This window comes from Canis aureus, chromosome 17 (assembly GCF_053574225.1).
Source record: "Canis aureus isolate CA01 chromosome 17, VMU_Caureus_v.1.0, whole genome shotgun sequence".
Taxonomy (NCBI): Eukaryota; Metazoa; Chordata; class Mammalia; order Carnivora; family Canidae; genus Canis; species Canis aureus.
The window spans coordinates 53,502,209-53,629,580 of record NC_135627.1 but is presented as its reverse complement, the minus strand read 5'-3'; the positions used below and the strand labels follow the sequence as shown (position 1 = coordinate 53,629,580).

Below are 127,372 nucleotides of genomic sequence, written 5' to 3'. Positions count from 1 at the left end.
TACAAGTAATTCTGTTTTGCTAAAGCTTAAAGTATAGAGAAGAGAATATAGATAGATGAGAGTGGACAGATAACCAGACAAGGGCCGGATATTAAACAGCTTTACTTAATAAGAAAAGGCATTTGGAATTGGTAAATGCCTTAGAGGTAAAGCCAAGATATCAAAAAAATATTGAAGGTGGCAGTGACATGATCAAATCTACATGCTAAGAAGATCATTCTGGTAGTAATGTGGAATTGATGGGCCAAAACTAAAGAAGGAAAATCAGCAAGAAAGTTATTTCAATAGTCTGAGTACTAAACCTTGGGTGCCAGACTAGGACGGTGGCAGGGACATGGCAAGGAGGGTTATAGTGACCTTCCTTGGTTTCCTTCCCATAGTCAATCCTTCTTGGCCCCCACCCAACAAGGACCCAAGAACTGTCTCTGCCTCCTACTCTCAGGAAGAGTCCTGATTAACCTAAGCCAACCAAGGTATCCCATTATTCTAACTGTTTAGCATACATAGCCCTTCTTGGACATAGGGGTTATAGAAAATGTTTGCTGGGGAAGGAGCTTTTTCTCTACTCAGTTGGACATGAACAGAGAAGCATGAAGCCCTTATTGTGGTTGGCAATCATTTGACAGCCTTGAGCTAGGGTGACCATTTAACTTATCTCAAACTAGATCACAGTTGAATGCAATTCAGTGTTATAAATAATTTATGTTAACTTTAGGATGAAGCAAACACCATTGAAAGCCACAATGAGATTACAAAGAAACTGAGTTTTTATAATAATGATAATAATGTTATTATTATTTTTAAAGATTTTATTTTTTTATTCATGAGAGACACAGAGAGAGGCCAAGACACAGTCAGAGGGAGAAGCAGGTTCCCCGCAGAGACCCCGATGTGGGACTCGATCCCAGGACCACGGGATCACACCCTGAGCCAAAGGCAGATAGACGCTCAACCACTGAGCCATCGAGGCATCCCAGTAATATTAACTCCTATATCAACCTTCACTTAAAGTCAAACTTATCTCTGAACTTCTTAGTTATGAAGTAAAAATTGTTTGTTTTGATTTCTCTTTAAGGATTTAAAAAGAATAAAGATGGTATAATGAACTCTCATATTCCAAAAATCCGGATTCAACAATTGTCAACATTCTGCCACAATTCTTCATCTATTTTCCTTTTTTGATGAAATATTTTAAAGCAATCAAGATATCATGTCATTTCACTCAGATTATTTTAGCATATATTTCAGTATGGGCATTTTCTAAAATCACACCATTGTGAACCCAACAAAAATTATCGATAACCTTTGTGTTGTCAGGGAGGAAGATTATCCTCTGCCTTTCAAGGTCCTTCTAGCTGGACTTAGAATCAAATTGATATGAGACAGATTAACAGAAAATCAAATTTAATAGGTGTGCATAGGGGAAGTCCACACAGACATAAAATTCCAAAGACAGTGAGGCAACAGGAAGCTTATAGGAGCTAATGAGAGAAGTAGAGTCTGAGGATACAAGGGGGAGGAAAGCCATTAGTATCAAGTTGAAAGGAGACGTTTTGAAGCACAAAGGTTACCCCATTATGCAGGTAAGGTTCTTAGGCAAAGGGGAGTCTCAGGTTAATAGCTCTCTTCCAGTTACAGGCTCTCCTTTCCAATGTAAATTTAGGCAATTGAGGACCAGGGAGAGGACTTATCCTGCATTTGCTGGGTTTTGATTACTTGATTACTTTTTTTTTTTAATTTTTATTTATTTATGATAGTCACAGAGAGAGAGAGAGAGGCAGAGACACAGGCAGAGGGAGAAGCAGGCTCCATGCACCGGGAGCCCGACATGGGATTCGATCCCGGGTCTCCAGGATCGCGCCCTGGGCCAAAGGCAGGCGCCAAACTGCTGCGCCACCCAGGGATCCCTACTTGATTACTTTTAACTCAAAATAATGTTTATGTCAAAGTGGCCTGTCGTGGGTCACCCTGCGCTTGTCCCCTACAGTGTCAATGTCACCTAATATCCAGTTCTTACCCAAATTCCCCTGATGGTTACAAAAAACCTTTTTTTCGCTTTTTAAAATTTAAATTTAATTAATTAATATATAATGTATTAATTTCAGAGGAAGAGTTCAGTGATTCATCAGTCTTATATAACACCCAGTGCTCATTACATCACGTGCCCTCATTAATGCCCATCACCCAGTTACCCCATCTCTGCCCCCCTCCCCTCCAGTAACCCTCAGTTTGTTTCCTATGATTAAGAATCTCTTATGGTTAAAAAAAAAAAAAAATCTCTTATGGTTTGTTTCCTCTCTGATATGGTTTTGTTTACAAAAAACTTTTTATTTTTTATTTATTTTTTTTTTAATTTTATTTATTTATGATAGTCACAGAGAGAGAGAGAGAGGCAGAGACACAGGCAGAGGGAGAAGCAGGCTCCATGCACCGGGAGCCTGACGTGGGATTCGATCCCGGGTCTCCAGGATCGCGCCCTGGGCCAAAGGCAGGCGCCAAACCGCTGCGCCACCCAGGGATCCCACAAAAAACTTTTTAAATAGTTGGTTTGTTCACGTTGGAATCCAAACAAGGTCCACACACACACATGTAGGAGCTGATGTTTAAGTCTTATTAGTCTCATTTAATCACAAAAATCCCTTTCCCTACATTTTTTTTCATGCCATTGACTTGTTGAAGAGACTGTCATTCTAGTTTTAAACCAAGTTCTAGTGGGATTTTCTGTATTTGCAACCAAAGTGGTTTTACTAGTCCGAGGAGAAATCTAAGAGGTGAAGAGATAGTGTCAAGAAGACAAGGGATCGAGCAGATAGAAGGGATGAGGAAAAGGTAAGAATCCAAGGTGATTTTTAGGTTTCTGCCACTGGCAACTATAGAACTAGGAAAAAATACAAAGAACAAAAGAGAGGGAGAGAGAGAGAGAGAGAGAGAGAGAGATTAGACTCTGTGCACACCAAAGATGTAATTTTGGAATCTAGGTGAGGTTTGGTTGGGAGAGGCCCAGAGCCGACAACCAAGAAAGGATTCTTGAGACATTTTTAGTGCAAAATGGTGGTTTTATTAAAACATAGGGAGAGGACCCATGGGCAGGAAGAGCTCCTGCCCTGGGCTTGTGAGGAGTGGCTGATTATATACTTAGGAGTTGAGGGAGGTAGGAAAAGGCAGGTGTTCAAAATGATTTATGTATGCTAAACAGGACCTACAAGATATTTGAGGCCTCGCCATTGTCAAAGTAAGGTTGTTTTTCCCTCTAGTAAAGCATTAACGTTAAGATAATAGGGAGTTTCCTTCCGGAAATTAGGTTATTGATAAGAATGCTTTATTCTTGTAAATCACCAAGGCGTTTGTTTTGTAAACTGAGGGAGACTTAGGTCTATAAGACAATGATCTCTAAAAATTAACTATTAGCTTTTCCTTTCCCTTAGCTTTAGGGCAGTTGGGAGTGCCTGAGGAATGCCACCCATATCCCACCTGGGAGGGGGAGTCATTTGTGGGGCGTCAGCTTGTGGTCTGTTCTCAGCAAGACCTCTGTTCCCTCATCACCCAGACTCAAGAAGTGGATGGGAAAAAGGGCGGGGGTGGGATGATGGGGTGGGGTGGGTGAAAGGAGCTACAAATAAGAAGCCAGAAAAGTAAAAGAGGTAGAAGTCAGGAGATAGTGGGTCATGGAAAACAAGGAAATTTCAAAAAGGATGAAATAGTGAAAAATTCCAGATACCTGCAGATAAACCAAGTAAAATGAGGATAAAATGTTCCCGTTGAATTTGACAGGTAGGTATGACATAGGTAAGCCAGGTCCGAGCCCCCAAAGGGGTCCTGCAGGACCAGCCAAGAGGGTTCTCGGCTTCATGCAGGATAAAAATCAAAATGAACCAGAGGGAAGTGAGAGCGGAGTTTACTGAAGATTCAGAGAAAGTGCAGATTGAGGCAGAGTGTCTGAAAGACTCTGAAAGGAGAGTGAGTCTCTCCTTTGCTTGTGGTCTGGTGTAGATGTCCTCTCTGGCACCCAGGAACTGGTTTAAACAAAGACAAGCGTCCAGGTACCCTCCATAAGTCATTTATACCCTCGAGCGAGGGGGTCTGTCTTGGTGTCAAGGTGTCTGGAGTCAGTGGTCTGGAAAACATATATGATGATCCCACAAGTCACTCCTTAGATGTTATCTTACTGTGCTGGAAGATTCCAAAGAAGTCATTAACTCCCTGACTCTTACAAAGAGAACATATTATAAAATATGTGTAGGAAAAAAAAAAAATATGTGTAGGGCAGGATGCAGGTCCTAGCAAAAATAGAAGCAGGAAATGGAACAAAAAAGCAATTCTTCATAGAGTCCTTTTAGTTTCTCTAACTCAGGTAGTTTCATCCATACTGAGAGAAGTGGTCACCACCCAAACACACATTCTATAATATTCTAAAAAAAATATTCTTTTAAAAAAGTATAAGGGGAACAACCTGGAATCCTGTTCCCTTGTGCATTGATATCAGGTAGTTTACATAGAACAAACAGAAGGAAAAATTAGCTCATTTGGATTTTACCGTCTATCAGATGATTCGTTTTTTTTAAATGAATGTTTGTCATTCCATGATTGCTTGGATAATTGCTAAAATGTTCATCCCTTGGAACTTAAGTAGGAAGACAGTGAAACATTCTGCATTCTTCCCCTTCGTAATAATATTCACTGAACTACCTACAGCAAAGACATACAGCTAAGGAGTAGTTTCAGAACTGTATTTCTAATCCTACAGGAGATTTTTAAAGACAAAGAAATAAACCTAAAGGAATTCACTAGGGGATAAGCCAAACAAAAATGCATTTTCATTTTTTAACTTCAACATGCATTTTCAGTTGACTGACTGCCAATAGCTGGAAAGCTAGTTTCGGCCTCTGTCAGAGGCAGTAAAATAAGTGCCCTTCATGGAGGTGTCCACTCATGGAAAATGGGTATCTACATCGTGTAGGTTTGTCTAATGGTCACCCAGAGCAGCATCTGCTGTTCAGGTGCCAGCTAGAGATAATCCCATGAAAGCAAAGCTGGCACCAGTACACATATGTTATTTTCTGGAGCCAATTTACATTTTGTGCTTTTGTCTATCTGAGCCAGAACAGCATAAACAATGCCAAACCCGGTTTTCTGATTATTTTCAGGCTGATTGAATCTGGCACATGACATGGTTTTATCTAATTAACCCACATGTGGTACAAAACAAAACAAATTTAAAATGGAAAGCTCTTTCTGCCTTTATTGAAAGACTGAGGTGAATATATAATTATTTTGTCCTTGTCTCTCAGCCAGATTTATAGTTGAGAGAGGAGGTCTTTTCTCCCGGAGAGCAAAACAAGTTCTTTGTATTACCTGCCTATTATAATTAAAATGTATTATGTTTTACATTTTCCCAAATCTAGCTCTTCCCTTTTCTCTCTCCGTTCCAAAGAAAAGAAGTGTGTAGAAGATGTGTTCCTAATTGTGGCATAATAAGAAATATAGTTGATCTTTGTCCCTGGTGACTGGCACTAATCTCCTAAAAACCTCTGAATTTCTTGAGTAATAGGAGTGTCTTATTATTCATAAGGAACTTCTTTAGAGCAGCCTGAGTTTGTTTATGCTAATGAGTGGCTTAGGGTGGAGTCCCTAGATAGCTTCAGGATGGGGCCAGTCACAAAAACCAAGTAATTAGAAAGTCCTCACTTTCAACCCCACCCACCATCTCTGGGAAGGAGAAAGAGGCTGGGGGGATACATAGTAAACTCTATAAAAACTCTTGAACTAGGAGATTTGATGAGCTTCTGGGTTGGTGAACTTGGAAGAGTGCACCCCAAGTCTAAGGGGATAGGAACTCCTGCTCTTGGCACTCTTTTGGATTCCATCCTATTTTATCTGGCTGTTCATCTGTATCCTCTATAATATCCTCTATAGCAAACTGGCAAACTAAAAGTAAATGAATGTTTCTGAGTTCTGTGAGTTGTTCTAGTAAATTAATCAAACCCAAAGAGGCAGCCCTGGAAACCCCCAATTTCTAGCCAGTCAGTCAGAAGCATGGGTAACAACCTGGACTTGCAATCAGCACCTGGAGTATGAGACTGAGGTTGCAGTCCTGTGGGTCTGAGCCCTTAGCCTCTGAGATCTAATGCTATCTCCAGGTAGAGTCAGAACTGAATTATAGGACACCCCCTAGTATCGCAGAATGGCCTCGTGTGGGGAATACCCCCACCCCCTGCCCTGGCCCCCAGCCCACATTTGGTGACCAGGAGTAGCTGAAGTGTTTAGTGTGAGTAGTAAAGGAGGAACACAGGTATGCTTTTTTTTTCCTTTATACTCATAAACACATGGATTGTTTGTAAAAAAAAAAAAAAACAAACTCAAAATTGGATGAGTCTATCTTTTTGAAAAAGAATGTTAGGCAAAGTAAAAGATCAGCTATCAATTTAGGGTTGTAATTCTTTCATACTTATTATATTATAAAATGGTAGTCTGAAACCCAGCATCATATTCCTCATTTAGAAGTGCTTCAGAACATCTAACACAGCAGTGAGTACTGTGGTACTCAGTCAAATGCTCTTTCATGTTGATGGCAGCAATAAAGTTGTTAGAATAGGAAGTGGTATATAACCACCATTTTTTAAAAGGATTTTTATTTATTTATTCATGAAAGACACAGAGAGAGAGAGAGAGAGAGAGAGAGAGAGGCAGAGACACAGGCAGAGGGAGAAGCAGGCTCCATGCAGGGAGCCCAACGTGGGACTTGATCTTGGGACTCCAGGATCACGCCCTGGGCCAAAGGCAAGTGCTAAACTGCTGAGCCACCCAGGGATCCATCCCCAAACCACCATTTTTTAAAGATTTTATCTATTTGAGAGAGAGAAAGAGAGCGTGCACACACAAGCAGAGGGAAGGGCAGAGGGACAGGAAGACTTTTTGCTGAATGAGGAGCTTTACTTGGGGCTCAATCCTAGGACTCTGACATCATGATCTTCGCCAAAATCACATGCTTAACTGACTGAGCCACCCAGGTGTCCCCATAACCACCATCTTTTAAGAGAGAAGAACTTTTTCTAAAATGATGCTAAAAAAGTAAAATACACTTAAACATAAATCCTTTAGAGTGGAGCAGAGCATAGCCCAGGCATAACTTGGCTGGCATGGCCCCCATGGATGGTATGTTCTGGATTTAGTGTAAAATGGGGTCACAGGTGGTGGGAATTCAACTGGCACAACTCCTATATGCTATGGGGTCAAGGCTGAGGTGATGACCTGCAAGTCAAGTGGTAGGCTCACAGGTAAAGCAGTCTGTTATATATAAGGTGATTAAGCAAATAAGTAAATGTCTTGAAGAGGAATTGGTTATTAACTTTTGAAGGTTCAGATATGAAAAAGGGAAGATTAGAAAAATCTGTGGTATTCAGTTAGAATCAGTGTAAATTCAGTTTTTTATTTATATCCTAGTTCATCTATATATGTTTTCTAGTGCTGCTATAAAATTACCACAAATTTAGTGGCTTAAAACAGTACTCATTTATTAGCCCACATTCTGTAAGTCAGAAATCCAAGGGGACTCAGTTGGATTCTATGTTCAAGGTCTCACAAAACCAAAATCAAGGTGTTGGTCAGGCAAGGCTTTTACCTGGAGGCTCTGGGAAAGAATCTGTTTTAGTCGGGTTGTTGACAGAGTTCTGTTTCTTGCGGTTGTAGGACTGAGGTCCCAGTTTCCTTCTGGCTGTCAGACAGGGCCATCCTCAGCAACTTGAGACTACCTGCATCCTTCAACATAGTGTCCCTTTATCTTCAAGCCAGCAACAGCATGTCAAACTTTATTGTGCTTGACATCTCTGACTTCCCTTCTGCTTCTAGATGGAAAAAAGTCTCTGCTTTTATTTATTTTTAATTTTTATTTATTTATTTATTTATTTATTTCTAAAGTCTCTGCTTTTATTTTTTATTTATTTTTTTTAATTTTTATTTATTTATGATAGTCACACACACACAGAGTGAGAGAGAGAGAGAGAGAGAGAGGCAGAGACATAGGCAGAGGGAGAAGCAGGCTCTATGCACAGGGAGCCCGATGTGGGATTCGATCCCGGGTCTCCAGGATCACACCCTGGGCCAAAGGCAGGTGCTAAACCGCTGCGCCACCCAGGGATCCCTAAAGTCTCTGCTTTTAAAGGACTCACCTGAATAGGCAAAGCTTACCTACCTGAACCATCTTATTTCAAGGTCAAATGATTCAGAACTTTAATTATATCTGCAAAAATCTCTTCACAGCTGTACTCATGTTAGTGTTTGAGTGAATAAATGAGAGACAAGATTCTTAGGGAAGCAATCTTTAGAATTCTTTTTCTCATACTATCAATGGATTAGTACATACTTATATGGAAAGATTTGGAAATATTTGCATGTGTGGGTGTGTATATTGAATACATATCTTTGGAAAGAGCCTAGAAATAATGATACGCCAGCAAAAATGAGTACACCTTGTACTCAAATGGTTTCTAAATACCATTCCCCACTAAATGGAAATAGGGTTTCTTGGATAATTCTATGGTTGAAGCAGGGAAAGTACAAAAGGCTCTGTTGTAACAGAAAGTAAGGAGTGCTCAAAAATGATAGGCCATGTGCAAAGGATCAGGGGCCAGCATGAAGGAATTCTCAATGGCCAAATGTGACCATCTAAATAATGATACTAAAGGATTTTAACCTACTGAATAAAATAGATTTCCAAGAGTTCTTATTTGTCTAAATGGATACACAAGGAAAAAGGGAAAGCTGAATGTCATCTAATAATGTTGAAGAGATGATGGAGTTAGAAATTACGGTCTTGCAATCACAAATGATTCAGGCAAAAATATCAGTGGATGCTAAAATCACTGTGTAAAAGTCTGATAAGGAATGGGTTATTTACAAAGCCTGAGTATCTTCCCACAAATCACATACTAAATGCTTATTGATTATTCATTAACTATACAGTGAAATCTAGTATGTACTATCTTCACCAAGTGATAATACTATGACCAGTAATGGGACAAACTGCCATTTGAATGTTTCCCAATATGATGTGCTGAGAAAAACAGACTATCTCTGTGGTGGTATTTCTGCTGAAATGCATAGCTTTATTTAAATCTTGAGGAAACACCAGACAAACCTTTGCAAAGAATACTGCAGAATTACTAGGCTACACTCCTCAAAAAATGCCAAGGTCACCTAGAGACAAGGAAAAATTGGGAACAGTTCCAGCTTGAAAGAGATCAGAGGCATGACAACTAAATGGTTCTAGACTGGATCCTGGATCAAGAATAAAGGGAGAGGGACGCCTGGGTGGTTCAGCGGTTTGGCGCCTGCCTTTGGCTCAGGGCGTGATCCTGGGGTCCTGGGATCAAGTCCCATAGCGGGCTCCCTAAGGGGGCCTGCTTCTCCCTCTGCCTGTCCTCTCTGTGTGTCTCTCATGAATAAATAAATAAAATCTTAAAAAAAAAAAAAAAGAATAAAGGGGAAAAGGGAAGAAGTTTGCTCTTTGTTTTGTTATGAAGGATTTTTTGAGACAAGTGGCAAAATTTGAATGGAACCTGTGGCCTAGATGGCAGTATGTATTGATGTTAATTTCTTGATTTTTATGTGTATACTATGGTTATGTAGAAGAGCGTCTCCATTTTTGGGACATGCACACCATAGTATTTAGGAGTTATAGGGCTGTGTATCTATAACTTACACTCAAATGTTTCAGCAAACAAAGTTTAGAAAATCCTGTATTGGGATGCCTGGGTGGCTCAGCAGTCAAGCGTCTGCCTTAAGCCCAGGGAGTGATCCTGGAGTCCAGGGATCAAGTCCCACGTTGGGCTTCCTGCCTGTAGCCTGCTTCTCCCTCTGTCTGTATCTCTGCCTCTCTGTGTGTGTGTCTCTCATGAATAAATAAGTAAAATCTTTTTGAAAGAAAGAAAAAGAAAGAAAGAAAGAAAGAAAGAAAGAAAGAAAGAAAGAAAGAAAGAAAGAAAAAAAGCCCTGTAGAAAGTTGAATTGTGTCCCCCAAAGAGATAAAGTTTGAAGATCTAACCCTATCCCTGTGAATGTGTCCTCATTTGGAAATGGGATTTTTGTAGATGGAATCACTCTAAGATGAGGGCATACTGGACTAGGGTAGACACTAAATACAGTGACTGTTGACCTTATAAGGAGAGAGATATTTGGAGGCATGGGGACACAAAGAAGAAGGCCGTGGCAGAGGCAAATGATGGAGTGATGCAGCTATGAGTCAAGGATTTCCAATAAACAACAGAAGCTAGGAGATGAACATGGAAGAGATTCTCCCTCAGGGCCTCCAGAAGGAACCAACTCTGTTGACACCTTGATTTCGAGCTTCCAGCCTCCAGAACTCTAAGTGAATAACTTTCTGTTGCTTCAAGTCACCCGGTTTGTGGTACTTTGCTATGACAGCCCTAGGAAACTAAGACAAATCAAATCACTTGCTTGCTATTAACACCAGCATCTTAGGCATATGATTTTCTGAACTTGAGTATTTTAAAAGAGCAGCTGAGAGAACAATACAGTAATGTATTTCTATGTACACATAAAAAATTTTTGTTATTTTTCTACGCACACATCTTTCATCCACATACCTATGGGACTCTTGCATATGATGTCACTGTGTCTGCTGTGATCAGAATATGTGTGTTAGGGTTGAAATCCTAACCCCAAAGGTGATGATATTATCAGGTAGGGCCTGATAAGGCAGTTAGGTCATGTAGGTGGAACTGTCATGAATGGGATTAGTCCTTTTATAAAAGAGATAGGCAGAGCTTCCTTAGCTCCATTTGCCATGTGAGGATACAAAACAAGAATTCTATTACCCAGAAGAGGGCTGTCACTTGACCATGCTGGTACCCTGATCTTGGACTTCCAGATTCTAGAACTGTGAGCAATAAATTTCTGTTTACAAGCCACCCAGTCTATGGTGTTTTGTTACAGCAGCGCAAATGGACTATGACACTATCTTTTAATTTTCATTTCCTTCCTGCATAGTGTCCCCTTTAAGATGGCCAATACGATAAAGCAGACTGAAGTAGTGGAGAGAGCAGCAGAGAATTAGATGAATTAGATCTGAAGCCTGCTTTTGGAACTGACACCACACAGGTAAAAATGCCTAACGATGTCTGACACACAGTAGTATACACCCAGTAAATATGTATGTAAATGTGTGTGTGTGTGAGAGAGAGAGAGAGAGAATTGCTATGCAATAATTCTAAGGAGCTTGCTTTAAATTTAAGGTGGAGGAACTGACATTCTTCACAGGTTATGTCAGGATAAATAATGAGACAATAAATGTAAAATTTCTTTTTAACCTCTAAACCCTCCTGCAGAGAACATTTACATCATCTGTAAAAATGTTACCATCACACTAATGCACGCTCACAATACTATTTGCAGTTCCAGATTATTGGGTTTGCCATGCCACTTAACCATGTTAAGTGGTTAAATAATAACCTGGAAAAAAAAAAAAAAAAAAAAAAAAAACCTTGATAATTTCCAGTGTGGAATGATCACATTTGGGCCTGAAATCATATAAAAGCAAATGAGTAGGAGAGGTTTTACGGAGAGGGAAACAGGTTCAGAGGATCATGTAATTCCCTCAAGGTCATGGCTTTAAGAAGAAGAGACAACATGGGTAACTTTCTTATTTAAAATTCCTAAAATGCTGCTGTCAGTCATCTCTTTAGAACACAGCTTAGCCAGAAGTAAACATCTGCTTTGAAGCACAGAGTGTTGATGGTACCTGAGAAACTAATCCACCTATTACTATTTATAACAGAATACATTTGATTGCTTCATTTATTTTCCCAGTGGGTGGAAAATTCCTCTTGGCATTCCATAGCCCAGAAGCATGTTTTCATGTTTTTTTTTTTTTTTTTCTTAAATTAAATACACCCTACAAGGAAATAACGGTATGATGATCCAAGGCCGTTTGCAACAGAAAAAGTATTGTGGACAAACACAACCAGGAAATTGTGGGGGTTTTTTGTTTGTTTGTTTGTGTCTTATCTTTGTTTTTGTGGCAGATTCTATGTGAATTTGTGAGGTTTTGAGACGAAAGTCTATTGGATTGTTTGAACCCACACTGAATAGCAAAGAATCTCTAATACTGACAGTACAAACTGTGCTACTCTCTTCCCATTTTACTTGTTCTTCCTACTTTATGGCTGTGAAAATGTTTTGAACGCAAAAGGGACTGAAGGTGATGTGGGCTTGCCCTTCCAAATACTTTTATTTTTCTCAACCCTGTGAAAAAACAAAACTCAGTCTCATTGAGGTGATGTTCCCCGACTCCGGCCCTGAGAACAGTATGACCTTTTCAGGGTTGGCTGCATGGGGTCCACGTAGAACCATACTCTGACAACAGACTTACCAGATAGGAGTTCAGAAGGAGTTTTGAAAGCACTGTCTAACCGTTAAGAAATTTCTTACAACAAAAAAAAAAAAAAAAAAAAAAAGAAATTTCTTACAACAATAACCAATTTTTATATCCTTACTTTTTCCTCATTCTCCTAAAAAGTGTCAGGTATTACATTCCTTGCCACAGCCTATGTTTTAGTACATTCTGTGCACATATTTCGTTATCCTATCCAGCTACTGCTGCTGCTCTATACTATACAACATCTACTCCATCACAAACTACAAAAAAACCCAAATTGTTGTTCTGCTGGCAGCCAGCATTTGGTCTAGGCCTAATGTTCTGAGAAATGACCTACGAGAAGCGATGTAAAATATAAGTTCAAGATTTCTCCCTACACTTTGTCTATTTTTCAGCCTTCTAAGCTGTCATTTTGTTATGGTTTAGTAACTTCTCTCTAATGTTTGTCTGGACAAAAAGGAAGCTAAGAGCTGCTCCTAAAAGAGCTGATAATGGTGACTTATTAACTGTAGTTCTTCATCTACGGGGCTGATTCTCAACCTCTGTTGTACATTGGAATCCCTGGCAAGCCTGTAAAATTCCCAGTGTCCACGCTGTACCCCAGACCAATGAAATCAGAATTCTGGGGGTGGAACCTCCGTAATTCTAACGCTGCCCAAGTGATTCCAAAGGTAGCTAACATTGAGGACCGCTGAGCTAGTCAATCAATAGATTTTCCACCTTGTCTGTGACTGTGTTCCTAATTGGACTTGAGTTTTTGGAGGTTCAGATGTGTCTGAACCTCTGTTCTTATACTCTCAGTGCTGACCCCGGACCAACCAGAACATTGGCCTGGCTGACCAATGTCCACCCTGAATACCTCTGCATTCTTTTTTTTTTTAAATAAATTTAATTTTTATTCGTGTTCAATTTGCCAACATAAAGAATAACATACCTCTGCATTCTTACTAACTGACCAGCGTGCACCTGGAATAAGCAGGGAGAGAATTCTACTTCTCCTTCAATATTGTTGCTTCCCTTCTTCTGTAGTGATAAAATTGCTTCTATAATTTAAAGATAGGGAAAAGGACACCCAAGTTCTCTTTTCTGTTTAAACTCCCTTTCTGGGATCCCTGGGTGGTGCAGAGGTTTGGCGCCTGCCTTTGGCCCAGGGTGTGATCCTGGAGACCCGGGATCGAATCCCACGTCGGGCTCCCGGTGCATGGAGCCTGCTTCTCCCTCTGCCTGTGTCTCTGCCTCTCTCTCTCTCTGTGTGACTATCATAAACAAAAAAAACAAAACTCCCTTTCTTGGTCATCTCATCCAACCACCTGGGTTTTTATACACTCTATAAGCCAGTGAATTCCAAATTTATGTCTTCAGTTTGGGCATCTTCCTTGAACCCACACTTCTTTTTTTTTTTTTTTTAAATTCTTTATTTATTTATGATAGTCACACACACAGAGAGAGAGAGAGGCAGAGACACAGGCAGAGGGAGAAGCAGGCTCCATGCACCGGGAGCCGACGTGGGATTCGATCCCGGGTCTCCAGGATCGCGCCCTGGGCCAAAGGCAGGCACCAAACCACTGCGCCACCCAGGGATCCCCCCACACTTCTTCTTTAACAACTTACTCTACTTGGATGTCTAGTAGGCTCTTAAAACTCAACATGCCCAAAAGTGAGCTCATGACAATACCCTTCCAAACCACCAATACCAGAAACACCTCCCTCACAGCCTTGATGGCAACTCCATCTTCCAGCAGCTGGAGCTGAAAACCTTCAGATCATCCCTGACTCTCTACAAGTCACATCCAATCTGTTTCTGTTCATCCTACACTAAAATTCCTGTTCATTATACTTTAAAAATATATCAAGAATCTGGGCATTTCTCACCACCTCTACTGTGTGTGTGTGCGTGTGCGTGCATGTGCAAGTGTCTGTATGTGCTTCAAGGCATCATCATTTCTCATCTGGATCATTACAACTGCCTCTCAACTTGCCTCCCTGCTTCTACTCTTGCTTTCTTTCAGTCTATTCTCAAAACATCAGCCACAGCGATCTTGTTAAAACATGTTACATCACATTACTCCCCTGCACCAAATCCTCCAAATGCTTCCCATTTCACGGGAGTAAAAGCCAAAAGCTTTACTATGACTTAAAGGACCCTGTATGGCCTGGCTCTGAGTTATGCTTCTGTCCTTATTTCCTACTACTCTCTCCTTCTGCTCACATCCACGTTTTTGTTGTTTATCCAACACAGACATTTTCTTACCTCAGGGCATTTGACTCTATTCCAATTGCTCAAGGCTGAAATTCAGCTGGGTTTCAACATGAGGCCCTAGGGGATGTTTATGACTTGCATTAGTTTTTATTGGTTTGGGCATATGCTGTGACTGGGCAGTGCCTGTGTCATACTGGTCATTGAATATTTTGAGTATCAACATGCTTTCTAACCTGAAATGCTCTTCTGGTGCCCTCACATCCCCGAGATCCCTACTCAGAGGTCACAGGAAGACATTTCCTGGCTACCCTAACATTTCATACAAATTTTACTTCCCATTCTCTTTCCACTTTAATTTTTCTCCTCGTATTTGTAAGTGTTTTTTGTTTTCTTTTATTTATTTATGATAGTCACACAGAGAGAGAGCGAGAGAGAGAGAGGCAGAGACACAGGCAGAGGGAGAAGCAGGCTCCATGCACCAAGAGCCTGACGTGGGATTCGATCCCGGGTCTCCGGGATCACGCCCTGGGCCAAAGGCAGGTGCTAAACCGCTGCGCCACCCAGGGATCCCTCTCCTCGTATTTGTATTAGTTATCCACTGCTGCATCACATATTCCCCCAACATATAGTGGCTTAAAATAATATTAAATATTTTCTCAAGCAGTTATGTGAGGCAGAAATTCAGGAGCAGCTTAGCTGCATGGTTCTTGCTCAGGCTGCATCAAGATGTCAGTTAGAGTTATAGTCATCTTGATTAGGGGCTGAGGATTACACTGCACAGTCCTTAGTTGGAGGAAACAAAAGGGCAAGAATAGCAGAACACAAGAATCACTGGAGGCCACCATGGAGGCCAGCTACCAACAGTATGCCCGTGGGTCCCCACAGGTTCACATGCAAACTATACTCGTCTCCTCCCAAGCCTCATCTCATTAGAGCATCAGCTCAAAAATCTAGAATCTTGTTATCTACATCAAGTCTGGTGCAGGTGAGACTCCACACAGGTTGTTACTTAGGTATAGCTCCTCCAGTATGGTTTCTCTTGACCTGAAGGCCTATGAAGTAAGGGGTCCAGTTATCTGCCCCCAACATATCCCACATAAAATGGTGGAATGTGCAAAGGATAACCAATATAGGTGCTTTGCTCGAAGGGGGAAATGGGAGGAACATAGTGATTCTGAAATTCAACAGGGTACAAGTTGGCACTTCCTTGATTAGGACTCGAGGCCTGGGAATAACTTTTTGTGGCATTTGGTTACACACTGTGGGCTTTCAGTTCTGCCCTTTGAGTTATCTTCTATTTTCCATGAGAGGTAGCCCATGTGTGCAGGGCTAGTTTTCCCAGCCTGATCCCTGTCAGTGTGAGACTCCATTTCATCATGTATTTGTCAATTTCAGTCCAAACTGGTGACATTTCTGAAAATACAATTCTCTTCAAAAGTTTTCGGTGGGGTGCCTGACTGCCTCAGTCAGTAGAGTAGGTGACTCTTGATCTTGGAGTTGTAAGTTCAAGCCCCACATTGAGTGGAGAGATTACTTAAAAATAAATAAATAAATAAATAATCAGTCTGAGTTGTGTTTTTTTTTTTTTTTAAATAAATGTCATTTGGGTTTATCCCATTGGACCAAAAACCACACCTTGGCAGAGTGGCAAGAGTGGCAGAGTGGCAGAGTGTTAAAGGATGACATTTTTAATCTTTTAAAAGTTGTATTCTTTGACTGAATGGTTCCTAGAGATATTTATTTCCTTAGATCATTCTGAGTTCTTTTTTTTCTTTTTCTTTTTCATTTTCATTTTCTTTTTAATCATTCTGATTTCTTAATGAAGGAATCAATAGCCACTCTCTCATGTTCTATTTTAGATCAGGCTCTCATGATGGTGGTCTGATTTGATCTCTTCCCAGAGCCATTTCTTAATGGCAGCATAGTTTGCCATTGGAGAGGCAATTCCTAGCTCCTTTTAGATAACCCTTCATTTAGGTTCTTTGTCTCTTCCCACATTTTACTATAAGGAGCAAGAATGAAAGAGGCAGGATCTTCCATAGTCTGCCTGAACATCTTCTTGACTGGCTCACTCAGCTCATTAGGTACATTTTCTACTTCCCATATTACCGCAGGTCACAGTGTTACTATCTACCACCACACAATAAAGATCCCTAACAATGCTCCTAAATTTGTGCCGACATTCTCCTCAGAGTCCTTCTTGCTTCTGTCCTCTGACCAGCTTTGAAGCCAAGCCCATATTTTCAGTCTTCATTAGACTGCACCACACTTCTGGGTACTATATTTTAGCTGATGACTTCTGCATTACAATTCATCCCAGATTTGGGGTAGGAAGCAAGAATCACTGGAGGCCATCTTGAAATCTGAATACCTTAGTATTTAACAATATCTAACACACTATAGATCTTACTTACTTATTTGCTTTGTCAGTTGTCCATCTAGCATGAAAGCATGTGGCAGAGGGATTTTTGATGGGTTTATTCACTACTATATCCCCAGTGCCTGGTTTATACTAGATACTCAATAAATATATGTTAAATTCAGTAAGACCTCGTTTCTTGGCCTCTCTTGTAGCTAGATGTGGCTATGCAACTAAATTTGACCAGTGAAATGTGAGCAAATGTACTGAGTGCCATCTCTAGGTTGTGCACGTAAAGATAAAGCTGTCCCACAATTTCTTTTACTCCCTCTTCACCAGCTGGATTATTTATGTATTAGACGTAGAAACGGGAAATACCCTAGAGAAGCCAGAGCAGCGCAATAGAAGCCTGGACCCTTGACACCCTAATACAGTAACACCATCACTGTACTAGCCCTGGCTGGCATATGCTAGGATTAGTACCTGAGAGCAAATTTCTTAGCTGTTTAAACCATAGTTATTTTGAGTCTCTACTATTACAGCTAAACCTGTAGTTTAACTAATATGTTACATGAGTGAGAGGGGCTAGATAGAAATATAATCATGCCTGAAAATAGCCTGAGAAAGTAAGATAAATGGCCATCTAGCACTTAGAGAATGACAAATACAGAACTCTTCATATGTAGTCTTACGTCGTAGGAATATACCACCATTTATCCATCTATTATTATTTCTTTTTGTCATTTTGGGTTTTTTTCCCTAGTTCTAAGATACAATTGATATACATCACTGTATAAGTTTAAAGTGTACAGCATGATAGTTTGATTTACAATCCATCCATTACTGATAGGTATGTAAATCATTTCTAGTTTTATACTCTATGAATCATGCTTATGTGAAATTTTGGTACAGGACTTGGTAAATCCACATACAGTGGAATGGCTAGATAGGAAAATATTCAACCTTAGAAAATTCTGTCAATTTTTCAAAAAAATACTAATTTACAAGCCCACTAGCCTAAGTCAAGTCAGGGCATGAGAATTTTAGTTTCACATTCTCACAGTAGCTTTTTTCTTTCATTTTAGTAACTCTGTTGAGTATATGGAGGCATCTCACTATAATTTTAATATACATTTCCCCCATGATAGATAAAGTGGAGCTCCTTTCCATATATTTACTAGCCATTTGGATATATATATATATATATATATATATTTTAAGATTTTATTTATTCATTCATGAGAGTGATAGAGGCAGATACACAGGCAGAGGGAAAAGCAGGTTCCATGCAGGGAGCCCGACATGGGACTCGATCCCGGGTCTCCAGGATCACTCCCGGGGCTGAAGGCGACGCTAAACCGCTGAGCCACCAGCTCTGCCCTTGGATATCTTTTTAATGTAAAGTACTTGTTCAAGTATTTTGCCCAGCTCACTTTATTTTTTGAGAATTTAAATAGTATTAATCACTGTATTTATTCAGTATACTATGTTGGATACATGATACTAAACACTTTATGCTTACCTTATGTGTACAACCACGTTCAGTAGCTCTATAACTCATTTTCATTTCATAGTTGAAGAAATCAAAGCCCTGAGATGTTCAGAAGTTCATTCAATGTCTGTCAGTTATAAGTGGTAGAGCCAAGATCTAAACACAGATCGATCTGACAAAGCCTGAAACTTGCATGACAAATCCAGGATGCATAACATGGGAATCATTCCCTCTCTTCAGACTGAATTTATCCTCATTATTGTAATCATTTTTATGACTCTCCCTCTGTCAGAGATTGTTTTACTGGAATTCCAGGAATAAGAGCCATATTGGTTGGCTGGCCTCTGAGGACTATTCAGGAGGGTCTTGAATTCTAACTTCTGTGGAGTACCTTCGGGGACACTCAACCCCAATCACAATCCTGGAAGCATACAAGGCCATGGCTCCTTTTTAGAAGTCAAGTCAAATAGGAGAATGCTAGGTTTTATCCATAGAAATGGAACTCTTGTTGGCTTCTAGAAGACATTAGAGATGGAGCAATGTCATGAAATGTCTATGTCGTGCTCAGTGCCTTCCAGTTATGCCAAGTTCCAGTTTCACTGCGGACTGTACTCTTGTGCCAGGTATTTATATATTGCTGGGTAAAACTATAAACAGCTTTATTTCTATTCTGAAAGAGATTTCAAGATAAAACACACTGAGGGTGTAGCTCTGTAATGTTTTAGCAACTGAAAGCCAAGAGCTGCTGGAACTAAAGTTAAGAACTCTTTGACGACCAATTTAAGTATTATTAGAAAACATATAAAAGTGCTTGCATTGACAGCTCAAAAAAAAAAAAAAAAAACCACACAACACAACTTTCCATTTATTTGGCATCAAGGTGCAATTTGCGAACCACTTTCATACACGTTATCTCATTTGGCCATCACAAACCCCTGAAGGTAGATTGGACAGCTGGTCTTATTATGATTAATATTTCCATTTTACAAATGAAGCAACCAAACCTGAGACAGTTTCAGTGTTTGCCCGAGGTCACAAAATTTTTAAATGTCTCTGCCAGGTCTCAAATTTAGGTCTTCTGCCCCTTGCCCCTACACTACGCTTTCTCTTACATACCTGGCCATATTTACAAAGGATGTGAACACTCACAGGAGCTGGCTTAGAGTTAAAACATCAGGACAATGAGGAGTTCCCTAAGAGAGAGCATTTTTGGAAAAGGCATAGTGGTGGGGTTCAAAATGGCCAGTGCTGTGGAAAGTTTCTGTTTGATTCATTTGTAACAGCTAAAGGAACCCTTCAGGGGAATTTCTCTCCCATGCCACTGACAAGAGTCTTCAGAACTTTCCCCAGTTAAGGGAGATTCCTTTCATCCCTGCAGCCAGCAGAGGTCTGTGACAGCTACTCTGCAATGTTAGAACCCAGAGATGGAAGCCACTACCCTTGCCTCAGATCTGAGTTTACCAATAAAGTAATGCAAGCCACCTTCCAGAAGATAGCAAATATTAGTGAAAGCACATTTCTCCTCATTTCCCCAAGCGACAGTACTCATCATCAGAAAAACAGAGAGAACAAATGTTCATCTTTCCATTCCCCAGTAGAATTCTTTATGCTCACTATACAGCTCAGTATTTTAATGCTGTTAAAGAAAAAGGAATTCTAACCCAAATTTAGCATGTTTGCTATTCATGAAAATTTGACAAGTTGTATAAAGCACTGTCACTATAAAGATTATTTGACCATGGAATTATAGGGATGAGTGCTGGAGCACGATGGTTTTTATTACTTTTGATTCTAATAGGTTTAGAGACTTTGACATAACTGTTTTTTGAAAAAAAAAAATACATAGCTGCTCATGGGGAAAATTATAAGAAATGAACAGCATTCCAAATTCTGGATTTTGTCAAAAGATATATATTGTCACAATCATCTTCCAAAATGTGGACAGTTAGACGTGGGCTCAGGAGACCTAAATTCAAGTTCTGGTTCTGCCACTAAGCTATTACACAATACTGACAAGCCACGTGACTTCTCTAAGTTTCTGTTTCCTCCTGTCTAAAATGAGGTGGCTAGACGGTCTGAAATGTGAAGTTAGCAAAATAAGGTCTTTCTGCTCCCCACTGTAGTTCCTGGGTCAGACAGATTAGGAGTCTGTGCTTATCATTCAATAAACATCTATTCTATGAACTTAAGGTGACTTATAATTGTAGCATTCCATGATTTTATGGCATAAATTTAAAGAATTCCTAAAGAATATAGAATTGCCACAACATAAATAGGCTTATATACAAACACACACACACACACACTTAAAATGAGGAGATGCCTAGTAGTAGGTGAGTTTTACATTGTTCCTTTGTTGGAAGAGAGAAATAAATGCTTTAAAATAGCTGCGTCCTCAATCTTTTGGCTTAATTTAACTTTTCACTGCAGAATCAAATTTAAGGAAGCATGACTTTTAGAATTTTCAGAAACTGAGATTCACATTGAGATACTTTATGACAAGCAACAGCTAAGAATCTATGTCTCTGTATTTATTCACAGTAATGAAACAGTAATGGAAGACAACTAATTTAAAAATCAGATATATGTTTTCATTTATTTCCTTGGAAGATAAAGGACATACTTGGACATGTTAGCATTAGCCCAAATTGGTGAAGTTTCTTTTTGATTTCATCTTATTTTTAATCTTATCTTAGATTAAAACTCATTGTAATCCTGAATTGCCATTCCCTATCAATATCTCATTTTACAACATATTCCTGTGTACATCCTTTTGAATCCTCCTTTTCTTTCTCTCAGGTTCCCTCTTACCCCCCCAAAATATCTTTTGCTTAAATTCCTTTACATAAAGGAATGAATAAATGATTATTTCCCAGAGGCTGTTACATATTAAAAGAAAACCATTTCCTAAGGGAATCTCTAATTGGCCAAATTTCAGGCAATTTAACAATCTCACCAGATTTTAGGGATTCCTTCATTTCCCTTAAAACATACAGGCAATTATCTAGTTACAATGGTTCATCAGGCTTTTTTTTTTTTTTTCCCAAAGATTTTATTTATTTATTCATGAGAGACAGAGAGAGACAGGCACAGGCAGAGGGAGAAGCAGGCTCCATGCAAGGAGCCCGACACAGGACTGGACCCCAGGTCTCCAGGGTCAAGCCCTGGGCTGAAGGCAGCAGTAAACCACTGAGCCACCCGGGCTGTCCTGGTTCATCGAACTTTTAAAGCCACTCTTGTGCAAACAGAATCAGGCAGCAATCCAGTACATGGAAGAGATAAGAGCTAACATACTCTGGTTGAGACAGTGGTGGGGATCCAGAACTTTCTCCACTCACTGTGCTTCTCTCTACCAGCCATTGCTGTAGAAGCCCACGACTCTGAGCAACCCTGGTAAAAGGCCAGCCCATATTCTCATACAAATACACACACATTAAGTAAGAGCATATGTGATGCACAAGCAGATAACCACTCGCAAGTATCCTAAAGGAGTCTGTTGCAATAATAAATCATAGACACTTTTTTTTTTTAACACTGAGAATATAGCAAAATGAGAAATGAACAGATTAAGCAATTCAGGCTTTGCCTATTACCTCAATTTCTTTTTTTTTTTTTTTAAAGATTTTATTTATTTATTCATGATAGTCACAGAGAGAGAGAGGCAGAGACACAGGCAGAGGGAGAAGCGGGCTCCATGCACCGGGAGCCCGACGTGGGATTCGATCCCGAGTCTCCAGGATCGCGCCCTGGGCCAAAGGCAGGCGCCAAACCGCTGCGCCACCCAGGGATCCCTATTACCTCAATTTCTATCTCATGTTTGAAACCTTGGTATGCTACATGGTTGGGTTATAAAATAAATAAGTGTATTCCTGAAGTCCGTGTTATTACTAGCTCCATCAGAGGAACCATTTTTCCCTTATTCAAACTTTGAATTGAATCCAATCACCAAACAACAACTGCTTTCTCCTTTGCTGGTATTTTCCCAGCAGGTGACATTTTGAAGAAGATTGCCTCCAGAAAGACCACCCAGATTCCACTTTTTGGTGGGTTCTAGAACTGCCTTTCTCACCCTGCAGCCACCTGCAACCCAACAGTTTCCAAATCAAGGTCTTTCACCTGTGCCAAAAACCTGTCCCTCTTCCTGGTTAATGATGAATGGTTCTGCCTTCTACCTACACACAAAGCGAAAACCTTATAGTTACCGTTAAATTACTGGGACTCTAAACTAGGCAAATTGTGTAGATAGGGATTTTTCAACCTCAGTGTTACTGACTTTTTGGGCAGGATGATTCTCTGTTCTGGGAGGCTGTCCTGTCCATTACAGGATATTTAGCAGCATCCCTGGCCTGAACCCTCTAGATGCCAGGAGACACACCCTGACCCCCTGCTAGGCTTCACAGTAAGAAGTGTCTCCAGGGGCAGCCCCGGGTGGCCCAGTGGTTTAGCACCGCCTTCAGCCCAGGGCCTGATCCTGGAGACCCGGGATCGAGTCCCACGTCGGGCTCCCTGCATGGAGCCTGCTTGTGTCTCTGCCTCTCTCTCTCTCTCTCTCTCTCTGTGTGTCTCTCATGAATAAATAAATAAAATCTTAAAAAAAAAAAAGTGTCTCCAGGTATTGCCAAATGTCTGCTGGAGGCAAAAATCAACCCCAACTCCATTTGAGAAGCACCAGTGTAGATGATCTCTTTATTCCGTGCAGTTCCCCACAAGGTAAGTATTATAACTTCATTCCATGTAGTGCAGACCAGGAAACTGGGCCTCTGGGAAAATCAGTGACTTGTCCTTGGTCATGAGGCTGGTATGTGGCAGAGCGGGGTTTCAGAGTACTGTAAAACCTGTCTCCCCATCTGTCTTTACTACCTCTGGAGCTCAGTTCCCTTCTGCATCTAGTTATTTTTAAGTATTTTTTTAAAGATTTTATTTTCTTAAAGTAATCTCTACACCTAACCTGAGGCTTGAACTCACAACCCCAAGATCAAGAGTTGCATGACCTTCCCACTGAGCCAGCCAGGCACCTCTGCATCTAGTTTTTTAATCTCACCGTGTTAGCCTTTCATTTGGGATGTCTGGACTCTGCTCCCTGCTTCCTATTTCACGTAGTATTGCCTCAGTTGAAGCCTGTATTTCCTGGCTAGATTATAGCAAGCAGGCTCCTAATTTATCTCACATATTTCAGTCTCTTCATTTTTTAGTTTCGCCTTCACAATTGCTGGCAGAGCTTTCTCAAATATGTTATTACATAACTGCCCTATTGAAAAACCTTCTGCGCCTTCCATATGAACCCACAGCAGCCCTCTCAAAGGGTGGTCCCAAGACTGGTATCTCCAGGACACCTGTTAGAAATGCAAATCCTTGGACAAGCTGAAAGGCATCAGACATTCAAGAAATATTGTTTACACACCTGGTCTGTGCAAGACATCCAACTATGGTACGGGGACTTTTTCAAATATGGATTTGCAAGACTGTATTTGTAGATCTGGGGGTGAGTCTCAGCATCCATATTTTTATTTTAAGATTTTATTTATTTATGAGAACACACAGAGAGGAGAGAGAAAAGCACAGAAACAGGCATAGGGAGAAGCAGGGTCCATGCAGGGAGCCTGTTGTAGGACTCGATCCTGAGTCTCCAGGATCACACCCTGGGCTGCAGGCGGCGCTAAACCGCTGAGCCACTGGGGTGCCCAGCAGCCATATTTTTAAAAAGCTCCCTGGTGATTCTTCTTTTTTAGAAATTCATTCATTCATTCATTCATTCATTCATTCATTCATTCATTCAGACACACAGAGAGAGGCAGAGACACAGGCAGAGGGAGAAGCAGGCTCCCTGCAAGGAGGCTGATATGGGACTGGATGGGGTCAGGACTTGGGCCTAAGGCAGGCTCAACCCCTGAGCCCCCCAGGCGTCCCTTATAAAGCTCCCTGGTGATCCTGATGTCTTGGGGGTGATCACGACAGTCATAATGCCGGCTATACAAAAAATGAGAGCCGTCTCTTGCTTCCCACAACCTGCGTGGTAGGAGACATGTAAACAAACGCTAATGCCACCAAGGTGCAGGTGATTTAAGAGTTTGCTTCACTGTTGGGCTTTTTTTTGGGGGGAGAGGGGGAAGAGGGGTTTGAATTCACTTTGCATTTCCTTTACCTTGAAAGTAGTTGCGCAACAGCCAAACAGCAGTCATTACCGATAAAAGGGAAACCTTTAGGGCAGCTCCGTTGGCGCAGCAGTTTAGCGCCGCCTGCGGCCCGGGGCGTGACCCTGGAGACCCGGGGTCGAGTCTCACATCGGGCTCCCTGCGTGGAGCCTGCTTCTCCCTCTGCCTGTATCTCTCATGAGTAAGTAAAATAAGACTTAAGGGAAATTTTTGTTTAGAGGCAATTTTATTGGGACGCCTGGGTGGCTCCGCGGTGGAGCGTCTGCCTTCAACCCAGGGCGTGATTCTGGAGTCCCGGGATCGAGTCCCTGCAAGGAGCCTGCTTCTCTCTCTGCCTGGCTCTCATGAATGAGTAAATAAAAATCTCAAAAAAAAAAAAAAAAAAAAAGATGGTTTTATTTATTTATTCATCCCAGCTCTGGCGTCCGAAGGTTCATACACACTACTCACGGTCTCAAATATCCAGCAGTAACCCCAAATCGGGGTTACCTGTTAAGCCGCCCCGAAAGCATCTTTCGGGGTTCTGGTCCCCTGGTGCTGCTCGCCGCCAAGGTGCGGGCGGCGGAGGACAGGTGTCCCTCCCACGCTGCCAGGGGGCGGTGGGTGAGGCCGGGAGCCGCCCCCGCCCTCCGCAGCCCCCCAGGCCGCGCTGCCCCAGCCCGCGCCCGCCCTAAGGGCAGAGGGCGCCGCCGGGAGAGGCCGGGGGAGGCGGGGGGGGGCGGGGGCGGGCCAGCTGCGCGGCGCGGCCGCGGGAAATCGAAACTCGAGCTGTTAAAACCCTTGGGGATCGCCCTCGAGACTCCCCAGGCGTCCCCGCCCGCGTCCCTCCCGCCGTGGCCGCCCGGGACCGCCGACCTGAGCCATGTTCACCCGCACCCACGCCCGGGGGCCGCGCACGGAGCCAGGCCCGCAGCAGGGTCCCCGCCCCGGCGTGGAGGGGGCGCCCCGGAGCCCCGCGGAGGACAGCCCCGGGCCCGCCGCCCGCCGCCCGTAAGTACTGGAGCCGTCGCGCAGGCGCCTCTCGGCCGCTGGGAGCTGGAGACCACCGGGGCCCAGTCGCAGGTTTTTGTTTTGTATTTATTTTATTTATTTATTATTTTATTTTATTTTTTATTTTATTTTAATTATTTTATTTATTTATTTTTATTTTATTTTATTTTTAAATTTTATTTTATTATTTTATTTTATATTTTATTGTATTTTATCTTATTTATTTTATTTTATTTTATATTTTATTTTATTTATTATTTTATGATTTTATTTATGATTTTATTTTATAATTTTATAATTCTATTTTATAATTCTATTTTATAATTTTATTTTATAATTTTGTTTTATTTTATGATTTATAATTTATAATTTATCATTTTATTTTTTATTTTATTATTTTATTTTATAATTTATGATTTTATTTTTTATTTTTATTTTTTAAATTTTTATTTATTTATGATAGTCAGAGAGAGAGAGAAAGAGAGAGAGAGAGAGAGGCAGAGACACAGGCACAAGGAGAAGCAGGCTCCATGCACCGGGAGCCCGACGTGGGATTCGATCCCGGGTCTCCAGGATCGCGCCCCGGGCCAAAGGCAGGCGCTAAACCGCTGCGCCACCTAGGGATCCCATTTTATGATTTTATAATTTTATTTTATTATTTTATAATTTTATTTTATTTATTTTATTTCATTATTTTGTTTTATTTTATGATTTTGTTTTATTTATTTATTACTATTATTTATTATTTATTATTTTATTTTATAATTTTATTTTATAATTTTATAACTTTATTTTATAATTTTATTTTATGATTTTGTTTTATTTATTTATTATCATTATTTATTATTTATTATTTTATTTATTTTATTTTTTTATTATTTTATTTTATTTTATGATTTTGTTTTATTTATTTATTATCATTATTATTTATTTTATTTTATAATTTTATTTTATAATTTTATTTTATAATTTTATTTTATTACTTTATTTTATTATTTTGTTTTATTATTTTATTATTTTATTAGTTTGTTTTATGTTCTTTTGTTTTATTTTATTTTATTTTAGTTTTTTATTTTATTTTATTGATTGGGAGCATGCAGGCTTATTTGCCTAGCAAAAGCAGTCAGGAATTACTACCTTGTAAATTGAGTGGGCCCAGTCTGCGGTTCTTTACTACAAATCTGAGCTCCTGTTCCTTTCAAGAACATGGTTTTCCTGATTCTTGTGACTAGCTGCGCGGTTGAAAAGACCTGTGTAGAAAGGGCCTGAGCTGCTTACTAGCTTTCCAGGTATTTCCAGAATTCACACTCTTAACTGGTATGAAAAAAAAATGTTTTCTTCCTGTTTTAGAAGATCAGTGCCCTAAATGATATCTTCATATCCGCTGCCAGGGTAGGGGCGGAGAGGGAATGTGTTAGGGTGTAGGAGATTCATATGCTGTGTCTGGGAGCAAGCTTGCATCTCAACAAAGTTCCCGGATAAACCACCTCTTAGGACCAGAGGAAGTAGGACTTGGTGAGGTGCAGAGCTGCTGCAGGATTTCCAGACCTGGCGTTGGTGGGTACATAAGAACTGTTATAGGTAATTTTTATCTTGGTCTTCGGTTCAGGGTCTACATTTGGTACCTTGGAAACGTTTTCTTATGCCTTGTCAGTGATCCTCTCTTTCCTCTCAGTGGAAGAAGCTTCTTTAACACAATAGTATGGTGTACACAGTGCCTTTGAAGAGCTGCCTCTGTGAATTGGAGTTGTTGCAAGTGGTTTCATTTTCAGTTCCCCGTTTTCCATCAACTTCTAATCACATGAAAGACATGCCGGTTGCTAAGGAATAGTGTATAACCTTATGGCCAATAAACAGTAGATTTTCTTTCATCCCTTAATTTTGAAAGAATTCATAAATATTTTTAATATTATTTGGGCTTTTAATATTATTTGGCTTGGGGTTACCCTTAGATGGAGTGGGTAACCTGGGTGATTTCAATTAGAGATTACTTCATTTCTCTCCTTGGCAGAATGGGAGATGTCTTGCTACAATAGACATTCATTAATTTCAAGTTATCTATAGCTCAGCTGTACCATTTAATGTAGTAGAGGTCATGGACATACAGTCTCATGTGGATTATGAGTACCTTTTATGTGTCTGTTTATTAAAGAACAGCTACTTAGATATAATCATTTAGATGCAAGCTCACATCAATTTCTAAATATTAGTGGTTGCATCTATTTTTATTTGATTTTAAGTTATCCCAGAATCTTGCCAGACCAAATTGTTCAGAAAAGGGATGTTTTCTAATTAATTGTCCAGGTCTCAATACCTGAAGACCTCACTGCATACTATTTTGTGATTTTTTTAAGATTTGGTAATAGACCATTAGAGAGTACGTAGGAGAGTTCAGCAGCTTTCCCAGAACTGATTCACTCATTTATTAAAGATTTATTTATTTATTTAAGACACAAGGGCAAGGGGTAGAGGGTGAAAAGGGCTGGAGAGGGAATGTCTCAAGCAGACTCCACATGGAACAAGGACCCCCACGTGGGGCTTGATTCCAGAACCCTGAGATCCTGACCTGAGCTGAAACCAAGAGTTGGAGGATTCACCGACTGAGCCACCCAGTTTACCCCTATGTATTTATTTTAAAAACTGTGAACCAGTTGCAATAAGTAGAGCATTATAGGAGACATTCCCTTTTAGGTGTTTCATATCTTTTTTTTTTTTAAAGATTTTATTTTTTTATTCATAGACACAGAGAGAGAGGGGCAGAGACACAGACAGAGGGAGAAGCAGGCTCCACGCAGGGAGCCCGATGTGGGACTCGATCCCGGGTCTTCAGGATCACACCTCAGGCTGCAGGCAGCGCCAAACCACTGCGCCACCGGGGCTGCCCAGGTGTTTCATATCTAAGATCCTGTTTGGACCACTCTGAATTCCTACATCTCCATCACTAACTTCTATCTATTGTTTATTCCCACTTGTCTCCTTTAGGGGAACTGGAAAACCAAGGAAAATGGTTGCCTGGTAAATAACATCTTAGTAAAATTCACATACACACATTAAAAGCTACTAAGAAGGGGGTTTAATTTATTCAGTTTTTAATTTTTGGAGAGGAATTACAGTATTTTCTGGGAAATAAAAAGGAAGGATAAAGTGCTTAAGAAGCTTCATTTGTTCACCCTCAATATGAGCCTATTTATATGAGAAAGGATTGAGATTTAACCTTGTATTGTATGCATCCTTCCATTAATTTCTTAGGGAAGCACCAGTGTAGGCATAGGAGCATGGGCTTTGAGGCCACACTTGGGCCCACCTTCTGATTCTGCCATGACTTGCTCTCTGAACATCAACATGGTGCTTAATACTTTATGCCTCAGTTTCCTCGTTACTTAAAATGAAATAATACTAATCTCTGAGAGGCTCTTTATTTTTTGTGTGTGTATGTATGCATAAAACATCATGCCTGGCAGAAAGGAAATATCCAGTAAGTATTGGGTCCTGATAGCCTTGAATTCATTTAGCAAATGTTTATTGATCAAGTATGCTATCACCCTGAAGTGGAGTGTTTGTACTTGTAAAAATACACTGATTTAAAACACCTTCTTACATATAAATAGATATTTAAAGGCAATGTTTTAAAATTTTAAATGACTTCTGAGAACCTCTAATAGACTCTAAGGCAAGGCTGTGTTCTTGATTATATTTGGATTTAAGTAATTATAAGTGCTAATTCGTATCAGCTTTCCCAATTATTTTTAGTTGGTGTTTTTCTCTTGTCCTTAAATATCATAAGCCATCTACACAGATTGAAAGAGAAAGAAAGCTTATCCAAAGCTTACTTCAAATCCAAAGTAACACTTTACCTTCACTTTCCCTTTCAATATTTTGCTCTTTTGCAAATATCTCGCACTCACTTATGTAACATCTAGATAAATACAAGATTAAAGCATGGGTTTTTCTGGAGGGGGTTTTCACCTGACTTTACCCAATTCTGGGCAATAGGTTCTTGTCTGTGATAGCAACACAGCATTCACTTCATTGAAATACTAGCCTATAATCATACTTGGAAGTGGTCCTTTAGCTTGATGCCATTTCAAGGAAATAAAAAGATATTCTGAAAGTGAACCTATAATTGGAATTTTGCTGTACAGTTTGCATCAGGTGAGCTGAATTTGTATATAAATTAATATTTGTGGCCTACTTTATTTTATTTATTTATTTTATGATAGTCGCAGAGAGAGAGAGAGAGAGAGAGAGAGGCAGAGACACAGGCATAGGGAGAAGCAGATTCCATGCACCAGGAGCCCGACGTGGGATTTAATCCCGGGTCTCCAGGATTGTGCCCTGGGCCAAAGGCAGGCGCCAAACCGCTGCGCCATCCAGGGATCCCTGTGGCCTACTTTATACTAAGAACTGAAGAGGCATAAGAGCAATAATAATAGCAAACAATGCTTAGTATGTCAAAGTGCGTTATGTATATTAACTCTTTCAGGCCTCATAATAACCCTAGAATAACAGGATCTCTAGCTCTGGATACTTAATTAAAATTTTAGGAGAAAATAACTACTCAGTAGAAGATAAGCCCTTATATACCTTATAGTCTTATTGTTGGGGCGAACAGTTATTAGATAATTACAGGAATGACTTCATAAGCCAAGGTCTGAGGCAGTCTTGGGAGCAGAAGTGTTCCCAAGGAGTGATGTTTGAGCTGCAGTCTACAGGATAGTTAGGAGCTGTGTGGGTTTTTTTCTGACATCAAATGCATTATTCCAACGCCAGCCAACTTTCATTCAGTTCTAACACTACCGAAAGTTTGCATGGACCCCCCCCAGGTTAGGGCCCGATGCCATAAGACTGCCCCTGTTTTATTTTTTTATTTATTTTTTTTTAATTTTTATTTATTTATGATAGTCACACAGAGAGAGAGAGAGAGAGGCAGAGACATAGGCAGAGGGAGAAGCAGGCTCCATGCACCGGGAGCCCGACATGGGATTCGATCCCAGGTCTCTAGGATCGCGCCCTGGGCCAAAGGCAGGCGCCAAACCGCTGCGCCACCCAGGGATCCCTGCCCCTGTTTTAGACACCAGCCACAAATGGGGTCCCCAAACTATCCCATACTTCTGCCTGACCACAAATGTGGGAGTTTCCATGATGCCTCCTCCCCCAGTTTGATAATTCACTAGAACGACTCACAGAAATCCTAGAAATTGCTGTACTTACGATTATAGTTTTATTTATTTTTATTTATTTTTAAATTTTTATTTATTTATGATAGTCACAGAGAGAGAGAGAGAGAGGCAGAGACACAGGCAGAGGGAGAAGCAGGCTCCATGCACCGTGAGCCCGACGTGGGATTCGATCCCGGGTCTCCAGGATCGCGCCCCGGGCCAAAGGCAGGCGCTAAACCGCTGCGCCACCCAGGGATCCCTTATAGTTTTATTATAAAGGGTACAGCTCAGGACCAGCCAAATAGAAAAGATGTATAGGTCAAGATATGGAGGTGGAGTGTTGCACAGAATTCTATACCCTGTCTCAGTGGACTACCTTCTCGGCACTTTGATGTGCTCACCAATCTGGAAGGTCCTCAATCCTCCTTCAAGAATATTTATTCCAGCTCCATTAAACAGGCATAATTGATTCCATCATTGGCCACTGAGTTGATCATTGAACTCAATCTCTAGCTCCTCTCTCCTCCCCAGAGGTGTTCAAGGGGCAGACCTGAAAGTTCTAACCCTCTAATCATGTGGTTAGATTTTCTGGCAAATAGCTCCCATCCTGAAGCATTCTGGGGTCACCTCATTAACATACAATCAACACTCTTTTATCACTTGGAATCCCAAGGATTTTTTGGAGCTCTGTGTCAGGAACCAGGGACGAAGTAAGTTTTTATAGTTTGTTATACCCCAGGAGTTTATACAGCCTCTGTGGCAGTCAGGGAAACTTGCTGTTCAGATCTTCAAAAGAACTTACTGTGGGAAGCATAGTCCACTGAGGGCCCAGCTGCAACCCCTTTGTCCATTACCCTTTGTTCTGAGAGCATCTTATTCTGTGTTCTTCCAGCCAGTGTCTGAACATTCCAGGGTACTAGTGTCAGCCTGTTCCTGGCCCAGGTGGGACTCCTTTATTGGGCAATTGGGCAGCTTTTGCCAGAACACTCCTCAACTGAACTATCCAAGATTTTCTCAGAACTGTACATCAGTCTGAGGCTTTTCCCAACTCAATCCCCCCTCCCGTCTCTGCTTTCATAGGTTTCAGATCTGCTCATGTTCTTGAGGGTTTCACGGCCTACCCCTGCTCATTCCCCTTTTATCCTTCCTAAGCCTTCTTCCCAGTAAACCTCTTCCATGTCTAATCCTGTCATGATGTCTTCTTTTTGGAGGACCCAAACTGACACAGCCTCTTAGATAAACCATACTCCCAATTACAACAGCTTAGACACTATGTCTGTTGAAGTGCTATATAATTGTACTGGGGAAATCCACTCCTTTTTCTTACTTCCTCTCTTTGGGGCCCTGGTTTCCTTATTTCCTTACTCAAACTTCAAAACTTCCCCTAGTTTGCTGTGCTCCAGGGAAAGAAAGAATTCTGGTAACTGATAGTTTTCTTTCCCTTCATCCTCAAAGTCTCAAGGGACAGTGAAGGGTGAATAAAGGATAGCTTGGCAAGACTCCTTATTAATGGCCAATTCCTGATTTTTCTCTCTTTTCCCTTTAAAGAGCACTATACTACATTAGTATGAAACATTTTATAACTAGAAGGTGGGATATAAAGTGGAATGTATGATAAACTAATTATTGTTATAATGTTCAGTTTTTATGAACATCACTATCTAATAATTGTTGAATATGTTCTGAATTCTGAAGTATAATGTCTTATGTTCAAGACAGATCATCAAAAACTTCTTATGTCATTCTTGACTTAGCTCATTTCAATCCAAACTAGCCACATAAAATAGTCTTTAAAATCTTTATTTTTTTAATTTTTTTTATTTATTTATGATGGTCACACAGAGAGAGAGAGAGAGAGGCAGAGACACAGGCAGAGGGAGAAGCAGGCTCCATGCACTGGGAGCCCGACATGGGATTTGATCCCGGGTCTCCAGGATCGCGCCCTGGGCCAAAGGCAGGCGCTAAACCGCTGCGCCACCCAGGGTTCCCAAAATAGTCTTAAATTAAGTACAAGTTTTTACAAACTTATGAGAGCCTGTAAGAACTGCTTTCACTATTTCCTCTTCACTGCAATGCCCCAGATTTCTCTTTTGAATCCTCATATGAGTGTGAGAAAATAAGCTTTTGCCTATAGATGTTAAATGGCATGAAAGCATCAGGCTATTACTCCTCCCTGGGGATGGAGAACTGAATAATGACGAAGTTCCTTTTAGTGCTCTGAAATAATACTACATGGAAAGAGAAAATCTATGATTGATTTTGATGAGTAATCTTCTTGACGGCTCACTATAGATGGCTGTTCATTAGAGGGCTATAACTCAATCTTCAGACGAGGCTCATAAGCATTCAGAAAGTTTGTAAAACAACAGATAGTGTTTAACTCTTAATGATAATTATATGGCTCAATGAACTTGTTAGGTGTCTCAGTGATTACTATATTCTAGCAAACTGATCAGTAGAACTCTATTTGACTTATTTTTGAAATGAAAAATGTGGCAAAGCATTCCAGTACTGTAGTAGCTTAAAGTAAATGCCTTATGAATAGTCAAACTGGGTACCCCAAGAGAATAAAACTAAAATAACAATCAATAGCTTGAACTCTTATGTCTTGGGCCTCTTAACCAAGTGCTAGACCTTGAACTACGCGTCATAGAATTCCTTTTTCTCATCATCATAAATTCTTTGCCACTTCACAGTTGAAGAACCGAGTCTTGAGGGATTAAATGATTTCCCAAGGTCTCATGGGTTTTTTTTTTTTTTTTTTAGTGATAGACTCAGGTTTGAGTGCTGCTGGTTCTATCTACCAAAGTCTAGATCCTGACCATGATATGCAGCTGGAGGAGGAAGGGGTAGTACAGCTAGCTAAGTTCCCACCAATCGTCATATTTTCACATCAAGAAAATAAGAATTCTATAGACTAAAGGGAGTGACACTATAGAAACAGTAATGTGACATTTACAGCTTTAAAATTCTCTGGATGGAGAAATGGTTTACATGAATGCAGTTTCTGTGGGGATTCTCTGGTCTCTGCTGCTTTTCTTAAATGACAGTTTGGTGGGCTTGCATTAGAACAGTTCTTTTACCATCCTTGTTTATGAACAACCTAAACAACATCTGCTTCCTGGTGATCTTTCAGATTTCTGACCATAGACTAGAGTAAAAGCAAGCATGAATGTCATTTGACATTCATGATCAAGGACGTGTGTGGGCATATATGAGTTTATATATAACTGAAAAAAAATTTTAGCTCTCACCCTTACTGTATGTGATGCACTATGAGGCTTTCTAGTCTCATTCATTAAAAATAAACCCATTAAATTGGTTTCATGACCCATTAGTGGGTTACCTGTGTACTGTGAAAAATGTAGTTCTGTGCATGGCAGAAGAGATTGCTGGAGTGGATGGAAAGAAAAGCCATTTTGGTTTGCTTAGATCCAATTTATCTTCCTGTTTATACAGGAGGGTAGAAATTATGGTTCTGTTTAGACGAATATCTAACTTTTCTGCACCAGATTTCACTCCTCAGTATGAATGCATTTGCAGTCTGCCAAGTCTTAGGGAGCAATCATTTTTGCTCAAATACAATATCAAAAATGAGTGGGCTTTTCTCAGAAAGTCTTTGACAGCTGATACAGTGAAACAATCAATCAACAGGATGATGAAAGCATGAAAACACATAATACCTATAATATTCAGTAGAAGCAGAGCAGAAATGAGAAAAAAGAAACTTAGTTCAATTACATAGTAAGGTTATTTAATTCAAAGTCAGTAGAGTGCTGTAAGGTTATACATATTGTTAAGGTTAATTGCATCTATTCAGAATCTATTTTAATCTGAAACAAAAGCTTAACAGGAAAAAAATCATCAAAGGGAGAAGACTGCATTTGAAAGGTCTGTTCTATATCAGATAATCAGCTAATGATGATCTTCTTTTGTTCTGTAATGTTTGAATTCCCCCCCCCAAATATGAACACTTAAAAGGGAATCCATTAAACTCCTATAGAAAAATGAAAGACATTTATCATCATTAAAACTCAAGGGCTTGTATGGCCCCGTGTTTGTTTTGCTATGGCACCAGAGAGAGTGGAAATCCTGTGCTACCTAACCTTGTAGGAAAATCTGAGCCTCTGCTTGAAGTCTTTGTTTTAAATATTTCCTCACTAAAAAAAATCTTTGGAATATCTTCCCCTGATTTTAAAAGTAAAGTCATATCTGCTTGTTATAAATTTCAAACATTACAAAAATAAGATAGAAAGTAAAAGTCCCCTGCAATTCTTTTTTTTTTTTTTTGTCCCCTGCAATTCTAATCCTTAAAGATAAACACTTTAACTAGTTTGATAGGAAGACATCTTTATTTTTATTTTTAATTTTTTTTTAAATTTTTTTATTTATTATGATAGTCACACAGGGAGAGAGAGAGGCAGAGGGAGAAGCAGGCTCCATGCACCGGGAGCCCGACATGGGACTCAATCCCGGGTCTCCAGGATTGCACCCTGGGCCAAAGGCAGGCGCCAAACCGCTGCGCCACCCAGGGATCCCCGACATCTTTATTTTTAAAGTGGAGGTTATGCTCTTTGACTCTTTATGCCAAGTAGAAAGTCTTAGAGCCATTATGCCTTTTGATTTCTATTGCTAATGGAAGGCAGCAGGCAGGAGAAGATATGTTCTCTTTCTAATCTTTTTTTTTTATTTATTTTTTATTTTTAATTTATTTATTTATGATAGTCACAGAGAGAGAGAGAGGCAGAGACACAGGCAGAGGGAGAAGCAGGCTCCATGCACCGGGAGCCCGATGTGGGATTCGATCCCGGGTCTCCAGGATCGCGCCCTGGGCCAAAGGCAGGCGCCAAACCGCTGCGCCACCTAGGGATCCCCTCATTCTAATCTTTATTTTAAAGTGGGATTGCTTGCTATCCTATAGGCAGGTACTGTTTTCACCTTGGGTTATTATTTAGTTGTGCAAGGAAACAACCCTTGTTCTCACACTGGAATCTTGGATATTATCTTTTATGTAGTACTCTTCCCCAAAATGTCTAACTTGAACATCTAATCATCATTTTCTCAAATCCAGAGTGTGAAGTGTTCTATAAATTCTATAAGACAGTTTACCTGGTATATTGGTCAGGGTTCTCCAGACAAACAGAACTAATAGATTTTATATAGTATATATATACATATAACATAAAATGTATAAATGAATTTTAATATATAAATATATAAATTTTATTATATATAAAATATGCAAATTATAAAATAGAGTATAATTATAATAAATATATTTTATAATTATATAAATATACAATATGCTTATATATTTATATGTGAAGAGATTATTATTTCATATATATATATTTATAAAGAAATTTGTTATAAGGCTATAAAGTATTGGTTCACATAATTATGAGGGCTGAGAAATCCCATGATCTGTCATCTACAAGCTGGAGACTCAGGAAAGCCAGTGTGTAGTTTGAAGTCCTAAAAGCAATAGAGCCCATGGTGTACATTCCCCTCTAAGTGTGAAGGCCTGACAACCAGGAGCATCAAGAGCAGAAGATCCATGTCTCAGCTCAGCTAATCAGGTCAAGACTGATTTCAACCTTCCTCTGCCTTCCTTGTTCTGTTGAGGCCCTCAGTGGGTTTGGTGATGCCCACCCACAATAGTAAAGGCTGCCTGCTTTCACTCAGACCATGGATTCAAATGCTTACCTGTTTCAGAAACACCCTCACAGACATACACAGAAATAGTGTTTAGCCAGATACAGGGGTATCCTGTTGCCATGTCAAGTTGACACATACAATTAACCATCACACCTGGACTCTTCAGAAATGTTAGTCATGAAAGGCAGGAAAAAGTCAAGGAAATGGTCCTGCATCCTAGAAGTCTATAGAGACATGTCAAACAACAGGCATCTGTAATCTGTGATTGGATCCAGGATGCAGTGGGGGTAGAGAAGAATATTTTAAAAGTTGGAACAATTTAGAAATTTGAATATAGAGTAAATGCTATATTAATGTTAATTCCTTTGGGTGCAAAAGTTTTTAACATGTAACTAGGAGAATGTCTTTGTTTTTAGGAGATACATGCTAAAGTATTTGGGGTTATCTTACTGACTCTGTAGTTTACTTTCATATAGTTCAGAAAGAATAAAGATGAGAGTGAAAGAAATGTGGCCAAACATGAACAATTGGTAAGTATAGATAAATAGTATACAGGTTTTCATTTTATCAATATTTTAACTTTGCTTGTAGGCTTAAAATTTAAGACAAAAAATTGGGGAATAAGTAATTTCAGATCATATTCTAAAGTTCATTGTGCTTCTTTCTTTTTTTCCTTTATTCTTTTGGAATCTGGAGAAATTCAAAGGAAGTTTGTCATGGAGCTGTATGTTTAAGATTTGTACAGTTTGTCCTAAGTATATTATGGCTCAATAAATAATTTAGGGAAAAAAACCTGGGCTCAGAAACATGCTATCTTTTACAGAAGACTATTTGCTAATCTTTAATGAGCTATTTATCAACACCACTTTGTCTCATGCGGTGGTTCTTATTACTCCTAAGACACAGATCAAAGGAAAGAATCAGGAACTAGGATATAGATGTTAGAGACAAATGCCAGAACCAAGATTGTAAAAAGACAATTAGAAAAGCTAAATTGTATATGTTGTGGAAGAAGTTGGAGCAAAGAAATTCAGTCACAGCATGAAAAAGGAGATGTACTGTGATTCAGGGCTAGGTTTTATTACATATGATAAAAGAGGTATCATATATATATATATATATATATATATATATACACACACACACACACACACACATCATTCTTACGTTACAATTACATATAATAGATATCTCCAAATAGGTGTCTTAAGCATAGATGGCTTTGTTTATTTGTTTCTCACCTATGAAATAAGTGTGAAGGCAGCTAGTCTAGGGGTGATGTAGTACAAATAGCAAGCAAGTATAATAGAACATTTATTTTCTAGCATTGGTCTAAGGACATAGCTGTTAGTCCCATTTCATGGGTGAAAAAAAATAGAAAAACTTAGTAATTTGCTCAAGATTATAGTTAGAAAGTAACAGAATTAAGGTTTAAAGTCAGGCAGCATAGCAATAGATTACTGCTCATGAGGTGGTCACAGGGCACAGCATAGCTTTTGTCTTTCTGCTCTGCTATTTCTTTTTTCTTTTTTTTTTTTTAAGTTTTTATTTGTTTATTCATGAGAGACACAGAGAGAGAGAGAAAGAGAGAGAGAGAGAGAGGCAGAGACACAGGCAGAGGGAGAAGCAGGCTCCATGCACCGGAAGCCCGACGTGGGGTCCGGGTCTCCACAGGGCCAAAGGCAGGCGCCAAACCGCTGCGCCACCCAGGGATCCCTGATGTGTGTCTTTCATAGTCAAGTAGCCTCATTGACCAAGATAGCTGCTTGAGCATTAGCTACCACTTCAGTCTTCCAGGAAGGGGAAAGCAACCGACAATTTTTCCTGTCTGTCCCCATTTAAAGGAGTTTTCCTGGAAATCCTTCTCAGTGGCTTCCATTTATATTTTGATTTCCCAAACTTGGTAAGATGGTCATACATAGCTATAAAAAAGGTTGTGGACTCTAATCTTTTAACCGGGTAGAGTTGTCAACCTGAATAGTATAAAGGTGCCGTTAGAAGGAGGAGGTGAAAAGGAATGGTTGGTTAGGGCCAGTATCTTCCTAGTTTGAGAACTGGGGAGAGTGAGGCCTGAGGGCAGAAAGTAATCACCCAATTAAACTTCCTGGGATTTTTGGAAATGCAAATGGGATATCTAAGGGATGAAAAAATTTAAATGTAGTCCACATTCTTGTTCTTAGAGTCTTCTTCTGGATAATATTCTGTGCAAAACTTTATTTTTATGCTTTGTACATCCTGCAGGATTGTTTATAATAGAGAACAATTGAAACAACTGAAATAGTTAAGTGAGTGCTTATATTATGCTATATCCATGTTGTGAAGTATTATCAGCCATGTAATATTAAGCTTGTTACGTGAATAGTTGGGAAAACTACTTATAAGTGAAAGTAAGACATACAATTTGACTTCAGATATGATTGCAACTGTGTAATAATAGATGCAGAATATAGATTGGACTGAAATTTACTCCAAGAAAAGTATTTGTGATCTCTTAAGGGTGGGATTATGAGTGACTTTTCCATATTTAAAACATATATCTTTGTGAATTTTCTCCTATAAGCATATGTTTCTTCCAAAATCAGAAATAAAAGGCAAAATTTGTTTTTAAATGTTCTATGCATGGGACACCTAGGTGGCTCAGCAGTTGAGCATCAACCTTCAGCTCAGGGCATGATCCTGGAGTCTCAGGATCAAGTCCCACATCGGACTCCCTGCATGGAGCCAGCTTCTCTCTCTGCCTGTGTCTCTGCCTCTCTCTCTGTGCCCCTCATGAATAAATAAATAAAATCTTAAAATAAAATAAATGTTCTATGCAGAGATTTAGATGTAAGTCCCTCATGGCTTGCATTTCTGGTTTTCTCCTTGATACTCTTCAGGAGCAATGCTTAAGACATGTAGACATAATCAGATCTTAGTCTAATAATAATAATAATAACAGAAAATGTACAACCATTTGGTAAATAAGTGGCTTTAATGCAAATGCCCATTTCCTTATCACTAAGCTGTTCTTAAAGAGAATGTTTATCCTGAATATTCTCTTGTTGGAAAAGACAGTCCTGCGTGGGCCTCTTCCACTCTTAGGTGTCTTGCTGGGTGTGCCAAGACCGCACACCAGACCATTCTTTCCTCTAGACTATTCCTCTCATTAGGTAGCTGGGAACCTTGAAAGATGAGGTTAGCTTTCCCTACAACCAAGACCAGGCTTGCTTACTACCTGCTGTAAAAATGGTAGTTTCCTCAACCGTGTCCCTCACCTGTCATGCCAACACACTGTGTGTGCAGTGTCTGTCATGTTGCCCCCATCAGACTTGGTGCCGGAGAGAACAGACATAAATATGCTAATGCTCATGCAGTATGTTGTAATGCATGAGTAATAAAGTCTTAGTCTCTGACCCAGGAGTCTCATGGCTTTTTTTTTTTTTTTTTGAGTCTCATGGCTTTTGCCAGCACCTATGGAACAGTAACAGGCTTACCGTTAGGCTAAGGTTAGCTTGTTAGGTTAAGGTTAGTTTGCAAGCAGGCTCAAATCAATTCCCAGACCTGATATTTCTATGTTCTGAAAATAGGAATTCCTTGTAGTTATTTTTACTGAGGAAGGAAATATCTTTTCTTTTTTATATTTTGTTTCATTTCAGTTTGCCAACATATCGTATAACATCCAGTGCTCATCCCATCAAGTGCCCTCCTCAGTGCCCGTCACCCAGTCACTCCATCCCCCCACCCTTCTCCTCTTCTGCAGCCCGTTGCTTATTTTCCAGAGTTAGGAGTCTCTCATGGTTTGTACTGAGGAAGGAATTTTATACATTTTGCAAGTGTACCTAAAAATTGGTTCCCGTCTCTACTCCTGTCATTGGTTTTTGGCCTCTTAAAGGTAAGTCTCTATAACATTATGTTTCATATATATTCTTTGTATCTTTAAAGTGAATCCCTCTTGCTTTTCTCATAGCTTTTATCATTTATGTGTGTATATGTGTTTTTTTTTTTTTTTTTTTTTTTTTTGTATATGTGTTTTAAGGGACAAAATGTGACATCTTTCAGGTCTACCCTGTATGGTTGTGCAGGTTGGTAAACTGCACAAACTTACCTGGCTCAGGTGATAATTTGGAGCTGAAATACATACCAAACCATGTGCCCTGGTGTAGGGTTACTTCCACCTGAAAGAAGGGGCACATTTTTCTAATTTGCATAAATTAACCCCACCTCACTAAGTCATGAGCCTACACGTAGGGGTGCTGGGATGGATGGATGAATGGATGTGTGCATGTATATACTTCTTTCGACTTTCTGTAAAGTTATCCTATGAACAAAGGAGCTGATGATCTGTGATCTCTTGTTTATCTTTTCCTCCCTGGGTGTCTGTCTGTTCAAGCCCTCTGGGTGTCTATTCAACTGTCCAGCAGAAGCTGTGAATTAAAGAACTGACCCACTTCACATCAGTCTCTTGAATGTGTAGACAATGTTTTGGGTTCTGCAGGTTCTGAGACCAAAGAGAATTCATGAGCCCTTCTACACTGGAGTTGTGGAGTGCTGGATCAGAGTTGGTGTAACAGGTGGAGTGGTTAAGGATGAATCTCTCAGCCTGTCCTTGTCACTTTTTTTGTTTTTTTCTTGAGAATATGGTCTGTTTATAAAAGAACTTTTGGAAACCTGAATACCTCAAAAGTTTTGACTCATGTTGGCCTAAAACAGTAAGCTTCAGAGGCCCCTTTAGAAGGCCATAAAAGAAAAACCAATATGGAAAGCTGTAGCTAAAAAATAAATCTCTATCCAGTGCTTTTGATTAACCAAAAATCTTTTTTTTTTTTCAAATTCACACAAGGTTAGGATTTTCTTGAACTATGAAAATTTCAAACTAATTTCTTACAGGATAGTAGACTACATGTCTACTATTCTGCTTGGAAAGATCTGTTTGTTACTTAATCTTCTACCTCTTTCTGAATTTTTGCTCCTATGTTTCTTTTTCAGTCAAACCAGTGTTGTTCCTAATTAGAAATTTAAATTACATCTACTGCAGTTTGTACACACCAGGGGATATATTTATGGAATACTTTTAGTCAGCCAAGGTATTTTTCATAACTTCAGCATAACGTTTTTTCATAGAGTGCTTATTGATGAGACATTATAAAAATTGTGCAAGAATGAACACCAGAGAAGCAGTTGTGTAGCTCAGGAGAGATCTCACAAGAAAAACATTCCTTAAATATATTTTTCTTTTTTGTGTTTTTTCTTTCTTTCTTTTTTCTTTTTCTTTCCTTCTTTTTTTTTTTTTTTTTTTTTTTTTTTTACGGTGCAGGAACACATTTTCCTCTTTGTCTTGTGCTGTTCTTTGTATGATTTCCCCTAGTATGTCTCACGGATGTGCGCTGTTGAAAGTGAAAATAATCTTACGAATTGTGATATTTCATTAAGTTTCAATGAGGTAATTAAGGAAACTCATTTTCAAAGATATACATTTATTTCAGTGGCTTGAATATTGCTTAATCAGGAAATGCCCAGAATACTAAATATAGGTAGGTTGGGCTTGTCTAGATCAGCATCTTTGAGAGTCAGAATGTTGAAAGGGAAGACATGCAGGTTAAAACAGCAGAGGCCCTTGCTGTGGGTGGAAACTAATTGGCTGAAAACATGAATAAATTATACTTGTTATTCGTGTCAAGAAAAAGCGAGGAGAGAAGGGATGAATATTTGTATCTAACAAGGCGTTACACTCTGCCACACGATAAAAAAATAAAAGATAAAGAGCAGAACCTTAGACCTAGGCTCCTCTTCCCCGTAGCAGGTAAGAAGAATAGAAGCTCAATTACTTGCCATTCTTTCTTCTGAATATTATGTTTCAGATCTGGCATGTTCAGGCAAGAAAATGTTACTAAAAAGGTTGCTAAGGAATTCTCTAACATGAAACATTTATTACTGGGACCTCTGTCCTTGACCCTGGGGTTATGTTCAAATGCTTTCAGTTAAAAGGCTCTGAATTTAGGGTTGGATAATTCTTTCCCTCTTTTCATGGTCCTGCACTGTGTACTCGTAGGCTACACGGATTGCAATAGATTGACTACAGTTCAGTTCCTAAAACAAAAGATTCTAGTATGATGTCATCAGACTTTACCTTATCCAGATTAGAAATTGTAGAGTAAAAAAAAAGAAAAAAAAGAAAAAGAAATTGTAGAGTAAGATCTTTTTAGAAACAGATTGATTTTGTTTTCTTTCTCAATCTTTCACAAAATTTGCATAGGGGAGGCCCAAGGAACTTGCAAAATTCTCTATGAGTTTGCTCTTAGTAAAGTCCTAGTACTTCTTTTTTGCCATTTTAGAACCTACCTTTTAAACTTGAGCTTGCGGGATCCCTGGGTGGCGCAGCGGTTGAGCGCCTGCCTTTGGCCCAGGGCGCGATCCTGGAGACCCGGGATCAAATCCCATGTCGGGCTCCCGGTGCATGGAGCCTGCTTCTCCCTCTGCCTGTGTCTCTGCCTCTCTCTCTCTCTCTCTGTGACTATCATAAATAAATAAAAAAAAAAATAAACTTGAGCTTGCTAAGCTTCTCTGAAGATTTCTTCCCGCCCCTGGGGTCTCTGTAACTCTCCCCCACCTTGGATCTCTCCTTATCATCCTATTTTGACACTTGTTTGGGTATTCTCCTGGTGTGCTCCTGCAGTTCCGTAAATTGTTCCAAACTAGAGTCTACTCTCCGTTAAACTGGTTGGTGTCTGTTTTTTCATATTTTCCTCACTCTTCAATAGCCCCTTAGCACAAGTCCATAAATAGGTGCTCCGTTAAGTAGATTCCTTTGGAAGCCTATCAAGAGGCTGGAGATAAATGACAGTCCTACTGTATGCTTTCTGTATTGAGCTGAAGAGTTAGCTGCAGATGCCCAGCTGGTCTAAGACAGAAGTCCTGGGTTCGAGTCTAAGCATCACTGCTTAATTAGCCTCATGACCTTTGGCAGATGATTTAATGTCTATGTGTTTATCAGTGATTTAATCCCTAAATCCCCTTAAGTTTATTTATTTTTTTTAATTTTTTTATGATAGTCACAGAGAGAGAGAGAGAGAGAGAGGCAGAGGGAGAAGCAGGCTCCATGCACCGGGAGCCTGACGTGGGATTCGATCCCGGGTCTCCAGGATCGCGCCCTGGGCCAAAGGCAGGCGCTAAACCGCTGCGCCACCCAGGGATCCCTCCCCTTAAGTTTAAATGTTGAATTATCTATCTAGCTTGAATTATCTACAGCGATGGTTCTCACAACGTGGTCCCTAGATCAAGAACATAGACATTACCTGGGAATTGTTAAAAAAATGCAGCTTCTCAACCCCCACCCCAAACCTCCTGAATTAGGAACGCTGCACTCTAACAGGCCCTCCAGGTGATTCTGAGACACACTAACGTTTGAGAACTACTGGTTTGTATAGAGTCAAATCCCTGGTAGTGTGAGAAGCTTTATACCTTAATGTTAGTGGACATTGAGGATTGTGCAGTCATGTCATGGTTGGTACTTAAATCCAGTACCTTGTGTTTCATCTTTAAGGCTCTGTACAGTGGCTCACCACTGCATCATATTCAAATGCGCAGCTATTATCCACAGAATTCAGCTCCCAAGCTCCTATGAAGTGCTGGCAATTGAGGACTGAAAAATCTTTCTTAGGGTGAACAAAGAATATGCAATGGACAAGGGATTAATTTCCAGTAGCAGCCTCCTGATTTTATATTCATAACGTCGTATGCATGTGAGGCTACACATGCAACGTCTGCTGATATACATTAGGTAATTGGGCATCTTGCAGCCCCATTTGCATGCAAAGGTGGTTGTACACTTCCCATTTACAAGTCTAAAATTAAAGCCCAGTTTGAAGCAGGCTGAAGTCTTGCTGCTAGGAAAATAATGAGATAAGGAAGAAATGACTTCTGTTAATCAGCACTTTGGCCTCTACTGTTCAATCTTTGCTAATTTGTCCTTTGAAATTGTACATTCTGTGTTGAAGAGAAAGAATTCTAAGAGTATCTGGGTTTTTTTTTTAAATCCTACATTTATAAGCTGTGTTTATCCATAGTATTTCCTCTAAAACTGTCCCCACACATATGCTGCAGTCTGTTGCACTAGATTTCTGCTCTGTGAAGTATTTGTACTCTTGTGGGACCACGTGCATCATCTCAATCCCCCCCACCCCCCAATATACAGACTAGCTCTGTGGCATCATTTCATTTTAGTTCAGCCCACATGCATGAAGCAGCTACTTTGTGCCAGGCATCGTGCCAGAGGCTGGGTGTGTATAGATCAGTCAAGTTTCTGTCCTCAAAAGCTCACAATATTTTAACAACTTCCTGGTATCTCAGTGTTGTGTATTTTTTTTTTTAAGATTTTATTTATTTATGAGAGACACAGAGAGAGAGAGAGAGAGAGAGAGGCAGAGACACAGGCAGAGGGAGAAGCAGGCTCCATGCAGGGAGCCTGATGTGGGACTTGATCCCGGGTCTCCAGGGTCAGGCCCTGGACTGAAGGCGGCGCTAAACTGCTGAGCCACCCGGGCTGCCCAGTGTTGTGTATTTTTGCTGAAATGAAGTCTTCCCAGATCCCCATCCCATGAATTAAAATCCTTCTCTGATTATGTTCTACTTGTGTCCCCAGGAGGATGGGGGACCTAGTAGACCCAGGCCTGGAAGAGTCAAAGTCCCAAAGTCCCAAAGCACAAGACTGTGGTCAGAGGGTTACTCAGATGTGTCATGAAGAGAAGGTGGCTGCATTGCAAATGGCCTGTATTTCCAGTTTGTGGGAACAAGAATGCACAAGTGTTTTCTGTACCTCCAATGTGGGTCATCACGGCAGAGAATGCCCATCTAGAGCCCTTTCCAAGGGAGTTGCCCACGAGTGCCACCTGGAGGAAAAATGGATCCCTACAAAGACAGTTTACCAAGAGCCAAAAGGAAGTAGTCACTTGTCAGTGTTCACCAACTGCTTTATATTTTCACGTTTGGCCCTGTGCATTTGTTTTATCTTGGCAACTAGATTGGAAGCTCCTAGAGTACAGAGCTGGGTCTTAAGAAGAAGGTTCTCTTACATGATATCTGTTTGTGGGTGATGAGCATAAGTATATGAGCAGAAAGACTGTCTGGAGGTTTATATGCATGAGTAGTTCCTCATGGTAATCGTTTTTTTCATCTTTATTCTAGCCCAGGCGCATATACCATGATAGCACCCAATGAAAACCGAAGAAGTCAGATACAAAGGAGTACGTATTTGTATCCATTCAACATTCAGAATGCTTCTTCTCTTCTTATAGAGGAGGATTGGTTTACTTAGGTTGTAGTATTTTTATTTTCTCGTTTGTATAGACTCACCAGATCTTACACCAAATTTTTTTCTTTTTTTAACTTCAGCTGCTTTACCTTCTGATTATTCTGTTGTTAATGCTTCTAAATTTGTTTCTCTATGTTAATAGCAGAAACTCATGTAATGTGGTTGTAAATCTCAGATTTCCATTGGCCTCAAACAATTTCACCATCTATTGCCAGTAAATCTATCTAGTTCCCAGGAAATTGGGCTGGCCGCAGATACTTTTACAGAACTATGAACACCTGTGGGGCAGATGAATTATATATGAAATATATTATGACATAATTTGTCTTTCTTTTTTTTTTTTTTTTAAAGATTTTATTGGGATCCCTGGGTGGCTCAGTGGTTGAACATCTGCCTTCAGCCCAGGGAATGATCCTGGAGCCCCAGGATCGAGTCCCATGTCGGGCTCCCTGCATGGAGCCTGCTTCTCTGTCTGCCTGTGTCTCTCCTCCCCTCTCTCTCTGTCTCTCATGAATAAATAAATAAAATCTTAAAAAAATATTTTATTTATTTACTTGAGAGAGAGAGAGCAAGAGTGAATGCGAGAGAGAGAGAACATGCAGGAGGGAGGGAAGAGGGAGAAGGAGAAGCAGACTCCCCACTGAACAGGGAGCCAGACACAGGACTGGATCCCAAGACCCTGGGATCATGACCTGAGCTGAAGGCAGATGCCCAACTGACTGAGCCACCACCCAGGAGCCCAATTGCCCCTTTCTTGATCTGTCCTGTCCCGTCCCTTCTTAATAGAATCTTTCTTTAGCCTCTGTGTTCCCATAATTGTGTAAGTATCAGAGTCTACCCTCAGCTATTTTTATATGTGTACTTGGCTTGTGTGCATTACCATCTCTTTGAGGGCAGGGACACCTTACTTATTTTTGTGCTCCTTGTACCTAGTGGGTATGTAACATTTTTGCCTGAAGTTGTACAGTAAAATAAATGCTGTCATTTAAAGTTAAAGCATTATACCTTAGAGGTGGATGGAGAACTAAAGTTCAACTAGTTCACAAAGAAGTTATGAGGCTTGTTCAAGTCAAGCTCTGGGCTAGCCCTGATGTTCTGTGCTCTCCTTTATGAGATCTTGGTAAGAAATTTAATACTGTGGCTAAGAATGGACATACAGGCACAACAGGCCTCTACATTAGAGACTTTGGTCTCCACCACACAGGTGGCACCCTGGGTGGTACACCTGCATCAGAACACCGGCAGGATACAACAGTCCCAACTATGCAGAGCGATTGTGGGTGCTACCGGTGGCGACCACCCAAATCCTAAAGGTTCTGGCATTTTACAAGCTTTTGATTTCAATACTTTCCAGGAATTTAAGCCTTGGTGTGGTCTGGAATTTTGGGATGTTTCAGTTTTTTTTCTTTTTTCTGCTGATAATTAAAAACTACCATATAGGGACCTTTGAAACAATCAGGTCTGGGAAGATTTCAGACGTGCCTTGGGAAAGACAGGATCAGGATCTCTGGAGCCCCCTGCTGTCACACAGGGTCCATATTTGGGGAAATAGCAATGCTCCAGCACGAGGAGGCCTTTGGCCTGGTGGTATCCAGCGCCAGGAACCCAAGAGCCCTCACTCCTCCCAGCTGCAGTAAGCTTGGGGGACATTTAAAGTACAGTTACTATGGGCATCAGAATTCTCTGGGGAGGGCAGCTCGGGTGGCACCGCCTTCAGCCCAGGGCCTGATCCTGGAGACCCCGGATCGAGTCCCACGTCAGGCTCCCTGCATGGAGCCTGCTTCTCCCTCTGCCTGTGTCTCTGCCTCTCTCTCTCTCTGTCTCTCATGAATAAATAAATAAAGTCTTAAAAAAAATTCTCTGGGGATATGTTTACTGTGTGTGAAGAGTTCTTATCGACATATGGATAATCTCATTTTGCACACATCGTCTATAGGGAATTAAAAAAAATGAATTTGATATAGGATTTTAAAAATGACAGAATGAGAGAAAAAAAACTAAACTCCCTTATTTTAGTAGTTCAGTTTTTTTTTTTTTTGTTTAATCAAATTTTTTTTTTTTTTTTATTGGTGTTCAATTTACTAACATACAGAATAACACCCAGTGCCCGTCACCCATTCACTCCCACCCCCCGCCCTCCTCCCCTTCTACCACCCCTAGTTCGTTTCCCAGAGTTAGCAGTCTTTACGTTCTGTCTCCCTTTCTGATATTTCCCACACATTTCTTCTCCCTTCCCTTATTTTCCCTTTCACTATTATTTATATTCCCCAAATGAATGAGAACATATAATGTTTGTCCTTCTCCGACTGACTTACTTCACTCAGCATAATACCCTCCAGTTCCATCCACGTTGAAGCAAATGGTGGGTATTTGTCATTTCTAATAGCTGAGTAATATTCCATTGTATACATAAACCACATCTTCTTTATCCATTCATCTTTCGTTGGACACCGAGGCTCCTTCCACAGTTTGGCTATCGTGGCCTTGTTTAATCAAATTTGAACCTTCAGTTCATACTCTTGGAGAGAAATTGCCTCAGGGGTGGGTGCAGGGTGACTCCAGGGGGTGGGGTGGGGCGGGGTAGGGTAGGGTGGGGCTGGGGGGTGGGGGTTTCTTCCTTTCCTGGATATTCTGTCCACCGATGCTTGCATACAGTTAATCGCCCTCTGATGTTTGTTCCTTTCAAGGGACCTGTTTCCTTTTTATATTCTAATAATTGATGACATTTCTCACTTGGCTTAGTTGCTGAGCAAGAGCTGAAGAATCTTGAGAAGTGGAAGGAGCAACATAGAGCGAAGCCTGTTAACCTGGTGCCAAGGCGGTTAGGTAAGCCAGCAAACCAGGTGCCTGAATCGGGAGGACAGGGCCACCCAGGGATCCTGTTAGCACCTTGCCTACACCTATCTTTGGACACAGGTTACAGGTTTTTGGGTCACTGTGCTGCTTGGAATGGAATGCATTTAAAATGGAAACTCTTAGGTGTGTAGGGATGTTGTTTCTGATTTTCTGCAAGAAGCAAATGTATGATGCCACAGTTGTGTGGGAATAAAGTGATGGCTTAATTGCTGAATAATTTAGATCCTCTTAGATGATCAACTCTGAAGAAAGCTTACCTGGGGTGCTGCATATGCCTTGTCGTAGCACTAGTCAGGATGGGAGTAAAAGCTAGCACGAGCATATTAATCCTGCCAGGATTAATGCTAATGGGAAAGTAAATGAATGGATATTCAATTCTAAAACTAAGAATGAGAATGAGCTGGGGACCTGGTGGTGGGTATAAAGAGAACACCACCTGTGTTTTCATTCTACAGATAGAGAGACCTTTGGGCCTCTGGAGTGCACGCCAGTGTGATGAATTGTGCGGGCTGCCCTTGCCTGGTGTTTGAATCATTCAACAGGGATGCCACCTAATGGGAATCATTCACGTCCTTTCTTTTCTCTTCCAGCAGCATCTGAGAACTGAAAGGGCTGGTGAAAATAAAATAACCTAATTTGGAAATCATTTGATGGGTGAAAGTGATGGTATTATCACCATCATTCCACTGTATTTCGGGGAAAGGGGTTAACCTCAAGTGTCACCTTTATGCTGAATAAGCCACATTTGAGGGGCATAACCAAGGAACAGCTTTGTCCTTCCTAATGCCCCCCCACCCCCCCCACTGGCTATGTGGGACTGGTTTTTCCCCATGCTCTTTGGATGAAATTAGATCTTTTTGGTCTTTCTCAAATAAAAGTTGTCCAGCTAATTCTAGGTGTTAAATAGTATCATTTAGTCATTAGTGTTCAGTCTTAGGTACTAGTCAAAACTCTGTTACTGATGGAGATTCAGGCTCTCTCTCTGCTCCAGGCCAGGCCTACTCTGAGTAGAAAGCTAGCAAAGGAAATGGGACATGGCTGAATTTTTCTCTATTGACTGCTCTGTTCCCAAATTCTGACCCCTCCTGGGTAGAAGAGAGGAGAGATAAGAGAGGTAGGATCTGTACTGCGCAGATCTGGTTTCTGAAAGTCCCTGCTGTGCATTCTCACTCCTGGAGTTCTTCAGAGCCCCCTTGCCTGCCATCCATCTCTCTCCTGGATTTCTCCCATAGACACAACATATACATTCTTGCTGGCATACTTGGCTTCACCGCTGGCTCTTAAGCCGGTAGACCATCTTTGTAGGGTGGCCCACATGGGCAACAAGCCCCTGTAAGATGGCTTTATGTTGCCATTCTCTTTCATGCATCCCAGATGGGGAGCACAGGAAACACTTGTGTATCCTTTCTTCCCCCATACTCTGGGAGTACAGACCATTTGCCATGCAGCCACCTCTTCTTGATGACCTGGGTAGCCATCTAACAGCAGCCAGCATCCCTGACTTCTCTAGGAATAGGTACACTAGATGCTTCAGTCATTGGAGATGCAGATCGAGTTCTCCAAGTGATTTTCATGGTCTCTTGCCCATTTTGACATAATATCCCTTCTTCCCCAAATATACACACAGACAAAATGGAATTCACAAAGACCTCTTTCCTCTGATTCTACCTCCTGTGACCTATCCAGCCTCTTTTATGGGCTGAAGGCAGTTGCTAGTTAAGGTTCCCCTGTTTTCAGTTACCCCTTTGCAGATCCTGCTGAGGGAGCCAGGCCCCTCACTTTAGAATCTGGAGCAGTTGGTGCCTAGTATCTCAGAGCCTTAGCCAATGTGAGCAGGAATCTCATTGCAGTTTTCTGTTAATAATATACCTAAAATGGTTAAGGTTATAGGTATGGGAAGAGGCTGGGGGGAAAGAGAAAAATTTAGACTGTGTTAAACCTTGAGATAAGTTTTGAACAAAATCTTCAAATTCTTAGGAATCTGACTTTCTTTATTTCTATTAAATTTCACTTCCTGCCCTATTCTTCTACCCCTTAGAATATTGGAATAGTCCTGGGAGATGCTGACAGTGGCTGTAACATTAGATAAAAGCTCCAATAGTCCTCACTGTTTCTTTCCCATTCCCCAATCCCCCACAACAGAGACTGAAGGGCTAAAACAAAATAGGCCTTATACATCTTTTGGGACTCAGAAGAAATGTCTCTATGGTGTTTTTATCAGTTCAATTACAAAAACTACAGTGAATGCAAATTGTTTTAATGCTGCTTCTGTGTGAATGAATCTTTCAGAGAACTGACACTTTTAGTGACCAAAGCACCGGAGAATTATTTCAAAGGGATCTTTATAATGCACATACCCAGCTTGCATAAACACTGAGAAATCCCTAAACAGCAATTCTTAGATGATTGTCAAGCTGCAAGGATTTCTGTCCCCAGATTATTTGAGGTTTAAGAGAGGCAGATAATCTAACATCCATATTTTTCAATTGAATACCTAAGAAAGAATAATAAATAGTATGGATTGACAATCAATTGCTAACTAAAATATTCCCATTGTAGTTTTAAAAACTAGGTTATAAAGACTATATATTTGTCAGGACAAGACCCCTGAGGATTTCCTGCACTTCGCTACTAGCATGTGGGGCAGTAGAGTCATAAGAAGAAAAACAGCATCACTGATCATCATCCTTAGTAGGTTAAGGAGTGGTTATACTGAAGCAGGGGGGATGTTCTAGAATTTCTAAGACAGGCACTATTTCTTATTATTTAGCTTGGACCTTTAGGTATAATCTCAGTCTAAGTGAAAACCTGAATACCTACATGACTTAGTAGGATTGTCCTTTTCTTTCAGGAAATGGCACCATGTTCTGTCCAGCTCTGTTTCTCTTTTAAGAAATTACCATTCTCTAATGTCTTAGTAAGAAAACTGGTTGTATCCTTATTTCCAGAGATAGGAAAATGTTAAAGAAATTCACAGTGTAGACTTATCATGTATTAATTAGTCTTTGATGGCTGACATTTCAGCTTAATATTCATGTTTCACCTTTGTGACTTTTTTTTCTGTAGGTGGAAGCCAATCAGAGGCTGAAGTCAGGCAGAAACAACAACTCCAAGTGATGCAATCTAAATACCAGCAAAAGGTCAGAATCCATCTCTTTTAATTTTGGCAAGGAATTTGAGTACCAGCACTTTCAATAGCCACGGAATAATACAGTAACTTTACCAAAAGCATAAAACCTTTAAACTGATTGCAAAAGGAAACTCTCAAAATCAAAGAAAGAAGTGAGAAGCAAAGAGACAAAAATCTAGAATTCTTATCCATGCCATGTATCAGTCAGCAGGACCCTTGATGAAGGGATTTATTATTATTATTATTTTATAGCTCAACTCTCTACCATGTTTTAAATGTTTTGTTCTAAGAACATGAATCTGTTTACCCAATATAAGTCATGAAGGTAGTACAAAAAGATTTAAGGTGTCAGTGACTTTAAAAAAAAAAAAAAAACAATGAATTTATGAGTTTTATAGTAAGGAAATGTTATCTTCTCTTTCTCCTCCCCAACCTGGGTGGGAGGTGGGAAGACAGAGAGACCAAGGAAGAAACACAAGAGATTAATTTCATGGGTAGGAGATGCAGTCTGACCATTCTCTGTGATCTAAGTAGCTGGAAGCACCAACCTATAATCATGGTGAGGTATAGCACAAACAATACTGTAATTTGCCTTTCATCATAATTTTGTGTTCCAGAGGTTCAGACTGAAAAATAGTAACTGTTTTTTTTTTGTCCCCTGTAATTTCAATACAATTTAGCTAAAAAGAGAAGAATCTGTGAGAATCAAGAAGGAAGCAGAAGAAGCCCAAATCCAAAAGATGAAGGCGATTCAGAGAGAGAAGGTAAGACAGTGGAAAGGATGATGAGCTACCATTTGCAGAAGGCTTACTGATGCCAGGTTCTCTTCCCCACTCTGTCCAAATACAAATTCATTTAATTCTCAAAATAACCGTATGAGTATATATTATTTTTTTAAAGATTTTATTTATTTATTCATGAGAAACACACACACACACACACACACACACACAGAGGCAGAGACACAGGCAGAGGGAGAAGCAGGCTCCATGCAGGGAGCCCGATGTGGGACTTGATCCTGGGACTCTAGGGTCACTCCCTGGGCCAAAGGCAGATGCTCAACCACTGAGCCACCCAGGCATCCCAGTATATATTATTCTTATTACCTAAATTGATAAGTTAGGAAACTGGCAGAGAGGATACATAACTTGCCCAAGGGCTCATGGCCAGTAAATAGAAGAAGTGGGATTCAAATCCGGGCAGACTGGCATCAGAGCTAGAGTTCTTAGTGACCACGCTGTTTTACCTCCCAGGCAAGCGATCCATGTAGGGGCTCTGTATTGGGCCAGAAGCCAAAGCAGTTAGTAATAAGAGCAGTCAGTGAGCTGTCATGTTTATATCCAAATATTGAATTTTTTGGGGTGAGAGTTAGATAAGTGAACATATACCTCTCTCGTTGATAAAAGAAAAAGCGTGCATTTGCATTTTAGTGTTACTGGTATTATCTATTCTAAACCTCAAAGTGAAGATGATGTTTTTGGTTTTGATCCTCTTTCTGGGGCTTGGTGAAAAGAAATCTCTTAAAAATTTTGCTTTTCTGCTGTAGAAGAAGGAAGAATGTAGAATTGTTCTATCCCCATCTCTTCTTTCTCCTCACATTCCCCATAAAGTCCTAAGCTGTGGCAGTTTTTAAGTATTAGAGGCGTGGGAATGTTGGCTCATGATACCACCAAGCATGGCACCTGCTGCAAGTATAAGTCGTGGAAACACAGTTCCTGTTCTTGCCGTCTGCCTGTCTGTCTGCCTATCTCTTTCTCTCTCCCTCCTTCTCTTTCTTTTTTTCTTTTAAAGATGGAGTGTTGGTCAAAATTTAAACCTGTTACCAAGCAATAGATATTTTTACAAGGTTAATGAAGCCAAAAGGTGATGGCTTATAAAACATATGAGAGTATATGAGTCCTTCGTACTGTCCGCCTGGCTGGTGAGCAGACTGTTTTCCGTTTTTGTTTTTAACCTTTAAAATATTTTTTGGTCTTTCTACTTCTCTACTTCCCATTCTTTTCATCCAGCTTCCTCCTCTCATTTTTTGTCTTCAAAGGAAAGTTCACATTTTGGTCTTGTGATTGTAGAGGGAGGTGTCCCCTTTACATAGTGTGTCTGTATTTCAGGTGGAACCAAGAAAACATCCAGTCATCACCAGGAATTGAGCTAAGAGGCTTGCAGGTCCTAAAGAATTATTGTGTTGCAATGTTTTCTTCTAAAAGTCATGAATTAGTGGTCATTTAATCCCCAAATTGGCTGGCTTGTGGGTTATTTATAGCTCATTTATTCCCAGGGCAGATAGTGTACACTATTCAGAAATGTTAGTGACTGAAGTGGCTTTCACATTGAGGAAAAGCATCATTTTCCTCTTTCCAAGTTGTACCATAACACTAGATGGATCACAATCATTAACTATAGAAATCTTAATTGGGTTGGCTTTTCTAATGTGATAAGTATAATGATTATTGGTATCATTTTGTCCAAAAGTAAAAGATAGGGAGAGAAAGTTGATATGTTGATGCTTCCCACTCCAAATGTGTTCCTTGAACCAGCAACATTGGCGTCACTTGTTAGAAATGCAGAATCTTGAGACCCCATCCAACACCTTTTGAACCAGAGCCTGCGTTTTAATAAGCTCCCCAGTTGATTCTTGTGCATATAAAAGTTGAGGAACATTCACAGAAACTACCTAACACGATCAGGAGCAAGTTACACTGGTCCTTCCACAGACTTGATTTCTCCGGTTAATTGCCCTGTGCTGCCACCAGGACCTAGCTCTTTCTATTCTACATAAATCTGTGGCTCTTCATACTAAATGTGAGCCTATTTAGTAGCTTCTGTCAGATAAAAGAAAAATGGACATTAGCCATCTAGAAATGGCATACTTCACATTGCCAGTGTGGAAATGGCCAAGGGAAGCAATAATGGGCTGTGCTTATGGAGCACTTATTCTTTAAAATGCACGGCCAACACAATATGGATATCACACTGCAAAACGACACCCTCCTCCTCAGGCAAATGGCTACTGTCCAGGAATTCTGAGTCAAGTAGAAACTAAGCAGCCTGTTGCCACCCAAGAGTCCCTAGCTTAGCCTCTGATCGTAACCCCCCTTGCCCTTCAGTTTTCCCTTCCCCAGGAGAGGTCCCTATGGATCACTGGGTCTCTAGTTGGTTACCACCTGTGTGTGAGTGAGGGGAGAGTAAACTGTCTTCCCTGCCAACACTTGTGAGTGTTCTTTGATTTTTAAGAAGCACAAGGATGTGAAAGGCCGCCAGCATGTGGTCATGTCAATGGGTTCAGGAAGAGTTAGTCCTATAGGTGAAGGGGAAGTTTGGAAAGGGCACTTACTTGGATACTCCAGTCTAACTTTTATTTCCTGTACTAGAACATGTTGATGTTCTGTATTCTTCCCCTGGTGTACTAGAGCCTCCTGAACTTCCTCTTGGTAACTTGAACCCGACCACGCAGGAGTATCTTCACCACAGAGACCAGTAAATGCTACAAAAACAACCTTCCTCTCTTTCTCTTTGCTGGGGCTGGTTGCTCAGTTTATCAGCACACCGCTGCTTTAGCCCAGGGCGGAAGAGGGCCTCCCTCACTTTCTCCCACCACACACATCAAAGCAAATGGTGGGTATTCGTCCTTTCTAATGGCTGAGCAATATTCCCTTGTATATATAGAGCACATCTTCTTTATCCATTCATCTTTTGATGGACACCGAGGCTCCTTCCACAGTTTGGCTGTTATGGACATTGTTGCTATAAACATTGCCCCTCCACGTTCAAATCCCTGGAACCTAGGAATGTGTTGTATTACATGGCAAAGGGGGGGGGTATTACATTTGCAGGTGGAATTAAGGCTGCTAATCAATTGACCCTCAAATGGAGAACTCTACACTATCCAAGTGGCAGTGTAATCAAATTGGGAGAGGGAGGCAGGAGATTGAGAACTGAGGAGACGATAGCAAGAGAAAGATGTGGCCTGCCTCTGCTGCTTTAAGATGGAGGAGGGGGCCATCAGCCAAGGAATGTAGGCAGCCCCTAGAGGCTAGAAAAGGCAAGGAAAAAGATTCTCCCCTGCAGCCTTCAGAAGAAAAGGAGTCCTGCTGACACCTTGATTTTTAACCCAGTGAGGCCATCTTGGACCATCTTGGACTTCTGACCTCTAGAGCTCTAAGATTTTTTTGAGTAAACTTTCATTGTTTGGAGCCACAAAGTTTTGGCAATTTGTTACAGCAACAATGGGAAACTAATGCAACTCATGTGGTTTTATGATAATGGATTAAATTCTCTTTCTGGAAATCTATAAAACAGAGAAAACATCTCTAAAATATGAGAACATCAGAGTGAAAGAAAGTTGTTAAACAGAGGCAGCATACTACAAGTACTTTCTTTGCCACTGGGTCTTTCAGTTTAAGTAGACAGGTTTTCATAAATCCTCATAAGCAAGACTTTTGCCTGAATTTTGTGCCATGAGAATCAACCTCATGGATTTTTCCTCAAAATCACATTGATGAATTAGGTAATAATTTGATTTTTTCCCCCACAGGCTTTCATAATACCCACATACTTAAAACATGAAAATCTTCCAATTCCATGTTAAAGATCCTTCCTACCTCCTGGAATCCTCGTATTATTCTGCCTTTGATCTTCTTGTGTTTGAAATAATATTATACATGTGGTATATAGTTCATAAATACTTTCATTTAATATTCAGAACCTCTTGGGGTCTCATAACCTAAAAATGGGCAGGAAACCAGCCAGAGATCTGGGTGGCATCTGATGACTTTCCTTGTGATTTCTAGTAAACTATGAAGTCATAAAGCTGATAGTTATTTGGAGCACTGGAGGTCACTGTGTTTAAAACAGACACCGAGAAGCATTGTTAGTTATTTTTAATGTTATAAAGTGAAGTAGGAGCTAACCAGTAGAAAATAAGGTATGCGTGTTAGATGCGGAGATGCATACGTACACATGTTTTTTTTTTAATTTTTATTTATTTATGATAGTCACAGAGAGAGAGAGAGAGGCAGAGACATAGGCAGAGGAAGAAGCAGGCTCCATGCACCGGGAGCCCGACGTGGGATTCGATCCCGGGTCTCCAGGATCTTGCCCTGGGCCAAAGGCAGGCGCTAAACTGCTGTGCCACCCAGGGATCCCCGAACACATGTTTTTTAAGGAATCATATTTGTTACTTATTTCTAGGAAGCAAGAAGTAGCAAGGGCTAAGTTTAAGACATTACAGGGTAAAATGTTAAGGTACTTATTTCAATATTTTTATAAAGTAGCAAAAATGTCCATTTCTGAAAAATTTCAAGGAACACCAGTATTTCCCCAGAAATATGGTTCCTACATTACACATTTCTTTGTGGATGAACTGGTGTCAGCAGTTAGCCTCTATTGCTGAAATCCAGTAGGATCCCTTAATTAATCCCATAGTGCTGGGATGTATGTCTTTGAAATATAGAGATAGTACTAAAAAAGTAAGCTATTAGCTTCTCTATGCCTTACTTTCTTTAGTAAAATGGGCATAATATTAATATAATGGAATGAAGGCTTAAAGGATACAATATGTGCAGAGCCCTTAATACAATGCCTAGCGTGCAGCAATCACTGACTGGGGTGCCCTAACCTAATTAATTATAGATGCAGAGAAGTGCTTTAAGACTATCTCATTTGACTTTGTTGTATCAAGCTGTTGCGTGGAAGGCAAATAATTATTTTACACATGAATTGCTTCAATTATTTCATTTTTACTAAACTCACATGAATGAGGTTGCTGGAGAAAGCAAACACATGTTTTTGTGGGTTTTCTTTTTTTGCTCCACCAAATCTGTGGGCTTCCCTCTCAGCTGGGTCTCTAACAATGCACTTCACTTTGCAGTCCTGGCCCACCTCTGATTACCAAGATCTTCCTCCCCTCGCATCCTTCTTATCCTCCTCTTTTGTTTTCAGCTCATCATCTCCTCTCTTACCTTCTGGAAAATAAAGTCCATCAGGCCATAAGGACCCTTATTTTTCTGTTTCTGTACTCTTCCTCTGCTGTTTCTATCCCTACCCCATCTCTGGATGAATAAGAAAGTGCTTTTCTTCGTTGCTATGATGGATTCTTCTACCTGTGTTTATAGTCTTATCTTTCTTCCCATCTCTTTGGGAACCTTGCTGCTCCATCAGTTAAGCCCCCTTTTTTCTTGTCACTTTCCTGTCCCCCACCCCCTGTCTCTTGGGCTATCATCCGACTCAAATCTCTTATCTTAAAAACAATGTGTCTCTCTCTGTTCTGGTTTGCTTTCAACTCCCCTCTACCGAGCAAGCATCATGGCTCAACGGCTTGAAAGCCTCTCTACCATATTTGATTCCCAAATGCCAGTCTGTGGCCCAACTTCTAGCAATCACCTGAACCGAAGAATCTCTTGTTTTAAAAAGTGTCCCTTGGGTGATGCTGAGTGCAGCTGGCTTAGGAACCTGCCTTTGAGTTCTCACCTCTACTTGTTCCTTTGGTGGGCAGAGTTTGACTTCTGTCTCTAGTGCTCCAGTGGTACTGATCTGGCTAAGAGCATCAAAGGCATTCTTAATTGAAAAAAAAAAATCCCCCAAAACCTAACAGACTCTTTAATTCCTAACTCATTTAAACTCTTTGTTATATTGTAACTTTTAAGTACTCTGTCCTTCAAATTCCACCCCACAGGATTTCTGGATCCTTCCCCCAACACACATTTTTTTTTTTTTTTTTTTTTTACTATTGATGTTCTATCCAGGTCCCACCTGTTGGTCCTCTCATCCCTGTTCCTATGCCACCATAGTCTTAGGTGAAAGTCCTCATATTTCATTAAGCATTTAAGCGTTAGTTATTGCCTGTGCTGATGATTTCTGAAATCTGTATCTCTAGCCCACATTCCTGAATCCTAGACAGGTGTGTTCCTCTGTATCTTGATACTTCTCTCCAGGTGTGCCGCAAGTAGATCTCAAGTGCAGTAGGTTCGAAACTAAACTTTTGTTCATTCTATTGCTCTTAATGGCCAGCCTCCTGTTATATCCCCCCTTGCCTTACTCATCCTCTGTTGAAATAGTCTCCCTCCTATTATTTCATTTTCCCCCTCTCCTATTATTTCTGTTCCCTGCATTTTTCTAGAGTTTGCCCATCCTTCTCTGTTCCTGTTACCTTAATTTGGGGCTCATAATTTATGGCCTGGATTACTGTGAGAACCACTCCATTGGTTTTTATATCTGTGGTCCTTCGTGCAGCTTATTCTCCACTTTGCTTTCAGAGTGGGCTGCTTACTGTCCTGCTTAAAATAACATGGTGGCTCAGCATTGCCTTTAATGAAGTCCAAACTCCTGTACTTGGCATATAAATTCCTTTATAACCACCCTTTCTCATTTTTTTCAACCTTATTTTCTCCTATGTTTCTACAAACGCCTTTCAATTTATCCATGAACTTCTTGGGGCTCCTTAAACTGGCTTATACTCTCATGCCTTCATTTACTGAGGGTATTGTAAGGTATAAGAATGTCCCTTTTCCTATCCGGGGTCCCAACCAGCCCATCACTGCCTTAGGGCAAATTAGAGGGAGATTCTTCATCCAGGAGGTCAGTTCTGTGGGTGCTCAGGTGGGGGACTGGTAGTACTTTTCTGAGACGTAGAAAAAGACAGGTGTGCCGAAGCATCCTGTGCTGGGATATAGGGCGTGGAGAGCTGAATGCCAGCCCTCTTTAGCCTCCCCAACCCCTTTGCAGGCCTCCCCTGGGTAGTGAGCAACCTGTATAATGGAGTGAAGTGGCTCTGCTCCCATCATCTCCTCCTGGAAAACTTGATAAGATTGATCTCTGTCTAGAATTTCTACTTCTCGTTAGACTGTGGTTCTTATCCTTTGAATTGGTCCATCAGCCCCTTAGTGAATCTGAAGAGAGCTATGGATGAACCCGCTCTCCCTAAAAATGGGCATATTTATGACATAGAGTTCACTCATGAATCTGAGGTTAGAAACCACATTCTGAATGTTACTTAGCATGGCTCCTGAGCCCAGGACCCTATCTGCCACTTGGAAGACACTAAATTAATGTTTGTGGAAATGTTGAAAGCATTTCCCAACTACCTACTTCTGTGCTTTTTTTTCTGTTCATATTATTTGCAAACCTCTATCCCCCAACATGTTTTATATACTGCCATAACTGGGTTCTTGTTTGTGTTCCCAGCGAGCCTCTGAAATTTTCCAGAGGAGGCACTGCTCTGTTCATATCTGTATTCTCAGCATCTAACATAGTACCAAGTGTATAAGGCATTTGATAAACGTCTGAGCAAATGAGATTCAGTAATATTAAATGATTTGCATAAGGTTACTTAGTGATAGTGGATCTGGAGCAGGATACATCATTTTTTTCTTTTAGACCCCATGTTCTTAGACATTTTATTTAATTAATCAATTATTAATTAACTTGAGAGAATTTGAGAGAGCATGCATGTGAGTGGGGTGGGGAAGGGCAGAGGGAGAGGGAGAGAGGAAATCATAAGCAGACCCCACATTCAGCAAGGAGCCCCACACGGGGCTTAATCCCATGACCTTGAAATCATGACCTGAGCTAAAACTAAGAGTTGAATACTTAACTCACTGAGCCATCCAAGTGCCCCTAGACATTTTACATTTTGTATTTGCATATATATGTGTAAGTATGGTTGGATGACTCCTTAACTCTCTGTTAAAAGGAAAGAAATAAATAGTATAACTAAATTTAAGTATTTGGATTAGTATAATAAACAGCTCCCAGGGCAGCCCAGGTGCTCAGTGGTTTAGCGCCACCTTCAGCCCAGGGCGTGATCCTGGAGACCTGGGATTGAGTCCCGTGTCGGGCTCCCTGCATGGAGCCTGCTTCTCCCTCTGCCTGTGTCTCTGCCTCTCTCTCTTCTGTGTGTCTCTCATGAATAAATAAATAAAATCTTAAAAAAATAAATAAACAGCTCCTACATTGATAAATATTGAAAATAATTTCTCAGATACTCTGGTATTTTGCCAAATACTTCTCCATCAACTTCTGAGGGATAATCAGACCATTGTTGGACAGAATTTAGCTACCGAATAACTGTTTCCATGAGTTAAATTCAATGATAATTAGTGAAGAGATTAAAACCAGCCCATGCTTGTGTGGTTTTCTCACTATTTTTCAAAGTAGCATTCCTAAAAGTGGTTTAGTGAATCCCTACTTCTTGCTTGCTGTCTTTTACTGCCCCTCGCTTTTTTTTCCAGAGAAGTAGGGGCTCATCACAATTGATCTTTTGGTCTCCTGAATCAGGATTTTTTTTTCTAGGTTGAGAGCTTGTTGATTTGGTTTCATAATTCTCTGTTTGTTGGCTTTCCAGAACTTGTTTCATTAGTAACCCAATTGCTTTGCATTATAATTGATTCCATTTGTAGGAAATTTCCTTTGTTTTTTTTCTGAAACTGAAGTCCTCCATTTTATTTTTCAAAATGGGAGTAGTAAGTGGTTCTGTGGGTATGAAGAGTTTCATGGAAAACATGAAGTTTTTCCTCCTCCTTGAAAGATGGAGCCAAACTTATGTCAGGATTTAGAAATGATGATTTCCATTATTTCCTTTTCACAGGTCTTCCTGCTAGGCAAATCCAGTTCTTTTTTTTTTTTTTTTTTTTAAATCCAGTTCTTTTTATTAAAGCAAACCCAGCTGCTTGCTGTCTCCCTTGGATTCATTTAAAGCTTCAGGTCTCCCCTGTGTTATAGAACTTGTTTCAACTCCCCATTAAACTTGTTTTCTAGGAACTTTACTTGTTTTTCATAGGCAAGTCAAAAAAAAATGACAGTTATGTCATAGTGAACAAAAAGCTCGAGGGTTATTTAAGTTGGATTAAAATATGCCAGAGCCTTGGTGACAGTAATATCAAATATGAAGTCCTTTGTTTCTAGATTCTCCAAAAAACTAATTAAAAAAAGAACTCTTTCCATTCCATTTTTTTATGACATTTGCTATTCAGTCTCTCAATAGCTTTCAGTATCTGATTCTAAGTCAGGAGGGAGTTGAGTTGGTTTATTGAAAATCTTTTTCTGAATATTTTACTGGAATGTGAATATATATATATACATTTTATGAACTACTTAACCATTTCTTATAATTTTCATTTAACATACTTGGTGTGGAACTTTCATGTTTTCTGTAAACCATCTTGAAAACACTTCTTGAAATATAAATGTTGCCATCATGTGAACTAGAGAATAAAAATATGAATGCTGATTCTGTGATTATACCAATCAAGTTGGGAGAGGGGAGCCATGGAAGGAATCTGGGGCTCCTGGCTTTCAGTAAACCATTTCCATGGGTTGAGACAGCACATCTTGGAAGCCCTGGTAGGTATCAGTCTTGGACTATTGGGGCCACTTGAATCTAAGGATTTTGGGTAACTTTAACACCATAATTCTGCTTAAAGCTTCCCTAATAGGTGGCATTTTGATATTTGCAATTTCAGAGCAATAAACTAGAGGAGAAAAAAAGATTTCAAGAAAACCTCAGACGAGAAGCATTTAGAGAGCACCACCAATAGTAAGTTTGTATCTTCAGAACTTTGTACCTTTATAGACATATTGTTCATTCTGCTTTTAAATTCTAAATGATGGTAACTGTTTAAGACCTTTGGTATTGGATTATTGGCTGTTATATTAATTATGTGATTAACTCAGTCATTATGTAAGTGAGGTTCTGAGGTTCACAGAGTACTTTTTTTTAAAGATTTTATGTATTTATTCATGAGAGACACAGGCAGAGACATAGGCAGAAGAAGAAGCAGGGTCCTCGAGGCAGCTGGATGTGGGACTCCATCCTGGGACTCAGGGACCACACCCTGAGCTGAAGGCAGATGCTCAACTGCTGAGCCACCCAGGCATCCCCAGAGTATTCTTTAGTAGTCAATTGACTTGAAATACTACTACTAATTTGAGAAATTCCCCATTCTAAATAATTACTGGAGCTGATTCTTTGGTGACCCAAAGTACTTCTAATAATGTTGACTTTTGGGGGATCCCTGGGTGGCTCAGCGGTTTAGTGCCTGCCTTCACACCCAGGGCATGATCTTGGAGACGTGGGTCCCGCATCGGGCTCCCTGCATGGGGCCCGCTTCTCTCTCTGCCTGTGTCTGTGCCTCTCTCTCTCTCTCTCCCTGTGTCTCTCATGAATAAATAAATAAAATATTAAAAAAATAATAATGTTCACTTTCAAAACACTGATAAAGGGAAGATGATATTTGAAAAGTACCCAAGCAGAATCTAAACTAATTAGGAAAAAAAAAGAAAAAAAATAAACTAATTAGGGGTTTATCTAATAGACTGAGGACTAGTCACACTTGTATTTTTGTAGATAAAAATTGAGAAATAATTTAGCAATTATTGGCAAAATTCCCAATTGGCGGTCATACATCTAGGGACTTTTTCTAGTATGACTTACGAATATCAGTAGCTAATATGTATAGGGTGACTACTATGTGCTATGTAATGTAGGTAATCTACTCTGTTATAGAGGCTTTAAAGATAAGCTTGTGTCCTAACTTTAAGTAGCTAGAGTGCATGCAAGCAGCTTCAAAGAATAGAAAAACCCAAAAACCATATTTTTTATTATAATTTAGGAATATATATTATATATAACCTAGAAATTAACCTAGGGTAATTACAAAAGAATTAAAACCAAGCAGATATAAATTCAAAATCCCAGCTCCATTCCCTAGCTGTGACCTTGGACAAAATACTAATCCTCATTTTTTTTTTTTTTAAATAGGGATGACTGTATCTTTCCTGTAGGCCATTTGTAAGGATTAAATAAAATATCTTACATAAATGGCATAAAAGTACCTGAATTATATGGAAACAGAAATGAAACTTCTTACAGAGGTCCTTGTTGGGTGGATCAGACAACTTCTATTTTGTAGTGATTGTTATATAGAGACTATTCTGGTCCCACCCAGAATGGGCAATTGGCCTCTACTTTCAGATGGATTGTTATTTGACTGCCTCCTGTTCTCTTCTCCCATTTTTGTATCTCATTTTCAGAATTTAAGATCATTCTAGTGTTGGAATGAGCATATGTGACACCCTATCTAGAGTATGTTGCTCCTCTAACTTACAGCATCCTCTGGTTTTCTCATTCCACTGCACTTACCTTGTCTCTATCCCAAGCAGTTCCTTTTTGCTTTAAGTCTCCAAGGGAGGAGTGGGAAGAAGTTTCTCAATGTTTTACTTTGCCTCTTAGTAAGTGAGGTACTTGGCCTCTACTACCAAGGCCAGAAAATTGGGAGATGGAATGGGTTGGATAGAAGTGCCAATGAGTGATGTCGTCTTTTTTTAAGTTTAAATAGGCATTGCCCTCATTTAAGTCATTGAATCCCTAGCCTGTCTTTCCCTGCTGTTCTTCTAAAGACTGGCATGCGGGTGAGGGAGCTGGTGGGAATCTAAACACCAAGAGAAATTGTCTTAGAGGGAGATGGCAAGAGGGAGACAGTAGATCAAGGGTGTCAATATATTATTGCCTTTCCATTCATTGGTAAAGGATGGATGAGCATATTTCTAGGCCAACTAGAGGAGTTGAAGGAGATAATGGAATGCCTTGGGGGCAGTCGTATGCTAGAGACAAAATAAAGACAAATGGTGCTCGCTTCGGCAGCACATATACTAAAATTGGAACGATACAGAGAAGATTAGCATGGCCCCTGCGCAAGGATGACACGCAAATTCGTGAAGCGTTCCATATTTTTGATCGCGCCCTGGGCCAAAGGCAGGCGCCAAACTGCTGTGCCACCCAGGGTTCCCTATTTTTAAAGAACTTTTAGCTCCTTGGCAGAAAAATTTCTTCATGCTCAGCAGTAGTTACCTTGGATGCTTTATAAATCACACTGTACTCATGATACACAGTATTGTATGATATTGTACCTCTATTAAAAATATGGATATGAACTTGAAAAAAAAAATAAAGACAAATGTATTTATCTTGTGTCATCCTAATTTCACTGGAAAAGGGAAGGCCTGTTTACCAATGAGGGGTCTTAGGTACAGGACTAGGAATTTGCAAGCCCATTCTCTGGAGAGTTTTAAACATAGTAAGGTGAAGGATGAGAGATTCTCAGCATCTAAAGGACATGGAGGCTATGTCACCCAATCGCCTTTCTTTCGTAGTCTCCAGCTTCTTGAGTCATGCTTTACTAAATACTAGAGATCAATCACCTTTTTCTCTCTAAAGAAAATAAAAAGAGTTTTACCCTCAACCACCATCATTGGAACTATACCATCATTGGAACTGAATTCAATTACACGCATATTTCACTCTTGCTCTTTCTTCTGCTTATCATGAAAGTCCCAGTTAACCAGGAAAAAGGAGTTGACTAAAAATGAGAAGTGTCTCAAATTGATTTTTAAAGCCTATTGAGAAACAGAAAAATATATGTGAGTTTTTTTTAAAGAGTATTTTGTTTTGCACTACTTTTGAAATTAAAAGACTAATAGCTCATGAAATGAATGATCATTATATAGCTAGAGATATGAAAGGGACTTCTTGGCAAACATGGATCCTATGTATAACAAGCCTGTCATACCTCTTTATAATTGGTTTATGGTACAAAAATTGTCTAGGAGAGCTGTTAGAATTCTAGTAGCACAAAGATTTCACCAGACCAACCACGCTATTCCCCATTCACCAACGTCCTTTTCCCTCCCACCAAAACAGTTAGATTCCCCTGAATCTGTTAAACCAAGGAACACAAAATAGAAACACAAGTAAGAAATTCTTTCAAATTAGTCAATACCTCATGTCCTTGCTAGTTTCAGCATGCTAGGATATGTGGTTCAAATAGCAGACCAGAAATGGTGGTGGTGGTGGTGGTGGTGGTGATGGTGGTGGTAGTGGTGGTGGTGGTGTGTGTGTGTGTGTGTGTGTGTGTGTGTGTACGCGCGCGCATGTGCAGAAGTGCGTCCATGGACTTGAGCAGACTGTAGATCCAAGCTGCTGGAGAAAAAGCTCATGATAGTATCCCGGGGCACCACCATGAGAATCTTAATGTGCTCTTTCTTAACACCTTATTCCTGACTTCGTTCATTTGCTTCTGATTATTTTTAGTGTTGTCAATTATTTAGCTAACAGGCAGAAAACTAGGCTTTTATTGACATCCAAAGGGACTCTCCTGAGTGTAATAATGAAGGCGGTTTATTGAATGCCTGTGAGGTTGCTTTCTAATTGTACGCATTAATCTGCCCATGCAAGCTGGCTGGAAATACACAAGCAGATTGCGTGTGCAGATGGAGCACACAGGATGGCTTTTATGAAAAGACCTCTGGAATGTACTTCTGCAGTACTGTCTTTTCCTTAAAAATCGAATGACTGTGACTATTTCAATTGGCAGCTGAGAGCAGACCAGATTAATGGTGCATTAAGTCTGCTACTCTGGCTGGGGACAGATTCATTTCACAATTTAGAATTAGTTCTAGGATTCTTGAGCATGAAAGCAGAGGGTAGAAATAGGCATCTAACCTTGGTGTAGTTTTCACCATTATTTTTACTCTCTGTAGTTGCTTATTTATAAAAAGTCAAATGTGGCACTTTTCAGGGTGTCCTTTTCTATTACTTAATATTTCTGGTGGGTTTGAAAATTTGAAGTAATAGTTAATAAGCCTTTGGCTGTGCTTTTTTAAAAAAAAAATCAAAGGGAGGATGTTGGGATTTGGGGGATTTAAAACACTTGAGTAAAATCTCAGCATTTAAAATTTTGAATGGTGGCTTATTTTGAGGGTTGTAGTCATCTTTCTAATAACGCCTTTTGGACAGATGTAGAGATAGGTCTGAATTTTGAGCCTATTTAATCGGTGGCGGAGGCTCATGTAGGATGGGAGTAGCCGGATGCATTTCGTGTGTGAGTGCTAGGAAAAACAAGGTTCACTTAAGGATTTGCTGGAGATGTAACAATTGGGTATCTTCTAAACATTTATTTTTTTTTAAATTTTTTTTTTATTCAGGATAGTCACAGAGAGAGAGGCAGAGACATAGGCAGAGGGAGAAGCAGGCTCCATGCACCGAGAGCCCGATGTGGGATTCGATCCCGGGTCTGCCAGGATCGCGCCCTGGGCCAAAGGCAGGCGCTAAACCGCTGCGCCACCCAGGGATCCCCTCTTCTAAACATTTAAAGTGTTAATTCATATCTAATAACTATTTAGTATAATAGATTATACAGTTATATAGTTTTAAAAATATAAAGCACTTGACTCTTTGAGATAAGCAAAATAAATAATTAAAAAATAAGCAAAACAATAAGCTGCTATATTACTGAGAACCTATGGAGTATCAGGAGCATTAGGTATATTATATGCATTTTGTCATTTAATTTTTAGTTGAGCCCTATTATGGATATAGCCTCCTCATTTTTACAGATGGAGGGATAAGTAATTTAAATACCCAAAGTCATGGAGACAGTAAGTGATGCAGCTAAATCTTGGTCTTGAGATTTGGGGGAGCCAGAGAAAATAGGTAATTGAGAGGCATGTAGTTTAAAGGTCAGGAATTGCTGGTTGAGATGGGAGTGATAAGCATTGGAGTGACATGGAGGACCTGTGGAGAAGACTATGGGGTAGATTGGTTCCAAGAGGAAAAGTTGGGCAGGGTTGACTTCTGTTTCTTCTTACCATGATCTACGTTTTGCCTAGAGTAGGTGAAAGAAAAACTGAAGAAGTATGTCTCCTTCTGATTTTCATCATCTATGATGCCATCCTCTTCCAGGTCTAACCCTGGGTTAGTACCACAGTTAAACTCTCTGTAGGCTCTGTGGGCTTTCGTGACCTCTCTGGGCTCTATGCTACTCCTAGATACTGTTTATAATGTTTCTAGGGGAGAGGGGTTCAATTCTTAAAACCCCAGTTGAAAAAGCTCTTGGAACCAAGTTCATTCCAAAACGGGACCTTTCTGTCCCTAAACTGCCAAGCACCACCTTGAGCTCAGCCTGTCCGTTGTAATGTTGGGAAGTTTACTTCATTTCTACCATCAGAACCATGTATCTCTTTTATTTCCATTTGAATAATAGTATGATTAGTTCCTAGGAGGCACATCTTCATCTATTTTAGTTTCCTAGAGTGGAGGATCCAGGCAGGTCTGCTGAATATGCACACTTACGCCCCAAGTTTGCCTTCTAATATGCTCACAAAACTTCTAATGCCCTTCATGGGAGCTTCCAAAAGACACTTAAGGGCTAAATCGATCCCTCATCCATATGGTAGGCTTAAATCCAACTTCTCATTTTATAATCCAAGTAAGGTGAATCCAAAGTCATCCTATTCATAACTTTCTATCTTATGCTAATGAAGTGAACTTACAGATACAAAAATCCCCTGTCTATTTTGTTCGGAAGAAGACTGAATATTTTATGGGAAATCTGATGTGAGAGAGAATCCCTGCCTACTGAATGTTAAATCGTGCTGATGGTTAAGACTGTATCAGAATTTCTACCCACTATTGATTCTTCCTGCATATGTCCTGGTGCACGTTAACTCATTCTCATTCCCACTGCTACCACCTTCGTATAGGTATTTATCACATGCCACCTGCATTATGGCTTCCGTCTCCTTGTCATCCCCTGGACTGCTGGAATGGCTTCATCACCATCTTTGCCAACTGTCTTTTTCTTTCGTTGTCTTACATGTTTTGTCAGATTTCATTTTCTGCAGCACAACTGTAGTCATGTCTCTACTCTCTTCTAAAAGCCACAGTTATTTCCCATTTCTTATTAAATGAATTCCAAACCCCTTAGTCATACTGTGGGGGAACTGGTAAGAAGGTATCAGAACATGCTAGGATTTGAGTCTGTGTCAGGTGGTTGGAGGAGGCTTTGAGGAAGCAGGCTTTTGTTCTGGGTTGAATGTTATCAAGAGGCAGGGGTGATTGTGACTAGGTATCTTAATCTTACCTAAAAGGAAGAAATACCTGAGTGATTAATTGTAATGGTAATGTAATTAATAAAGAAGTGACAGTCACACAAATTAGCTAGGAATTTGGGGTATTTGGTCATTTTGGTTTATTTTATTTTTTAGGATTATTTATTTATTTTTTAGGTTTATTTATTTATTTATTTATTTACTCATTTATAAGAGACCCAGAGAGAGACAGAGACACAGGCAGAGGGAGGAGAAGCAGGCTCCATGCAGGGAGCCCGATGTGGGACTTGATCCCAGTATTCTGGGATTGCACCCTAAGCCTAAGGCAGATGCTCAACCACTCAGCCACCCAGGCGTCCCATTGGTCACTTTGGTTTAGACAAGTTTCTTATATCTTTCTTTGCTCAGACATGTTAATGAGTGGTCTTATTTTTGTTAGGATCCATCATAGTCACGGAGTGACCTCTTTTGATGTTGATACTATGTGAAATGCTTCCAAACGGAGAACACCAAGGCCTTGCTGAGTGTCAGGGCAGCTCCTGGATGTCAGGGACAGCCTTCTAGCCTTCTCAATATGTAACTAATAATTGGTAAAAGATGAAAGTCGACTAGTGTCTTATTTATAAACTAGTTTCACTTAATTATCTTTTCATTGGAACCTGGTACTATCAGTGTTCCCTTCTTGTGAGGGCAGATCTGGGGTCAGATAACTTGGGCTCAAACTATAACCTGTCTGCTCATGAGTTGAACATTATTTAACTCTTTGACCCTCTGTTTCCTCATGGGGTGGGACTAGTAAAAGTTGCTAATGGGAAAGATTAATCAATATAATCCATGTAAGACATCTAATATTGTGCTTGGAGGGAGAAACTAAACAAAGTCTGAAGTCACTGCAAATAAGGAAAGCACAGGAAGAAGTAAGAGAGGGACCAGATGATTCTGGACTTTGTTCCCAAGAATAGAGCCTAAGAATTTCTTTCCGACATGTGAGTTTTACTAAGGCTGCAGGGCCCAGAAAGTACTTCTCATAAATATACTATCCCTAGGGGAATATGTGCCCCCTCCCCCATCTTGGAGACAAGCTACCTGCTGAGCCAACTTTATCACTTCTGTGTGAGCACAAAGAGACTTACTGAAAAAAATGACCACAAAATGAACTCTGGTCAAACAAGTAATGAATCCAAGAAGACAGAAGAGAGAAGATATCAGAATAATTGTGAACAAAGAAGATAGTGTCATTTGTTGTCAAGTATATGATGGATTTTTATCTTTTTTTAAAATTAAGAATCAGCATGATCAAATTAATAACAAAGAGGATTTCAGTGCTAGAAAAGGCACACAGAAGAGAGGGAGATAGGAAGTAACATAAGTATTTTTTTCTTTGCATGAGGAAAGGCTTGTAAATTCTACATATTGATAGAGGACTAATGTGTGTTTAGTTATATGTACAAATAGAATAGGATATAGGATATATAACATAACACAGGACATATAACAGGATTATTGGATATATAACAGGATATATAGGCTCTATAACATAAAAACATTAGGAGACAGACAATACATAAGTGAAATACAATGAATGAAAATGTAATCATTACAACAGAAGGCTGAAAAGAGGGTGGAAGTTCTATAAATGAGTCAGCAATCACAGAAAAGGTATATAGGCCAAATCTCCTTATGAAAAGAAATGTTCTTTGATTGCATAAAAAGATGAAACTCTAGCTATATGCTACTATAAGAGATACCATAAAACAAAGGAGCTGAAAATAAAGTCATGGAAAATATAACCATAAATGCTAACAAAAGTAGGCAGATTAATTAATATCACTATTAATAGGAGACAAAATTGAAGTCAAGGTGAAAACCATTCAACAGAATGAAGGGTCTTTTATAGAGATAAAATATATAACCCAAAAGGTAATGTGAATTATAAATCTTTATCAATTTGAGACCTATAAAGCAAACTGCTAAAGTCTGTAATATAGTGGGTTTGTCAAATTTTCCTTTTTATTTAGCTAATTTTCCATTGAAATGAACATATTAAGTGAACCAAGAAACAAATATAAGGAATAGAAAATTTGAATAACAATGACTCAGTATGATTGTAAAGACAGGTGTAAGGTGTTATACCGTTTATTATTTTTTATATTTAATTTGATTTTTTAAAAGATTTTATTTATTCATGAGAGGGAAAGAGAGAGAGAGAGGCAGAGACACAGGCAGAGGGAGAAGCAGGCTCCACGCAGGGAGTCCGACGTGGGACTCAATCGCAGGTCTCCAGGATCACGCCCTGGGCTGAAGGCAGGTGCTAAACCGCTGAACCACCCAGGCTGCCCTATACCTAGTTTATGAAAAAAAAAAAAAAAAAAGCCTCTTGTGGTGCCTGAGTGGCTCAGTTAGTTAAGTATCCCATCCTTGATTTCAGCTCAGGTCATGATCTCAGGTCATGAGTTCAAGCCCCACACTGGGCTCTACACTGGGCATGGAGCCTACTTAAAAACAAAAGAAAACATATTCTGTACAAATATTAATGTAACTACAATTGGCCATGACTGAGGTTTCAGTTTCTCAGAAAATCCCTCAAATATTCCCCAAATCCTAAAAAGCTACCATTCCTAAGAAAAATCTAATAAAATTAGAAATTAAACAAGAAGGAGGTTTAACATCCATTCACTTAAATTTTTCTAATCACTTTTCTACATGACTTTTTAGGATATAAATTGAAACCAAAACTGAAATTGCAAATTACTTGGGGATAAAAGAATACAAATTTTAAAGTATCCCATGTTAAAATCTATAGAATGTGGCTACAAAATTATTTAGCAAACATAGAGTTTTAAAACCATTCAGTAAAAATGGAAATAAAAAAAAGCATTTTATTAAGATAGTATTTTAACCATAAAATAAATAAAAAGAGATGGAAGGATAATACAGGAAAAAAATGTTTTCGGTAGAAAAAAATCTGTAGAAAAGGAATTTATCATCTGTAAATTAACCCCAAAACTAGTTTTTAAAAAAATTCTGATAAAATTTCAGACAGATTTTGAACTTGTTTGATTTTCAAAGAAAAAAAAAAAAAACTACAAGGACAAGAAAGGAAGTATAACCAAATTCCTGGAAGCACAAAATACTATGTCCTACTTCTTGTTGTTAAATGAGGACATCTGAGTGAAAAAAAATTTCCTGGGGAAAATGTACACTAGACTTAAAGTGTGAATAGAATAAAAACTATAAATGGAAGGAAAAATGTAGCTTGATTTTACGTATAAAAGATGGGAGGCCCAGTTGGGTTTTTTCCAGTGAGTTCTACTAAACTTTCAAAGAAAGCGTTAGATTTCTTTTGAAATCCTAGAAAGGAAGCCAGTTTCCCCAGCGGAGTCTGGAACAGGATAATGAGAGTGCTTGTTATTACTGACCTGTACCTAGAGACTATTTCTAATTCTAACAAATAAAGAACCTAAATATTGGCTCTTTAGAAAGAGATAAGTGTCTCTGATTGTCTTTCTAAAACATCCCAAAGGGATCAACTAAAAAATTAAGAGAGCTGGTACAAATAGGCCAACTAACGTGAATGGATCTAAAGCCAATATGCAAATATTTGTCTTTCTTATACACTATCAAAAGCTCATTACAAAAATATAATTGAAAGAAAGATCCCATTTAAAATACTCATCTGCACTGTAAAACAAGTGGGTGTAAGTCTAATAAATACCTACATATTATTTATTTGCCTACATAAATAAAATACCTAAAAGAAGATGAAAATAAATATAGACCATTTAGTATAAAAAGAAAAAAAAGAATATTATAAAGATAATAGTTCTCCTGAACAGGAAATTTTGTGCAATTTGATAAGCCAAGTTTAAAGAGAAAATACTGAAAAGGTAAATAAATTTTAAAATGAAAAATTAAAGGGACTTGGGAGAGACTTACTGTACTAGGTATCATATATATAATATAAAACTATAGTAGTAATAAAGTGTCATTGATATTGTAGTAAATAAATCTATTCAGTGAAAGAGAAAATCTACAAGTAGGCCCATGAATATATGGGAATTTAGTATTTAGAGCTTCAGTTATTGATAAAAGTATTCTTTCAAATCAGTGTCAAAGAGATAATTTGACAAAATGTATTGAACCTACAAAATTAGAATATAATGAAGAACGTTTTTAGAAAGGAGAAGATTCTACTCCACAAATTATAAGTCACACATATAACTCAGAAGCCATAAGGAAAAGTACAGATTTAACTGCAGAAACTATTTATGATAGGAGACAGTGAGCAACATTACAAGTGAGTCTAGGAGAAAATATTTGCCTCAAGAGTAATGGAAGAAGGCTTAATTTCACAAAGAACTCTACAGATTAGTAAGAAAAAGACAACTCTAGGAAAATTGGCAAATGGCTTGAACTAGCAGTTAAAAGAGAAGGAATATAAAATCAATAAAAATATTGTGCCCTCCCTAATGATCAGAGAAACACAAAAATTTTGTTTTTACACCGGCCAAAATATAAAGGTATTAGCATTAGGCAGTGCGTTGTCGTTTATTCAACAATGAGCGCCTGGTATGTGTCAAGCACTATTCCTTGTTACTAGGTTCTAGGTATGTATTATAAATAAAACAAATATAGCCCCATCACCAAAAAGCAGAAATTCAGATAAATATAAGCAAGCTAACCTAGAAATATATAGAATAATAGACAATGATTCCTATGAGAGAACATAGTGTGAAGATAGCCATCTTTACCAGTGATCAGGAACACTGGGACTGGGAGTGGGGAATTTCCTTAGCATGACTGGGAAGACCAGAATCTGAGAAAATGACATCTGGACTGAAGATGGAAGGATGAGAAGGAATGAGCTCTGCTGAGAATCAGGGAAGAAGGTCCTAGGCTGAGGGAACAGCACATAGTGTATTCAATAACCTGAAAGGAAGCTGGTATATTTGGGTTGAAGTGGGGAAAGAGAGATCCTGCAGTTGCCAAGATAGGCAGGAGCCAGGCCGATCATACAGGGCATGGCACAGAGTCTGGGCTTTATTTAAGCTCTAGAGGGAAAATCTTCAGAAGCTTTATAAATGCTTTTTAAGAAGTGATTATTACCTTTTGTTGTGTCAAGAATAGATTTGAGGAGGCAAGAATGGACATGGAGAGGCTAGAGACATCACTGGGGGAGTCCAGGTAGGAGTTGGTGTTGGCTCAGTTTAGAGTGATGTTAGTGTTTGTAAATTTCATGTCAAGCCAACCTACCCCACAACTCTTCCATCCTCCTCCAGGCCTACCATCCCCAAACACCTAATATATTATTTTCCCCAAGTTTGATTCCCTTGCTCTGGTGCACAAGCAGAAAAAGCAGATGGTTGACTTTATCTGAGAAAGGAAGGGGAGAGTTAAAGGAATTTGTAAAGGGAAGATCATAAAAATGGACTGTGGGGTCTAAGCTGCCCAGTAAGTAAAGATGGGTGGAAACTGATAGTGAGAAAGGGAGAGGAACAAGGCTTTGGAAAGCTCAAAGAGGCTAGAAAACTATTGTAGTAAGGGTGTTTGTGCAAAGAACACGGAACGATAGAAAGTTCTGTCCAAGAGTGAGATCTGTCATTTCATATGTTGGAAGGAGGCTATTTGTTGATGATGATACAGTCTAGGGTAGGACTCTAGGAGTGTGGCTGAGGCAGAACGAAGAGCTACTGGAAAGGAGAAAATAAAAAAAAAACAGAGCTTGGGGGCTGGAAGGCAGGGACTTGTTGTTGACAGTAGTTGAGATAGGAAGGCTAGTCGTAATGCGAGAGAGATGGTTGACCAGAAGGTTTGGAGAGTGGCAGCAGCAAACAGGAAGAACGTAGGGTTTACTGAGGTCAGGAGCACTACAGGAACAGACATCCTTTTTTGCAATGGTCTGGAAATAGTAGGGGGAGCAAAGAAGATGCCTGTGTCACCGCTAGGAACTGAGGAAAATGTAGTATGAGAAATAAAATATCTCCATTTAGGGAATTTGGCAGAAAGCACTGGCTTTAAGATACAGTCTTGGTTTCAGGTAAGGAAGAGAGCTGAGGAAGATTTTCTTTTTCTTTTGAAATAATTTTCAGCTTAGAGAAAGCTTACAAAAATACTACAGCGTCTTGCAGTAAGATCTTCTCCTACCTCCCCCTAATGTTAATACCTTGAATAACCATGGTAAAGTGATCAAACTAGGGAATTAACATTGATACACAACACTCTAAACTAAAGGCTTTATCAGAATTTCACCAATTTCTCTCCAATGTTCTTTTTCTATTTTAGGATCTGACTCAGAATCCCATAATATATCTAGTGCTCATGGGGATCCCAGGGTGGCTCAGCGGATTGGCGCCTGCCTTTGGCCCAGGGCGCGATCCTGGAGTCCTGGGATCGAGTCCTGTGTCGGGCTCCCGACACGGAGCCTGCTTCTCTCTCCTCCTGTGTCTCTGCCTCTCTCTCTCTGTGTGTCTATCATAAATAAATCTTAAAAAAAAAGTTAAAAAAATAATTATAATTAGTGCTCATGACTATTTAGTTTCCTCCAGTCTGTGACAATGCTTCATTTTTGCTTTGTTTCTTGCTTTATGTTTGATACTTTCAAGCAGTACTGGTTAGTTACTTTGTAGAATTTTGGGTTTATCTGATGTTTTCTTATGGGCAGGTGGAGGTTTTAATTTTCAGAATACTAAGAAGGGCTGCTGGTCCTCAGAGCATCGTATCAGATGGTACATGATGTTGATGCCTTCATTATTGGTGATGTTAACTCTCAGTCTCTGGTTACATTAGTCTCTGCTGTACAGCTCTTGTTTTTTCTCTTTGTAATTGGGGGAGATACTTGAGGACTATTAAAATATCCTGTAATCCTTAACTCCCCCCCCCCCACTGATTTAGCTCTGAGTCCTTATAAGTATATGAATGGTTTTTGTTCACATCCACTTACATTGAAACTGACTCAGGCAAAACAGTGTCTGTTTAGAAACCAGGATAAGCAGTATCTGTTTATCCGATAACCCATACTGCTAAGCACAAAGCAGAGACTAAAGAAATATTTGCTGCCTGCACAAATGCATATGTGAATGTAGGTGAATACTTGCTCACCTAAACCTCATGGTGGGGAAATTCAGGTTTGTGAAGCTATTGTGAAAGACGAGGAAGAATGTGTTGTTAGGTAGTCCTCATATAGAAGGGTTCCCAAGACACACTGACGTTTTGTTTTCAAATGGATGCCATAGCATGATTTAATCATAGGTCAGAATCATGTGGATCTAAGAGAATTATGCATATTAAGTATCTATCTGTACAACTATAATAGTTCTTGGGATCACCGGGGGTGGGGGGGCTTTTGAGAAACACAGATTCTCAGTTCCTACTCCAGACATGCTGAATTACAAAGTCCAAGTCTTGAGTCCAGTAATTTCCAAGAAGCATCATAGATGATGCTCATGGGGCCAGCCTCACACAGGTGTTCCAGTTGGCATTTTGGACATTACTGTTCTAAGGAACCTAGAATGGCACGCGTAAAGCTTTTCCCTGATAAGCACTACGACACTGTGTATGCTTTTTCTCTTTTTGAGAAACATGTCAAAAATCATAGAAAGTATGTATCAACCATGAAGGTCATACCTGAGATTGAGCTTAGGTTCATTTTTAAAAAGAAATTTAAATGGCGAAGTGATGGATGAACCCTTTCACTGTTCCCCCCATCCCTCCATCTTTTTTCTAGCAGCAACAGCTGTTCTGGTACGTAGCATTTGTCAGTGCCTTTCAGCCAAAGACCACCAGGGATACACCTTGTAGTTGAACATGCTGGGTTTGTTACTTGTTGCAGAAAAGGCAAACTCACATCACAAGAAGTGGTGGGATATCTCAGTGAGACTGCTAGGAAGAATTGATTAGGATTTAGATTTTGGTTGGGTAATTTTGGGAAGGGTCTAAAGAAGCAAGGGATTGTGTTTTCAGCATATGGGGACAATTCTATGATTGGGTGTGTCAGTAAATCTTACCTCTAGGGAGGACAGCCTAGATGAATACGAAGATGTAATTGGTAAGGAAGTCGCCATTCATTTAGCAAGATGGAGGATATATGGTCATTTGTGAGGTGCACTTGTGTGAGGTGGGTGCTCCTGTGGGACCATTTATGTTATCAGTAGAATAACATGGTTTAGCTGTGAGTTTCGAATTAATCTGTAATAACATCATGACGTGTAGCTATGTCAGACCAGTTCCCAGATGTTTTGGGCTGTTCTTTTTCTCATCATGTACACTTCTCCAATTTTATTACATATACATGAATCCACACAAGGTACAGACTTTTTTTTTCAGACTGTTTTTTTTTTAATTTTTTATTTATTTATGATAGTCACATCAGAGAGAGAGAGAGGCAGAGACACAGGCAGAGGGAGAAGCAGGCTCCATGCACCGGGAGCCCGACGTGGGATTCGATCCCGGGTCTCCAGGATCACGCCCTGGGCCAAAGGCAGGCGCCAAACCGCTGCGCCACCCAGGGATCCCTGTTTTTTTTTTTTTTTTTGATGTCTCTTGGATAATTTGATCCCTGCATCATACTTTTACATTTTTTTTTCTTCATCAGATACCTTTTTTTTTGAGATTGAACCATACTGATTCTTGATGGAGATCTAATTCATTCCCTTCTACTTTTCCATTCTTATCTCCCTTCTCCCCAACCCCTCAGCCCCCAGATCCCTTTATCTTTCTCTGAGACTCTTACAAATGATACTAGATTAAATAACCCTGTTCAGGTGTCTTTAAATACCTATGCAAGACTTTCTCTAGAGTAGGCACCTAGAAGTAATGTACATACTCAACTCTACTAAGGATTGTCAAATTACTCTCTGAAGTAGTACCATCAATTTTTTCCTCCATTAGCAATTTCTAAGGGGACCAGTTTTGCAAGACACTCCCTGGCATCTGGAAGGTTATTATATTTTTTATGCTCTGGGCCTAAGTAGTTCATAGACCTGACAGGAAGACAGCTCAAGGATGAGCAGGCTCTTCCCCTTTTCCACCTTCCCCTCTCTCAACTAAGGTTCTGAAATACCTAAGCTGTCTAGCTAAATCCTTGAGAATTTTTTTTCTTTTTCTTCCTCAAATCTTCTTGGTCATCTCTTATACTTTTGGAATTGATCACCTAAAATGAGAAATGATCTTTTTGTATCTATTTCTTTTTTTTCTTTTCTTGTATATATTTCTTTATGTTGTGTTATTAGAGTATACTAAATATTGTAATAGACTTTAAAATATGTAATAGATTGAGTACTGTGGGCTTGTTGGGTTTTTTTTGTATTCATTTAAGGCATGGATGAACAAGGTCGAGTGGAGGTCTCCTCTACTCATATATTTAGGCACCAAGCCAATATGGGCTCTCCTACAACTTTCAAGTTTTGGTTATCTTTACTCCAGCCAGCCAGAGGAGAAAAATGTGTGTGTGTGGGGGGCATGTGTGGAATGTTTATAATTTGTTCTGGAAGGGGTATGCATCACTTCCTTTCACATTCTATTGGTTAAGACTCAACCCCGTGGCCAACCTTAACTGCAAGGGAGGCCAGGGAATGTAGTCAAGTTGTGTGACTTCAATAGGAGACCATGAACCTGATGGACATTTAGCAATCTCTGCTGCAACTGGGTTGTGCGGAAGTGAGGTTATCCTAGAGACACCTTTTAGGAGAACCTATAGGAATCACCCTAAAAACAAGCAGGAAGGACCCTTGAAGATTTGAAGTCAGACATGAGTGAACTAAATCTTCTAAACCAAGTCTGAGTTATTGGTAATCCTTTCATCAGTTCTGTGGAGAATACAGGGAGTCCTGTATCTATGCATGGGTTAGAGTGATAAAGCAAAAGAGGATGATCCCCTCAATAGATGACAGAGTCACAGGGATGACAAACGGCAAGAAACTCCAAGGGAAAGGGGGTGACTCAGTGCTGCAGTCTGAGGTTCATAGTCTTATTGGACTTCCTGCCAGGAGATTCTCAACTTTTGCCCTCAAAAAGGTTGTGTATTTTATTTTTATTAAATATGACCACGACCGCTTACAAGGATCCCCATTCAGTTTAGCCAATATATGGAAATGAGATTATATACCTAGGTAGTGTAGTAATAGTAGACAAATACCAGTTAGTTTAGTAACTTGGGACTTGGCTTGTTTGCATAGTTAATCTTTGGGAGTGATCTGCATTCTGCACATACCCCTACTTGTATTCCTGTGACAGCCCTGTGGCCCTGTCATTATGATTTAATCCTGTGGCATAAGTGAGGCAGTGATAATTGGCAGACAGGCCATGACTAGTGGCTGGCTAGGCAGGCAGCTAGCTTTGTGCTTGGTACTAGCAGCTGAGAAGCAACTGTCCATACACAATGCAGGGCTGCCAATCAACCTGGTCTGAAGTTCCTTCCTTGTTGGTCACGGTGTTCCTTTGTCACTGCTTTTCCTATGTCTGAACTCAGCTAAGGATATTCAGAAATTTCATCCAAACTTCTGGCAACTCCCTTACACTTTTGACTGATGACTTCATAAAGCCCCAGACAGTGGGGCAGCTTCCAGACTCCGCGACTTCATTAGTCTCCTTGTCTATTCTGGGCAAGATAAGCAATCCCAGACAAATGGAGAGGCTGTTTGTCTCAACTGTCGAAGCCTTACGCTCCTCAGGGTTATGTACGTCGCTTAACTTTTTGCTCTTCCTTTCCTAGCTTAAGCTTCTGACCTTGTTCAAATGCCATGTTCTGTCTAAGTAATTATTTGAAGGGATGTTGGCATCTCTGTTTAATTTTGAACTCCTTGTTTTGATTTTCCCGTCCTCTGGATACCAATTGTTTTCACCTGACCAGTTGTGCTTCCTTTGATGCCTGTATCTTAAGTATTGATGAATTGGAGCTTAGCAGTATGACTAAAATATTAGGGGGAAGAAGAGGAAGGAGGCAAGCAGAGAGCAGGCTGCAAGGGGACTGGTGCAGTATGAATTAGGCCTCCATGAGGATTTTTTTTTTTTTTCTCCATGAGGAATTTGGTTGTGAATGTGAAATAAGGTGGTAAAAGTCCTACAGATTACATGGGGAGAGGACACAGGAATAGAGGTCAATGGTAGCCAGCATGGGAAAGCCACTGGATTAAGGTTTAGGCAATTCTACTGTGCTGTGCTTGACATAGGTGAGAGGAGAAATTAGGGTGATGGTTTGGGTTCTTTCTTTCTTTCTTTCTTTCTTTCTTTCTTTCTTTCTTTCTTTCTTTCTTTTTTTTTTTTTTGTTTAAAGACTTATTTTTTTTGAAAGAGGGAGAGATTGAGCATGCACAGAAGGAGTAGCAGAGGGAGAGAGAGAATCTCAAGCAGACTCCCTGCTGAGCACAGAGCCTTACTCGGGGCTCAGTCTCATGACCCTGAGATCATGACCTGAGCCAAAACCAAGAGTTGGACACTTAACTGACTGAGGACCTAGGCACCTCCAACGTGTTTTGGATTTTTAAGGGAAAATCAAAAAACTTCTTATTAAAACTGAAGATATTTCTAGGCCAGTTTTTCTGGGCTAAAAAATGATGGCAGAAATGCAAACCAGAACCAGCAGCACTTCTTATTTTCTATGGAAGGTACAAATCAAATGTGAAGGTGTGTATGCGTGTGTGTGTGTGTGTGTGTCTGTGTTGAGAGAAAAGGTCCATTGCTGCTTTCAGATTCCCAAAGCGGGGAGGGTCTGTGATCCATACATGGTTAAGAGTTACTGTGTTGGAGGGTCTGTGTATCATGAGAGCAGTCAAAGCCGCGAGGGAAAGGAGAAGAGAAAGGGGTGAAGGGCCATGTGAAACCAGTGTGGAATGAGTCCCAGGGGACCCAGTATTCCCCAGCTCTATCGTCAAGTCTAAGTGTCAAGCTTTAAATGCTCAGATGGGAAATTAGGACCCCACGCTATGGAACTTGAGAGAGCATTTCTCTCCATGTCCAAATACACTAAATAGAAAATATGAAATCATAGGTTCACATTCTACAAACCTAATTTTATTTTTTTCCGACTAATGTTCTTCAAGGTTGTGGTCTTGCTTGCAATGGCATTTTGTTTTGGTTTTCTACACTACCTTGTTCTCAAACTAACCTTTTGTTCTACTCGGGAGACTTTCAGTCATCACCCAATGGAAGTCTAGGCTAGTATCCAAAAGTACAATAAATAATATTTCTATTTTCATGAAGGCACTGACACCTATTTGTGTTCCTGCTAGCAAAACTGCTGAGTTCTTGAGCAGACTGGACACAGAGTTGCCAGACCGGAGTACCCGTCCAATTGCTTTTCCTGACCCACAGTCTTCAACTTGGGTAAGTGTGGGCTTCCATGCAGGGTTCCTTTCTTTATAAAATACCTTTATAAAAGGTATTTTATAAAGAGGTATTTAGAGAATGAAGACCAAGGGTGTAGAGTGACCTTATAGACTAGATGGCTGGAACTAAAGGCAGATATGGGAAGCTTGTGGTACTCTTGGCCTAATACCACTGAAGAAATTTGTATACTGTGTTGGAGAACTTGAACCTCATTCTGTCAATGCCAGTGGTACTAAAAATGTCCTGGGAAGGATCAAGATCAGATTTGCATTTTAGTGGGATCACACTGGTAACCAGGTGCAGAATGGCTCTAAAGGAATAGAGAGGCAGAGAGGCCTCTAAGAGGCTCTGTATTAGCCCAGGTGAGGAATGATGGAGATAGTGTAGTGGGTGGGAGGATGGAGCTGAGAGCATAGGTCAAAGAACCACTTAGAAGGTGAAGTGGGCGGGGCCCGGGTGGTTGGCTGGCCAACTGGGAACAAGAAAGCAAGTGGAATTAAGGATGCCTCTGGGAGAGGGTTGTAGTTGAGAGAAAAGATGGGTTTAAGTTTTTGGGTTCTTTTTTTAAAGATTTAATTTATTTATTAACAAGACACATACACAGAGAGGCAGAGACCCTGGCAGAGGGAGAAGCCGACTCCCTGCAGGGAACCCGATGCAGGACTTGATCCCAGTAGCCCAGGGTCATGACCTGAGCCAAAGGCAGATGCTCAACCATTGAGCATCTAGGTGTCCTGGATTTAAGTTTTCAAGAGTGTTCACTTTTCCAGGGTTTGGGCAGGTGAATAAGATGGTAGAGAAACCTGACCTTTATCTCTTCCACCCCTCCCCCCTTTCTCCTTAGTGATCGCATTTTATTTTTTATTATTTATCTGTTTATTTATTTATATTTAAATTCACTTTGTCAACATAGCATAACACCCAGTGCTCATCACATCGTGTGCCCTCCTTAATGCCAATCACCCAGCAGCGACTGTGTTGTAAAATGTAAGGAGACGTCCTGACACTCCTTAGGAAAAAGGTCATTATGCTCTTAAATGTTCCTTATTTTTTTGTCCACTGCTAATGTGATATTCCGAAATCTAGGTTAGCCACAGGTCCTTTCACATCTGTCGTCTGTTTCCTCACTGCAGGGCACTAGAGGAAAGACTTGAGAAGCCATAGGTAGTGGAGCTAAATCCTGAGTATGGACAGTCATTGACATCTGTCCAGATACCTGTGGCTATGGGCGACAGGGCGGGGAAATAGGAATCGGATAGCTTTATCAACTGTGTGCTTGGCTGCCAGGATGGTCTTGATTCCGTTTGAGGGCTTCCTGAAGCCTGTGGTTTGAAACACATGGCAGGACTGTGTGCGCTTGCTCAATTGATTTTTGGCTCATTTCTTCAATTTAACAAGATCATCCTGAATTTTAATATTGTGATCCAAAAGATGAGTCATCTCTTCCAGAGCTGTGTTTTCCGTGGATTGATTAGTGCATTAGTCACACGACCCTCAGAGCTATTCATAGAAAATATGGGGCAGCACTGGAACCGGGATGGGTTCTTTATGAGCTGTGTTCACTAGCTGCTCCCCTTTCAACACTATTAATAATTTGTTGGTGTTCAATATATATATATTTTAGATTTTATTTGTTTATTCATGAGAGACACAGAGAGAGAGGCAGAGACACAGGCAGAGGGAGAAGCAGGCTCCGTGCAGGGAGCCCGAGGTGGGACTCGATCCCAGGACTTCGGGATCATGCCCTGAGCCAAAAGCAGATGCTCAACCTCTGAGCCCCCCAGGCGTCCCGGTGTTCGATATATTTAAGTGACTTTTTTTTTTTTTTTACCCATATTGTACTCTTCTCATTCCGTCTAGTCCATATATGCATAGAATTCCTCTGAGAATGCTCTGCAGAACCATTTCTAATGCTCTAGGGACGTCCCACATACACAGTGCACTTTTGCGATGTAGAAAGAAGACACCTGCAGTTTGCCTTAGCTATGGTCAGTGTATAGAATGTGAACTCCTTGTGGTGCCCATTTATGTGGGGTGTGATGAGCTGCAGGGTTTCGAGGTTTTTTGTTTTTGTTTTTTTTTTAAACAATTTTAACATAATACAACTTTTCTGAGAAAATTGCTCTTTTTTTTATAGTTTAGTAGTAAAGTTTATTTATTTATTTATTTATTTATTTTTTATTGGTGTTCAATTTACTAACATACAGAATAACCCCCAGTGCCCGTCACCCATTCACTCCCACCCCCCGCCCTCCTCCCCTTCCAACACCCCTAGTTCGTTTCCCAGAGTTAGCAGTCTTTACGTTCTGTCTCCCTTTCTGATATTTCCCACACATTTCTTCCCCCTTCCCTTATATTCCCTTTCACTATTATTTATATTCCCCAAATGAATGAGAACATATAATGTTTGTCCTTCTCCGACTGGCTTATTACTTCACTCAGCGAGAAAATTGCTCTTATCACACTTACTAAATGTGGATCTTCCATGGGCAGATGGGAATCTAATAAATGCTAAATAATTCCATCTAGACTACAAGAAAATTCCTTTAAGTGATACACAAGAGAACTTCGGACAAAAGACAGTGTTTACTTACACATGGGTTGATACAGTTCTCTGTACTGTGTGTGTGTGTGTGTTTGGGTGTGTGTGTGTATCAGAAGTGCCAGCATCCTCATGTCTTCCCTAGTCATTATCATTGAATATTTCTGGTTATACACTAAATGATTTCCAGTCCACTTTGTTGTCCCTTGCCTCCTCTTCCAGAGAGAATAATAATTTAAAAAATCTCAATAATTTAAAAAATCTCTCACTGTTGTTCTACTGCCCAGTGGCTCCTGGTATCTTCGAAGATAAAGTCAAAATGCTTTAGCTTAAGCACAAAACCCTTTCTGCCCTCTGCCTTCCTTCCTCCCTCCCTCCCTCTTGACATAATACGTTTCTCTACAGAGAATCTAGGTCTTTGCTATTCCAAGTATGGTCCATGGACCAGTAGGATGGGCATCATCCGGGAGCCTGTAGAGGTGTAGACGAATCTCAGGCCCCGCTCCAGACCTGAACAGGAAGCTGCATTTTAACACAGTCTGTGGTGACTTGTATACATATTAATGTTTGGAGGGCACTGCTCTATAGCTCGTACCTTTCCAGCCATTTCTTCTCACTTCCACTGCTCAGGGCTCCTAGCGCAGTTTGGTTTAATTTCTATCCATGTGACACACGTTTTTTAAAAAGCCAGCACTTAGAGACACGTGTCCTTTGTACCCTTTTAATCCCATTTCTACTTCCAATATTTTAAATTCCTTGTATTAATTTCCCATTGTTTATAAAATAAGCCCTGGGGATGTAATGTGCAGCATCTGACTAGTTGACAACACTGGACTGTGCATTTAAAAGTTGCTAAGAAAGTAGGTCTTTTTTTTTTTAATTAAAAATTTTTTTTTTTTTTAAAGAAAGTAGGTCTTAAAAGTTCTCATCACAAAGAAAACATTTTGCAGCTAGGTATGGTGACAGATATTAACCAGATTTATTGTGGTGATCATTTTGTACGACGTACAAACATTGAACCATTATGCTCTACACCTGAAAGGAATATTATGTTCCATCACTTATGCCTCAATGTAAAAAAAAAAAAAAAAAAAATTCCATTGCTGCTGTAACAAATCACTGCAAACTTAGTGGCTGAAGACAACATGGGTTCATTCCCTTACAGATCTGGGGGTCAGAAGTCAGCAGTGAGTATGAAGGGGCTACAATCAGGGTGTCAGCAAGGCTGGCTTCTCCTGGAGGCTCTGGGGGAAATCCGTTCCTTGCCTCTTCTAGCTTCCCTTCAGCTGTCAGCACTCTGGCTCCTCAGCATGTGGCTGCCTCCAACCTCTGCTTTCTTCCTCACATCATTTCCCTTTGACTTTCTTGCCTTCTGCCCATAAGGATCCTTGTGATTACATTGCACTTACTCGGATCATCCAGGATCCTCTTCTATCTCAGAATCCTCAATTTCTGCAAAGTCCCTCTTGCCATATAAGGTGACCTTCACAGCTTGCAGACTTGGGGACCTAGATGTCTTTGGAGGGCCATTTTATTCACCCCACCACACTCCCCTAGCTGTTTCTTTGTTATTTGGATTCGTCTTATCTCTTAATGTGTATATTGCTACTGCTTGACTAATCAAGTTTAGAGTTTTGTTAATTTATTCCTTCCCTTCCATCCTCCTAATATAACTATTCAGTATTACAGGCATTCTCTTCCTATGATGACACAAATTTCTTTTTCTCACTGCCATGCCAGTTAGTATACTTTACATTGGCTTTCTCTTACAACTTCTCCAATATTTTGTTTTGAACATTTGCGTAGTTTCCTCTGAACCTTCGACTGCCTTCCTTCAGATTTTGTGACTGTTTTACCAAGTGCCTCTGATGCAAATTTCCACACAGTTTTCCATTTTGTGCCTGTCAGATAACTTATAGAAACCCCATTTGGGGGATCCCTGGGTGGCGCAGCGGTTTGGCGCCTGCCTTTGGCCCAGGGCACGATCCTGGAGACCCGGGATCGAATCCCACGTCGGGCTCCCGGTGCATGGAGCCTGCTTCTCCCTCTGCCTGTGTCTCTGCCTCTCTCTCTCTCTGTGTGTGACTATCATTAAAAAAAAAAAAAAAAAAAGAAACCCCATTTGGGGTTTCTTTCCCTCCTGGCAACAGCCCTCTATCAGCCTTCTGCCTTAACCTGGGCTGGTTGTGGGACCTTCCTTTCATAGAACGGCTCTCAACCTCATCTATGGGGGTGGGGGTAGGAGAGGGTGGCTTTAAAATTCACTGATGCTTGGGTCACCCCCACCCAGAGATCCTGCTGTATTGTTGCCTGGGCTTCAGGGCTTTTAAAGCTCCCCGAGTAATTCTAATGTGCAGCCTAGGATGAGAATCACTGTTTTAAAGTCATCGGGGGAATTGCTCTTATTTGCTTTCCTATGTTGGGTCCCCTGATTTCTGGGTCTCATATCTTCTATTTTCCTGTTTTATTTCTTTGTTTTGATGGAGCATATTATTTGGTGGCTTCCCAAGAGAAGATGCATGCTCAGGTCATTGCATGTCTGAAACTATCCTTATTCGGCCCTCACACTTAGCTTGTAATTTTCTGGTAAGTAGTCGAAATTGGAAATAATTTTCCTTCAGAATTCTGAGGGCAGTGCTATTTTACTTTGAGTATTAGTTCCTGAGAAAGCCAAGGCCATTTGAATTTCAGTCCTTATGTATAAGGGTTTTACCCTGCTTCACCGGGAAATTTAATATCCCCCCCTGCCCCCACTTTTTTTTTTTTTTCCTGGTATTCTCTAAATTCATAATGATGTGCCCTTGTAGGGGGGTCATTTATATTCATTTTCAGTCTGGAAACTCGTTTCTAGTTCTAGGTGATTTTCTTGTGTTATTTCTTTGATTTATTTCCCTTCATTTTCTCTAAGGAATTCTTATTATTGAAATCCTAGGCCTCCTGGATTTTTCTTCTTCTTTTTGAAAAAAATATTTTTCTCCTTTAATTTATCTTTGACATTTTTTTTCCTACTTCTTGGCATATTGGGTTAGACAAATCCTCAGTCCTTCCCCTCCCTCCTGAGCGTCTCCCTTGCTGTCATGTTACTGCCACACGGACACTTCTGGCGACAGATGTGTGGGGACTTCCCTCACACCAGGTGTTTCTGTGACATCAGCTGGGGGTCCTGTAGTTTAACTCGGTTTGGACACCATCTACCTGGAGGTTCTCACAGGTTAAGGACTCAGTCCCCCCAAACTGCCCTCCCCTTCAGACACCAAATTGCGAATAGTAGGCCCCTAGATTACCACAACTTCTGCTCAACATGGGTACAAATTGGGTATTCCCATGATCCCCTTCCTGGGTTCCCTTAATTTGCTAGAATGGTTCACAGAACTCAGGGAAACACGTACTTATGTTTACCAATTTATTAAAAGATACGATAAAGGATACAGATGAACAGCCAGATGAAGAGATATATAGAGTGAGGTCTGGGAGTGTCCTGAGTGCAGGTGCTTCTTTCCCTGTGAGTTGGGCTATGGTCACCCTCCCAGTGTGGATGTGTTTACCCACCTGGAAATTCCTTGAACCCTCATACTTTTGGGATTTTGTGAAGGCTTCCTCACATAGGCTTATCTAATAATTAACTCCATATCCAGCTCCTCTCCCCTCTTTGGAGGATTGGAGGGTTGGGTCTGGAAATTCCAAATTCTAATTATAGTTTGGTCTTTCTGGTGGCCAGTTCCCATCCAGGAGCCTATCCAGTAGGCCTCATTAGAACAAAAGATGCTCCTAATGCTCTCACCACTTAGGAATTTATATGGTTTTAGGAGCCTTGTGTGCAAGGGATGGGGTCAAGGCAAATATCAAACCAAGAGATGCTCCTAATGCTCTTATCACTTAGGAAATCACAAAAGTTTTAGGAGGTCTATGCCAGGAACCGGGGCAGAGATTGTGTGTGTGTGTGTGTGTTTGTGTGTGTGTATGTGTGTGTACACATGGGTTTTTTTTCTATTATCTCAACAGATTTTCTTATCTATCTTCTAAATATTTTACTGGCTGCCTTTTTGTGAGGGGAGGGAAGATATTTTTATTTTCCCAGAGCTTCTTTCTTCTCTGTTGCTTTTTAAAAACAGCGGCCTATTCTTGTTTCATGGATAAAATATCACCTTCTAGCTCTCAGAGGACCCTGTGCAGGGAGCAGAAGAAAACTTCAAAGAAGGGGGCCCAGAGGCTCACTACTCAGTATGCAGGATTTTACACAATCCTTTCATTCTCAACCCAGGGTTTGACCACCATAACCTTCTGTGCTAGGTGTGCCTGGTTTCATTTATCCAGAGAATACATTTCTGATTTACTGTCAGGGTTGGGAGAGTTAGTGCCTGAATTTACAGGATGGGAACAGGCATAGGCACTTTCCTATCTTTCATCTGTCTTCCTCAGCAGCTGTTGCATCTATTTCTTGGGTCCTGGTGTTACTCTCTGCAGAAAATCGGCGTCTTGTGGGTATCCTCCATCCCTGCCAGCATGTCTTTTGTTTGGCTCTGATTCTTCATCTACTTCGTCTTTCTAGATTTTTGTCTGGGAATACAGATGTATCTTGGTTTCTGAATGTAGAGTTCAATTCATTTTTCAATTCATTTTCTCTTCTGTTTAGGGTAATTTTTGAGAGAAGGATGAACTGTGGTCTCCCCGCCCACCCCAGAATTCATTTGTTGGAGTCCCAACCCTCTGTACCTCAGAATGTGACTATACTTGTGATTAGGTCTTTATAGAGATAATCAAGATAAAATGAGGGCATTAGAGATGGCTGTAATCTAACAGGAGACGTGTCCTTATAAAAGGGAAATCTGGGCACAGAGACAGGCATGTGTACAAAGAAGATGATGTGAGGAGACAGGGAGAAGATGGCCATCTAGAAGCCGAGGAGAGAGGCCTAGATCCTTCCCTCACAGATCTCGGAAGGAACCAACATTACAGATACCTTGATTTTTGAACTTCTAGTCTCTAGCACTCTGAGACAATACATTTCTGTGTTTAAGCCACCCAGACTGTGATACTTTGTTATGGCAGCCCTAACTAATGAATGCTGTTTTTCAGTTGTTCACACAGTACCCTTCCTCCTGCTAAGGCTGACGCGTACTCACCTTTAGAACACAACTTAGTGTCAACCCATTTTGAGCAGGTGTTCTTTATCCAGTTTAATAAAGTATCCTCTTTTAGCTTCTTCTGTCATAATACCCATCATAATACCCATGATACTGTAGTCATCAGTCTTCTTGTCTGACTTCCACACTAGGCTATGAGGCACTTGAGGTCTGAGGTCATGTCATATAGAGTGCTTGCACATAGAGGCTTAAATATTATTTATTGAACAAATATATTATAAGCATACCTTTTGGGGCAGGGTGAGTAAAAATATATATTTTAGTTGAATAACAAAAATTTAGTAGTGATATATTAAATTAATATTTAGTGATAGAAAAATCATGTGAATACAATTGACAGAAATTGCTGGGGTTTAGAACTAAGAAAAATAGTGACCAAAAGGTTTTCCCCTATTATTTTTGAACAGAAACTTCCTGTGCTCCCTGGGAATCACAGCTGGGTAAGCAAGCATTAGGATGGCAAGCAACTCGAAATTCTTCATAGTTGAAGAGCCATGCGACTTCCCAGTCTCTGTAGCCTTTTAAATGCTACTTATGTTACAGTCTAATCACTGTATTTTTTTTTTTTGAGTCAAAAACTAGGACCCATATTCTGATAAAAGACCAATAAAGTGGTTAAGTTTAAAAGGAAGTTATACAAATAGAATTTAGGTTTCTCACTCAATCATCTTATCTGCTTTAACTAAATATTTTATTACTCCTTTTAACCTCCTGAGTAGAAGATGTGTGCCCCTGGTCCATTTCCATCTCTTTCAGGTCTTATATGGGATAGTTGTGATAAGGACTAGCCTTCTCTAATGTAAAAAGAAGGGGTCATTAGAGAACCACTTTCCACCTTCGATGTCTTGTCACAGTCCTCTTGTGTTTAGGATTTAGATAAGAGAAAAATCCTAGGATATTTTTGCCTGTTTAACAAAGCAGGGTTTGAATATATGAGGGCTTTCTGAACACATCTGGAGTTCCATTATTCTAATTAGTGGTGCTGTAGATGATATCATTCCAAAAGCCTTTCTCCCTTCCTGGCAAGTGCTTATTATTTGATGGAATGTGGGTTTTTATAGTGACAGAAATGGGGGAATGAATTAAGAAGTGCTTGAGAAAAATTATAGTAAGGAAAAAGGCGTGTGTGTGTGGGGGAACCAGCCTTCATAAGCTTTATGGGTTATTAGTCCAAAGAACTAGGCCTGAAATATGTAGTGAGCTGCCATGATGCTGCTGGTAGTTTTATGAGAACAATGGCATTTCCTACGTATTAGCTTATCAGGTTGCCCTCTCTGCCTTACAGAGGGTGGGCCACAAATCACTGTGAGCAGAGAAAGTGTATGACAAATGAACAGACAAATACGTGGAATCTCATAAATTCCAGAATGCATGGTCACTATGCCAGTGTGTGAAATGCTGTCCCTGCGGGTCAGTGGGACTGAAGGGCATCCTGCTGTGCGTGCAGGTTCTCCTAAGGCTGCCCCTTGAGGCTCTAATTCAGCCAGAGGTAATGACTCTTGAGCTCCTGAACAGCCTTTTTCTTCTGAGAAATAAATATGAGCTTTAGGTACCTATTAGGGATGCAAAGACTTAGAAAGAAATCCATCTCTGGAACTCTATGGTATCCATCACCAGTTGACAAGTTATTTAATAGGATGCCATTAATGAGCAGTAGGCATGTCTGTGTTTCTAAAGTCACTGTCTCCATTGCTCGTCTCTGGTATTAACTGATCAGCGACTTGGGGGTATATATGGTTTATTTTTATTTTTATTTTATTTTATTTTATTTTATTTTATTTTATTTATTTATTTATTTATCTATTTATTTATTTATTTATTTATTTATTTATTTATTTATTTACAGAGAAATATAGCTTGGTTTGAGAGCAGTATCTTTCCTAGGCAAGGCCCGCTTTCCCGAATCTACATGTGTAAGGCATTAGTTGAGCTCCCTATATGTTGAATATGACAGCATTTCAGCTGAGCAGCAAAGGAGTTAGGAGGGGCTGAAGGGAGGCACATTGTAGGCAGAGAGCAGAGTGGCAGATTCAGGGCTTCAGAATCTGCTAAACCTGAAGTTTTAAATCCATTTTGACCCCGTGGTCCAGTTCAAGTTATTTTACATATCCAAGGCCATCTCCTTGTTCACAAAAGGAGGATGATATCTACTTCATAGAATTTAAGGATTTGGGATCCCTGGGTGGCTCAGCGGTTGAGCATCTGCCTTTGGCCCAGGGCATGATCCTGGAGTCCCAGGATCGAGTCCCACATCGGGCTCCCTGCATGAAGCCTGCTTCTCCCCCTGCCTGTGTCTCTGCCTTTCTCTCTCTGTGTCTCTCATGAATAAATAAACAAAATCTAAAAAAGGAAAAAAAAAGTTAAAAAAATAAATTTATATGAAAAAAAGAATTTAAGGGTTTAATAAAGTAGTAGAAATAAATGCCTGGCAATTGAATGTATTGGCACTCTTGTAAATGAGGTAAAAACTGTAGATTTTCCTTCTCCCTGCTGGGCTCATTCTTAGTCCAGTTTCATCTCCATGCTCTCTCCTTACCAGAGTCTAGTTAGAATTGCTGCTAGTTAGTGGGAATATACTTGAAATAGAGGAAAATTAAATATATTTTTCAAATCCTTATCACTAGAAAAATAAACTATGTTGATGATCTCTGAGGGGATATTTTTTTAAGCTTAATTAAACAAACGTTTAGATCATCCTTTAAAATGTGCTGGATGATTATGCTGATACCAGCTTTGTTTTTATATATCCCCAGGGAGATCTGCAGACATATGCATTAATCACCCAATAAGCAAGTGTGTATGGAGAGCTTACTGTATGCTTGGTACAGAGGTTGAGTTATTAGAACCAGTCCCATGGTAGGCAGACTAGTATATTGTGGTGATGCTTTTTCCTATGATCTTTTTCCCCTATATATTTATAGGCCAGAAGCTGGGCTTATAAGGATTCTCTAAAGGAGGAAGAAAATAAAAAATTGCAAAAGATGAAGGAGGAACAACATCAGAAGGTACGCATAAGACCTTGCTGGTCGCCGCTAATTATTTCCTTGTAGTACTAGATAATTTTGAAGATTTTCTGAACAGAAGGATTTACATACATGAAAATCATGAGAAAACATTAAAAATTAAAATAATGAGTTAAGAGGATGGTGGGTTGTGGTCAAAAGTCCTGGTCAAAACTTTCATGGTACTTCGGCTCATAGGAGGGCTATAGTGTATCGCTGTCGGTGGGCCAATAGTTCATGGAGAAGATGACAACATTTGTGAACTTCTGATCTACAAAATAAATCCATGTCGCTGCCATTTTTCAAACTAAAGATAATTGAAATTATACGTAGTGTCCAGGGAATACTATAATACATAACAAATAGCCATTAAAAGTTATGAAACTGGCTTATTCACTTAAAACACACATATAATAAAGATATTCTATGCATGTATACAAATACGTGAGGTATTCCAAATGTTTTGAAGATACAAATCAATGAAATGAATGCAGAGCCTCCTAAGAACAGCACTTAAAGGGTAATTCTCATTAGAATATAAAATTTCTGGTATGATAACTGAAAATGTTCAATGTTGTAACTTTATGGTTATACCTGTGTTTTATACATATGCTCAGATGGGGCCAGAAGCTCCTCAGCATGGGATGAGAATGAAGACCAGCGGTTAGCTCCAAGCTGCCACCTCATTCCAAATCTTTGTGTGTGTGTGTGTGTGTGTGTGTGTTGTGTGTTTTAAAGATTTTGTTTATTTAAGAGAGAAAGTGGTTGAGAGAGAGAGAAGGATCACAAGCAGGAGGAGTGGCAGAGGCAGAGGCAGAGGGAGAAGTAGGCTCCCCACTGAGCAGGGAGCCCAATATGGGGCTCGATCCCAGGCCCCTGAGATCATAAGCTGAGCTGAAGGCAGATGCTCAACTGACTAAGCCACCCAGGCACTCCCCCATCCCACCCTCCTTTTTTTATTTTTAAGATTTTACATTCCAGATCTTTGAGAAGAAGCAAGATAAATTATTTAGCTAGTTAGACACCATTATCTTCCCCATCATTTTCACTTTTCAACTTCTCCCCTTGCCATTTTGGTGGTTGATAAATCCTGACATTTCTTCCAGAATCTCTCTCCAATCCATATCTTCAATTATATAATTAACTTGAATTCTAACTCCTATTTGATTTCCTTGATTTGGTTTAAATTATTTTCTTGTATCTTTGCTGTACAACACAATTTATTACAGCCCTTGTGTGTAAAATCACTTTATGAAATAGACTGTATGTACTAATCATCATTGCTATAATTTAACCCTTTTGAGTGCTATCCTCCTCCAACAATTGTCAAATCCTTACTCCTTTGTCGTTCTCAATAGCATATGGTATAAATGACTGTGTCATTGAACTGCTTTGTGCATAGAAGGAAATAATTAAATCACTGAAAGAAATAACATAAGTTGTACATTTAGTTATTAAGCCACTATATAAACAATGAAGAACCTAAGAAACATTTTTATTTCATGGTGTTTTTTTATTGAACAAATCTTTTTCTTTTGACAAAGGCCTCATATTGAAATTCACAATGAAATAATTAATATTATAGTAAGATTCTGTAGTAATTAACATGTAGAAGTGAGGTCTGGTATATTCTCATGTTGTACTTTCATAATGCCTATCAATTGACATGTAAATGTCAGTCTGTTTCTGTGACCTTTTAACTTAATATCAAGTCCTGAGGTGCTTATATACTGAGGAGAATGTTGTGAAGTCAGCATAAGATGTGATTTATGTAAAAAATAACTTCTAGTGAATTTTAAATAGTACTTTATAAAGTTTGGTGGAATATTTGAATGTGAAAACCATTAAAAGTAGAACGTTTCACAAAGAGAATGCTCAACAGATTAGAAAATCAGATCTGGGATTTAATTTTCGGGTTGAGCAGTTATTTTAAACAGTGAAAATTAAGCTTTTTATTTCTTAATCTTGTTTTTCTTCTAGAGTTAGACAAATATTGATACATACATATTTTCTGGTTATTGATTGAGTATATTTTTCTTTTGCATAAATTATTTCCCTTTACTTACTGTAGCTTTGAGTAAAATGATTACCTTTGGCATATACATAATCCCATCATTAAGAGTTTTTCAATAACAGTAGAATAGAGAAGGTTATTTACCTTATTTTTATTTCTCTTCTTTTTTGTTCAATCTGTTGTTTACATGTCCACGAAGGCATTGGTAGAGCCTCTCATTCCATATCACTTTGATGATTTAGCTTAAGAAAATACGGATCATGTTTATGGTAAGAAGATAAAGGAAACCAGACATAATATCACATTTATTCATGTGTTTGTTAATTTCATTCATTCAACAAGTATTTAGTGAAAATTCACTATGAAGTGATTCATGAGCAGATAATCTAGGTTAAGGTAAGGTGATTGCACATTTATTTTGCTCTGTGTGTCTCACATTCTTTCATTACTCTGGTCTCTGGACATAGTAGGTTCTTCCTTAATGTTAACCTTTCAATATTTTACATTTAATTCAGTTCCCTCCTCTCACAGAAATTTCTTTATAATCCCCCTTTTTCTCCTATATGCTCAATATATTCTTCTCATTTGACTACATTTTTTTTAATGAACAAATACATTCTTGCCTTTAAAAAATAGCCCATTCCTTGATTCTGCTATTCTTAGAGATACCATCTTTTTTGCTTATATTGAGGAGGGGGGAGGAAAGACAAAGGTAATCATAATGTAATCACAACTTTATTATCTGTTTTGCCCTTTGTTCTTTATGTTCTGATTTAGATTTAGAAATGCTTGTACCAAAACCTCTCCAAAGGTAAAATTCCTTCTGACCATTCAATTCAGTGGTCATTTGCAATCCCTGTCTCCCTGTAACAGTGTGTAATATCTCTTCGAAGTTTTCCCTTTCTAGCCACCCCCTGCCCCCTTTTTTTCCCCTGGTGTATCTCTCTTCAAGTAATCTATCTTGGTATCCATCCATCCATCCATCATCCATCCATCCATCCTATCGACAAACATATATTGAGCTCCTATTATATTTGGAGCCTTTTGCAAGATGTTAGAGCTTCAATTAAGAACGGGATAGACAAGGTCCCTGACCTCCCAAAGTTTGCTTCTTAAGGAGGCGATAGACAATTAAAAGGAGACAAAGAAATAAAACACTGCATTTTTAATTTATGGTGATCAATGACTTTGTAGTAATTAATGCTGCAAAGAAAGGAAATTGTGTGTGGTGATAATTTCAGGGTGGTGTATTGAATACTGTCCATTGCCTACCTGTCAAATAAAACCGTGATTTTTTTCTTCAGATATACATTCTCCCTGTCATAGCCCATGTTTCAGAGAAGGCAGGCACATCTAAGTCCCAGGGATCTGATCCCAAAGGATCTAACTGCTCTTGGGAGTTCCATTCTCCTCAGCTGTGGTTGGTTCAGCTATGGACATGGAAATCATTCCAACCAGTGAGTCTTAAGGGAACCCTGTCTTTAGTACAGAGTTTTATCAGTATGAAATATACTAGTCTTCTCATTTAATGATTTTCAGCTTGATTTTTTTTGCCTTTTTATTTTGTATGATTCTAATATTTTCTCTCTTGGCTTTTTTGTTAGAATTTATATGGCAATTTCTCCCCATCACTTAATTTTAACCCCACTGTATCATTTGGTTTTAAATTATATTTCTAGTGACAAAAGGGGCTGTTTTTTCTTTAACCCAGTATCACGATCAGTTTTGATTTAATATATTCTCATTTATTGTGATTACTAGTGCATTTGCACATCTTCTTGTTATATGATTTGCTTTTTTAGCTATATTTTCTTATTTTCTCTATTTTTTGACTTTCTGAATTTTTTCTGTTCCATGTATTTGTCTTTCCTCTTTTCTCTCCTCTCCTCTCTTACCCTCTCCCCTCCCCTCCCTGGTGGTCAGAAATTTCAGGTTTTTTTTTTTTTTTTTTAAGATTTTATTTATTTATTCATGAGAGAGAGAGAGAGAGAGAGAGAGGCACAGATACATAGGCAGAGGGAGAAGCAGGCTCCACGCAGGAAGCCTGATGTGGGAGTCGATCCCAGGACTCCAGGATCACGCCCTGGGCCAAACTCAGGCATTAAACCACTGAGCCACCCAGGGATACCCTCAGTTTTTTTGTTTTTAATCTTATATGACCTTTGGTCTGTTGAATCTCAAAACATATGTTTGACTTTAGGGGAATTTCTAATTCTTTTATGTTTCTCCTCCTATGTTGTCTTTGTTCTTTATTTCTGGGATATGTTGCAAATGGATTTTGGGAATCTGAGATCTGTTCCTTATACTTCTTAATTGTTTTCCTTATATTTTTTGTTTGGCCTTTTTCGTTGCATTCTGGGAGAAATCTTTAATTAGATCTTCCTGCTCACTGATTTATTTCATAAGTTTCCACTCTGCTTATCTGGCACACGTATTGAACTTATTTACCAAGATTGCCAACATTGTGCTGTGTAAGCGCCATATTCTTTCTGAACTCTTCGTTGATGGGAATAACGCAGACATTCAAGCTTTCTGTCTACTATTTTAGGTGTATTTTTTCCTTTCCATTTAAGTTTTTATATAACTTTTTATGTCTTTTCACTACAGTGGGATAGGTCATGAAAGAAAATCCACTGGACCATGTCTTTAGCTACAAAAAAAAGGGGGGGGGGTTGATAAATTGTAATCTCTACTTTTCTTTCTCAAGGTATGATTCTTTGGCATCTTGGACATTTTGTTTCTTTGGGCATGCTGCCAAGTGAAGTATTTAGGAGCTTGTCTTCGGGGAGTAGTAGCCTCTTTTTCTTCTATAGTCAGTAGTACCTGGGACATTGTCTTGCTTCTCTGAGCCGGATACCCCTCTTCTATCCGCTGGCTACACAATGGCCCATGTCAGTGCTGTCTGCCATGTAGTCAAGTCTGGGAAGGGAAAGGGCTTTCAGTGCACTCCTTCAACTCATCCTCTTAATGACTACCTCAGTATCCCCTTTTGGAGCTCTTTCGGAAGCACAGCTAACTCAGCTCAGTTTACCCTGTACATTTGCTTCCTTGTGTAACTTATCCAGTCTCTTTTCTACCACTCGGGAACAGATTTCCAACAGGCCAGTTGCACTTATTGATTTTGCATGTTTATTTATTTATTTTTAATTTTTATTTATTTATGATAGTCACACACACACAGAGAGAGAGAGAGAGAGAGAGAGAGAGGCAGAGACATAAGCAGAGGGAGAAGCAGGTTCCATGCACTGGGAGCCCGATGTGGGATTTGATCCCGGGTCTCCAGGATCACGCCCTGGGCCAAAGGCAGGCGCTAAACCGCTGTGCCACCCAGGGATCCCAATTTTGCATGTTTATTGATTTATAGTCATGTGGAAAGTAAAAACAAGCCAAAAAGAGAGAGAGAGAGAGAGAGAGAGAGAGAGAGAGAATACTGAAATAATTGGGTGACAGAGAAAAGGATTATAGAATATATAAAAAATTATGATAGCATTTTATGGGGAATGCATGCAAAGTTGTATTCTGAGATGTTGTGCTCAGAAAAAAAAATTATAACTTTTAAATCCAATCAGTACTAAAAAGAAACGAATTAAGCATCCAGTCTAAGAATTTAGAACAAGAACAATAAAGGATACTGAAGGCAGTAATTAAGATAAGAATGGAAATTAATAACAACTTCAAGAAGCAGCTGTTATAAAAATCTAACAGCTTGTTTTTTGATAAGGTCAACAAAATGAACAAATCTATGGCAAGTCTAATCAAGAAGAGATTAGTAAAAATGCAAATACACAACATTAGAAATGAGGAGCCAGAACCATAGATTTGGAAAAGATTAAGCTTATATTACTATAGATAATGCTATGCTAATAATTGATATGTGGATTAAGTGAATGATTTTACAGGGAAATATAAAACTCTAAAATGATTCAGAGTTAAAACACACAAAGACAAATGAAAATGCAAGTGATTTCTAAAGTTTTCTAAGAATTATTCTCCCCTAGCAAGCTAACCTTGGGAAATTTCACAGGCAAGTTCGTTGGAATTTTCAAGGAACAAATTTTTTCTCTTATGCTTTATGAAGAACTTTACAAGTTGTTTCAGAGCAAGGAAAAAGAAAAAGTAATTTAGAATTAATACTGAACTGTAGTCCTCATGATGGCACAGCCTGATAAAGAAAATACACACACATAGAAACTTGTAGAGGCTAACTTTGAAAGAAAATTCTAGTTAATGGTATATTTTCTCTTAACTAATTTACCAAGGCAAAGTAAGGTTTATTCTAGGAAGAGCAAGGTAACTGAATATATATTATAACTTTTTGTATCTTTTCACTACAGAAGGATAGGTAATGAAAGAAAATCCCCTGGACCCCCCTCTTTAGCTACAATAAAAAGGATTGATAAATTGTAATCTCTACTACTAATTTAAAAGCAACAATAACAACAACTAAGGTGAACTAGAAATTTAAAATATTGTCTTAACATACATATAGTCTACCAAACCAATAACCAATACTAACTCAGAGTTGAAATACTAGAGCAGTGAACAATATCGGGGTATCTGCAACCCCTACTACCAACCAGTATTTGGACCTGGAAATTCTAACCTAGTGCTTCATAAAGTTATTTGATGGGAAACTTTCTTTTTTAATTGAAAACTATTAATATAGCATGGAACAAGGTTTGGGAATTATTTTAGCCAACTTGATGAAGCAAAAATAAAAAAGGAGGCTTTATAATTATTGAAAATAAGTAAAGTTATTATTTTTGGATGGGAGCTATTTGCCTGTACAACCTAAGAGAATCAACTGAAAAAAGATTAGAACAAATGGAATTAAATAAAAGAATTGGTTATAAAATAGATGCAGGAATCTCAACACCTTTCTCGAATATTAGCAAACATCAATTAGAAAATATAATGGAATAAAAAGACCTTATCAAAAAACAGCTATGTAAAGACATTGCTCAATTAAAAAAAGTAAATAAGCCAAAAAACGTCCAAACTTTCCTATGATCCGTGTCAGTTTGAATTAATGTGGAGATGGTAAAATTCAATATTGTGATGACTGTAGTTCTATCCAAATTAATTTGTGAGGTGTGTGCAATTCCAATAAAATTTTCAGTGGAATGAGGTGGTTTGAAAAACTATTTCTACATTTCAACCGTGAGAATAATCACAAGATTAAATAAGAAGCTGTACAGAAATATAGACAATAATTTGTGTGTTTGCTGGGGCAAGGAGAGCCTACAGAATTAGCTATTAAAAAATACCTCAAACTCCCTTGTTCTGCTGCTCGTAAGAGGTGAACAGAAGGGCTCTTTGACGACTTCAAATTAGAATTTCCTAAATGTATAAGCATTAGATGTAAAAGTATAAGTTTATTCTGTGGAAATCATCAGAGATCAGAGAGATGTTCACAGGGTGTATACCTAAGCATTGTGTTTTTTTTTTTTTTTTTTAATATTACTGGAAGGTTTGAAAACACTTGTTTAGTGAAAGAGGATTTGAGAAGTTTGGAGTTTGGAATACCATGTAGCAGTTGCTACTGTGTTTTAAAGAGATGGGGATACTATCATCTATATAAAAATGAAAAATAAATACACTTTGTAAAATAGACTCCAGGCAAGTTTTGAAACCTGCCTCTTCTCATTGTACTTTGTGCAGATTACTTCATCCCTCTAAGCTTTACTATGTATGGTAGTTGTTTACCTTGTGATACTGTTTCTAGGATCAAATGGGAGAAAGCTTGTGGACAGTTCATCTTAATGCCTGGCACGTGGTAAGCCTACAAATGTGCCCTGAGGTGTTGATAAGAGATTATAATCTTGCATAAATCAAGAAATGAAGGAAAATATACGCACATGTTATCCCTGGGTAGAGAGATTTTATGGGTGATCATTATGTCCTCCCTTTATTTTTATTTTATTTTTTTAAGAAAATATTTTATTTATTTATTTGAGAGAGAGGGAGAGAGAGAGTGAGCATGAGTTGGGGGAGGAGCAGAGGGAGAGGGAGAAGCAGACTCTGGGCTGAGCAAGGAGAAGACGTGGGGCTTGATCCTGAGATCATGACCTGAGCGGAAGGCAGATGCTTAACTGACTGAGCCACCCCAGGCACTCCTGTGTCTTCCTTTATTGTTTCTGTACTTTCTGCTCTTTCCATGATGAATAAGTACGTTTTATGAGAAATATTTTTTCAAAAAAAGAAAGTTGATTAGGAAATATTTCTGGGCTGGGGGACAGAGAGCTATGTGATTCCATGGTTTTTATAGCTGGACGTCCATTTCTCTTTATATTAAAATGGTACAACTAAAACACTAATTAGTACAAGGAGAATACACAGGATTAATGCTATTTTTGACTCCCCTGCTTTACCCATTAATATTTAGTTCATTTGATTTGGTTGTCTCCTCTTAATTTGTTAACATGGTTTCCACGTTTCTCCATCTTTGTCCTTCTGGACAAAGGCGTTGCTGTGAGGAGCCCCCAAACCAAGACTTCTCTCAGCCATCCCCTTCCCATAAAGCTCCTCTCATGTATTTAAAAACATTCAATAGAAGGGATTCTTTAACATCCGTGGCATCAGCTCTCCAGCTTCCACTGTCTTTTTCCCCTTGAGTGGAGACAACATCCTCTCCTGGGGGAAGTTTGTCCTGGCCAGGCGACAGCACTTTAATGTTGACATAAAGTGGTCAAGCTGAACCATGTCCGAAACATGCCTCCCTAGGATTCAGACATGACTTCAAAATGACCCTATTTTACTCTTCAGTTACTGCACACAGCCTTGCTCTGGGGCATCCCTTTCATTCTGGCCACAGCGGGTTTCCCCAGTGTCGCTCTTGCACACACCTGGCTGCTGTGTGGTTGACCCTTTGGCCCATTGGACTGCACAGAAGCAACTTCTACAGCCTCTAGCAGGAATGGTGAGTCCTCTACTTCTCACTGTTAGCTTGGGCCCCAGCATGGATCTCTGGCACTACTTGCAGCTCCCCAGCCTGTCCCCTGGCAAGAGCGACCCTCCCGGAGGGGTGAGCAAAGGCAGAGGCACAGCTTGCTGAGTTGTCCACACTTACGTACCCCATGTTGGCCAATGTCTACAGCAGGTTCTGCTCTTTGCATCTCCAAGGTGAGATTTTATTTATCTTATTATTCAGTGCCCTCTTTGTGTGGAGCTTTGTCTGAATGTAGGGAGACATGGAAAGCAGTGAAAAGACGGGCTCTCTTTCCTCTGGGAGACTTCCTGGCCTACGTATATTGTTGAACAACACCCAGCAAAACTTGCTCCTTGTTTCCCTGCACCCCTTCCTTTGTATGCCCGTGTCCTGTTGCTTGAATTGTTCAGCAGTCTATTTCTTTGTGCTTTGTCTTGCAGTTCCCCTTGTTACACTGCGGTTTCCTTCAGGGTGGAGCTGTATCTATTTGCATCGGTCCCTGCAGCATGCATCCAGCTGTCCGGGAAACAGTCAGTGCTTACCAAATGCATGCTGAGTGGGACGGGCTTGATAGTTTCTCAGGTGCTGTGGGTCTTATTCCTCCCACTTAAAGTGTTTTGATCTCCTTAACGTCCAAATCTCAGTCCTTGGGACAAGAACAACTTTCTCATATCTGTCCAACTGGATATTGCACTTCTGTATGAGAAACCAGTAAATGAAGCAAGGATGTGCTCATAAGGCATGCGGGCGCATCTGCAAAGGCTGTCAATTCAGCAGAACAAATTAATTAGTTGAAATTATCCTTCATGGTACCAAAGGAAAACCAGCCTCTCCCTCGTAAATACGCTTTGCTAGATATAGAATAATCATCCTGAGCGCAGCGATGCCAGGGCCTCCCCTCTGCCATCTGGAGTGATGTCCTTGCATGGCGATGCCTCATCAGCGCTGCCCCGGGTTCTTCCCTCCTGCTCTGTGTTTCCTCCTCTCCCTGTCCTTGCTCTGTCATAGGATGATGCGTGGTCCTCTCTTCCCATCCTCTTCTCTTCCTCCCTGTGGTTCTTGGCCTCATAATGTAGCATTCTGCTTTTTAACATCTTTACGTATTCAAAACCATGTATTCATTAGGATGTGCAAATAGAGGGGAATATAAAACACCAGAAGTGGTCTCCCACGCAGGTAAACCTCAGCTGATGGCATGAGGATGGGAAGCAAGCACCTGGGTCAAAAGTTAGAAAGCAAAAACCATGTATGATGTGCCTCTTCCCCTGCCTATTCTCCCTCCATGCTTCTTCTCTCCCCAGTGGTAATTATAGTCAACATTTTGTTGTATGTTTTTTTTAGAAAATTATTTTAAGTATGATACACATCCGTACATAAAAGTTGAAATGGATGTGCATCCATCTTTTCACATGGGATAGTCCCAAGAAAACTGCTTTGGACCTACCTTTATTTTTTCCCTCTATATAATTTATTTGTCTCATGGGAATTTTTTTTTTTTTTGAGTATTTGGCACACGATGTTACATTAAGGTGTACAACTTAGGGAATTACCAAGTTTATACCTATGCTAGGTTCACCACAAGCGTGGCTACCATCTGTCCCAATACATCACTCACTATCACAACATCATTGATTATATTCCCTATGCTGTGTCTTCTAGTCCTGTGACCTGTTCGTTCCATTACTGGAAGCTTTCACTCATTTTGCCCAAGCCCTCACCTCTCTCCCCTCTGGAAGCCATCAGTTTGTTCTCTGAACCTATCTTTTATTACTTAATGTATCTTACAGATCCCTCTATAGGTGCCTCCCCTTCTCTCTCATCTACCTTATTCTTTGTTTCTCCTGCATAGTATTCCATTGTATAAATGCTTTAACTTCTTCATCCAGGTCCTTATTAATGGGCACTAAGACTTTCTCTGGAACTTTTACTTTTCAGTAATACAACTGTGACCATCCCTTATATGTATATCTTTAAACAGTTTGGCAAGGACGCTGGGGTGGCTCAGTGGTTGAGCGTCTGCCTTCGGCTCATGTCGATCCCAAAGTCCTGGGCAATATTGAGTCCTGCAGCAGGCTCCCTACAAGGAGCCTGCTTCTCTCTCTGCCTCTTTCTCTGTGTCTCTCATGAATAAATAAATAAAATCTTTAAGAAAAGTAAACAGTTCTGCAAAGGATGTGTACATTTTACATGTTGATGGTTCTGCTGAATTATCCTCCAAAAATGGAATCTGTTTTCTCTAATTTAGATATGCCACCAAAGTGCTTGACTGCACTTGATTTTCTGTTGATCTTTTCTACTTTTTTCCAGTATGATAGAAAAATTTTTATCTCATTCTTCTGATTTTTATTTGATTGTGTCGCTTGTTTATGTGTTTCCTTTTTTTGAAAGTAGAAATTCTTAAGGAGCAAGGACCTCCTCTATCTTATTCATTATCGTATCCCTGTCACATAGATCCAAGCCTGGCTCATAATAAGCACTCAGATACTGAATGAATGAATGAATGAATGAATGAATGAATGATTGGATTAGTCTATATGTGTTATAAAAAAATTTAAGTTTGTTTTCTAATTTTGTTTATGATATTTTTCCCAATGGAAGCTTTGAATTTTTATGCAGCCAAATTTATCAGTCCTTTTCCTTTATTATTTCTGAACCTTCCTTGCTCTGTATTTATAAATAAATGTACCCATGCCTCCTTTGAAAACTCCTATGGTTCCATCTTTTAAGCTTAAATCTTAGACCTCTATAAAATTTAATTTTATGTTTAAAATATCCAGTTTTAATTTTCTCACAATAGTTAGCTAGTTCTTCATTCATTGAATTGTCTCTTCTGCATGCATTTGGCATACAACTTGGAGGTAAACTACATTTCCAGGGATTTCTGAATGCAATTAAATTGTTTCAATTGCTAAAATTTCATGATAGGTTTTAATATTTGGAGAAGCTGATTCTCCCTCATTTCTTCTCTTTTTTTTCATGGCTATGATTGCATATTAATTTTTTCCAGATGAATTACGGGATCCTTTTTGCCAAGACTGAAAAAAATATTTTAAAGAAATATGTAATAATAGTCATATATACCCAGAATATATGCCTTTTATAGTTTTTATCTTTGTCTCCTGAGAACTTAATTTGTTCAGAGTTCATGTTATTAAGCTTAGGATAGACTGAATATCATAAGTTACTCCTTGGAGAAGTAGGTTAATGCATGTGAGAAGAATTAGCATCCTTTGAGAAAAGAGTTTAATTTTGGCTAGATATGTTCTGCTAGAACTTTTGAGTGTAAATGGGTGCTATATTTCTGGCATTTATACTTGAGTATGATGAACTACTGACAAGTTATCCTTAATCTTAACTGCCTATTTTGGATACATCTTAAAGGAGATTAGATACAAAGTCTAAGCTTTAGTCTTTATTTTGCTAATAATGAGCCATTTAGCTCTTGATAAGTTATCTAAACTGAGTTTCTGATCTTGTTCCCTCATCTATAAAATAAGCATAATCTCTACTTATTCATTCACTCATCAAATAATACTTTATTTACCTGCCCATCTTTAGGAATTATTGTACGGTCAAATAACAGAATTCTGGCAAAATTTTTGTTGGAAAATGTTAAGTTCTGGTTAAACATTGTACCTTCAAAATATTTCATTTACTTATCTCCAGTCCCTCTCTTCTTAAAGTCCATCAAAAAGATGATGAAGGAAAATTTTTTTTAATAATAAATTTATTTTTTATTGGTGTTCAATTTGCCAACATACAGAATAACACCCAGTGCTCATCCCGTCAAGTGCACCCCTCAGTGCCCGCCACCCAGTCACCCCCACCCTCCGCCCTCCTCCCCTTCCACCAACCCTAGTTCATTTCCCAGAGTTAGGAATCTTCCATGTTCTGTCTCCCTTTCTGATATTTCCTACCCATTTCTTCTCCCTTCCCCTCTATTGAAGGAAAAATTCATTTATTTATTTATTTATTTATTTATTTAATTTTTTATTTTTTAAAGATTTTATTTACTTATTCATGAGAGACACAGAAGGAGAGAGAGGCAGAGACACAGGCAGAGGGAGAAGCAGGCTGCATTCTGGGAGCCCGACGTGGGACACGATCCCGGGTCTCCAGGATCAGGCCCTGGGCTGAAGGCAGGCACTAAACCGCTGAGCCACCCAGGGATCCCGGAAATTTTTTTTTTAAAGATTTATTTATTTTAGGGAGAGAGGGAGCACGAGCAGGAGAGGGAGAAAGAATCTCAAGTAGACTCTATACTGAGCGTGGAGCCCCACATGGGGCTCCATCTCATGACCTTGAGATCATGACCTGAGCTGAAATCAAGAGTTGGACAGTTAGCAGATGGCACCACCCAGGTGTCCCCCACAGAAATTTTTTATTTAAAGCCATAAGCCAGGGATCCCTGGGTGGCGCAGTGGTTTGGCGCCTGCCTTTGGCCCAGGGTGCGATCCTGGAGACCCGGGATCGAGTCCCACGTCGGGCTCCCTGCATGGAGCCTGCTTCTCCCTCTGCCTGTGTCTCTGCCTCTCTCTCTTTCTCTGTGTGACTATCATAAAAAAAAAAAAAAAAGGGAAATATCCAAAAAATAAAAATAAAAATAAAGCCATAAGCCAGTAAGAGCAAAAGAATAGATTGGAGACTGCAGTAAAGAAAAGGAATCAGCAGAATTTTGGAAGCTGAAATGTAGAGTGGAAAAAGCTAGAACTCATTTGCAAGAACTAGTAAGGTGCAAGTTGAAGTAGTGCTGATGCAGTTCAGGAACTGGAGGCACCTGGTACCTCCAGGGCTGACGTTGGAAAGATGAGGATGGCTTGGAAGTCTAAAGAGAGTAGGACACCCAGAGTCCCTCCCCTGCCACACTAAACTTTGGAAAGCATTGTAAGGATGAGGGCTAAGGATGGTGAGAGGGGAGGTTCGGATTGGGATGGGGATAGTAATAGAGACCTAAATCTTCCATGGTAGGAAGGCAAAAGATAATATGTTTTTTCAAAGTTAAGAAATAGCAGGATATGCATACTCTTAAGGAGGTAATTGACAAATGAAACCACACAGAGGAATTGAAAGTGATTCTAGGGTCGATGGGGAGGACAGGAGCTCTTTCCTTTTAGTATAGGCCTTGGTAGTACTAATAAGTAGCTCTATTACTTGCTAGACGTTTAAAACTATGTTCGTAATATTATAGTGACTAAAATGAAATAAATGACTTTATGCCATTGTAGGAAAGTCAACCTCTAGCATAAGGCTTGGCATCTAGTGCATAAATACCTGTAGAATGGTTGAGTGAATATTATTCAATTATTTAGAAAACACTCTGACTTCTTCCCTTAGTGGTGGTACCAGATAGCAATTGGAATTAAATAATGTGCTTTAGGGACTGATGAGTAATATATTTTGAATGTCACAGTTTATGAAACCAGTCTCTTTGTTATGGGGGTTATGCAATGTTGGAAGGCCCTTGTAGTTAAAAAAAAAAAGTCCATCTAGGGCATGTGGGTGGGTCAGTGGTTGAGCGTCTGCCTTTGGCTCAGTTCATGATCCCGGGGTCCTGGGATCCAGTCCTGTATCAGGCTCCCTGCATGGCCTGCTTCTCCTTCTGCCTGTGTCTCTGCCTCTCTCTCTCTGTGTCTCTCATAAATAAATTTAAAAAATCTTTAAAAAAAAAACTTAAGAAAAGTCAATCTGAATTTTGAATTTATTTTATAGTTTTCATCAAGGACATTTTGTGCTTAAAAAGTTATAGTGTTGACATGTGTTTATCAAGATGTCTCAATATTTTCCCTACCAGAAAATCCTCTGACTCAGGCACTAACTTATGACACAGTCATGATAATTCTCCTCTTTCTGCCTTTTTTTTTTTTTTTTTTGTCTTTGAAAAGAGGTTAAAAATCAGCCTGCCTCAAGGAAGGCAGTTGAATACTAGAGCAATCCTGGCACCTAGTTCTTTGGCTTAATACCATAAACAGAGTAACTAAGTTTGGAAGTTGCCTCTTCTAGGAAAATAATCAAAATGTCAGAAGCAGAGATTTGGCTGTAGTAACATGATCTCCTACCTGAAGCAAAGTATCCCCTCTAGGGAGTCCAAAGTTCTGCTGGTATTAGAAGTAACTAGTCAATAATAGGTAAGTCGATTATTCCCCAGGATTGAGGATGTTTTACTAATAGAATTGCACTGCCGAATCGAGTCCAACATTTATTTGTAAGCTGCTATCAATTTGTTGGGAAAGAAATGCTAAAGAAAATACCAGGAAATAGTATGATGTGACATTTCTTGAAGAACTGACTTGATTTTCCTTTGTAAGACACAGGTGAGTTTAACTCACATTGTATTTGTCTCTGTGTATGTTGTACCTATGAAGCCTAATATCTTGAGTATGCACATGGGCTTTTTAATCTTACAATTTCATACTCTCAGAGCTATTGTTTGGCCAAGGCATGATTATTTTTGCTACCTAATTATGTAAGGCAATAATTTCACATGGAAATGGTACTTAAGTAAAAGTTTCAAAAATGAAATATTATACCAGCTGAGGTTAAATATGTAATTGATTTGAGTATCTTCTATACAACCATGTTAATTGAAAGCCATATTTTAAAACTCTTATTGTTCTTAGAGTGAATTACTGGAATTTAACCAACAGCAACAGGAGGAAGCAAGAACCAAAATCCACCAAGCTGAACACAGGAGGTATAAATAGCTAATAAAATAAGCATCCTTGATGAAAACAATTACCTATAAAGTTTTCACAATGTTTTAAGAAAACACTATAGTCATATATTAAGTATGGTTTCGGAATATATATTACCTTTTTAATCTTTATGTGATTGGGGTATGGTACAGATGGGAGGATGCCAACTGCTACATACATACACATACGATATCCAGTTTTTCTGGATAGGTGGCATAAATTCACACTAGAAAATGTAATCTTGCTGTCAAACTATTTGTTTATTTAGGTTATACTTAATTTGCCTCCCATGGGACAAAGTATCTTAATACTTTGAGATGATCTTTTACTATTTGTAGACAACTTTAGAATAATTGAAATCATATAGATGGTGAGATACTCATACTTGAATACGGAAGGTCAGACAAGAACTATTTTATATTGATTAATATATTAGGAAAAATATCTTAAAATAGAACCATTAAGCAAATTTTAACATTATAGGTACTCTCTTATTCCAAATAGCAGACATTAAGAGTACCTGATAAAATATATTGATGTTGGGCCAGTGCAAATAACCTGCCATATGTATTATTATTCCAGAATTTTCCTGGGGGCACTAGGGTTATCTGAGTTTATTGCAGTGATCGTGAGGATCTCAGGAGAAGAATTTAATGTAAAGGCTTTCATGATCTAAAAGAGCAAATTCTTTTGAAATTGAGTGGCTTCGCTTATACATTTAACCTTCCTACTGTTGCTAATGTGTATTTTTTAGTTGTGGTGATTTCATTTTGCAATTGAGACTTTACAGAGTGCTAAGAAGCTCCAAATTCTGCTGGAGCTGTGAACTATAGATAGGTACTCATGTTTTTTCGATCGGATTATTCTGCTTCCATAGTCCAGCCAAAATAGTTTTAAAATATCAAGTGTGAATTTATGTGGTTTGCTCCAATTAAAAGAAAACACCAAAACTCTGATACACTAGTTAGGCTATTTTTTTTTGGGGGGGGGGAAGGATAACAGTTACTGCTCCCTATTTTTAAAAAATAAAGTAGGTTATAAAATAGTTTATTCTTTTACTGATTTTTCTCATTTTCTTTTAAAAATTCTTCCTGCTAAAAAACCTGATCATGCATTTCTTTAACATTGGTTGTTAGTAGTAGCCAGTTATTTCTCTGGATTTCTGAGGATTGATTAGATTATAAAACTTTAAGCATCTTAAAGATAGTGCGGTATGTTACATTAATAGGCCCTATTGCTAAGAAATTCATCTTCAATGGGCATGCAATGAAAATGCAAATTATTTGATTAGAGGTGGAAAGGATTAATTTCTTGTTGTAGGAAACTTGAGCCTCATTATTTAAGTTTATTTCCATAATTTTGGATACCTAAATATTGGTGGGGCTATTTATTTTCTACACCTTATTTTTTCTTTTGATTGACTCTAGTTAAATTTAGATGCAAATTTATTCTAAGAGGAAATCTCTCTGGGTAATAACCTGAGTAACCAGTTTTGAGACAACTGATCAAGTTTTTTTTTTTTTTTTTTTTTTTTTTCTTTTTTTAATTTATTCATGATAGTCATCAGAGAGAGAGAGAGAGAGAGAGAGAGAGAGAGGCAGAGACACAGGCAGAGGGAGAAGCAGGCTCCATGCACCGGGAGCCCGACGTGGGGATTCGATCCCGGGTCTCCAGGATCACGCCCTGGGCCAAAGGCAGGCGCCAAACCACTGCGCCACCCAGGGATCCCCTGATCAAGTTTTTAAACACATTTTATGTTCTCAGTTTTTGAGGAGAGTGTATTGTTCTTCAGCGTTTACAGTGAGTTTTTGCATTTTATATGAAAATATTCAGTAGTCTTTTAATGAATAAAATAGCTGTGACCATTCCTGCTGAGGGCAGCAACACTAGTTGTGTGTGTGTGTGTGTGTGTGTGTGTGTGTGTGTGTGTAGGGGCCATAAATTAGATTATCACCAGGGACATAATTTTATTAGAATTAAAAAGACAGCATGCTTTCTACTATTTAAAAGTTGACATAGCAGAAAAATCAACTCTGACTTTTATAATAAAAGCTTGTGGAATTCCTCACAAGCTTTTCAATGCATCCTGTACTGATTGAGCCTGTCTGCACCTGAACCTGACCCATGGTAACTTTCTGAGTAAGAGAAGAAAGTTGAAACCTCAGAGAGAAAAGACAAAGCATGTAGGTCAAGGGTTTGAAAAGCTCTGGGCTATGAGCTGAAACCTGGAGTTGACGGAGTTGATTTACAGAAACTTGACCTATTCTTAAATAATAGTTTTTATCCATATTAACCCTTATAAGAAAATCCAGAACAGTGGTTTGACAGTAATAAAATATATGTACTTTCTAACACTAGTAAACAAAAGCATGAACTGGCGCTTTTTCTTTTCTTTGTTTTTCTCAATTCCTATTGAAAATTCAAACTCTTTACTACCTACGATCTCTGGTTGAACCCACTCTGCTGTCCTCTTAGTAACTGATGCTCAAAAGTGAATAATACCACCTGCGTACATGACAAGCCCATCTGTCTTCACAGCGTGGGAACAAACTGACAGCAGTGGACATTGGGCTGTTTTCCAGCCTATACTCACCACCATTGGTGGTTTCATGATGTAGCTGCAGTCACAGAAGCAGGCAGATGTGGGGACCATGCACCTGGATGAATCATTTATTCACTTTTTACCTATCAGGACACACTCCATAAAGGTTTTGTTCTAGGCACTGGGAATAGGCATAAAATGGCAGAGAATATCCCTGACTCCATGGAAATTTCAATTTGGAAAAAAGAAACAAAAGTCAACAAGTCAACAACAAGAGTATTTCAGACAATGATATGTATTGTGAGGGGAGAGATTGGAGGTGATAGTTTCTCCATGAAGAGGTAACATCAAAGGACAAGAGACAGTCACATAGAGACTGAGGTTCAAAACATAAACTTAGATATCCCTTATTATTAAGGTATAGGAAAAAAATGCAAAGGTCCTAAAGTGGAAATGAGTTGGATTTTTTGAGTCTCAAGTGATTGGATTATAGATGGTAAGGAAGAGAGTAAGATGAAATGAGGTTAGTGGGAGCCAGAAAATAACAAGATTTTGTAAGCCAGTGATTTTATTCTAAGACTAATGGGAAATCATAAGAGACTCTTAACTCTAGGAAAAAACTGAGGGTTGCTAGAGGGGAGTGGGGGAGATGGGGTAACTGGGTGATGGACATTAAGGAGAACATGTGATGTCATGAGCACTTGGTGTTATATGCAACTAATGAATGGCTGAACTCTACCTTTGAAATTCATAATACATTATATGTTAATTAAATTGAATTTAAATAAAACATTTAAAAGACTAATGGGAAATCATAGGGTTTTAAGTAGAAGCAAGGCATGATCCCTTTTATAATTATATATTAATGTGGAAGTAAAAATAAGATGAGAGAAGATAGTGATTTGGACTAGAATGGTGGCCATGAAAAGAACTGGGGAAAGAATTTAGGATGTGCTTAGTGGATAGAGTCAACTCTAGACTTCTAGTGGTTTGGATGTGGGGTGGATGAGCACTGTTGAAGGAAAGCCCATCTCTGCTAAATGACAAAAAGACTAGATGAAAACACTCCCAGGTTTATGGGCAATCCAGAATACCATTGGTTGTGTGGTTAAGGAGAATCAGGGTCAGCTTTCTCTCTTTTTCCTCATGATAAGTGTAGTCTTTAATCCCCGTCACCTATTTCATCCATCCCTCCACTTACCTCCCCACTGGTAACCATCAGTTTGTTCTTTATAGGTAAGACTGTGTTTCTCAGTTTACCTCTCTCCCCCCTGCCCCCGCTCATTTGTTTTGTTTCTTAAATTCTACATATGAGTGAAATCATCTGGTATTTGTCTTTCTCTGACTGACTTGTTTCGCTTAGTGTTCTACTCTTTGGCTCCATCCACGTTGCTGCAAATGGCAAGATTCATTCTTTTTTATGGCTGGGTGATACTCCATGCACACACACACACACACACATTCCACCTTTTATTTATCCATTTATCTATTGATGGATACTTGGGCTGCTTCCATAGTTTGACTATTGTAAAAATGCTATAAAAAAACATAGAGGTGCATGTTTGAATTAGCATTTTTTGTATTCTTTGGGTAAATACCCCGGAGGGCAGTTACTGGATCGTAGGGTAGCTGTGTTTTTAAGGGTCAGCTTTTTTCTTAATATCCAGGCCTCTGGCTGAGTAAGAAACTGTTCTATCTGCATGCTGAGAGGTCTAGAAAAGATGACATAAACATCACACTCTGCAGCAAACCTGGCTGACTAGAATATGGCACTCAGGTATATTTTATGATGAAGGGAGAAAGAAACTTTCTAATCACTCAGATGTGACTACTGTCTATGGGACTAGAAGTTATTGAGAAAACAATAAGCCAGAGATCAATCTGGGTCAACATGCACTTGGCATTTTAGCTGGCACTGAACAAGCACAGACAGGCACAAAACAAACCCAGCCTCTGACTTTGCCACCCAGCAGTCCTTTTCTTCAAAGTTCCCAAATCTCCCAGTCACTGACTTATAGCCACCCACCGTGGCCACTTTCTGCCAATCTTCATGATCGAAAAGGAGGCTGGGACTGGGTCCTACCTCCCCTTCCTTCCATAAACATATACTGAGCTGTTGTTCTGCACGAGGCACTGTGTTTCTGCCAAGAAGCTTATGGTCTTAATGACACTGTTCCTCAGTAATCCGTTGACATCATAGGATACAGATCACAGTGCTGAGTCTCCAGCTTCTACGTCCCTGACTCCACTTAACCACACATAGGCAACTTGGGGCATGGTGTTGCCTTTAATTTACTTTTTAAAATTTAAAAGCTATAGTATATAACCCACAGGAATGTCCACGAAACAGATATTTAGAATGATTAATTACAGAGTGAACACCCAAGTAGCCAGCTCCAGAAATAGAATATAACCACTACCCTACAGTTAACTCTTATTCTGACCTTTACTATAATCATTTTCTTGCCTCTCCTTAAGGTTTTACCTTACACGTGTTAACCTTAATTTCTGAAATTGGTTGCTGCAGGTATGACCAAACATCAGGGAAAGATCTATTTATTATTCTTCCTTTTGAAAGTTTGAGTTTCCCTCTTTGGATGTTTCCCATTTCTTATACTCTCTTCCCATTTCCCTCTACTTTTCACTTATGGGATTTTAGCAAGACTGGCAGTGGGGGACAGGGCACATGGGAGGGACATCTCCATCGTAATGACTTGCCACAGAGCTATTTTGGGTTCCTCTTCATGTTTTAGGTCTTGCTGAAGCTTCCCTCTCCTCAGCCTCTGGAGTTCACACATGGCAAGGCTTGGGGTGGGGGGTGTGGTTGCTGGGGAACAAGGCTATTGCCAAACTAGGTAGAAGATGAAGGAATGAAGCTCTGAAGTTCAGAATTGTGCCCCCTTTGGTAGGAGTCACAACTGGCACCAGTTCCAGCAAAGGCTGTGAACAGCATGTCATATGGTTAATGTGAAAAGAAGTTTCTATAGATTACTTCTAAGCTGAGGGGGAAAGCAATCCCCAGAGCTGGTTCATGCAGCATGTTAGGTTCTCAAAAAATCTCTCAGCCCTGTAGCAAGCTTTCCACTTATACACATTTTTCATTGTTTAAAGGGTAAATAATGTTTTTCTGGACCGGCTCCAAGGCAAAAGTCAACCAGGTGGTTTGGAGCACTTTGGAGGCCACTGGAATATGAATAGTGGTAACAGCTGGGTGAGTTTTTTCTTTTTTCTTGAAAAAAAATCTTTCAAAGTTGAAGAGTAAAAACAATGAGAATTTAAAAAATATGCTGTGGCCTTCTCCCAGGGTATTATTTTTTTGGTGTGCTGTTCAGCTGTGTGATGGGCGGTCAGCCAGGGTGATTACTGTAAATTCCACAATAGCTTCTAGAGAGAGGGAGAAAGTCCTGGTTTCGGTGCTGGCCAATCACAATAAAAAATGACACCTGCCCTTTGTTCTCAGTGTGATTGCCTGGGCTATAAAGATTTTTTTTTTTATCACCCCTTGCCCAGACCTACAACAAAAACAAATGAAATTTTTTTTCAAGAAGATTTTAAGTGTAATATGGTTATAAAAATAGTAAGCATTCTCTAGCAATATATTCTTTCAGTGAAACTAGCACATCAAAGAAACCGGTATTTAATTTTTCACTACAAAATGATTTTTAGAAAACCCTACAGCAAAAGGCCCTTTTTGGAAATGAAATGTCCTTATGGATTTCTGTGAAGAAAATCTTGCAACTTGTGTTATAATATGTGCTTAATGTGTTTTGCGTGCACAATATATCTTTGAACCAGCACTGAATCTTTGGAATGTATATGATTGCAGGTTTTGCAATGTGTATAGAATCAAAACTAACTATAGTGGGTTTTATAATCTAATTGAAGCCCAAGTGCCTACGTACCTACTAAAAAATGGAGCAGATAGAAATCTTTAAACTGGTAAAATACAACAAAACAACCAAGTGCTTGCTGGAAATTCTAGAGATCACCCTTTAATAAATACCTGATGGACAAAAGATAATTTTTGAGAAGACAATCTGTTGGAAGTCTTAAGCATGTTTTCTTGAAAGGGATTTAGCAGTTAAAAATTGAATAGATTTCACAAAAATATGTATATATATAATTAATGTAGGCAAATTTGCAAGGAATCATACTGGATGTGTATCCATGATATATACTCATGTGTATCACTATGGCATTCAGAATACATTCAGAATAGGGACAACATGGAAGAGAGAGAAAAGAATCAAAACACAGTATCTTTGCATCATGAGTTACATTTTACAAATTACTGACTTATTCATAAGAATATGTGTTTTGGAGTCATGTGGAAAATGGGGCATTGTTACTTGAAGACATTACTCAAGTTCATGGAATTTATAAGTTGTGAGACATGATTGAAACTTGGATTTTGGACAGGACTTGGAAACTCTGCACATTTTCTCCTCTACTTACCAACTCTTGAAAGTTAGAAAGTACTTAGAAAATTATCTGGGATTGAGGGGAAGATGTGGGAGAGAGTAAGTGAACATCACATGGACTGCTGTTAAGGGAATGAGGATTTGGAAATCTGGTTCACCACTGACTATTGGTAGGTCTTAGGGAAGTGAGATGTATAGGCCTTATGGAAATGGGCTGTAAATCTCTGCTTAGATTCTTCATGGATAAAAAGAAAGGAACATCATTTTCCCATGATATGAGTGAGGGATATTAAAGTTTCCTTAGTAGGATAGTCTTGTCCAAGTCCAGAGTGATTATCAGCTCTTCCCTTACTGAAAGAAGCAGTGACAGAAGGGTGAGAGCTTCCTCAGGCCCCCACCTGCACCTCCCTTCAGACATCTTTACCTCTTTGTCCTAACAAAGTCTTTGCAGACTTTGTTCTAACCCTACTCCCCTCTCTCCTGAACCGTCAAATATTCATCTGAGCTAGAAAATTCCCATCAGCATATGGTAAAAATATAAATTGTATTGATATTCCTCTTCCTCTTGCTATTGTCCTGTTTCTCTGTTCCCCTTTCAAGCAAAACTTCAAGAGATATCTGTCCTTTAGCTGTCTGTAATTTCTTTCTTCTGCTTCTCATAGGCTCATTTAAATCCTGATTTAGACTTTAGCAGTCTAACCATAATGCGCTTGTCACGGTCACTAACAATAATGTCCATATTACATAGTCCAGTGGTTATTTTCAGTCTTCATTTTTTGACCTATCAAAAGTATCACTTGTCACAGTGATTCACTCCCTCCTCTCTGAAACTGTTTACTTGGCTTTGGGGCATTATACTCTCCTGGGTTTCCATCAATCTCAGTGGTTACTCCTTTTCATTCTCCTTTTGAATCCCCTGCATCTTGCTGTCTTCTCCACATTGGAGCACCTCAGAGATCCACGTAGGATCACCTCCTGAACTTTATGTTCATTTAACACCTTGGTGGCCTCATTCATTCTCATGAACTTAGATACCACTTATATGCTTAAAACGCCCACATTTCTAATTCCAGCCTTGACCTCTTCTTTGACTCCAGACTTGCATATCCATTTATCCACCCAGTATCTCTACTTGCATGTCTAATGGACATTTCAACCTTACCATGTCTAAAAGTTAACCTTGGATACCTTCTACCTGGAGTACTCCATCTGTGCTTTTTCCTTTTATATATTGATATAACCCATCTCACATCCTCACATTTGATCCGTCAGCAAATCTTCTTGACTTCTCCAAATAGGTACAAAGCAGCATCGTCTCACTACCTCCACCACTATTATCCTGCTTCCAACTTCTATTAGTGCTCGTCTAGATTCTTGAAATAGTCTCCTAGATGGTTTCCTTGCTTCTACACTTAACCACCTACAACCTATTCTCAATATGAGAGTGATCGCTTTGACTCAGAAGCCAGATCCTGTAACCTCCCTGCTTAAAATCTTCTAGTGGCCCCCATCACTCTCTAAATCACATGGATTAAAAGCCGAAATCTGTACAATAGCCTACCATGTGTTTCCTGACCTAGAGCCCACTTTATCCTTCTGGAGCTCTCCCAGCACTGCCCTTCTTCTTTATTCCTCCCAGCCACACTAGCTTTCTTGCTGCTTTTTGAAAACTTAAAGAACTGACTACTTTAACCTTATAGCCCTTGCCCAGCTGCTCCATCTATACTCATCTCTATATGGTTTATTCTCTAAGCATTTTCTTGGATTCACCTCAGTGAAGTTTCCTTTGCCATATTTAATGCTGCTATTTGTGCCTTCATCCCTGGGGTCTAGTCATCATTTTTCTGGGCTCTACTTCTTTTTCCTATGGCACTCTGCAACTTCTAACATACCTTTCTAACATTATTTGCTTTTATCTATTATTTACTGTTTACTCTTAGCCTCTTCCTGTGGTAATGTATGTTCCATGTTGCATCAGTTAGGGCCCTTGATTGTTTTGTTCACTGATATACCCCAAACATAAGACAGTGATTGGAACTTAGCACAAGCACAAGGAAACAGGTGGCTGTGATTGAGCGTTGGTGAAACAACAAAGATTTAGAACCAAATGATTTGATATACTGAATTTAAAATAGCTATATATAAGACATTTGATGGAATAAATATTGGATTTTAAACAATGAGCAAAAACAAGAGACAAAGACGACCAAGAAGATTTGAAAAAGAACAAAATAGAACTTCAAGGAATAAAGAAACATAATCTTTGGAATTAAAACACTCAATGAATTCATCACAATAAAAGGTACACAAATTAAGAACTAAATCAAAATACCATTTCCCATCTATTATTTTGGCAAAAGAACAAAAGATTGGCAATATGCTCTGTTGGCAAGGCTGTGGGGAGGGCTGTTCACACATCGTTGGTGGGAATTCAAAATGATACAAACGCTATCTAATTTGTCACTGTCTTTTCTTAAAATATAAACCAGAAAAAAAAAATAAACCAGGCTGAGATATATTGCAGAAAAGCTCTACTAAATATTAAAAAAAAAAACCCAGATAATTCTAAATGTCTAGAAATTTTTCCAGATAAATGAAAAAAGAAGATATTCTCCCAAAGGATTAAGCAAGTGAATATAACTTGAATCAAGTTCACACAAAGACTATACGAAGAAATATGTATATAGGCTCACTCATAAACAGATTCAAAAAATCACAAAATTTTGACAGATTCAATAATGAATTTCTTTAAAAAGCATAATATATCCTTATCAAATTGGATTTATCCCTGATGCGAGCTTGATTTATCACAAATGAGTAAACAAAACAAAGCAAACTGAGATGATTTACCTCATAAATTATAGGAGAAACACCATATGATCATCTCAGTAGATACAGAGAAAACATTTGATAAATTTCAATACTCATTTGTGGTAAAAGCTGCTCAGAAAGGAGAAATGGAAAGGACATTTCTTTAGCTAATAAAGGGAGCAAAAAATCTGTAATAGAAATACATCAAAAGCTTTTCTTTTAAGTCATATGCAAGGGTTGAAAGGAAAAGAAACATTTATAAATCACAGATGATACAATTATCTACTCAGAAAAATCCAAAAGAATTGATTTTATGTTATTAGAATAAGTAAGAGGACAATGTTGGTAGATATGGGATCAATATATAAAAACGTCATGTCTATACATTGCAAATAAACAGAAAATTAATAAAAAGATAAAACCAAGAAGGCAATGCAACCTTTAAAAAATATATACATTTTTAAAAAGATTTTATTTATTTATTCATGAGAGACGCAGAGAGAGAGAGAGAGAGAGAGAGAGAGACAGAGGCAGAAACACAGGCAGAGGGAGAAGCAGGCTCCATGCAGGGACCCTGATGCAGGACTCGATCCTGGAACTCCAGGATCATGCCCTGGGCCGAAAGCAGGTGCTAAACCGCTGAGCCACCCAGGGATCCCCCTCAATTTTTAAAGAAATACCTTAAGGAATAAATGTATGAAGTTATACTTTGTTAATGGATAAGGATCGGAATGACCTGTCATAATCTATAGATTTAATTAAATTCTAATCAAAGCAAAGAACCGGGAATAACCAATTCACTACTAAAAATAAAGAAGTAAGTGTGGGGACTTGAACATTTAATACAGTCTGGAATAGGCATAGGCAGACCCAGCCAACCATTTCTGGAATTCTGACATATGACAGAAGGCAAAGCACATCATTGGAGGAAAGTGTCCTCTTCAACAAATGCTATTGGGACAGCTGAGTACCTGCATGAAATCATAACCATTCAACAGGAGGTGGATTAAGGCTTGTAAGTAGAAAAGAGGACTTTTCAAATTTTAGAAGAAAATAGACTATTTATAACCTTGAACTAGGGTGGATTTTGTAAGACCCAAAGTATAAACCAAAAAGAAACAATAAATATACATTAAAATGAAACATCTGTTCATCAAAGGACACCATCCAGAAGAAAGAAGAGAAGCCATATATGAAGATTTTATCCTGAACATGTTTTGTAAATAACAAGTGGACAAAAGTTTAGTATGCATAATATATTTAGGCTGTGTCATTTATTTGGGAGTTGATAAATGACACCGGAGCTCCCCTAGGAATGAACGAGGAGAATTCACAGATGGGGCTTGGAGGAACTACTGGAATCTGTACAAAGCTGAAGAAGAAGAAAAGGAGGAAGACAGAAAATACAACAAAACAATGATGAAAGCTAAAGAGAGAAAAACTTATTTCTTGGGACATCATATAAACACTTAAGGAGTAGGCCTTTGATAAGTGTATTTTAGGTAGACAAATTAGATTGATATTTATCTTTCAGTCTTTTAAAATTTAAATCACATTAGTCTCATATTCCTTAATCTCTGTGTGTATATACATATATAAATATATAAATGCATATATAAAAATATGTATAAATATATAAATACACTTATATATTCTTTGATAATTTAAAATTATTTTTACATTAAAAAACTTTTGGTGAGGATCCTTGGGTGGCTCATCAGTGTGGTGCCTGCCTTCAGCCCAGGGCATGATCCTGGAGTCCCGGGATCGAGTCCCACATCAGGCTCCCTGCCTGGAGCCTGCTTCTCCCTCTGCCTGTGTCTCTGCTTCTCTCTCTCTCTCTGTATCTCTCATGAATAAATAAATAAAATCTTAAAAAAAAAACTTTTGGTTTTCTAGTCTCCTCTACTACTTTTCATGATATAACTCGGGTAACACTTTGAAAGAATCACTTCAATTTCTCTTTTCTCTGACACCAGTAGGTGAGACCCTTTGAAATGCTGTGGGAACCCTAAATCTGGTGTCTTCAAGGGTGGTTGTGCATTTGCCATGATCTGTGAGGCAACCTGAGATTTAAATTTCCCAGAATGTTAGAACAGCAATAGTCTGAATTCCAAGTGTAGCATTGCCCAGCATTCTGGGAGGCTTGATGGAGGCTTCTTGACCCTTTGCACAGGGTGAGGGGTGGAGGGGACTCATTTAGTCTATCTCCCTCTGGTCTATCTCCCTTCCTCGAGGGACCCCTTAGAAGTCACCTTTCTGCTGCATAATACAAGTCCATTCTAATCCATACATTTCCATTTAAATTGTTCTGCTTCACAGTGTTTGTCCTGTCCTTGCTGTAACCATGGAGGTGGGTGACAGTATTTGTGAACACTCTTATTCCTGACCCATGTTAGCCTATCTCCAAGAACACAGCTGATGAGCTGTCACTCAACAAGCCATTACTTTGTTGACAGAGACTATTTTGTGAATCCAATGCAATGGGTCTTGAAAATCAAAACGTGTCACTGGGACAAATCATTAAAAAATGGGCATTTAAGCCCAAGAGAGTAAAGAGCATTCTTTGAAGGAACTTCATTTTGTACTTAACAAAGGCTCTGAATTTTGTTTTGCTGCTTATACTAATTTTTGTTTTCTTTTTCTTCCAGGATGTGTGAGAAATATTTACTTACATCTGTCCTTTGTCAACTGACCTTGAAGGACCTCACTTGATGCTTTTCCTTAATGCTACTTTGTTTACCCTTGCTGTTTTACCTTGACTTCAAATTGCCCACCTACTCAGCTGAACAATTGAGGATGACCAGTTTTTCCCTGTCATTATTTATGGGTGTTCACAGGAGCTGCTTGCTAAGCTCATATTAAATTTCTACTACCAGTGGAATTTTACACTATTTTCCTCATTGGTTTCACATGTTATTGGAAGCATAATTACAGCAATGTTAGTATGATGAAAAAGGAGGGAATCATTTGATAGTCTCACGCTTGCAAGAGCTTTGGATGCTACATGCTTGTCTCTTTAAGCAGCTAATTCTTATGTAATTTTCAGATCAGGTTTGGGGAAGCTTTGGCATTTTTTAGATTTTAAGCTCTATGTAATCCGGGGTACAAACTTGGGCAAAAGAAAATGATAAATCTTTTATACTCTTTTAAATACATTTACAAATAAATTTTGAAATACTTCTATATAAATGCTTTGTTTTTATTTTTAATGAAAAGCTCTTGAGTTTTTCTCTTTTGATGGGTCTCAATTTTATTTTCTTCTTTATAGTCCATATACATCAAATGTAGGAATGCAATCACTATTGGATCTGCCTTTGATATTGATTTACTTACTAGTACTATGCCTCTGGTTTTTCAGAGCAGGCAGTTAATTCCCTGAAAGGCCATTGTTTACCTAAAAATCAACTAGATACAAATGTAGTTACCATGTATGGTTTGGAAACTTGTCTTTTCTCTATGCAACCTATTTCCTATAGATAATTCAGTAGGCTTTCCTATTCTACTTTTATGCCCTTTAACCAAGTTATAGACCTTAGAGTACAAAAATATTGGTTTTCCATGCTTTATGCTCTAGGCCCAACTCTATGGTATAGAGGAGAGCATTGCATTTAGTCTTAGAATGAAGGTTGGAAGAGAAAATTTTTACAGCTGGGCAAGTAAGACCTTTTTTTTTTAATGATATGTAATTGGCATACAATGTTTTTTTTTTTTTTTTTTTTTAAAGATTTTATTTATTTATTCATGATAGTCACACAGAGAGAGAGAGAGAGGCAGAGACATAGGCAGAGGGAGAAGCAGGCTCCATGCAGGGAGCCCGATGTGGGATTCGATCCCGGGTCTCCAGGATCGCGCCCTGGGCCAAAGGCAGGCGCCAAACTGCTGCGCCACCCAGGGATCCCGGCATACAATGTTATATTAGTTTCAGGTGTATAATATAATGATTCAACATTTGTATACATTGCAAACTGATCACCACTGGTTACCATCTACCACCTTGCAAAGTTGATACAATACTACTTGGTATATTCCCCGCTGTACATTATATACCCAAAACTTACTTATTTTATATCTGGAAGTTTGTGTTTCTTGATCCCCTTCACCCACTCCCCTACTTTCCTAAAACTTCTCTGGCAACTACTAGTCTGTTATCTGTGTATTTGAGTTTTGTTTGTTTGTTTTATTTTTAGATTGCACATATAAGTGAAACCATGCAGTATTTGTCATTCTCTATCATACTTATTTCACTCAGAATACTACCCTCAAGGTCCATTCATGTCACAAATGGCAAGATTTCATTCTTTTCACTGGTTAAGTAGTATTCCATTGTGTGTGTGTGTATATATATATATTTTTTAATATTTTTTTATTTTTTAAGATATTAGTTATTTATTCATGAGAGACACACAGAGAGAGAGGTAGATACACAGGCAGAGGGAGAAGCAGGCTCCATGCAGCGAGCCCGATGTGGGATTCGATCCTGGTTCTCCAGGATCACACCCCCAGCTGCAGGTGGCACTAAACCGCTGCGCCATTGGGGCTGCCCTGTGTGTGTGTGTGTGTGTGTGTGTGTATAACACACATTATATATACATAATATATATAATGATTGGATACATATATGGAATATATATGTATATATACAAATATATATGTATATATATTTATTTGCCACATTGTCTTTATCCATTCATTGATGGGCATTGTTTTCATATCTTGACAACTGTGAATAATGCTGTAATGAACATAGGGTACCTATATCTTTTCAAATTAGTGGTTTTCTTTCTTTAGGTAGATACCCAGTAGTGGAATTGCTGGATCATAAGGTGGTTTTCTTTCTTTCTTTCTTTCTTTCTTTCTTTCTTTCTTTCTTTCTTTCTTTCTTTCTTTCTTTCTTTCTTTCTTTCTCTTTCTTTCTTTCTTTCTTTCTTTCTTTCTTTTTCTTTCTTTTTCTTTTTTTTTTCTCATATGGTGGTTTCATTTTTACATTTTTGAGGGAGCTCCATATTGTTTTCCATAGTGGATGAGCTAATTTACATCACCACCACCAATGCACCAAGGTTCCCTTTTTCTCACATTCTTGCCAACACTAATGTCTTGTCTTTTGGTAATAGCCATTCTGACAGGTATAAAGTGCTATCTCCTGTTATGATTAATGATGTTGAGCATCTTTTCATGTGCCTATCAGCTATCTCTATGTCTTCACTGAAAAAAAAAGTCTGTCCAAGGACACTTGGGTGGCTCAGCGGTTGAACATCTGCCTTTGGCTCAGGTCGTGATCCTGGGGTCCTGGGATCGAGTCCCACATCAGGCTCCCTGCAGGGAGCCTGCTTCTCCCTCTGCCTATGTCTCCACCTCTCTCTCTCTGTATGTCTCTCCTGAATAAATAAATAAAATCTTAAAAAAGTGTTCAGATCTTTTGCCCATTTCTTAACTTGACTGTTTGTTTTGTTATTCAGTTGTAGTTCTTTATGTATTTTGGTATTCACCCTTTATTGGATACATGATTTGCAAATATCTTCCTCTATTCATTAGGTTGCCTTTTCATTCTCTTGGTTTTCTTCACTGTTCAGAAGCTTTTTAGTGTGATGTAGTCCCATCTGTTTATTTTTGCTTTCTTTTCCCTTGCCTTTAGAGTCAGATAAAAAAAAAATCTCTAAGACTGATATAAAGGAGATCACTGTAAAGAAGTTTTCTTCTAGGAGTTTTGTTTCAGGTTTTATATTCAAGCCTTTAATTGATTTGGGGTTAATTTTTGTGTATGGTGTAAGATAGTGGTCTAGTTTCATTTTTTTGCATGTAGTTCTCCAGTTTCCCAGCACCATTTATTGAAGAGATAGTCCTTTACACTTTGTGCATTCTTGCTTCCTGTATCATGAATTAATTGGTCACATATGCATGGGTTTATGTCTGGGCTCTCTATTCTGTTCCATTGATTGATGTGTCTGTTTTTATGCTGGTATCATACCATTTTGATTACTATAGCTTTGTAATATAGTTTTAAATCAGGGAGCATGATACTCCTGGCTTGTTCTTTCTCAAGATTGTTTTGACTATTTGGAATATTTTGTGGTTCCATATAAATTTTATAATTATTTGTTTTCTGTGAAAAATGCCATTGGAATTCTTATAAGGATTGCATTGAATCTGTAGATTGCTTAGGATAGTATGACATTTTAACATTATTAATTCTTCTAACCTATGAGCACTGAATATCTTTTCAATTATTTGTATTGCCTTCACTTTCTTTCATCAGTATCTTATAGTTTTCAGTGTACAGGTCTTTCATCTCCTCGGTTAAATTTATTCCTAGGTATTTTATTCTTTTTCATGTGATTGTAAGCAGGATTGCTTTTGTTTTTTGGATTTCTCTTTCTTATAGTTCATTATTAGTGTATAGAAATGCACCAGATTTGTAGATATTAATTTTGTATCCTGCAACTTTACTAAATTCATTTATTTTAATAGGTTTCTTTTTGGTGAAGTCTTTAGGGTTTTCCACATACAGTATCAAATCATTTGCAAATAGTAACAGTTTAACTTTTTCCTTTGCAATTTGGATGCCTTTTATTTCTTTTTTCTTGCCTAGTTGCTTTGGCTAGGACTTAAATACTATGTTGAATTAAAGTGGGGAGAGTGACCATCGTTTTCTTGTTCTGGATCCTAGAAGAAAAGAGCTTTAAGCTTTTCATTATTGAATATGATACTAGCTGTGGGTTATGTATGTTCCCTCTGTCCTCACTTTACTGAGTTTTTATCATGAATGGATGCTGAATTGCATCAAATGCTTTTTCTGCATCTACTGCAATGATCATATTTTTTACCTTACATTTTATTAATGTGGAATATTGCAATTGATTTGTGGGTGTTGAGCCATCCTTGCACACTGTAATAAATCCCACTTAATTGTGGTGTATAATCCTTTTAATGTATTGTTGGATTCAATTTGCTAATATTTTGTTGGTACTTTTTATATTACTGTTAATTAGGGATGTTGGCCTGTAATTTTGTTTTTTTTATGGTGTCCTTGGCTGGTTTGGGTATCAGAGTAATAATTGGCCTCATAAAATGAGTTTGGAAGCATTCTCTCCAGTATTTTTGGAAACCTGTCTCTCTAGCTGAAGCTTCAGGTTAAGTAAATAAGCCTTTTCACAAGAAGACTGTAGATATGTTTTAGTCTTCTGTCTATACAGTGCTCTGGGGTTTGTGGCCTTCCAAGAACTGTCTTTCTGATTGTTACATTCCTGTGGAGCTCACAAATGCTAATGCCCTTGGCCACCGGGGCCAGGTAATTAAGGGGCATTCCCGTGTGCCCGCATTGGCTTTAGCTACTCAGAAAGTATAGGGAGTGGGACACACTCTCTGGCTTCAGAAAGGCAGCAGGAAAATGTCTTGACTAAATGTACCCAGGGGCTTCAGAAATCCAATGGCAGAGTGTACCAGCTTTATGATGGGAGGAGGAGAATGCCATGGCCACTATACTTGCTAGCCCCAGCTGGGGAATGGTGCAGGAATGTTGTAGCCTTTCACACTTCATGGACTTTAGCTAGGGAGCAGGAGAATGCTACTACTGTTCAAGTTTGCCTGCCCCAGCCAGGAATTAGGGGAATGCTGCAGCCACCTGTGCTGCTGGCTTCAGCAAGACAGCAACATAGTGCTGCTACTGCTGGCTCCTGACTGTCTTAGCAAAGTGGTGGGAGGGCTATGTGTCCAGGCTCACCCACCTATGCTAGCAGGATAGATAGAGTGTCCAAAAGTGGCATCTGCCCATAGCTCCATCTCTGGTGGGAATTTTAGCTGTCCCCTACCCCACTAGCAGATGCTTTTAGATTGGTAAATGAATCTCCTTCACATAAAGTATAGATGCTTATCAAACTGCTACTTTTCTGCTGGGCCTTGGGACAAATTAGACTGTATCAAGTCCTCTGAAAAGAGAATCTCAGTTTCCTATAGGAAGACACTTTGGGTCCCTTGGATGTCAACTGTGTTGACTTTCTAAGTCAGATGTTTGGGGGGGTGGTGGCGCTCATTACTCTGGAGATAGGGGGCACCAACTCCTCTCTCCAGCAGACGTGCCAGACTGGTGAGATCCCTGTTATATGTCCCAGGCTGGGGGTGGGGTTTTTGATGAGATTGTGCCTCTACTTCTCCTACCTTTCTCAATAGTGGCCTTTTAATCCCTGGTTGTGGAGAAGCAGTACATCTAGTTCTCAGATCTTTTTCAGAGAAAAACTATTCATATGTAGCTGTTGGTTTGGTGTGTCCTTGGGAAGAAGTGAGTTCAGGATCTTCCTATGCAATCATCTTGTGGAAATCTCCCCAAACTGATAATATTTTGTAGCTTCGAGGCATCTTCTGTTTTTACCATTCTGTTGCAATGAACTTTCCAAATATGTATTCAGGGAAGCATTGGGACTTCAGGTTCTTGGGGCAAGACTGAGGGAGCTCACAGAGGCAGGACAAAGGTATAATATACATAGGGCCACATTGGGTGGAGGTGGGTGGCTGAGAACAGATGGCACTCAGCTGGCTTCTCCGGAATAAACAATGCCGATACGCTTGGTTTTCTTCTCTTCTGCCAGCAGAAGCTGCGTCAGTGCTGTTGACGCTAATATAAAATGTTTGGTCCATTTGAAATCTTTGTTGTTGCCTAATATGGGGAAAACTAAATCCCGTAGCCTGGATTGGAAACATCACCAAAATGATTGTAGATGTGGGAATGTTGCAGACATTTTACTGCTGTGGCACACAGCCATTTCAGCCTTACACCTGCCAGCCTGGCTACCTCAGAGTCCATAATGATGTTCAGGTTTTTGTGTCTGGGCTCTGCATTCCTCACTTGCTGCTATTTCCCAGTCTATAATCAGGAACTGATATATAGGGGAAAGAGATGCCTTTTTGTATTAGTGGATCTCAGGACAGTTGTCATTAATTTCCTTTCCACTACCTGCTGTATCCTGCATCCTCAAAACAAAGATTTTGTTCAGGTATCTGGTCTCATTAAAAAAAAGAAAAAAATCATTGTGCAGGTATGGAAAATTGTGACTTCAGGGCCAAAATGATCTAGAATATATGCGGGCCTGTGGACATCTTTCTTGGACAGTTCTCTATGTAGGTGGAAGGAAGCAGAAGAGAAGCAAGGATTGGTGCATAAGGGAGCCTACTGTTTGCTTTTCACATATAATCTGCCCTGTTGAATCAATTGGAATTGAATTTTGACTTGTGGATGACTTTGGATTGGAATCTCAAAGCCTCCATCACAATTTCTATGCTTTTGAAGTGCTTTCTTCTTCTGAAAAAAGAGAATAAAAATGAGACAAACTTACAAAATAGTTGTATGTTATAGAACTTTAGACATACAGATAAGTAATAAAAAGGAAAAAACCCAGTGGTTTTTAAGGTGTTATTTACGGACAACTACAGTTGTTATTTTGGTATGCACCCCTCCAGACATTTTTCTATCTATATGTATATCAAAAATCCCTGCAATAAAAATCCTTATAGTTACTTGTCTAATGACTGGATAAGGACAAACACCTTGAATTAGAGTTTATAGAGGTTTTCAAATATGTCGTCAAATTACTTTCCCAAAAGGTGACACAAATATTTATTACCACCAGAAGCATGCTCTATACCTAATAATGTTTGTGGTTTGTAAATCATTGCTTATATACTGAGTGAAAAACGTTATTTGAGGGCAGCACTGGTGGCGCAGCGGTTTGGCGCCGCCTGCAGCCTGGGGTGTAAAAAATAAAAAGGGGCCCCGGAAGTATTCCCACTATGAGAATTCTCCTTACTTTATAAATTAAAAATGAACCCAGGGGAAAAAAAAATGTTATTTGAGAGCTTAACTTTTCTTTTTAGCATAGATTTGCTGGTCATTCTTTATGAGACACAGTTGATTTGTAAAAGATCCATGTAAATACATTATATTGTAAATATTCTTTTTTATTTATTTTTTTGGAGTTTATTGTAAATATTATAATTTTTATATGTTTTTAATACAGTATTATTTAACTTAGTATTGCATTTTAAATATTCATGTATCTGGATTTATCAATCTTTGTCTTTTGTGGTTTCTTCTTGGTATTAAGTTGATCGGTTATTTATTTTTAAAAACATAACTTAAGTATAGTTGACACACAATGTTAATTAGTTTCAAGTATACAGTTTAGGGATTTGATAAGTTTATATGTTATGCTATGTTCACCACAAGTATAGCTACCATCTGTCTCATTACAATGCTATTGCAGTCTCATTGACTATATTCCTTTTGTTTTGCTTTTTATTCCTATGACTTACTCTTTTATAACTGGAGGCTTATATCTCCTTCTCCCCTTTGCGTATTTGCCCAACTCCACACCCCTACCCTTTGGCAACCATCAGTTTGTTCTCTATATTTAT

The 127,372-nt window shown here is 39.3% G+C and overlaps 1 protein-coding gene and 1 non-coding gene across 11 annotated transcripts; both read left to right on the top strand.

Annotated features, from left to right (window-relative positions):
• Nucleotides 1–25,307: 25,307 nt before the first annotated feature.
• On the top strand, nt 25,308–120,160 carry EPSTI1 (epithelial stromal interaction 1). Of its 10 annotated transcripts, none has more exons than XM_077855543.1 (12): nt 25,328–25,584; nt 45,561–45,619; nt 48,430–48,513; nt 51,610–51,683; nt 52,354–52,437; nt 62,128–62,201; nt 80,776–80,869; nt 88,966–88,998; nt 91,480–91,563; nt 107,120–107,193; nt 112,848–112,947; nt 119,620–120,160. In XM_077855543.1, the coding sequence occupies exons 1-12, from the start codon at nt 25,457–25,459 to the stop codon at nt 119,626–119,628; spliced, it is 897 nt and encodes a 298-aa protein (XP_077711669.1). In that variant the 5' UTR covers nt 25,328–25,456; the 3' UTR covers nt 119,629–120,160. The 10 variants fall into 10 exon arrangements, 9 of the variants coding, with proteins under 9 accessions (XP_077711674.1, XP_077711669.1, XP_077711670.1 ...); XM_077855549.1 differs by lacking the exon at nt 25,328–25,584 and adding an exon at nt 26,970–27,141; XM_077855551.1 differs by lacking the exon at nt 25,328–25,584 and adding an exon at nt 26,970–27,165.
• Nucleotides 64,292–64,398, top strand: LOC144288182 (U6 spliceosomal RNA). Its single transcript, XR_013356155.1, has one exon. It is a non-coding gene; the product is annotated as a U6 spliceosomal RNA (small nuclear RNA).
• Nucleotides 120,161–127,372: the final 7,212 nt, after the last annotated feature.

Excerpts from the sequence above, each read along its gene's own strand:
- EPSTI1 (XM_077855543.1), top strand. The coding sequence starts at position 25,457 with ATGTTCACCCGCACCCACGCCCGGGGGCCGCGCACGGAGCCAGGCCCG. Across the intron at positions 51,684-52,353 it reads AATCTAAATACCAGCAAAAG|CTAAAAAGAGAAGAATCTGT; the intron begins GTCAGAATCCAT and ends AATACAATTTAG. Across the intron at positions 107,194-112,847 it reads CACCAAGCTGAACACAGGAG|GGTAAATAATGTTTTTCTGG; the intron begins GTATAAATAGCT and ends CATTGTTTAAAG.